Genomic DNA, 136,593 nt, shown 5'->3' with positions numbered 1-136,593 from the left:
GGGCCAAGAAAGGCCACTCCCAGCCCGGCCCCGGTCCGACCGCCGTCATCACCGCTCCCCCCTCGCCCGGGCCTCGGGGTCCAGGACTCACCCTGGGGCGTCAAGGCCGCTGCCCGGGGTGGGGAGAAGGCAGAAGCAGCGCACCGGGACCGGGGCCGGGCCGGGGCCGGGCCGGGGGTCGAGGGCGGGGCCGAGGCTGAGGGCGGGGCCGGTGCCTGAGTTCGTAGGCTCCGAGCCCCGCCCCCCGGCCCCCTGCCTCTCCCTTCTCCAGCCCCGAGGAGAAACTCCAAGGCCGCCTATCCTCGAGCTCCGGAGGCGTGGTTACGCGAATTAAACGTCCTTTCGGCCAATACGATGCCTAGGCTGCTGTCTGTCCCGCCCCGGGACCTGACAGACGCCTGCTGTGGACCAAAGAATCTGCTGGGAACAGAAAAAAACTGGCCTGGGCTCCTCAGTCCGCCGCCTCCCTTCACCTCAGGGCTGCCTGGACCTATTTCGCCCGCCTGGCAGTCTGCACGGCGAGTGGTATCGTGGGCCAATGGGCAGGCCGGGAACACCCGTTCCGTCTTCTTGCCCACTTCGGGTCTTCCTTCCAGAAACCTCGCCGGCCAATGAGAGAGCTCCGAGTGCCAGGAAAGCATCCGTTAGCCCCTCCCTCTCCTGTTCCTAGGAACAGAGGATACGGAGGGCGGGTCCGCTCCCACTTCTGGAGCTGCGGACCCTAGTTGGCCACCGACCTTGGGACGATCTCCGGGCTGTCGGTTCGGGAGGTGCTGCGCTGTCCGTGCGCATGGTTTGGCTAGGTAGAGCCCCCGCGGGCTAGGGACGGGGAGAGAGCTTGGCCACGGCCAGGTGAGGCCGGCGGGGGCCCGCGCGTTCCTGCGAGTCAACACCACGCTAGCTTCCTAGGAATGTCTCGTCTCTCCGATTCACGGTCGCAGACGGCCACTGTACCCCGTTCAAACTCCCTGAACCTTTTACCTTTCTTTGTAACTCCATACTCGACACCTGATAGGCGATCCTAGAAAAAGCAGCATCCAGGTTGCCTGAATGCAAGAGACAGAAGTGGGGAGCTCCAGACCCCAGGGAGTTTCCCAGACACACCTGAGAATGGGGATGGGGTGGGAAGGCGGCCCAGAGGCACATTTCTGGCTGCTACCATTCTTGAAGCCAAAGCAGAAGCGATCCCTACTCCAAGAATTTCCATTCTACTTGGGGGTGGCAAAATGTTCAGTGTCCTTACTAACTTTTGCCAAAATAAGCCAGCACAACATCCAGACGGCCAAGGAAATTCACTCAGGCTGACACACCTTATCAGCTGGTGAGGGACATGTTTATCTTACAATTCCGCAGATGACAACATATTTACAAGTCGAATAATATCAAACAAAATACTATTTGAGAATATCTCGTTTAAGAGTCACAGGGTAGTTGTCAGACTGTTCACACCCTTTGATCCAGCAGGGTCTCTTCTGGATCTCGTATCCCAAAGAGATCATAAAAAAGGGGAAAGGACCCATCTGTGCAAATATGTTTGTGGCATCTCTTTTTGTAGTGGCGAGGAACTATAACTTGGGGAATGGCTGAATACGTGATGGTATATGAATGTGGACTCAGCATTAGGAATGTAATTGATGGGGCACAACCTTGGAGAACGTTTGTGGAAAAAAGGAGTTGGAACTCATATTTTTGTTCCACTAAGCTGCTCTTCAAGGATGTCTGGTTCGTCGTCCAAGAGTCTGGGCTGCTATCTCTCTCTCTCTCTCTCTCTCTCTCTCTCTCTCTCTCTCTCTCTCTCTCTCTCTCTCTCTCTCTCTCTTTTTATTATAGCTTTTTATTGACAAAACATATGCATTTTTTATATGTAATTTTTCAACATTGACCCTTGCAAACACTTCTGTTCCAACTTTTCCCCTCCTTCCCCCCACCCCCTCCCCTAGATGGCAGGCAGTCCCACATATATTAAACATGTGAAAGTATATGTTAAATACAATCTACGTGTACATATTTATACAGTTCTTTTGTTGCACAAGAAAAATGGGATTTAGAAAGAAGGTAAAAATAACCTGGGAAGAAAAACAAAACTGCAAGCAAACATCAACAGAAAGAGTGGAGATGCTATGTTGTGATCCACACTCATTTCCCAGTGTTCTTAAACTGGGTGTAGCTGGTTCTGTTCATCACTGATCAATTGGAAATGATTTGGATCCTTTCATGGCCAAAGATATGGGCTGCTATCTCGAAGCTGGCCTCTAACAATGAGCACTTTTTAGTTTGTTGAGAAAAGAAAGGGGGTTGTTGTTAGCCCCTATTACCAAACTTCCCATTGATCGTGAGAACCCCAATCCCATGCCGTCATTCACCCTGCTCTGTTCTTTGTTCTGTACTCCCCAGTTCCACCTCTAATTGTTTTCCCTGGAAATTTGCCTGCTTGCTCCTTGCTCTTTGTTGTTTATCTTCCTCTCTTGGAATTTAGCCTGCTTTAATTGACCTCATTATCGTTTTTTTAAATTAATAATAATAAATAATAAAATAACAAAACTTTGCTCTTGGAGATGATTTAAGCTTTCAAATTCTTTTGAGACATCTGCCACCCTGGTTCAGAATCCCATATTCTGGGGCTTGAAACCCAATAGGATGTTCAGGAGGACTAGTCTAATTCACCTGCATGTCAAGACAATGTTTGGGACCTCATTTGCCTTTTTTGTTTTGCTTTTAATTTTTTTCTAGTGTTTTTTTAGGAATGGGTATTGTATTTTGTCGGCTGCTTTTTCTATCTCCAGGGAGATAATTATATACTTTTTCTTGGTTTTGTTATTGATGTAGTCAATGATGCTTATAATTTTCATAGTATTGAACCAGACCTGCATCCCCAGTATAATCCCACTTGGTCATAAGGTATGATCTTTGTGATATGTTGCTGCAATCTCCTTGCTAGTATTTTATTTAAAATGATTGCATTGACATTCATAAATGAAATTGATGTTTTTTTTTCCTCTGTTTTTAATCTCCCTTGTTTAAGTAACAAGAACATTTGTGTTATAAAAGGAATTTGGTAGGATTTTTCCTTTAATCCTTTATTTCCAAGTTTTCCTTGACTGGGGATGCTCAGACTGGGAAATTCTTGCAATTTTCAGCAAAGTTCCTAGGGAACCTTTGCCACCTTTTCACCTTCTCTGGGACGCCGGAGGAGGCATTTAGGGTTAGGATGGCTTCTGGCAAAGAAAGTCCATGGCTTTGGGCAAAGCTGGGCCAGTCCTCTTTCACTCATTTTGTCTGTGTCTGTATCTCTGTGCAGCGTCTCGGGCACGTTTGTTCTGTGAGTTGGATTCTGTCACCTGGAAAGATTGAAAACGTGACCAGTGAGAAAAAACCTTCCATGCTGTAGTTAGAATGCTGGGAAGATTTCTTCTTAACATCGTTGGCGCCTACCTTAAACAGGGAAGACAGCCTAACTTTTTCCCGTGGACCCCAGCTCTGGACAATCTGGGGGCTACAGAAATAGGGAGCTAATTAAATGACTCATTAAAATGAAAGTAACATCTTAGCAGATTCTCAGGGTTTTGAGAGCAATGGTTAAGAAGTTGGGCAATTTGTCATTTTAAGATGGTAAGAAAAAATCCTGAAACACAGGGGATGATTCCGGAATTTACCCCCTTCTGAAAGAAAAGAAAAAGGAAAAAAAAAACAAACTAGGCAAATAGCAACTTTTGGCTAAGGCTTCCTTGACTCCCATCTTGTCCAGGGTCCCCTTCTGCCCCTTTGGGAAATGTTAAGGGGCAGGTCAATTCTCCGAGAGCCTCCACAGCTGTGGATCATAGCATCTGAAGGAGTCTCAGGCAGCCTTTTCCGACACAGGTGTTGCAGATTAGGCAGGAGATAAATTGGAGGCAGAGGGAGGAGGAGAGAGGTCAGACCACCAGAGAATAGCAATGGCCTCTCGGTCTCCTTGTATCATCATCTCACACAAGGAGATCCATCGTGGGTTGGATCTCCAGCAGCCACTGTCAGATGACTACCATGTATTCCCACAGCTCTCCGTGTAGTCCAACAGGGAAAGCACCCCAGAAGGTATTAAGGGACCCTGTCCACAGCCCTGGTCACTCAGGATGCTCCACTCCCAGAGTCCCGAGTGGATCTCGGCGGTAGGGATTGCTGACGAGACCGATACAGTCCAGATCTCTCCGTCTGCTAACTCCTCTCGTCTCAGATCAGATTGAGAAGAGAATGCCAAAGTACCGGAGGGAAACTCAAATTCTGCCTGGCCTGTAGAAACAGGGGAAGCCGCAGTAACCGTGGGGACCCCACGCAGCCTTGCCCAGACTCCTCCCCATCCCAGCTGGGGGACGTGGGGATGGAGGGAGGGTCAGGCCCGATGGGCAGCGTTCCCTGAGCCCTGGCCCCTGAAAGTCCCATCAAAGGGAGATCCCGGCACCAGCCCCCCCAGCCTTCCTCAGGTTCTGTCCAGCAACCCCCTGGAAGAATTGGGGCGCCCCCGGCAGCGCCCTGCACGGCAGCGTGAGGTGGGAAAGCCAGTCGGCCTCCGCGTGTTCTGTTTCAGCTGCGAAAATGTATCGGCAGCATCATTTATGGCAAATTATTTTATGTCTGCCTAGTTTTCTGATTTGTAAAGAGCAACAGTATCACATCATCGCAACAGTGCTTAGCATAAAATATGCTACATGAATGTTCACTGCTATATTTTATAAATGGCCTCCCCAGAAGTAGGAGGAGCGTGCACAGAGGAAAGAGAGTTTCTTTCTCTTTCTTCCCTCTTCCCTCTTTCCCTGACTGCAGCAGGGACACATGGATGAAGGGGTGAGGGGGAGAGGAAGAAAATATATTCACTTCAGTGAAATTTGCTATTTGAAAATTGAGAGTTTTTGCAATTTTGGGGGCACTCTAAGCAGAGCCCACTAGAGGGCTATGGAAATTGTGATCTTTGCCCTGACTGTTAACAGAAGAGTTTGGTAACTTGAGGAAAACTGAAAAGCCGTTTGCTGCTACGCTAAAAACGCTGCCTACAACCAGCCTGCTTCTGAGGTATCTAGAGTCACACTTGAGAGGCCCGTCAGGAAAAACTGGCCCCTTAACCTTTTCCGGGCTCACAAAAGAGACTGGTTTGTGTGAATTGGACAATAACCAAATGGCAATTCAGTTGGTCTAGAACATTTCATCAGAATCTAGGCAATCTCATTAACTACGGTCGGGCCAATTTTTAAAAAATTATAGCTTTTTATTGACAAAACATATGCATGGCTAATTTTTCAACATCGATGGGTAAATGTTTACAATCAGTTCTCTCTCAATTTTCAGAATTGTCTTATTTTTTCCCTAAAATAAAAAGGGAAACTTACTTAAGGGAATAGGAATCCTCCCTAAGAACTTTCAAAGCTGCAACAGCTTAGGAACAGAATAAACTGAACAACTAAAAGAAGGTGGAAAGTTTATTTAGTCTCGCCAATCCCGTTTTATAACATTTTGTGAATGTAATTTAGGGAATTAGGTATTTTCACCTTTACTAGAAAACTAAGATGAATTACAGCTAAAATGATTTGGCTGTTACTTAGGAAAATTCTAAAACTGTGAAGTAACTTCTTGAAGTTGCTGCCATCACGTTCAACCTAAAATTGGTAATTACTGGGAGTGGAACAAGAGGGAGGAGGTGAAAGCCTTCTCAGTTCACCTCCGAGTATGAGGTGTGCGATACCTTTTCCCCCTTCACAGAGTGGGGAGAGGTATCAGACAGCACGGCCCACTACTAGTTGGGGTGGGCAACAGCAAGCTCAGCCCCTTCCCCGGGCTCTGTCAACTCCCCTTCGCTTGTCAGCTTGCCAGTTTTCTTGAAACCATCAGGATAAGCCAGGTCATCAGCCCTGAGACCTGAGCCTGTTCAGGATGTGTAGTTTCTAAACAAGGACTGGGTTTACTAAAAATCGATAAGCTTGGTTAATGGCTGATCCTTTGCACAGACAGAAGTTTAAACATATAAAACATGTTCAATAAAATCTGTGTAAGTCCTGGTAAACGTTTAAAACAATGTATGTAGCCCCAAGCTGTGATTAGTAGAATTTTCTATTAGAGATAAAATCTCTTGGGATTGTAAGTGATCCTCTCTTGAGTTCTGAATCCAGTTGCCTGATCCCTGTCAGTAGCCCACCCTTCTAGAGAAATGCGGTGAGCTACTCAGAGGGGTGCCTTCCTGAACTGTCCCAGGTGGGCGTCCCGTCCGGGTAAGAGCAAGACAACCTTTGCTGAAGGTGGGAGTCTTCTGACTCAGTTTCCCAGTTCTGGTTCTTTGTTTCCCACCTGATTATTCCCGAGTCTGGCTATGAGGCGGAATCGTAACTGCATGATCGGCTGTCAGTCCGAGCTGAGGGTGCTTTCTCCTGTCATGTATGTGCTCTCAGGCTGAGGCCTGAAGGTCCTCTTCTGATGCTATTATAATCACGTTCCTGCTTTTTCCTCTTACGGTAAATGTCCCTAATCAGAGCCAATGGTCAGTAGAAGCCCAGTTACGAGTATCTTGATTTGCAGCCCACCCCAAGAGGTTTCTCTGACTACTTCCATAAAAACCCTTAACTTTCTGGCCTCCTGGGGCTATAGTTTCATCTAAAGGCTCAGGTTGCCCACCAGTTGATAAGTATTTGGGCCATGAATTAATTCCCACCTCCTGTTAGCTCACATGGGAGAGGAAGCAGACAATCTTTTCACTCTCTGAGCCTGTCTCTAGGAAACAGCTGTGTATTTTCCTGGGCCTGGAGGGATTTTGTAAGCTTCTCAAAGAGAAGGCATCCCTGGGGCGACCCTCCTGCCTCGGAGCAGTGGCTGCCATGGCCCTTCTCATCGAGGAAGCCTCCGAGCTCCCCCTGGGCCAACCATTGGAGCTTCTGACCCCGCACCGGCATCTACACTGACTCTAAATATGCTTTTCGTGTTTTGTTCGCTCATGGGGCTATAGGGAAAGAAAGGGGCCCCTTGGCAACAAACACAAACAAATAAATAAATCCCCGATTAATTATGCAGGGGAAATTCTACAGTTCTTGCAAGCTGGCCATTAGAGAGGTTCCTATTATGTTTTGTAAAGGACACCAGAAGGGGGATTCACTTCAGGCCAAAGGGAACAACCTTGCAGATTCAGGGGCCACGGCTGCTATCTATTTGCCCCTGACCGTGGCACTTTTAATTCCCCAGATGCCCCACTCTTACACTCCCTCACGTAGCTCCCAGGAACAAGCCCTTGCTAAAGAAAGGGGGTACACATTTTCTCCTGAGTGGTTTCAACTTCTTTTTAAAATTAAGTCATTTGTAATTGAGTCATTTTTCAACATTAACCCTTACAAAACCTTCTGTTCCAACTTTTCCCCTCCTTCCCCTCACCCCCTTCCCCAGATGGCAGGTAGTTCCATACATGTTAAACATGTTAAGATATATGTTAAACCTGATGTATGTAGACATATTTATACAATTCTCTTGCTGCACAAGGAAAAAAAGCTGAGCAAGAAAACAAAAAGCAAGCAAACAACAGAAAGAGTGAGAATGCTGTGTTGTGGTTCCCACTCGGTTCCCACAGTCCTCTCTCCATCACTGAACAATTGGAACTGGCCTGAATCATCTCATTGTTGAAGAGAGCCTCGCCTCAGAGCCACTTCCAATCCCAGAGGCCAGCCGGGGGAAGCTACTCACTTGGGAAACAAGGCTCTCCAATCCTTGTGAAACCCGTTTTCACTGGTCACAAGCTGGGAGAAACAATTAACCGGATCAGTCGAGCCTGCCTAATTTGTGCCCAAGTAAATCTGTATGGCCCCCAAGCCCATCCTAAGGAGGGGCACAAACCCAGGGGAGGACTGGCAGATGGATTCTACACCTCCCCCCCACCCCCCACCCCCAGGGCTTCAAACTGCTTTTGCTTTTTCCTGTCACCTTTACTAATTGGGTAAAAGCCTTCCCTTGTGAGACTGGAAAGGCTCCTTGCTAAAGGAGATCAAACCCATTTAAGAGAATTATGATCTCCACTCTTCATGTCACCTTCTCTACCCAATGCTTAATGCCTTTTAAACATTATGGTGCTTACACCCTAGACCACCCCAGCACTCCTTTCCCTGTGTATATTAGCACTATTCTGTCCATTGCCCCAACTCCTTCGAAGAGACAAAAGTAGGGATTTGGGGAAAATGTCTTTGATATTTACCTTAGGAAAAGCTGTCTGGATGAGAGACATTCATGATAGCCTTGTCTTTCCTCCCCCCCCCCCACCCAAGTTTTCCTCTGGGTGGGGTTCCTGGTTACTGTCCCTAGTAATCCCCATACTAACTCCACTTTTAATAATTTTTTTTTTTTTTTTGCTGATAGTTGGCCCCTGTATTTTTAACCTCCTCCAGACTCCAGGTCATGAACTTCCAACTATTTATTCACCCTGAATGCCGTGGGCTAACTGCTTCTGACACGCGGCACCCTCTGGGTGCTCCTGCCGCCATCTTCAGGGCCCGTGCCTCCCCTCTTCAGTCTGGACTCCCACTAGGCAGGGGGAGCTCTACACCCCTCATGAGCCCGAAGCAGCTCCCGAAGATGAGAGCCTTTTTCTCCGAATATCAAGGATCGTCCCCGGCAAAGAGTACGCTTGCGGATTTGAAGCTAGTTGTTGTGGGGCACATCAGCGGGAGGAAGAAAGTCGTCTAATTCGATCCCGGGTATTGTAAATATCGAAGTTCATCATTCCCAAATTAGCAAACACCGGCAGAGCTTATTGTTGCCAACCCAAGGGATGTTCCGAGATATGTGGTCTGGGAGCTGAGTGGCTTTCCCTAAAACTGGGCTATTAAGGAAGTGATTGCAATCTGCATCTTTCCGGGAGGCACAGTGTCTACTCTTCTAGCTGGTTTTGGGGAACATGGCGACTTTCGTGCTCCTGTGTAGAGCGCTGGGGATTTTGGGGGTCTCTCTCTCTAAAGAACTTCCATCTTGCCTTCAGAACATGGCAAAGATGTTTGTAAACAGGTAGTTAGTTGAAAGTGCTTCTGCTATCAATCAAGCTGAAGGGTTCCACTTGCTGAGCCACCGTGTCTCACAGGTCTTGCGCCAGAATGGCATTTTGGGTGTTGAAAAGGTAAGTCTGACTCCAGAGGATGTGGCCAGTTCAAAGAAGGAGCTGTCCTTCTACTGTTTGCAGCACATGACGACAGTTAAGGAATTGGGGACCGCTAGGTGATGCGGTAGATAGAGCAGCGACCCTGAAGTCGGGAGGACCCGAGTTCAGATTTGACCTCAGACACTCACCACTGCCTAGCTGTGTGACCCTGGGCAAGTCACTTAACCCCAACTGCCTCAGCAAAACAAACAAAATACCAAAATTTAAGGGATCGAATATGGTGGCCTTTTCAAGTCAGGCAGATCCAGTTCAGTAGAAACTATAAAGCTGCAGTTTCCTCCTGAATTGAAAATAGGGTGTCAGGGGAAGTTAGCTCCTTCAGTTTGTTAAACCTATTGTTCCCGTAATGAGGTTGGGTTTGTATAATCTGCAAAGGGTTATGGGAAAGTGGAGCCAGCACCCCACATGTCCCTGGCTGCCTTCAGTGTGCTCTAGAACCTTCTCAAGGGAGCTTGTTTTCTCTGATACAGACGTGCAGACATATATATGCACAGATGTCCACCTACATATCTACACCTGCACCAATGCAAACGGTTCTGGCGTCAAATACGGAATATACATATTCTATATTATTATATATCTATCCCATGAGCAACCGATTTAAAAAACCCCACACCAACCAGAATGGCTGGCTTGATTCATAACTCCACAAAGGAAATCTACTCTACTTGTTTTGCTACAGCCCCTCCCATGATTGCCATTTTCCTTTTTTCTTGTTAGTGCTGTGTGAAATCTCAGAATTGCCTTAATTTTCTTTTTCTTTCTTTTTTGCTGAAGCAATTGGGGTCAAGTGACTTGTCCAGGGTCACAGCCAGGAAGTGTTAAGTGTCTGAGGTCACATTTGAACTCTGGCCCTCCTGACTCCAGGGCTGGCACTCTATCCACTGCGCCACCTAGCTGCCCCAAGCCCCATCATAAATCCCTCTGGCAGTCTGGTAAATCTTATGTCTTTTGGAATCACATTTTCAGACACACCAAATAAAATATATAGTAGTGCCCAAGGAACCACTTTTATTGAAACAGTTGTGCAGCCCTTTCCTGAGAAGCCACTTTGTGGCCCTAGCTTGAGAACCCCTGCTTTAAGGCTTAGCTCGTGTGCCGGTTCCTTCAGGAAGGTTGTGGACATCAAATTGCCTCATGTCTGTCTGGTAACCGTCCGAGCTTCCCGCCACTAAGGCCAGAATTGTACCCACCACCCGCTGTCCCTTATCATGACTCCACAAAATAGAGTAAAACCTGCCCCAAGGAAGAGACCGTGAGCCATGTGAACATTTGTGACGCAGGCCGCTCAGGGCCCCCAAGCCTGGCAGGTGGACTTCATCACTAGTCAGGCTTTAGGCTAGGGGGGAGTCCGGCAAATGGGAACCTAATCTGGGCTCCCAAATCCATGCCTGGGGCCATGGGCGTTATTGGGAGGCTCTGATTGGGTCAGCCCCGTGCCCTGGGTCCCGCCATGGTGGAGGTTGGGAAGGCGTTTGTAGAGGGCAGAGCATAGTGACTGGCACATAGTAGGCCTAGAATAAAGGTTTGCACTCCCCCCCCCCCAAAAAAAAAAAGTCACTGTGGTTCTCGGGCCTCCCCACCTCCTCCTCTGGAACACACTAGTGTTACCCTCCTCAGCCAGGACCCAAGTGAGCAGAGATTTTTCTCCTCCCTGAAGGCTGCTTTTGTCAGCTCCTGGCTTCCTCTCCCCCTGTCCCTGCCACTGCCCCAAATGGAATGCTGCTCCCCAAATTACATCAGCAGAGTCCTGTGCTGAAAGCCCACGGGGGAATCTGCTCGGAGATGGGAGACTCCTCAGCTTTCCGGGCCTTCCTTGGGCCTCTGCCTGCCTCAAACTTGCCTCCTCCCACTTTCAGCACTCCTGCCATCTGCCAACCCGGCAGAGCCAGGAAGGCTCAGAGGCTCGGGCCCAGGGCCTCCTCACAGCGGGACAGCTTCACGTCATCGCCTGGGCTGGGCTTGGCTAGGCCACACTTCCTGAGAGGAAGCTCAGGGGCCCTGGAGCCTCATTCTCCCTCCCAGTCTTCTCTTCCCCCAAAGCTGAGGAGTCCTTCCCTTGAAGCTTCTGTTGGCAGGTACAGCTTCTCTTGCAGGCTCTCCCTTTGGGCCTATTTCAGCCTCTGAGGGGTGGGGCAGCAACAGCTTCTCGGCAGGTTTTGGGGGAACTTGGCAGCTCTTGCCACCCCCCATCCCTGTCCTCCCTACCCCGCGGTGGCACCGGGCACTTTTTCTTTCTTCTGAAGGCTGTTAGATCTGAAGGAGGTCCCCTTTCCTTCAGGGTTTAGCCCTCTCGGCCTGGCTCTGCAGAAACAACCCTTAATGAAAGCCCGCCCCTTGCCCCTATTTCTAGGGTCCCTAGAGGGGGAGGTTGCATCTTCGACCCTGGGGTCCCTGAGCAGGATGGAGGCACGACTTGCCAGCTGCCTGGACTCTTTCCTTTACCCTTGGTTTGAGGCAAGACGGTCCCGTTTCTCCACCCCCCTGCCTGATGCCCGAGACAGTGGGGCAAGGGCAAGGCGGCTAGAAAAGCCTGTGTTCAAGCGTGGCTTTGGCTAGAGAGGCATCTGGGCCAGAGGGTGTGTGTCTGGCAGCCTCTCACTCTCCCCCTCTTGAAGGGGGGCTCAGCTGAGCTTGGAGTTCCAAATGTGTGGCTTGGGATGCTGTAAGTGCTGGCCAGTCTCTCCTAGGGGTCGGGGGTCCATTTCCTGCCTCTGCGCCCAAGTGGCAGAAGGCACATTTAGGGTTAGGGTTAGGCTGCTTTCAGCTCCCTGCTGTTTTTTTTTCAGGGCCTCAGCACCCGGCTGAACCAGTTATGGCTGCGACATACGCCTCAGTGCAGAAACGAGGACACGCTCCGGGGCCGGCCGTGGCCCGCGACCCCGCCGAGGAAGAGCCCGAGGGGGCTGTGTACAGCACCGTCAAGCCCAGGGCCCTGCGTGGGGGACCCGCGACTCCCACAGAATACACTGCTGTGGCCCACCCTGGCTCAGCGGCCCTAGAAAGCCCAGTGTGCTCCTCGCCGGGTTCTGGGAGGCCCTTGCTGTCCTCGGTAAGTGGTAAAGCTGGGAGGCTGGAACATGCTGGGCAGGCCAGTTTCCCAGGCCTCCTTCCAGTCACTGCCTTTCTTCTCTCTAGGTCGTTGACCCCAGCACCACAAGGAAAGGTAAGTAGGGAGGTAGCTGGAGGTAGAGAGTGGTGGAGGCCTGATGCAGTGGCTGGGGAGTAGGCAACTCCCCAGGAGCCTCAGGGTTTTAAACCGGGCTTTTGTGGGATCTTGCCCACAGCCAGCACCCCTTCCAGGAACTGCCCCGGGCCCGAGGCCTACGAAGATGTGACAGACATTGCGGTTCCAGGCCTGGGCCCCAGTGGCCTCCAGCCCAGCAGCAGCCTTGGTGAGTGGCAGCAGAGAGCACCCAGCTTTTCCTCCACCCCCTTTCCTATTCTCCCAAATCTTCCTCAGGTCTCAACCCTTCCCTTTTCCCACAGGCTTCAACATTCGAATCGGGAAACCAAAAGGTCCCCGGGATCCTCCAGCCGAGTGGACTCGAGTGTAGGAAACCTGTGGAGTTTCCTTCCCTGGAGCCCAGGCCCAAGGCGGCTTTGGCTCCGATTCCTTAGGCAAACATTAGGCAGGTGAAATTAGAGATCACTTTTCACAATAAAAATTTCCCCCATCCTGGATGAGGTGTCCTTGTACCTCGCCTCGATGTACCCCAGGGTGTCAGGGTGCTGAATTGGCTCCAGAGGGGGAAGCGCAGAAGGGTTAAATTTGTTCTGCCCTTCAAAGGCCCCGGTCAGCAGCACTGAAGAGCAGAAATTGGCTTTAACGAGAGGGAAGCCTTCTTAAGGGTAAAAGATCTCAAAGTGAAATAGGCCACGCTGGGAAGGAAGAACAATGGCCCTCATTCCTGCAGAGGGGGGATTCCCGGATGGAGATGGATCGTACTAAATGCCTATGCTCAAAGGCTAGCCAGATAATACCTCAGGATCCAGTCCCCAAGGTTGTCTGAGGCCTAATTCGTCGCTGCCCCAGGAAACACGACAAAGCTCAGACCCAGCAGATACTCTTGGTTCACATCCTCAGCAGAGGAAGGCCACACAGCCTGGGTTCAAGTACCTGGCCCAGCTCCCTAATTTCCACCCATCCCTGACTTTGTGATCAACTGTGGTGTAACCACTCGAGGCTCCGGGCCTCAAAGGGCCGATTTCCCCTGGCTCCCGTTGCCTGTACCCAAACCAGCATATGCCAGAGAACGGTTTTCAGTGTGTCCATCACAGGAAACATAGAAACCTTTAGCACTGGCTGGCTGTAATGCTCACCCTCCTGGTACCTTGAGCCCCAGAACACAAAAGCGCCGATGGGGCAACAAGAGTGGCCCCCTTGCAGGCAAAGGCTGGTGGTCTCACCTTTTGCCTTAGTCTGTGGTCCAGCTTATAAACAGAATTTTAATATCTTGGTCTCTAAATGTGAATAGCTAGAGCCACACTGGGCAGCCTAGACCCACATTTTAGAGCTCAAGTCATGGTTTAATTTATCACTTTCAGAGTGAAGAAGAGTCTGTAATCTGGAAGCTCTCCTGGGCAGGGGACCTCCCCCTGCTGCAGCAAAAGGTACAAATCATAAATCGTAAAGTAGATTACAATACAATCAATACCATTATAATATAGGGTGTGGGTGGTTGCCCGTGACAAGCCTGAAGATGCATGATAACAGGGCTGTTTCCAGTCCTGTGGGAACAGTCCTGAATCCCAGAGGGTTGTTATGGAGACCACAGTTCAATGACAGGAACAAGAGTTCTTCAATCTTTGATTCACACACGTACATGAGAAGACGTTGTCGAGAACTGACTATTTCAAGCTGTGTTCTAAGTCCAATTCCCAAGTCAGACTCTGCTGGGAAAATGGTAACACTTAAAAAAAAAAAACCTAGACCAGCAGTATATTTCATTACACGTATCACGTTGACAATTATGAAAACCATAATTGTTTTCCCGAGTGCACAATCTGATGCTAGCTCTGCAGATGCTTTGTCGGGGGCCCACTAGATGCTGAGGAAGGTCCTCTTGCGGGCCGTGTGGGTATACGGGTGCCAGCGCCACTCCACATCTGCGGTGGCTTCTTGTTCTAGTGTGCCCAGGCGGATCATGTACACTGCAAAACCAGAGATGCACGTGTTAGACCTCAGCTCAGGTCCCGGTTAATCTTTCCTAACTTTGGTTATTTCAAATTTGGAACCACGGGCTCAGTTGCATGGCCTGCTTCCCCCAGCCTCTATACTCACATTTCATCTCAAATCTTGGCCCCACCTCTGTCAGCTCCACCGTGTGATGATCTGGCTTCCGATACACATGATGCCTAGGAGGACACAAGGGATGTTGCTAACTTTGGCCCGTAGGGACACACCTACCTTCTGCCCTCTGGGGATGGGCCTGGATTTACCGAAAAGAAATGAAGTCGTCCTGGTTCGCAAAAGTAATGACCCGGCGGCTCTCATCCTTGGGTACGGGGAAGAGGTATCGGAGAATGTCTGAGACCTGGGAAAGAACAACAAACTAGAGTAAGAGTCCTGGGCTGGAGAACGGTGTGTGCGTGTGCATATATGTACATACATATGTAAACACACACATACATATAGATGTACACACACACAAATATATATATATGTTTCCCTTTGAGGTTGCCAAAGAGGTGACCTAGAGATCATCCCCTTGACTAGCAAGTATCCCTCCAGGTAACGGTCCTCCAGCCCCAGGACTTACTCGCTGTCCAAGGCGGGAGGAGAATCCGTGAAAGATAAGGTGGGGAAAGGCCTGTGGGGCAGTGCCAAGGTCAGGGACATCATGTCGCATCACCACATTACACAGTGTGAAATATGCAGTAGGCCCAAAGGGCAGATGGCTCACGATGAGGCCAACTGTTGGGAAAGGGGGGGGGGGGGTAGAATCAAGGAACGACATCGAGAAAAAGGTGTCCAGCCCACCCCACCCCAGTCCCACCCCTTGTGCTTGCCTGGAGTCCCACGATGCTCGTGCACCAGCAACAGGTCGGTCACTCCGTTGGCCTTACAGGCCCGGACCAGGGCCCCCATTTCATGGCGTCCCCGGTTCATCTTCTGAGCCCCAGGAAATATCAGCTTCAGTTCCTGTGTGAGAGGCCCAGAGCTAAGGAATCGGGCTCCCCAGAATCCCATTTCCCTGACGCCAGCCCTGACTCACCCACCTTGGCAAACATCTTGAGCCGAGAGCTGGGGTCCCGAGAAGTGGTGATCATGATCCTCGGGTCTTCCACGCCTGCCCAGCGGTACTCGTCATCTTGGTGGTTCAAGACACCTTTGGGAGGAGAAGGAAACAGCCGCGATGAAGGAGGGCTTCTCGGATGGGGAGAGGGAGGTGGCCAGGGCGCCGGGGACCTCCTCTTACCTTCACTCCCGTCGTCATCAAACTCCAAGGCCTTCTGGAGAGTCAGGGCTTCTCTTCGGAGCTCGGTGGGAAGCGGCTGATTTTCTGCAAGAGCAAAGGGCCAGTGAGAAGAAAGGGGAGGAGGCGGGAGAGGCCAGGAGGGCTCCCGGGTCCGTCCCTACCATCGAGGGCTTGCTTGAGCTTCAGCTTCTTCTCCTCCAGAAGATGCTGCTTCTGCTCCTGGGCCTTGCGGTACAGATACTCCCGGCGCAGGCGGGCCTCACGTCGAAGCTGCCGAGGAACGGGGACAGAGGGGATCGCGGCCTCAGTGTCCCGCCAAGCTCCGGCCAGGCGATCCCCGGGCCCCTCTCTGTACCCCGCTGCCTTCTGCCCCTCCTTCCCGTCCCCACCCCACCTCCCAGCCAGGGGCCCGGGGGCCCGGGGGCCCCCATCCAGCCCAGAGAACCCCAGTTCTGACCATGGCCGCGGCTAGCCAGCCGCCGCTTCCAGCAAAGCAACGCTCCTCGTGGGGCGACGGAGAACCAGTGCGCGTGTGCGACCCCGCCCTTCTCTCGAGGTAGGGAGCGTGGCTACGGGCGCGGACACTCGGCTTCGCCCCACGCTCACAGGCTCATTGGCCCGCGGGCCAATCAATCTTCTCTTGGCCGACATTTGGACAGCAGAAGGCGGGCTCGAAAGATCCGAGAACGAGGAAGTTCCGGCCCCTTTCATCCGGCCGCGGCCCGTCTCCAACGCCAGCTTCCGCTCTGAGCTGCCCGGGCTTCCGGCTTGCTTCTCCTGCCCTCGTTCATAATGGCGCTCTAGGACGTCGCGAGGTGGCTGCCGGGAGCACGCTGAGTACGTTGATTTGCTGACTTCCGGGGAAGGGGTGGGGCAGGCAGAACTCTTGGCGGCGTCTCGCGGCCATGGAGACGACCGCCGGTAGTTCGAGCTGCCGAATTTTTGCGGGCACTGAGCACCGAGCTCGATATGTACATCGTGCAGATACTCCAGGAGCTCGAGCAGCTGGAAGAAAAAAGGGCGACACTGAACGCCCTAGTGGAGGAGGTGTGGGGTCCACCTCGAAGTGGAACCCGAAGCGGGGGTGGGGAGAAAGAGGGAAGGAAAGGGGCAGTCCGCGTCTTCTCCCTCCTCTGCCCCTTGGCCTTAATTCTGTCCCCGGGCCTTGGCCTTAACCCTGCTCCCGGCCCCCTAAAAGGCTGGTTCTCCCTTTCTAAGTCTCGCTACACCATGGTACCAATGCTGTCAGCCCCCTTCAATATGGCTCCTCTATGACTCCCCTCTTCAGTGTCTGCACTAGGTAAGCTGAGAAAGTCTGGGCGCCCTCGGAGGGAAAGGGCACAGGAGGCATCAGTGTGGGTCTTGATCCCACTCTGAACTTCCTTCCTCAGTGAGCCCGAGTCCGGTCAGCCCCAGTTCCAGGTGATTTACACTAAACCCGAGGCCCTGAAGGACTCCAGACCCCAGGAGGCCCATGTCGTGATGGACTGTGAGGAGGCCTTGTTTCCCCCAGTGCCTCACGAGCAGCCGCAGCACGAGGTCTCTCCTCTGCTGCCCAGCCCACCGCCTTACACAGAGCCAACTCCTCAGCAGGATCCCCTGAACTGGTTTGGCATCTTGGTGCTCCGCAGTCTGCGGCAGGCCCAGGGAACCTTCCAGAAAGGTGAGCCACCCTTAGGGTGCTCCCAAACTTAAGGGATTGCCCATTTGTTAGAAACCCAACGGGCCTTTGCCCGGGCCACTTACCTCCCTCCAAGGTAGGGTGAGAGCAAATCATAGAATTTCCCATTTGCTCCCCAAAGATTTCTTTGCTCGGTTTTATTTCCAGGGAGGATGTGTTGGGGGCAGGTATCAGGAAATGCTGCTTGCCTGTAACCCATCTTTCTTTCTTTTTCCCCGCCCCCCTGTTCTGTACTGTCCAACTCTGCTGATGGTTGAGGAGATTACTGAGCTTCAGAACCAAATCAAGTGGAAAAGAGGCCGGATTCAAACCCTACGACAGGAGAAGCAGAAACTCCTCCATCAGTTGAAGATGGCTTGAAGACATCAAAATCTGGGTGCAAATAAATGATCAGTCTCAAGTTTCACGACCACCCGATCGTGTTTCTAACCTTTTGCCTTCAAGTCCTTTCTATACCTTGGCTTTTTAGACCCCTGCAGCTTCAGGGCCCCCCTGCACCCGGATCTGTCTCCCCCTCTGGATTTGATTCTCCTGGCTTCTGGCCCAGACAAATCATTTTCTGCTTCCTCTTTTCCGGAGTTTATCCGATCAGCTGAGATCCTCTAACATTTCACCGTGGGCTGACTGGGAATTGCAGCCTTCCGTGTCTTATTGTAATGCCCTAAGAAACTGAAGCAAGACAGAGATTGGTTTTTAATCTTTTAATGTGGAGAGTCTAATAAACTAGCTGACCGATGGGACTGGGTCCAAATCATTCGGTCTAGAGTGACTGAGGCACAGTGTTTATATAGGATTGTAACTAGGAAAGAAAGCAGGTGATACAGAAGCAAGAAGAATGCAATTAGGTCATCAGGCCCCCATTATACCAAAAATTATATTTCTTACAGCCTAAAGCAATCCTAAAATGATTTCATAAACATAAATTTATATAAATGAAACATAATTTTTATTAAATAAAGCATGTACACAATGATGGGAATGGGCTTAAGGGGACCTTCCAAGTTCGTGATTTTTTGAGAACAATCACTGATCTTGTCTGTAGAAACACCTCACTGATGTGATGCCCAAGTAAGCAGAAGAACAAAAATAGGCAAGGTCCCTCTATGATCATGCTTGTCACTTTGATCTAGTGCAGGACGCTAAGTTCAGGTTCTCATGAGAAACTCATAGGGTCCTTTTTGGTTCCACACTATAGTGACCTTGGGCTGGGGTTCTAGGGTGACATGGAAATGATACTCATTTACTGTCTGAATGAATAAATGTGGGGCAGGACTGGGACTTGAAGGATTTCTCCAGAAGACATCAATGAGTTCTCTAAGCAAATACTAAGCTTGGCTACCGTTAACGTTGGGTCCGAAGACACCAAGATAGTGCAAAGATAACTAGAAAGGGTAGAAAAATCAAAGTATAATCAGACAGAGAGACTTTGGGAGTTGAAGGACAGGGAGGTAGGTGATAGTAAACTATTCGTAGTTGAGGTGGGGCGGAGGGGGAGGTCGTGGGCTAAAGTAGACCGGGGAACTGGTGTACGATGTGATGTGCTCCCAGTATGAAGCTGTAAAATGGGTTTAGCAGCATATTCCTCCCCCCCAACCCCCCACCCCGCTCGGGGTCGTTGTGAGGCTCGAATAACGTCAGATTAGTGAAGCGCTTAGCTTTTCTAGGTGCTTAGAAACACCGGCTTGTTCTCTTCTCAGTCTGGGTCTCATGTTCCTCCCCTTTCTTTCCCAGCTCGGCAGAGCACAGAAAAGGTTTAGGGACGAGAGACTCGAGAGCGAGGCTTGACATATCTGTCACTGGCTGGTTCCCTCCAAATGCCCGCGAGGTTCGGTCGGAGGCCCCCTTAAGGAAGGTTGTGTGGTGGGGATATGTGGTGGGGGAAACAATGGACGAAGTTGGCGCAGGCGCAGAAGTTCCGAAGTAATGGCCAGAGTCCTTTAGGGGGCGTGCTAAGCCAGCGACTTGTAACTATGATGTAGATCACAGAGGACGGCCACGTCCACATTCCCATATGGTCTAGCGGTTAGGATTCCTGGTTTTCACCCAGGCGGCCCGGGTTCGACTCCCGGTATGGGAAAGAATTTTTAAAAAAAAATTTATTTCTTCCCGGGGGATTCTGGGAGCGCCAGATTATTGCGGGAGGTTCGGGAGAGGGAAGATCTGTTTCTGTCTAGGTAAAGTAGGGTTGCGCGGTAGGCTGCGACTCGTGGAGGAAGATGACTTGAGACAGAGCGCGCGGCCCTGGGGAGCCCGAATGTGGGGCTCAGGGTGGGAGGGGCCCCGGGCCGCCTAAGGGGCGACGAAGGCCACGCGATGCTGGACTCGAGAGTCCTCAGCTCAAGCCTTCCTTTGCCAGTCCGGGCAAATTTCCTCATGTGCAAAGTGGGGCATCAGTGGCAGTAGCGACCACTCACGGCTGTAGTGAAAAAGCTTGCCCGGGGCCTCGGCTCAGAGATGTTGGGGGAAGGGAAGGAGGAGAGGCCAGCCCAGCCTAGCCTTCCCCGCCGAAAGTCCCCTGTCTCGGGGTCTTCCCTGCAACCAGCACAAAAGGGAGCACCGCGTCCTTCCCATACCGGGAGTCGAACCCGGGCCGCCTGGGTGAAAACCAGGAATCCTAACCGCTAGACCATATGGGAGGATTGTACGAGTCCCAGCCTCTGTCTCTCTAGAGTATGTAGGCGCTGGTTTCACAACGCCCTCCTCCAATTCCCCCTTCTTCTCCTCTCCCTTCCCCCCCCCCCCTCCCCAGATCACTCCACCGTGACAGTAGGGCCCACTGGAGCGATAGGCCCGGCCTCAGCCGGGATTGCGCGTGAGCCGCCAGGGGCCCCAGCCCGCCTTTATCCGAAGAGCTCCCACCTCAACACCCCCCCCCCCCCCCTCTGCAGCTGGGTTGTTGCAGGGCCCGGCCTCGGGAAACCCCCAACCCCAATGACCTTCGACCCCTGCGAGCTCTGTGCCGTGAGGAAAATCAATCAATCAATCAATCCTCTCTGATGAAGCTCCTAAGTGCCAGGCCGCCTGCAGAGCGCCGGGGACGCAAAGAGAGGTCGAAGGCAGTCCCTGCCCTGGGCGGGAGGGGAGGCCCCAAAGGCCTCCGTGCCCTCCCGAGTATCTGCCCGGGCGCCGGGCTAACCAAAAGAAGTCTTCGCAAAAAGCTCCATGCCCCCTCTCCAAGGCCACGCTTTCTCCCCGCACAGGGAGCCTCCCCCAGCGGGTCAGCCCCTCTGCCGCCTCCCTCCCTCCCTCCCTTTTTATCTCTCCCGTCTACTGGCTCCTTCCCATCCCGAAAAATAGCCCTCACTTGGGCCTGCTTTCCCCAAGTGTAACTCCCGCTCTCTCCTTCCTTTTGTTGCTAAACTCCTTGGCCAGCCCACTGAACCGGGGCCTGCAAGCCTGCCCTCTCGCCTTCTTCTTAACCCGTTGATCCGGTGCACTCTCCTACCCTCTGCCATACCGGCGTGGCTCTACCTCTCCGTCCCCGCGACACTTCTACGTGACTCCTCTGAGCAGTCACCCAACGCCTTGCGGTCCTTCTATGGTCTGCGGGTCCATCTCCTCGCCTCCGGAATCTCCTCCTGCTCCAGTGGCTCAATCCACACTCATTAAGCACCGAGGGTGTCAAGTACCCGGGAAACAAAAGAGGCAAAACACAGCCCCTGCCCTCGAGGCACCGGAACTCTAAGAGAAAGACGGTCCCTAAGAAGAGTAAGTGTTGAGTGGAAATGAACCTTGAAAAGGGAAAAGTGGGAGCATCTCCATGCATAAATGTAGTTTGCCCGGGAGGCTACGAAAAGCAATCAAAAAGACTTTGCTTTTGTATAATTATCATCTGAAAGCAAGTCATGCAAAATGCAGCTATTTCTCAGAACGAATTTCAGTCCTCCTCCCTCCCTCCCATCATTTTTCCTTCAGTAGCTCACCATGACCCTGCTCCACTGGGAACTTGGGCAGAAGAATCCAAGTCGGCTTCAGCGTGCGCAGGAGCTCTCTCCAGGAGCCAAGGGATTCTCTTCCTCGGTTCCTCCCTAAGACTGTGCCCTGTTACAATTTACTTCTGATCCCTCGCAAGGTTCCCTTCTGAATACTATTTAGATACTTGAACTGTGCGGTTCTTTCTAAACTTCAACAAATTCAGAAATATTTAGTGCAGGAGAAAGGAAGGGAATTGATCTTTGGAGGTTTCTGAGGAAGAGAACACTGAATTCTGCCGTTAGGGAAAATGTCTCTCTTTAGGGAAGTGAGCGGAGTTTTGAGTTTTCATTTGTAAAAGCCTCCAAATAGAGTACTTAGAGCAAATGTTAGTTTCCCTGAGCCGTCCTTTGTTTTTGAGAGCAGCAGGTTGATGCTTTCTGTTTTTCAGTGAAACCTTCTATCCATATTCTGTGGTTTACCACGGGGCTCTATCTCTGCCCAACCCGAGGACCCTAGCCCTTCTCTTTTTCCAATGCACGGGCCCCCGGGCACAGCGATTTCAATTGTTTTACGAAGGAGGTGGGTCATTTCCTCCTTATCTTTTCATTCAAAAAAAGCATGCTCCCTATTTTACCATGTTTACCATGTACTCACCATCTAGGGGAGGGGGTGGGGGGAGGAGGGGAAAATTGGGAACACAAGGCTACGCAAGGATCAATGGGGAAAAATTATCCATGCGTAGGTTTTTCTTTTTCTTTTTTTTTTTTACATTTTTTATTGACAAATGGATCATTTTTCAGTATTGACCTTTGCAAAACTTTCTGTTCCAACTTTCCCCCTCCTCCCCACCCCCTCCCTCAGATGGCAGGTAGTCCAATACATGTTAAATATGTTAAAATGTCTGTTCTATTCAATATATGTATACATATTCATACCGTTATCTTGCTGCACAACAAAGATCGGATTTAGAAACAAGATAAAAAATAACCTGTGAAGAAAAAACAAAAATCATGCATATGTTGTGAAAATAAACAACTTTAATTGATATATATATATGGAATAAAAAAATCATGCTCTAAAAAGTTCTTGACAATTAAAACAATTCTATATATGACATCCTCGATCCAACTTGAGACTTTAGAGTCAGTCACTAAAAACTAGGCCCTAAAAGCCATCCAAGGCCCGTGTATTGGGGCGTTCCTATGAATAGACATCCGTGGACATTCAAATGCACCTGAAAGGCATTCACCCCCAAGCAATGGGAAAGATCTCATTTAGGACCTTTATCTTTACTGGCTCTTTTCCCAGGCTTTTTTTTCAATTGCAAAACAACTGAAGTTCTAAGGCTGCAGATACAATTGCAACTCTCACAAATACTTTTAAGTATATCCTTTTATCCAATGGGAAATACTTGAAAACCAATCACATAGATGTTTGCTCCCAGATCTAATCTTGTTGCATTTCCCAAAGTGAAGTTTCCTAATCCATCAGACATTAAAGCCTTAATGTTTTACCCATCCAGCCCTCTTTGTAGTGGCCAGAAACTGGAAACGGAGTGGATGCCCAACAATAGGAGAATGGCTCAATAAATTGTGGTATCTGAATGTTATGGAATATGATTGTTCTGTAAGAAACGACCAGCGGGAGGATTTCAGAAAGGCCTGGGGAGACTCACAGGAACTGATGCTGAGGGAAGTGAGCAGGGCCAGGAGATCACTATATACTTCAACAACCATGCTATAGGATGATCCATTCTGATGGACGGGGCCCTCTTCAACAATGAGATGAACCAAATCACTTCCAATAGAGCAGGAATGAACTGAACCAGCTACGCCCAGCAAAAGAACTCTGGGAGATGACTAAGAACCACTACATAAATTCCCAATCCCTCTCTTTTTGTCCGCCTGCATTTTGGATTTCCTTCACAGGCTAATTGGACACTATTTCAGAGGCCGATTCTTTTTGTGCAGCAAAATAACGGTTTGGACATGTACACATATATTGTATTTAACTTCTACTTCAACATATTTAACATAGATCAGTCATCCTGCCATCTGGGGGAGGGGGTGGGGGGAAGGAGCGGGAAAGTTGGAACAGAAAGTTTTGCAAAGGTCAATACTGAAAAATGACCCATGCATATATCTTGTAAATCAAAAATTTTTTAATGTTTTACTCATCAAGGTGTGAATCTATCTTCTTATCACTGGGTTAAGATGTGATACTACGGGGCCAGCTAAGTGGCCCAGTGGATAGCGCACTGGCCCTGGAGTCAGGAGGATTTGAGTTCAAATGTGATCTCAGACACTTGGCACTAGCTGTGTGAAACTTGACTCTGATTGCCTGACTCCCCCCCTTCCCCCCCAAAAAAGAAATATTCTATGGGAGCAATCTTCTACATGAATATCTAACTTTCAAACCGATGAGCAAGGAGATGGCAAGCCTAAAATTGATTTGTTTTAGTTGTCTGGGCCAGGAAGTTGGAAATAAAGAAAGGTCACAAATTCATAACCGTCAAATTATAGTTTCCGTTTTATTTGCCAGCCATTAAAACAGTCCAGAAATCCTCGATTGTACCAGTAAGATCCGCGATAAAACATTTACAGTTCTCCTGCCAGGGTCAGAGAAATTTGCCAAGGAAAAAGAAAGGACACAGTTGAAACAATTATCAAGCCTGCTCCCTCAAGCTTAAGTGCAGTCACAGACTGACCTTTCATAGACAGACCAGGTCCACAAAATTCCCTTAGTTTTGTTTGACTTTAGCTAGAAGTCATAAAAACCTTTTGGCATAGCCAAACATTATTCAGTCATATTGACCACGTAGCCAATATTCCTGTTGGAAAAGCAAATCGCATCAAGAAGATATTGCCATGATCTTCCTAAGTAAGATAGATCATCTCCTCCTGCTCAGGTACCTACATCTTTCTACTTGTAACATCTTCAGATTGCACTTTCTTTGGGTAACTCATGCCATTTCCCTTAAATAGTAGATGCCAAACAACTGTACTTGAATTTAAAACTCAGAGCAAATCCCAAGAGATTTCATCTCACCCAGCAAGTGAGGAATCCCAGTTTAGGGCAAGGAATAGTTCCTATTTCTTCCAGTTGCAATAACAGTTGGCAATAAATACAAGCATTCATCCTTGGGATAAATACGAGTTCTTTCCAAAAATATTCATTCGAATCCTCTCTTTCCATTTCCAATTTAAACACATCCTGATGTAAAAAGCAGACTTTACACAGGGTTCTCATTAATCCCACATATCCTTTCATGGAACAGGTAAGATTGAACGAGCATGTCGAGAATGATAATCCAGAGAACCTGGCAGTCTTCAAAAAGCTTTACAGGTGATGAGAATCTACAAGGCTTTTTGGGGGGTACTTCCCCCAAACATCAAGCATTTAGCATTATTATTCATTTTAAAGAATAATATACCTAATTAAACACAAGACAATTTCTCAACTATAATAACCAAAGTGTCTAATTAGGTCAGATTTGTCATTTCACAACATTCACAACAAAAGAGGTAGTTTCCTGATAATAAAAAAGCAGCACATTCTAGTTAGCATTTTTTCAAATTGACAGCATTTCTTATATGATAGTTTCCCCAAATCATCCTGCAAAAAGAGCATGGTCGTAACATAAATACGTTTCAGACTTAAAACAGGGAAAAAAATGCCGGTCAAATAATATCCATTCAGCTGAATGCATTTGTAAATAATCTCACATAGAAAATGATTTCATCCAGCTTTCAACTTTGCTGTTCTTTTTTGTTTGTTTGCCTATTTATTTAGTTTTTGCTGTTCTTTACTAGTGAGAGAATTGTGGGAATGGAGTGGACCACGCTGACTCCATCTTATGATTGAATTCCAGATCCTGCTGGGTTCCCTTTGTATTCGTTATGGGGCTAGTTCAACAATCCTGTGAGAAAAGTTTATTCAGTTGTGGGGACTGGGAGAAAACCTTATTGTTGCATGGTTTGAACCTGCCGCCCCCTTCCCCCACCCCCACCCCGCCCCGCGCTGCTCCTTAACCGAGGGGTCCCCTGGTGCTGCCCAGAGACCCGGTCTGAGCGACGCAAGGACTTTCCTCACAATTGTCATCTCAAACGAGCCCTGTGTCTTAGCTGCAAAGTGGCCAAGCAATCTGTTTCTTTGTTCCTTTGCTCGACTGCAGGCACCTGGGCGGAGTAGGACGCCCCTCTTTCCGATGTCAGGGCATCTCACGGGTTAGCTCTCCCCCTCCCAAATCACAAAGCCTCTACTCTTTCCTCCCGTTAGAAATCTTCGTCTTGTATCACGGTTTTGCTGTTCGGATTCTTTGTCACCCCGTTTGGTTTTCTTAGCCCAAATTCGGGAGTGTTTGCTGTGGATGTTAATCGATATGGGTTATGGGACTTGCTCAGAGTCCTCCCTCCCTTAGACGTCTGAGACTGGATTTGAATTCAAACTCCCCTCAGTGTGGCCACCTGGCTGCCCTATTGTGGTTTGTAACCACTTTTAATGCGTAAAAGTCGGTCTCCCGCCGTGCTTGGGGTCCACTGGCGGAGCGGAGGAGCTCTGGTCCTGCTTTGTTGGGCAATCGGCGCGCCTCGTTTAAGAAACCGGCGCTTGGCACCCGGAACCTTTGTCCTCCGCCATTTCATCTTTCAAGCTGCGCTCTGGCTGCATTCGGCGGAATTAAGATCCTGGACTTGGTAAATTCAACCGAGTGATCCTCAGCAAAACAGAGCGATCGTGCTGTGGAAGGGAAATTCTCCTCCTTAATTTAGCAAAGCCCAGGAAAAATCGAAAGGCTAAGTCGCCCGATTTGCACTTTTATTTCGGGACTGCAGTTCATTTTGTACGCAGACAAGAATAGCCCCAAATGCCCCAAAGCTGGCAGATCCAGAGAAATCTCTCATTTTATTTTAATTATCGGAGGCAGAAAGAAACACTTCTCCAAATCGCCGGATTTTTTTTTTTTCTTCGAGCATGGCCATCTTCCCATTCGCTTCTCTCAAGGAGAGAGGTGACTTCATTTAAAGTTTTCCGCCATGCGGACATTTTCTCCTGGTAAAGACTGACCATACATCCCAGCCTAACATTCCCACTCTTCTTGATGTTCTTCGCCTGCGTTTGATTTTCTTACTCATTTTCTTTCTTTCTTTTTGATCTGATTTCTCTTGTGTAGCATGAGAATTGTATAAATATGTTTACACAGATTGCGTGTAACGTATATTTTAATGCGTTTAACACACGTCGGATTGCTCGCCATCTAGGGGAAGGGCAAGGGGAAGGAGGGGAAAATTTGGAACACAGGGTTTTGCAAGGGTCAGTGGTGAAAAAGTATCCGTACATATGTTTTGTAAATAAAAAGCTTAAAACCCCCCCCACAAGATTCATGATACAGTTGCGATCCACTGCAAAACTTAGACTTTCCCCTGGCCAAAAGTGACACCTCGAGGTTTCCGGATGGCTACTATTGTCTGCAGAAATCGTTTTTCAGCTCGTTTTTTCCCAGAGCTTCGGGCGCATTTTCCTGTTTTCCTGGAGGTGCCCGCTTCCGATCGCCTCCGCAATTACATCCCACCGATCCCTCCCAGAACACGGAGGCCTTAAAATGAGTTTTTGCTTATTTTCAAAGCTTTTGCGTCCCGGTTCAAACAAGATGGAGAGGAGAGCCTCGCTCCGCCCCCAGCCTCCTTTCCCCAGTTCTGCTCCCCCCTCCTCCCCTTCCTCCCCAGAGGAAGGGGCTCCGGCTCTGTTCCCTGTCTGTCCGGGCGCCGCCATCGCTTTCTTCCCTGACCCAGAAACGAGAAATCCGACCTTCCCCCGAGGGAGAGAGAAAAGGATGGGGGGGGGGGGCGCGAGACTGGGGGCCAGCGATTCGGCCATTTCCGCAGAGCGCCTCCTCCCCTTTCCCTCTTCCTCCACATCCCCGAGCTGTCTTGGCTCGGACCCTTCAAAAGACAATGGAGCTCCCCTCCCCCTCTTCCTGGCGATAGCTCTGGGGAGTCGGCTGGGGGTGGGGGGAAGAGAGAGAGAGGGGGGGATCAAACACTGCGGGAGGTCTCGCCTAGAGGCCTTAGGGAGCGAGGGGACATTTCTGGAGGGAGCCTCTGCGCCTTGACGGACACACCCTCCTGCCAATGGAGGTTGTCGCAGGAAAGGCGGGGGGGGGGGGGGGGGAGGGGGGAGACTCCAGGGGACTGGCCTGTTGCCTAGGCAGCGGCCCCGGCATCCGGGAGCCGGGTCCCCCCTTCGTGCTCCCCCACAGTCTGGGCTGAGCTCCATCTCTGCCCTGCTGGGGGACGGGGAGTGTGGGGGGAGGAAGGACAAGGGAGAAAAGAAGAGGAGGGGGAGGGGAGGAATATCTCACCCCAGCTGGTAGCCGAGTATATAATTTTGAATGAACGAAGCATTTATTAAGCACCGCCAGTGTGCCAAGCACTGTGCTAAGCCTTGGGAGGCCAACAAGAGTCAGACGGTCCCTGCCTCCGGGAGCTCCCGTAGTAAGGGCCAAGCCGAGGACAGCCTCAAGTTCCTTGGAAGTAAAGCCTCCATGGTCCTTAGAGTGGAAAGCGGGTGCTCAGGCCCCTTTGGGCATTGTTTTAGAACTCCAAGGGAGCTTCGGAGTTTAGACCAACCCTTTCCAGAAAGGTGGATCCAGGAGCAAAGGCTTCCCTGCAGCCAAACAGTGAGCCAGTGATACAACGGGGCCTTGCTCCCAAGTTCCCTGAGGCCATCTCCTGTCCCAGAGGGTTCTAGGCTTCCCCTCTGAGGCTCGATTTGCTTCCTGGCCAAGGCCCCATCACATGCTAAAGTTTTACGTCCCAAGTCCCCGACTAACAGATGGGAAGAGCTTGTCTATCCGTGTCCTTGGGGCTGGGACCTTTTCTGTTCCTGTGATCGAAAGGACCCAGGAGGCCTCAAGCCTGGAATCTTTTGAGCAGCTGGGGAGAAGAGCATGTTGAAAGCTTGGGCTTACACCCTAAGGTTTAGGATGAGTCCTGGAAGCCTCCTTCTCTCTGGGCCTCCAGGGTGGGGAATGGTCCACAATATCCTTCCACCCCAGCTAAAGAGCAGTGATTTCTTGATTGGGGGCATCAGCTGCCCACGCCCCATTCTGGGCCTACTTTCAGGAGCAGATTCCCGCCCCCTGGCAACATCCGTCTCCTTGGTCGGTTCCCCCTGAACAAGATGGGAATCATGTAAGGCCACAGCATCCACTGTATGGCAGTCTCCCCCAGCTTCTTTTTCTCTTTTATTCTCTAAAGAGCTACTATTGTATGACAGACAGGGCCTTGGGAAAAATGAAATTCAAATCGTGTATCAATCAATCCCCAATCTTCGAAAGGAGACAAGATAAATGACCATCCTCTTGGAGGTTTTCGGCCCGACTCTCACCTAGAGGAAGATACCGTCTGCAAGAGCTCCTGGGCCGTGGGGGTGCACGTTCTTCAAGACAAGCTTGACTTTTAGGTAGCTTTTCTCTCTCTGAATCTAAGCAGAATAACATCATCCATGTTCCATGTGACAGATCTTCAAACACTTGAAGGCGTTCTCTCAGTTTTTCTTTTCTGGACTAGCAGGGTCTCCTGTGGCCCTTTACTGTGTGGCTGTTCTTTAGAGCTTAACAGCTTCTCAATTTCTTTCTGAAACTCTGAGACCCAGAACTGAACACCTGCCCAGATGGAGAACGAGGGATGAAAGCAGAGGGTGGGTATTTACCTGCCTCAGCCTGTCCGAAGCTTCACTTAGCGCAGCCCTGAATCAAATGACTTTGGCCACCAGTCACACATCTGAAGCATCTTGAGCTTGGAGCCCACCAAAAGAACTTTTTCATATAAACTGCCCTCCAGCCTTCCATGCCTACACTTTAGAACACTAACATTTCGCACCCAAAGAGTTTTCAGTAATCCCAGATAATCCCTGAGGCAGCTAGGGAGCACCCCAGTGCACAGAGCCCTTGGCCTAGAGTTAAGATCTGAGTTCATATGATCATACAAATGTTGGAGGGGATGTGGGGAAATTAAAACACTGATATACTACTGGTGAAGTTGTATATTGATCCAATCATTCTGGAGAGCAATTTGGTTTTTGGTTTTTGTGTGTGTGTGTGCTGAGGCCATTGGGGTTAGGTGATTCGTGTCTTAGATCTGATTTGAACTCAGGTCCTCCTGACTTCAGGGCTGCTGCTCTACCCCCTGCACCACCTAGCTGCCCCAAGGAGAGCATTTTGGAACTGTGTCCAAAGAGCTCTCCAACGGTGCATACCCTTTCATCCGGCAGTCTCACTATTGGGTCCGTATCCCAAAGAGATCATAAAGGAGGGAAAGGGACCCACACATGCTGAAATGTTTGTGGCAGCCCTTTTTGTAGTGGCGAGGAACTGGAAACTAAGGGGTTGCCCATCAGTTGGAGAATGATTGAATAAATTATGGTATATGAATGTTATGGAATATTATGGAATATTATTGTTCTGTAAGAAACAATCAGCAGGAGGATTTTGGAAAGACCCGGAGGCCATGAACTGATGCCGAGGGAAGTGAGCAGGACCAGAAGAACATCGTTCACAATGACAGCAAGATTCTGTGCTGATCGGCTGTGCTGGCTCTTCTCAGCAATGTGGCAATCCAAGACGATTTGTTATTTAATATTTTATTTTTTCCTAATTACATGGAAAAACAATTTTAACTATTTTGTTTTCAAATTTTGAGTTCAAAATTCTCTCCTCCCATCTTCTCTCTACTCCATTGAGAACACAAGCAATTTGACATAGGTTATACACGTGTGGTCATGTAAATCACTCTGCAAAAGAAAACAGACCAAAAAACCCCTAGAAAATAACCAAACCAAACCAAAAAAACACAACAACCCATCCTTCATCTGTATTCAGGCTCTATCAGTTCTTGCTCTGGAGATGGCCAACGTTTTTCATCAGAAGTCCTAGAAAATTGTACTGCTGAGAATAGCTAAGGTATTCAGAGCAGATCATCACAAAATGGGCTGTCTTTTTGGCCAGAGTTCCAAATTGCTCCCCAGAATGGTTGGATCGGTATACAACTCCACCAACAGTGTATCAGTGTTTTAATTTTCCCACATCCTCTTCGACATTTGTCATTTTCCTTTTCTGTCACATTAGCTAGTTTGACAGGTGTAAGATAGCAGTTCAGTTTAAACTGCATTTGTCATCAATGGTGATTTAGAACATTTTTTTTGTGTGTGACTATAGATAACTTTTAATTACTTTTGACCATTTCTCAGTTGAAAGAAGGCTTTTCTTTCTTTCTTTCTTTTTTATACCTTTTTATTTACAAGTTATATGCATGGGTCATTTTTCAGCATTGACAATTGCCAAACCTTTTGTTCCAATTTTTCCCCTCCTTCCTCCCATCTATCCTCTCCTCCACATGGCAGGTAGACCGATACATATTAAATAGGTTACAGTATAAATTAAATACAATAGAAGTATACATGTCCAAACAGTTATTTTGCTGGACAAAAAAAAATCGGACTTTGAAATAGTGTACAATTAGCCCGTGAAGGAAATCAAAAATGCAGGCGGACAAAAATAGAGGGATTGGGAATCTACAGAATGGTTCGTAGTCATCTCCCAGAGTTCTTTCGCTGGGTGGAGTTGGTTTAGCTCATTACTGCTCTATTGGAACTGATTTGGGTCATCTCATTGTTGAAGAGGGCCACGTCCATCAGAATTGATCATCATCTAGTATTGTTGTTAAAGTATAGAATGATCTCCTGGTCCTGCTCGTTTCACACGGCATCAGTTCGTGTAAGTCTCTCCAAGCCTCTCTGAAATCATCCTGCTGGTCATTTCTTACACAACAATAATAGTCCATCACATTTATATACCACAATTTACCCAGCCATTCTCCAATGGATGGGCATCCATTCAATTTCCAGTTTCTGGCCACTACAAGAAGGGCTGCCACAAACATTTGTGCACATACAGGTCCCTTCCCCTTCTTTAAGATCTCTTTGGGTTAGAAGCCCAGTAGTAGCACTGCTGGATCAAAGGGGATGCACATTTTGATAGCTTTCTGAGAATAGTTCCAAATCATTCTCCAGAATGGCTACCCGTATGGTAGGCAAGCCATTGGGCTTATTGTCTTGGACTGAGTTTCCCACTTCCCCCACAGAGTTCTCCCTAAGCCTTTTACCTTCCCTTTACCACCTGATCTTGCATTGGAGAGCCCATTGAGAGCATCGTGAGCTCTTCTCCACTTCTGAGTCTCTCCATCTCCGTCAGACTTCTCATTCCCGTCAGCCTCAGAGGATAAAATGACTCTCCGATCTGATGTTTCCCTCGTCCCGCCTCTGCCCCATCCTCTGATTTGCAGCGGTTCTTGCCCCGCTGCCAACAAACCCGGCCAGGTGGCCCCGAGTCAGAAAACCCTAATCCTTTGACTTTGAGCCCCTTTCAGACCTCCTCATGGCCAAACTAGCAGAAAGAATAGACTGTCCTCGATCCTTCTGCCTCTAACGCATTTCTCACTCTCCTTTGATTTTGCTTTGGACCTCAAGCCTGTACAAAAATTCAGCTGATGGCTGAGGAAATCCCTGGACTAGAGCACCGTGTCTTTCTGGGTTGCTCCACTCCCTGGCCCTGTTCTACCTGCCCGCTGGACACGTTCTGGAATCAGAGGAGCTAGGATCCCACTGTGCCTTTTACTACCTGGCGAGTTTCCCTGAGAGCCTTTGATGAGCTCAGTGGGGCCACTGCAGTCTGGTTCTGATCTCTGTAGTCAAGATCCCTCAGAACTGGAATCCAACCGGACCGCTGGCTTGGCTCAGAAAGCTAGCCTGCCACATAGGAGCATGACCTCAGCATACCCTCTGCCTTCTCAAATTTCTCTCCATGTGCCTAGAAACAGCTTCCTGTCTAGCTCACCTCTCTGAGAAGAGAATGAGCTCCCCGGCCTCCACTTTTCCCATGCGACCCTGTATTCGGCTTGTTTTCTGTTCTGTATCCATTCAGTAGACTGTAAGCTCTTTGAGGATGGAGCCTGCCCTTTATACCCTTTTAACTCTTAGAGAAGAGGGCCCTGAAGGGGTCCTTGAACACTAGTGAGGGGACAGTGTTTGTGTTCATGAGTCATGTGTTCAAAGTCAAAGGATTAGGGTTTTCTGACTCGGGGCCACCTGGCCGGGTTTGTTGGCAGCGGGGCAAGAACCGCTGCAAATCAGAGGATGGGGCAGAGGCGGGACGAGGGAAACATCAGATCGGAGAGTCATTTTATCCTCTGAGGCTGACGGGAATGAGAAGTCTGACGGAGATGGAGAGACTCAGAAGTGGAGAAGAGCTCACGATGCTCTCAATGGGCTCTCCAATGCAAGATCAGGTGGTAAAGGGAAGGTAAAAGGCTTAGGGAGAACTCTGTGGGGGAAGTGGGAAACTCAGTCCAAGACAATAAGCCCAATGGCTTGCCTACCATACGGGTAGCCATTCTGGAGAATGATTTGGAACTATTCTCAGAAAGCTATCATGAGGTGAGGGCAGGCTCTCAATCCCCCACCTTCCTCAGTCCTCCTTCTATGACAACGGAAATTTTACAAAAGGATAAATTGAAGCAATTATCCAAGCAAGAGACCATTAACAGGTACATGCTGCCTGTCAGTAAAGGGTCAACGGTTTACCTCCACTTAAAAAAATTTTTTTTTATTGACAAAACATATGCATGGGTAATTTTTCCAACATTGATCCTTGCAAAACCTTTTGTTCCAAATTTTTGCCTCCTTCCCCCCACCCCCTCCCCTAGATGGCAGGTAGTCCCATACATGTTAAATATGTTGAAATACATGTTAGATCCAATATATGTATACATATTTATACAGTTCTCTTGCTGTACAAGAAAAATCAGATCAAGAAAGAAGGAAAAAAAAAACCTGAGAAAGAAAATAAAATCCAAGCAAACAACAACGGAGAGAATGAGAATGCTATATTGTGTTCCCCACTCAGTTCCCACAATCCTCTCTCTGGGTGTAGATGGCTCTCCATCACTGAACAAGTGGGACTTTACTTCCATTTCTGTGAAAGAACTCAAGCAGAAGGGACAGTTCCCCTTATATAGGTTCAGAACAAAGAACAAAACAGGGACGCCATGGGATTGAGGGCAACATGACTGGTTACAGAGCACGAGATTGGTTAGAAGTTCAGTAAAATGGGCCAGCAACAAATCCCTCTCTTTTTTTCATAAGACTACCAATGGCTCATTATTCAAGTACAGCTTCCAAGTTTAGAGATAATGGACCGGACCTTTCCAGACAGCAAATCAGATAGCCTTGAAGGATAGTTTGGTAGTATTAAGATACTAGGCCAGCCTCCCTTATGTTCACAGGTCTCCCCCAAGCTCAATTCACTTCTTTGAGGCAAGAATAGGTCAATGATTAGCAGAACTGGATTTTTTTTCTTTAACAATAGCTTTTTATTTTCGAAATACGTGCAGAGATAGTTGTCAACGTTCACCCTGGCAAAACCCTGTGTTCCAAGTTTTTCTCCTTCTCTTTCCACTTTCCCCCTTCCCTAGACAGCAAGTAATCCAATATAGGTTCCACATGTGCAGTTCTTCTATACAGATTTCCACATTTATCATGCTGCACAAGAAAAATCATATCAAAAAGGAAAAAAAAAAGAAACAAAACAAAACAAAAAAGCAAGGAGACAATAACACAAAAAGTGAAAATACTCTGTTGTGATCCATATTCAGTCCTCATAGTCAGCTTTCTGGGTGCAGATGGTTCAGGAGAGCTGGATTTTAACCTATTACATATCCGTTGAATTCTGAACCAAATGCTGAGGCAGAAAAGCATGGCTTAAGCGGTTCTGAGATGGAAGCAATTAACTGCAAATCGAATCAAAAAGAAAATGATCTGGGGGCAATTCACTCCCTCCAGACTAGACTTCTCTGGTTGATGGAAGTTTTGTGCCCTGGCTTTATTAATCCTTCCACCCAGCTCCAGGCTTTCTACCCTGAGATTGAACACATCATGGGCTCAAGGGGCGGGGGGGGGGGGCTATCTTTTCATACTTCTGTACCATAAGGATCTGGCTGGTGAGGAGTCTCCCACCCTTTGTCTTCCCTATACTCCAGATTCCTTCCCTGATTGTCAAAGTTGGAAGGGACCTTCAAGAGTGTTGATTCTGAAAGCCAGAGAGGGGAGGCTCCATGCCCTTCTTCCCTTGCAGCTCTGGGCCTGGGTCCGAGTGGCCGCATGTTCAGGCCAGGCTGTAGCTGTTGGCTAGATTGGCTTTCCCATGGCCTCCCTCTACATCTCTGGTGTTGCCATTTATATTGCCAGCATCCCCAAGAGATTCTTCTCTGAGAGTTTGCTATCTACAAGGGAGGAGAAGGAGCCAGGGAGGTTGGAGAAGGATGAAGAGAAAGGATAAGGGTGCAGGAGGCTGGGGGCTAAGGAGGGTAGACAGAAGTGATGGAAAAGGAAATGTTGGAGCTAGCCAAGCCCTAGGGAAAAGGAGGCATTAGGCAGGAGAGAAAGAAGGAGAGAAGGCCTGTGGTTAGAGCTGGGTCAGGTGTAGAAGAGTCAGTTCTCTTCTCCATGACCTGGGGTCTTGGGGGGCGAGGGTGGGCTAGGGAGCCTGATTCTCTCCTCCTTCACCCCCAGTTTCATTTGTACTAGATCTTCCACATGCTGGCGATTGGCACAGCCAGTGTATGCATGGTCACGGACATGGACATGGACATGAACATGGAAGGTACAGCTCTGTACTTTCTGGTCTTCCCTGGTTGGTGATCCTGTGCTTTACACCTACTCAAGAGTCACAAGGCCCTGCATTCTCCCCAAACCCCTGCCTACTTGGCCTGGGCTCTTCAGTCTTGCTCTTGTCCATTTTTGTCTTGGCCTTTTTGCCCCAAGCACTTGAGTGCTGTCTTCCTCAGCTGTCTGTCTGTTCTACTTGCTCTTTAACCCCTCAGTCTCTCTCTGCCTCCTGATTGGAGTGACGCTTTTCTGTCCCTCAGCAAACCTGACCTCTCACAGACTTACTTTGCTGTGTCTTGAGAGAGGCTGGAGACTCAGGTGTTCCCTCTTGTGCCGTGATCCCACTGGCTTCTTACCGTCCCTCTTTGCTCTAAGTGTCCCCAGGCGGAACGAGGTGCAGCTCCCCCTCTCCGGGCCCTTGCCGCTCTCCTTCCACCTCCATTGCAGCCTTTTTGAGGGCTCCATATTTTGCTTTTTTCTCTTCTGGTATCTTAGATTCGCCCAATTAAAGAAGTTAATTTTCCATCTGGGCTTTGGATGGAGTACAATGATGACTGCAGGACATGTGGATGGATACAATGGAGTACATGCTTAACTCAAGCACGTAAAGCACGTAACATGTGAAAATGTGACCGAGTTAACTTAAGTAAAGCTCTAGCAGTCCCAGTGGTTGTCAATGTTGCTGTTGTTATTTTCCTTCTCAAAGCAACTGTCCTGGTAGAGCTCAGAGAAGGCATCAACAGGATCTTCCTAGATTTCTGGAGAGCCTCAGCTAGACTTTTGTGCTTTCCTTGCGAAAGAGATCTGGGCAACTTGACGGCTTTGCAACAGAATTCTAAGGGCTACGAGCTTTATACCAAAATGGGGGTCATCAGAGTGGAAATCCCCTCGGTTCTGGATCATCAACTTGATCGTTGCTAACAGCAGATCGTATATAAGCACAGATAGCAAGTTTGTTAAATTTGCCAATCATAGGAAACTGGCCAGGAAAGCATGCAGATTGGGTGACAAAGTCAGGATCCCCAAAGATTTTGGCAATGAGCTGAATCTAATATGAAATTGAGAAGGAAAAGGAGGAAGCCTTTCTAGAGGCCCTACTGTGTGCCAGGGACTGTGCTAAGCACTTTTTACAAATAGGATCTCATTTGATCCTCATAATCACAGGAGCCAGCTGATAATGTTCTCATTCCCATTTTACCATCAAGGAAACAGGAAGACTGAGGTTACAAGACTTGTCCCGCTTGAGGCCAAATTTGAACTCGGATCTTCCTGACTTTGGGCTCAGCCCTCTGTGTACTATTATGCCATTTATCTGCCCTAGAGAGGAAATCAGAGTAAAATGTTAGGTCTGGATTAAGAAAAAAATGGATTTTGCCCACTCATCCAAGATGGAAAAGGTGTAGCTGGACAGCAATTTGTTTGACTGACAAAGATCTTGGGCAGTTGAGGGTGGCTATTAAACTGCAAACTCAATGGGAATAGGCAGGAAAGCTAATGGCAGATGGTTGATGTGTTGTGGGTTTCTGGGAAAGAACGGCTGGATGGGAGCAGCCTATTGGAGGTCTAGAAGAGTGGAAGAAGGTTCAGCGACTGGGAAGTCTTCCAGTTTGCCTCAGGGGGCAGCAACAAAGTTGGCGGCTCAGATTTCCCTTTTTGTATAGGATGAGTCCTGGTTGACATCTTCAGGGCTTCCATGGTGGTGACTGAGGATGAAGGGAGGTTTTCTCTCTTTTCCCCTTTGCTTCCACATCTATCTGCACTGGACAACCAGCATTGTCACTGGTTGAGGGGACGAAGAAGGAGGAAGAATTAGGGAGTGAAGTCAGTGAATCGGATCCTGCCATAAAGTTGGAACATGCCCTTCTCAGCCTTGGGTGGTTTGTTCAGTCTGAATTTCAAAGTGTGTGCAATGCGTGGGGTGCTCTCGAGGTATAGCTCTAATGGTCAAAGGGAACAAATATGGCCAGAGGGAAAAGGAAGATCTGAAGGAGACCCTGGAGGGACCAGAGTTCTGGGGGACCTTGAGGTATAAAGGGACAACCTGTGAAGGGTAAGTTTCCTAGGACCAGAGCCTTGAAGGGAGCCCAGGGATGGTCCCCATAATATCAGTGCTCAAGAAGGAAGTGAAATAGGAAGGTGGCAAGTTCCTGCCATTCTGCCCTGGGTCCAGGCTTCTCTAGGCTCTGACTAGAATTTGCACAAGTGAATGGACCATTGATGTCATAAATTCACCCCATATTCAGCTCATATTTGGTTCTCTCCCTGAAGAAATTTCCAACTGGAACTCATCTCTCATGGTAAGCTCCCTATCTCCATTCCAGTTCAGCCCAGGAGGTAAACATGCTCATGGTATCCATTGGGTACACTGCCAGAACTCCAAAGATCATAAATGGAGAAACCATGGACAGCATGGGAGGTAATTCAGGTCAGCAGCAAAGCATCAACCATTTATTTTTCTCAGGGGGCTGCTGGGAAAAGAATTAAGTATTGGGGCAGCTAGATGGTACAGTTCAAATGTGGACTCAGACAGTTAACGCTTATTAGCTATTTGACCCTGGGCAAGTCACTTAACCCCAATTGTTGAGAGACAGAAATAGAGACAGAGAGAGACACACAGAGAGATAGAAAAGACAGATATATATATATATATGTGTATATATATATATATATATATATATATATATAGAGAGAGAGAGAGAGAGAGAGAGAGAGAGAGAGAGAGAGAGAGAGAGAGAGGTATTCAAGTCACAGGAAGATGAAGCAAGTCAACTGCCTTAGTCATGGCATACTAGCTGCAATCAGGCCCAGCTTGTTTTCAGTGGTTCTATCTAGACTTCTCTGGCAGGAGCATCTATAATAGCTAGTGCCCAGCTGGCTTTGGAAGTATCTCTCCACCACCGTACCTCTGGCTCACTTTTCTGCTTTTACCCCAGCAAAAGGAGAGCAGTAATGATAAAGGAATTCAAAATTACAGTGTGCCTTCTTTCACCCCCAGGCCTTCAAAGAGTCCCACAGAAGCTTTCAGGGAGGAGAGCAGAAGGGCAAGGGTCCATCCTCAAAGCTAGTATCAGCTCAGGAAATGGCAGCTTCCTTTAGGGATCAGAGACTTCAGAGCCATGTAGCCTTCTGGGTTCTGGGTCAGGAGGCATCTAGATAGAAAGGATATGCTTAGAAAGTATCAGTGTGGTCAGAAAAAATCACAGTGTTTGGAAATCCACCATGGAGACTTTGGAAGTCACCAGAAGTGGCAGCAATCAATGCGGCACAGCATTGTTCAGATGGAGACAGCCCAGGGCCTTCTGGGACTCTAGCACACTTGATATAGCCCAGATCTGGGATGGAGTGGGAAGCAAAGGGAAGCTAAGACCCAAGGTGAGACTAAAACAAGGCTAAATACCCCACCAAAAAGTAGAGTAAGGGGTAGTAGGTAGCCCTGGTCCAAAGCTCCAAGCAGGAGATAATAAATAAAGAAGACTTTGACCAGCATGAAACGTTACTGTAGATATAAAAAATGAAGGTAAGAGTAACTCCATAATAATTACAAGCAAATGCTCAAAGGGAAAAAAAAATTAGATTTTCCAGAGGGACTACTAAACACCTAGAAGAAATAGAGCAAGACCTAAAAAAAGAAATGAAAGTTCTGAACGAAAGAAATGGAACTAGAATAGGGAGCTTAAAAGAGAAAGTGGCCAAACTCATCCAAACAACAGAATTTTCTGAAAATAAGGCCTGAACAAACAGAAATCGGTGACTCCATGACATAACAAGAAATGTAAAATGTGAGAAAGCTGATGTCAAAAACAACTAACCTGGAAAACAAGGTAAAAAGAGAGAACTTAAGAATCTTTAAAACTGTGATTAAAAAAATAAAAAACCAGTCAGTCTATTTCAAGAAATCATAAACTAGAACTGCCCAGCTCTCTTAGAGTCATAGATCAAGACTATGATGTTAGAAAAGATAGGAAAAAGACACTGATCATCCCCTGAAAGAAGCCTCTAAGGAAAAGGCCCTAGGAGTACCATTGCTAAAACCCAGATTTCTTATGTCAAAGAAAAAAATGTTGTAAGCATCTAAGTGCCAAGGAACCACAGTCACGATCACAAAAGATTTGTGCAAGTGTGGTGGTCCTTACTTTTCAAAGGGAACCAAAATGATGTGCTATATTGGGATCACTATACAGCGTGTTCAACTGTGGCCGATCAGATCAATGTGAACTCCAAAGGCCTTGCCACAAGTAGGGCACAGAGAGTCCACATCAACAGTGGGAGTGGAGATGGCTCAACATTTGCACGTCTCATTTCTTTTGAGCTACTGCAATTCTGCTTTGCTCATAAAATACAAATGCCTTCTTTGATGTAGGCAGGTCACGCTTGGCCGTCCTAGGACAGTATGTCCACGTCTTGGAATCATGGAGCTCACGTTATGATTGGGGAGGCAATATGCAAACAAACTGGGTACTGATGAAATCTATATATGGTAAGTGGGAGGTAATCTTGGAGGGAAAGCATTAAGAGGGGGCCACAGAAGGTTTCTTGCAGGTGGGATCTTAGGTAAGGCTTGAAGGAAGCTAGGAGCGGGAGAGGAGGAGGGAGAACATTTCAGGCATGGGAGACAACCAGGGGAAAGGCAGAGTCGGGAGGTGGAGTGTCCTGTGTGAAACTACTGGTTTACGAAGCATTTACAAAACCAGCCGTAGGGATTTTGTTTGCTCCCGGAGTATAGGGATCCATGATTTTATTGAGTCGGATGACATGATTAGATCTGTTTTAGGAAAATCGCTTTGGTGTCTCACTGAAGGATGGACTGGAGCTGGGGGGAAAAGGGGACTTGGGGTAGGCAGACCTCCCCACCCCCAATCCTCAAAGCTATTGCAATAATCCAGGCCTGAGATAATGAGGGTCTTTATCAGGTGGGGACCATGTCAGAGAAGAGATGCTGCAAGGGTGAGATTGCCAGATCTTGGCACTGTCTTGGATATGGGGGTGAGGGAGAGTAAGGCGTCCAGGATGAATGACCTGAGGGACTGGGAGGGTGATGAGGTCCACTACAGTAATAGAGAAGTCAGGAAGAGAGAGAGTTTGAGAGCAGAAGGATGAGTTCAGTTTCAGACATGTCGAATTGAAAATATCTATGGGGTATCTAGGGTGAGATATCCAATAGGCAGTTGGAAGTCAGTAGAACAGAGAGATTAGTACGTAGGGAGGAACATAGAAACTGATGAGGTCACCAAGTGAAATGGTAGCAAGGAAAAAGGGAAGAGATTTGAATCCCAGAACCTCCAACATCTCTGATGAAAAGAGCAGAGATGAGTAGAAACTTTGATGAATGAACCACACGAGTCTAGAGAAATCTACAAAGGTGAGGTGAGTTTATTTGAGCAACTGGAAAGAGCTGTATGATGTGTGATGGTCAATAAAAGGCAAAAGAAAAGGGTACTACTACCTGTCCCCAAGGACCTTACAGTCTAATGGGGGAGACAATTGCTGTACAAGACAAGTAGGAAATAATCAACAGAAGAAAGATCTTAGAATTAAGAGGTACCGGGAAAGACTTCCTGTAGAACAAGACTTCTTAAACTGTGGCTTGTGAACCCATATGGGGTCTCATAAATGAATGTGAAGGTTTCAGAATTATGATTTATTCGCAATAAATGTTTGGTTTGGATACCGATTTTATATCCCTATATACCTAGGGTCATGTAAAACTTTCTCGGGTGAAAAGGGGGCACAAGTAGACAAAGTTTAAGAAGCTCTGCTATAGAAGATTTTAGTGGGAACTTAATGGAAATCAGGGAAGCAGGAGGTTGAGATGAGGTAGGAAAGAATTCCAGGCATGGGGGGGGGGGGAGGGGTGTGTGTGAAGGGGGAGAATACAGCCAGAGAAAATGCTTGGAATCAAGAGATGGAATGTTTTGTTGGAACAACAACCGAAAGGTCACCCGATGGAAGAGTACACGAGTTTAAGGGTAAGAAGACTACAAAAGTTGGGCTGGGGTGGGTGGTGCCAGGTTAGGAAGGACTTTGAAGGACACGGTATTTTGTGTTTGATCCTGGAGATGACAGGAAGTCTCTGGAGTTTGCTGGCAAGGGGAAGGTGTGTTTATGTGTGACATGGTCGAACTGGAGGTGGAAGAAAATCACTTTGGGTTTTCAACGGAGGATAGATTGGAGTAGGGAGAGATTTGTGGCCAGTTGACTAACCCAGATCATCGCCGTAGTCCAGGTGTGAGGAGATGAGGGCCTGGCCCAGGGCAGGTCAGAGGAGAGAAGGGAGAATTCTAGGGTGTGGCAGAGATGAGATCGACCTGCCCCAGTCCTAGAGCTGGTTGTTGAGAGTAAGGGAAAGAAAGAGAATGTTAAGGGAGGGATGTGAGGAAAAAGAGTCTGGAGCAGATTGTCCAGGAACACCCCCTTTAAGGGTCCGAATCGTGAGGTCTCTGAAAGGAAGATTGTTCAGTGAGGATTGGAGTGACCTTAGAAAGGTCAAGAGAAGGTGGTTAGAGGATCAGAAGACCTGAGTGTGTTTCTAAGCAAAGATGGAGGACTCATGGGCAAGGAAAGACTAAAAATGCAGGAGAAGAAAAAAGGTCTGTTTTAGTTAGTTGGGAAGAGGAGGAGCTGGGGGGAACAGGACTGCGGCTAAGGAGCCCAGCTGAGGCTGTGTGCCAGGAGTCTCAGTGCGTGAAAGCAGCATGCTTTGGTTCACTTCTCCATTGACAGCAGCAGAGAAATTGTGTGCTTAGGGCTTCCAAAATATGAGGAATCAGAGATTGGGAAGAGTTGAGTGGGTTACTGATGATACAGGAAAGTGGTCAACCGAGGGGTTGAGCCTGGACAGAAGGATCACTTGCCAATAGAAAGAGTCCCAAAGACCTGGGTCCCAGCCTCTCTCAGCAGGCTACAGTAGCTGTGAGATTCTGGGCAGGTTGTTTAACCTCGGTTTCTTTCTGTGTAAAATGAAGCTGAAAATGGCTTTACATGAATGCCACTATTTTGGAAAGTTTCAATTTATTTTCAGGTCCTCTCTCTCTCTCTCACTTAGGCTAACTGCCTGAGGACTCATCCCCATTCAGTCATCACCCACGTTTCTTTTGAAGAGGTTTGGGGGTATCTGGATTCTTTGCAAATGTCTCCAGCTCAGTCCCACTGATGTTAGGATGAGCTTTTACAAAGAAATATTTACTTCAAAGGTATAATCACAAACAAGGAAATTTCCTCTCCCTATATGTGGGATTTCATCTTGTTCCACCTTGGTCTTGTCCCACAGGGGAAAAGAATTAGATTTAGGGTTAGCTGGGTTCCTCTGGAGCACAACCCTAAGTTCCAAGGCCCAAACCTGCTTTGCGTCTGGTTTCTATGGGCTTCCTTCTCCGGCTGGCTCGATGCCAAGTCCTGTCTAGAATTCTGCTTGTAAGGTCCCCTGGCTATTACTGGGCTGGTGGAAGCACTATCACTGCTTGCAACTGAGGACACAGAATTGAAGCAAACAGGTGGCCCGGTGGAAAGTATTGGTGATCACCGCCTCCTAGGCACATCAGAAAAGAGAGCCACTGTGTCAAGGTGTAAAGATGTAGGTCGTTCTGGCTACACAGCCTATCAAAGGATGTGACTCCTGCCCACAAGGATGTTTTGTTCTCTTTCTTTTTGAAAAATCAAATTGGGTTTGATGATAGTTTATGTTTTGTTTTGTTTTTAAAAAAACAGATCAGAGTTTTATTTATTCAATGTTTTGAATTTTGTTAATTGCTTTGAATTTCAGGATTTCTGTTTTGATGGGTTTTAAAAATTTCTCTCGGTTTTCTAAGTGGTCTGTTTTTTTAGCTGCATACGTAATTCATTCATTTGTTCTCTCTTTTTCCGATGAAAGTTCTTAGAGCCACAAATTCCCCTCCAAGTATTTCTTTGGGTGTATCTTAACATTTTGGTATTTATTTCATCTCATCATTTTCATCCTCTCTCTCTCTCTTTTTTTTTTTTTTTTGGCTGAGGCAATGGGGGTTAAGTGACTTGCCCAGGGTCACACAGGTAGGAAGGGTTAAGTGTCTTTGACCAGAATTGAACTCAGGTCTTCCTGACTCCAGGGCTGGTGCCCTGTACTGCACCACCTAGCTGCCCCTCATTTACATTTTCTTTAATGAAGCAATTGTTTTTTGACTCAATGTGAGCCATTGTTATTAAAGTGACAAATTGTGTAGTCCAGTTGAAGTTGCTGAGGATGATGGCAGAAGATGGGACAAACACTGGAATCTAGGTTAGAAAGGCACTGACAAGTTGGAGTTGAACCTAAGTGAGAGGTGAACCCACTGCAACAATAACATGCAGAGAGAAAAGGTTCCTCTGGGCTGGTGGAAGAAGACTGTTTAGTAATCTGGGGGTGGGGTGAGAAGGAAGGAATGAACAAGAGAAGGGAGCAACTAGAAAACGAGAATTGTCGGCAGGATCCAAAGAAATCGTGTTTATAAAGTGCTTAGTTCAGTGCCTGGCACACAATCCGGCTTAGATTCATACATACACACGTTGTTGTTTATCGAGACTGTGACATCGGGGAGGTGCCGCCATGACATGCAAGTGAATTGATTTCAGGGAGGCAGGGTTGTATGAAGTCGCCTGCCTCACTTTCCCCTCCAGAGCCATCTGGGTCCAGTGGCCAGAGAGAGATCAGGACAACTGGACAATAGGAGAATTTGGCCTTTTTAAGCTAAGGTCATCAACAGGTTTCAGTGGGACTCAAACTCTGTCTCACTCTCTGTTTCTCTCTCTCTCTCACACACAGACACACACACTTGTCCCTTTCCTTCATCTTCTTCAAGGAGTTTATAGTTTAATGGAGGAGCCAATATGCAAATAATTACTGTATGTACAAACAATATACAGAGAAAGGCAAGAAGCAGCTCCTCTCTCAAGAAGCTTCCAGACTAATGTACAGATATGTCTGGACAAGCTATAATCGAGATAAACTGGGGAGTGTGGGGACAGAAAAGGCTTTCTGTAGAAGGGAGCGGTTTCGCCGGGACTCCAAAGAAAAGCCAGGGAAACCAGAAGGCAGAGTGTGCTCACCCAGCAGCTGCCAATATCACCTTGATGCCCTCTGGGGTTATTCTGTCATGGGTAGCGGGGAGTAGCAAGGCCTACCATACCACACACACACACACACACACACACACACACATACATACACACACACATAACATTTACCACATACACACACAACACTCACCACATAAACACATATAACACTCACCACAAACACACATACACCACTCACCACATAAACACATACAACACTCACCATATACAAACACACAACACTCACCACACACAAAACACTCACCACATACACCACTCACCACATACACACACAACACTCATCACACACACACATAACACTCACTACATAGAAACACAGACACAACACTCACCACACATACCACACCATATAAACACATACACCACCACCACACATACATCACATAAACACACATATCACCACACACACACACACACACACACACACACACACAAAACACTCACCACATTCACCTCATCTTACACACATTACATAAACACACACACATCACACACATAACTCACCACATAAACACACATTACCACACACACGTAACACTCACCACATACAAACACACACAGCTCACATACACATATCAGACACACACATACTCACAGACACACACACATCTCAACAGTCACACTCAAAATGTTCCTGCAGGATCAGTGAGCGCCCACTGGCTGCATGAAGATTTCCCACTGGGTCGGAGTGGTTAAGGCCCACCACGGCCCAGATACTGCACTATTTTGGCATTTGAAAACTGTCAAATGAAAGCAGTCCTTTGATTCCTCAGTGTCTGGGACCTTTCCACATCACACACATACAAAACCAGTTCCCTATGCAGGGCCCTTGCAGACAATAAGCCCTGTTCCCTCGCTGATGGAAGAGTTAAGAAACAGGCAAAGTTCAGGTCTCGGGGGTACCTGAGCTACATTTCCCCCCAGTAATGGCAAGAGTTCATTTTATGAGCAAACTTGCCCTAAGCCCCAACCTCAGTTAGCCTCTTGTGGCTTCCATTGCTCTAGGTGAGGGCCACCTTCAGGCTTTTGACCCATCCTTTACCCTAGCAGGTCAGCAGACAGTAATGGCCAGACATTGATTAATCAGGGACACGAGAGCCCAAGTTCTAGCACAGATTCAGGGCCACTATATCGGGGACCTCTTCTCCAACTCTGCTTTGGTTCTGGCTGCTCAGCTAGTCATAAGCCCACTCAGTCACATTTAGAGTGTCGAATTTTGGCAAACTCTGGCCGCAGCATTCTCTGTGAGGTAGCAACCTAGTGCTAGTCCGGATCACTCCTTCTTACCCAGATCTCCTTTTCTGGTTGTTCATTAGCCCTTTACATTCTGGAATCTTCATGGGGTTAGAGATACTGGTGCTCCCTCCTTGCCCCTCACGTACAGTGTTTCTTGGAACATACATGGTTGTTTACGTCTTAGATTGGAGTGGGGCACCTAGTGTTGAGCACCCTTCCTGGCACAGTGAGCCCTTAAAAATGCTTCTGGACTGACTGGCATGTGAATCTGTCTCCATTCCGTTCCTTATTCTGAAAATCAGGTCAACAAAAAGAGAACTGATAAATGAGCCCCCGCTGTAGTAGCCATAAGCTTGCTTGGGCTCCCTTACTACCATCCCAGGGCAGATTACCTTAGCCCTGTGCCTAGATTTCACACGCATTCCTGGACTATGGGCTGACTTATTTCTTCCATTGAGTTTTCCCTAGCTTGCTTGCTTTCTTTTAAAGCTATAGTTGAGGTGCAAAGCCGGTCCGTTTCTCAGACAGCTGCTCGGCAGCCACTCTGCAGGCATCTCAACAGCTGGACTCCCCCCCCCCCCCATGCCCCACTGCCCCCATTGTATCATAGTTGGGAACGTGACAGAAAAATGCTTTCCATGTGGCCTAAGTGCTTCTCTAGTGTCTGGGTACCTAACAGCTGCAGCAGATGGGAATTCTATTTTTTAAGTCTTGTAGCACATGTCAAGGTGCACATTTGTTCTCTCCAAGGCCTATAGACAAGTAGAAGGGGGACAGAAAAAGACGTTCCTAAGTATGGAGTGGACACTTAATATGAGAGGAATGAGGGCAGCTGTTCCCTTCCCTAATCGGGCACATGCCATGCTGTGAAGCAGCCCATCTTTTTGGCAGTTAATTTGACCTTCCAAGAAGAGAAAGGTCTACTGCTCTTGTGGCTGAGACAAGGAGGGTATTATTTCAACTTCCTGTTCCTCAATAAAAGGCCTCGATTTTGTACAAGTGAACATCAGCAGCATGATGATGTCCTCGACTTGTGGCTCCCCCTATTCTGTTCCCTCGCATCCACGATGGCCCTTGACCCTTGTAAGCCTGCTGTCGCGTGGACAACAGCAGGACGGCCAAACGCTCAGCTACGTGTGGACCAAACAATAACGACTGAAATGTCCCGTTTGGCTCTCGCATCCTCTTCTGCTGTTACTACTGAGCATTCTCAAGGCACGTTCTCGTGCCTATACTCAGTGTCTATCGGGGTTTCATTTCTTCCACCTATATTCTTTTTTACAGCCTGCACACTTCTAAGCGGAGGGGACAAAGTGAGAACATCTGTTTGGAAGCCAGTCCTCTGAGCTATAAGCTCGGAGCTACTGGGAGCATTGTTGTGGAAGCAATCGTGCTTGGGGACAGCACGAACGAGGAGATTGGAGTAAGGTCCCTTCTTGTGAAGTCTCCCGGCTCTTGTGGTTTTGTCCAAGACAATGGCCCCAAGTCACAGCCTTTTGATTGCTCGTAGCTTTGCTACCTTTGGTGATCTCAGGCGTGTAAGGAGGTTTCTCTTCTGAGCATGCAGGGGGTCAGGTGGTTGGCAACCAGTTGCTTTTTTCAGTCAATTTCTTATACCATGAGAATATCATACTTTTTTTTTTCTTTTCACCAAAGATATTTCCCTTTCAATGTGGGATGCACTGATTTTCATTATGCAAAAACTCCTCAGCTTGATAAAAATCCTTCTATTTAGTCTCCTCCCATTATTTTTATTTGTTCAGGGATTAAGAAGTTTTCTTTTTTACAACTGAAATATATATATGTTAGTGCAAAAGGTCCACAAGATTTTGGACTTTTTTTTTCATTTTTTTGTATGTCTACCGCTCTAAATAACGCCGAGCCCCCACAGACACTTAGTAAACTGCTGTTGTACTTGGTCACTAATTCAAAGCTTATCAAATTAATAGACGTCAGGCTGGAAAAGGGAGCTAACGATCTGGACAACAGCTGAGCTCCCCAAAGACCTCGACAGGCTCGATCTAAGAAAATGAAATTTAATAGGGACAAAAAAATGGTACATTTGAGTGTCAAATCTTCATCGAGTACAAGAGGCGGCAGGAGTAGACTCTCAGTGGAATGCGCACTCGAGATCAGTTAACAGCAATAACGGTGGCCAACAAAAAGCTAATGCGTTATAATTTCCAAGTCCCCTTTGAGGCCGACATTTGAGACTGAGATCTCACCACATATGGTCAGAAAAAGGACCGGGAGCAAGGGATGACAGCTGGGCGTCTCAGTCCTACACTGAGACTCGGGCAGTGAATGTGTATAGACTTAGCCTCAAGTGTATCGTGTAGGCCCTCTAGGTGCTTAAGAAAGTCACAAAGTATTTATTAAGTACCTACTCGGTGCCAGGGACTGTCCTAAGGGATGGAGATACAAAGAAAGGCCAAACCAGACCCTGCTTCCAAGGAGCTCGGTCAAATGTGGCTAATGACATGCAAACTCTAGATCCACACAACATCTCTACGTGTTACATTGGAGCTGCTCAGCAGAAGGAAGGCACTGGAATGAAGAGGGATCAGGCAAGGCCTCCTATAGAAGATGGAACTTTGGCTGGGACTTAAGGGAAGCCAGGAAAGCCAGGTGGAGGTGAGGAGGGAGCCAGAAAAACAAAAGCCCGACAACTTCAGACAGAGAATATGTGGTGGGGATGGGGGAGTCAGGTGTGAGGAGACTGGAAAGGGAGGATCCTCTTCTGGTGTTACTACTGGGCATTTTCAAGGGTTATGATGTTCTCATGCCTATAGTCAGTGTCTATCGGGAGTCTGTTGGTTCCACCTAAGTCTACAGAGCAGAAAGGGGCCAGGCTACAGAAGACTTTATAAGTTACACAGAGGAATCGCTAATTGACCCTGGAGGTAAGAAGAGAGTCCTTGGTGGCGACTAATCAGATGAAAAGTTCTGACTTGTACTCTGGGAAGGATTTGACAGATGAGCGGAAGATGGAATGAGTGACAAGTTGAGGCAGGAAGAAGCAAGCTATTCCAACAGTCTATAGCATCAGAGGAGAGAAGGGATGCTGCCAAGAGGGAAACGACAGTACTTTATCACTAATTGGCCATTGGCGGGGAAGAGGGAAGAGCTGCAGGTGACCCGGGTTTTAAGTCTGAGTGATGAGCACGGTGATGATGTTGATGGTGACAGAGAAGTCTGGAAGGGAGGCAAGCGAGTAAGTTCAGTTTTGAACATGCTGAGTTTCAGCTGCCTTCAGCAGCGATAACAAGCTTGGCTCTGTGCCACCAAACTTCCAAGTGCAGCCCAGAGCAGATTAGAATGGAACTGGGAAATGTTTAACAAAATAAATAAAAATATGTTCTGGTATTTTGTGGTTTTCTAAGTCAACGGGTGGCTCGTAGGGATCAGTTTCTATCTGTCTTTGACAATGCTGCTCTACAGGATGTCCAGCTGGAGATGTGAGAGTGGAGGTCAAGAGGGTTAGGACTGGCTCAATCTGGGAATCTTCGGCAGTCAGGGATCAGTCTCAAGGGAAGAGGTGACCTCCCACGTGGGAAGTCATTGAGGCTCAGGGCTAAGATGATCAGCCCCTGGGATAGTAGCAGTAAGGGAGCCCACTCAAGAGGCGGGGCCCAGCCTTTCATTAGCAGTGTCAGCAATTGGACCCGACTTAATCCAATTTGTGACATGCTGGAAATGAGTGGCCATTGACAGGCCTGATGGCCCATCATCAGAAATTATTGAAAAAGTTTAAAACTAAAGAGATCATTCAAGGAAACAGAATAGAAGGAGAAGCGTGCCTAAGACAGAGCCTCAGGAAGATGCAACCTGGATGAAGATCCAGCAGAGGAGGCAGGAGGAAAGCAGCCAGTAGAGTGGCAGACTGCAGATTAGTGAGAGCAGGGATGATGGGGGCGGGGAAATCTGCTGGGAAAGCCAGGAAGAACGGGATCCCTTCTCCATGTTGAGAGCCTGGCCTGGCAGGGTCAGCTCTTCACATGAGTTGGGATTAGTTGGGGAAAGAATGTGAACGACTTGAGATAAGGAAGGGAGAAAAGGGAACTCTCACTGAATGGCCGGACTCTCAGCTGATAGGGAATAAAATGGTTCACAAGTGCTGCTGCGGTGTAGATAGCGAATCGAGATAGAAAAGGACAGCCTTGCCACAGTGGGATCCCGATTGAGATCGACACCATTATAAACTTGTAGTGCAGTATGGTTTGTTTCAATGGTGAGCGTGGACAAAGGCAACACACGAGGGCGATCGTCTAAGGCTGAGGCCTGGCAGGGCAAGCTCAGAGCTAGAATAAGGTGGCAAGGGATTCGAGAGGACAGCGTTGAGTTAAAGCGGCTGACCGAGGGGTCGAGATGAGGAAGGGAATGCAGCCAGGGATGCTGGGATGCGAGGTGATGGCCTGGTTAAATATCGAGGCAGGGAGCAATCGGAGGTCTCGAGGAGAGCCAAGGACAGGGTTTGCCGAACGAGATACCGAGAGGTTCGCCACCGCAGGTCGGCCTAGGTGACAACTGAGATCGGCCATTTTGAAACATCACAATGGAGGACCTCAATGCGGCCCTCCTGGGGCTGCTGCTAGAACTCAGTGAGACAATCTCTCTTCAGTGCTCTGGAACCCTCAAAAGTGCTAGAGAAAGCAGCTCGTCCCGTGCCTTGGAGGTTCCAGAGGACGGTCTGGGTTTAATGCTCCCAAAAGGCCTTTTCTACAATTTGGGAACAGGTGCTTGAGATCAAGCTGACGTCAATCGTGGCGTGACTGCGCCATCAGTGGATGGGCTTTAGCCATTGAGGAGTGCCTCTGGCCCTGTGGGCTTCTCGTCAGTTCTAGCAGAACCAGGTCCCCAATGAATTTCTGTCGGATTTTTCTTTGCGTTTTCAGTGCTTTGGCAAACACGGTACCTCGCGCACAGTAACTGCTTAATAAATGCTCGTGGACTGATCGGACCTGCCCCCAGTTCGTTCAGGCCTTTTCGGCCTTGGCTCTTCCCTCTCGTCTTACCCTGTCCCCTCCTCCCAGCCACGGGGTGCAGAATCCTTGTCGGGTCAGTGGGGGCGATCGGTGCGTCCGGTGCCGGAAGGGATGACGACATTCTACACAGGAGGAAACCGAGGCCCAGGTTAGGGGACTTGTCCAGTCACACACTAAGCATCTGAGGCTGCTGGCAACGTTTTGGTCCTGTCCTTAAAGGGACCCCAGGGGCTTCCTTCCATTTGCTTGTGGGGCACCTGTCCCACAGGACATAGGGCAGGAGTGGCTGTTCTTCAGAGCAGAACCAGGGTGAAGTGAGAGAGCTAAGGCACGGCAGTGCAAGGCCTAAGGACCGCAGAGCAGTACCTCCTCCCCCCGCACCAGCCCCCTCCTTTGGAGGACCTAAGTCTGTCGGCCGGCCGGCCTTAAGCGAGTCGCTTCCCCGCAGCGGGAGGGTGTGGGACTAACTGATCCCTAACATTCCTTCTGCCTAAAGCCAAGTCTGCTTCTGAAAGCCCAACCTTTCCATAGGCATCATGGGATTTGCACTTGCCAGCAGATCCCCCAGCTGGGGCAAGGCCATCGGAAAGCCATGGCCCCCGCTCTCAGGCTGGCCATTTCCTGAGCCCTGGTGCCCGGGATCCCAGTGTGAGTGGCACCCGGGGCAAAGGCCCGACCCCACCAACCTCACAGGCTCAAAGTCTGGGGCTTTTCTGGTTTTATTAGAAAAAGAAGAGGAGAGTCGGCCAGAGGACAGGTGAGTGGGCAGGAGCCATGGCTTCCCAAGAAAAGAGACAGGCTGGAGGGAAGGAGAGCCAGCCAACAGGCCGGGCAGGGCTGCCCTCTTCCCTCTCTTGGAGCCTTAAGGTCAAGGCCATCCCAGATGGGGGCTGAGGCAAGGGGGTGGGGAGGCCTGGACCAGGGTCTACTCTGCCTCGTTGAAGCGAGTCAGCATGGTCTTGTGCAGGCTCTCCTTGTAGGACTCGGTTGCGGTGATGCCATAGGAGCTGCCCCGAGCCCCCAGTCCTGAGCCTCGGACACGGGTCTGGGCCTAAGAAGACAGAGGGCCAGTGGTGAGGGGGGGGGGGATGGCCAGCTGCTCTGGGGACCCAGCCAGTGGAGAGGAAACGGGGTGGGGCAGGCGCACCTCGATGGGAGTGATGATGCCTTGCTTCTTGCGGCCCAGCCCGCTGCCCTCCTTCCAGCCCATGGCCTGCAGCATGCGGCTGCCGATGTTGTCGCTGCCCAGCCCATCTCGGGTGGGCTGTTCGAAGTCCCTGCAAGAAAGAGCGGAGGAGGGGGGAGGGTGAGGATGGGTGGCTCAAATGGGCCAGGGCTTCCCTCGTCCTGCTCCTTCCCCGGGCCGCGGGAGCCCTACGCGGGCCACTTACACGGTGGCGGCTGTCACGGCCCCAGATTTCCTCTTTTTGGGCTCCGGGGGCTCCGGGATGCCGTACTTCTCCCGACGCTCTGCTGCCCGGTCCCTGTACTTCATCTGAGGCAGAGAGAAAGGGCCCCGGTCAGGGCAGGGGGAGGAGCGAGGGTGGGGTCGGGGAGTGGAAGATGTGCTGGGAGCGGGAGGGGGGCTGATGGAGGGGAAAGATGCATGGGGAGCCAGGGGCTGGGCCTCACCTCCATGTCGCTCTTCTCCAGGGCTTCCAGCTCATTCTCAGACAAGTGAGCCCGCCGGTGGATCTCTAGGTTTTGCTGGGGAAGGGGGAACGCAATGAGCCTGGCATGCCGCTCCCCGCCCGTGCCGCTCTGACTTCCACCCGGGCCACCCCCCTCCCCGACACACATACTTTGTGCAACCCAGAAAGCTGCTGGTGGCGAATCAGGGCCTCCTTGCTAGGGAACTGGCGTCGGCAGAGAAGGCAAGCCAGCTTCTGCCAGTCGGTCAGCCTCTCCTCCCTCTCCGCGCTCCGCTCAGGCTCCTCCTCACTGTCACTCTCACCGCTGTAGGCAGCCACCAGTCCCCGGGGTGGACTCTACGAGAGCGGAGGGGGCAGCTTAGTGCCACCGAGGGCGCCCAGATGGGGAAAATGCCCACCACCAAGGCCGTCCCGATCAGGGGGCTCCTCACCAGGCGCTCGTCACTCGTCAGCTTCGGCAGGTCCATGGTGGTGTGCTGTCTCTCAGCCAGCGTCCCCTGTAAGAGGGGACGGCACGGACTGGGGTCATTGCTAGCCCGGGAACTGGAGGACACCAGGCAAAGAGGACTGGGAAAGGCTGGGGGCAGGGGGAGGGGGGGAAAGAGCACCTTCTTTTCCAGAATGGCATAGCCAGCGTCAGCTGTGGCCGACTCCCGGCGCTCGTCCTCCCGCAGGGAGCTGATTGGTTGGAAGCTGTTTTTGAAGTTCTCCTTCTGTTTGTTGAGGCTCCGGGCCCAGCGCTCCATGTCCTTGGCTATCTGCAGGGGGTATGGGCAGAGAGAAAACTCTGGCTCCAGCCTGCTTTGGGGGCCGCCGACTGCCGGGGCCCCCCTCCCCCACGTCTTGCTCTCTCCCTATCTCTCCCCACCCAGCGGTGGCCGCCCGCTCGTACCTGCTGGGCCGTCTTGGTCTTGTGCTTTTCCTTCTTCTCTTTGCCTTCCTTCAGGCTCGGCCCCGTCTCCTTGTGCCCATCAGTCACCTGCTCCAGGGCGGGGACGTAGGTGCGCCGCTCTCCATCCCAGTAAAGGTACTGCTGGCTCTGGGAGTTGTAGTAATACTGCCAAGGAAGAAGAGAAGCCAGGCTGATGTGGCTCCCCGGGCCCCAGGCAAGCCCTTTGTCCCTTGGCGCCCTTTCCCATCACTCACCTGAGAGTTGGGATCGTAGTAGAGTCCCGTCTGAGGGTCGTAGTAGTAGCCCGATGTCTCGTCGTATTGGTAGGTGGAGACGTCGGGGATGGCTGTGGGATAGGGGAGAGAGGGACGTGCCAGGCTGCTTTCCCTGGAGATCCAGGACCGCGGCGCAGCCTGGGGGCAGTCCGACGGGAACCCCAACCCAGCCCCCACAAGTACTCACGGTACTGGCCGTAGGAGTCCTGGGCGGCCGGACTGGTAGTGGGTGGTGGGGCTGAACTGGGCTGGGCTGGGCTGAGCAGCTCAGCTTTCAAAACAGCAGGGGACACGATGGTATAGGGCTGGGCCTGGGGGGACATGGCAAGACAGGAAAGGACAGTTCCACCTCTGCCGGTGTGGGACGTGTCTCCCCCCACCCCCCTCCCCCTGACGATGGCGTACCTGGGCGTTGGGCACCATTCCTGGGGCACTGGGCCCCTCGGCCCCCGGCTGCTGATACATGCCAGGCATGGCATTGGTTTGGGCCCGGGGAAAGGCCTGGATCAGAGGCACGGCATCAACACCAGGTACGCAGGGGTCCAGGGTAGGCTCGGTGCCTGACGAGGAGGAGTGACACGGCATTGAGGCTGGGTCTCATTCCCTGCTCCCCCAACTCTGACGATACCCGTGCTGGGCCCTCACCTGCTGCGGCGGGGTCTCCCTTGGTGTTCGGCACACCCAAGGCCTTGGGGGCACCCTTCAGGTAGCCACCGTGGCCATAGAGCGCGGCCTCATTGCTTGGGCCGCAGTAGGCCTCGTCTTGCTGGTAGTAGTTGTAGTCTGGTGCTGGCTCCTCAGGTGCCGCCCAGCTCCCCTCCCCAGGCTGGGATGCCTGTGGGATGGGGTAAGGGATGCTCAGGGGAGGATGGGCACCGGGCAGGGCCCCCCAGAATCCAGGACACTGCTGCTGCCTCCCATAGCTCCTCGATCTCTTCCCAAGGTCACACAAGATAGCGAATGGCAGGGCTACGATTTGAAGCCAGGTGGAGAAAAGTACCAACCTCATACCTCCCCTTGACAACTAAGTCTGGGCCCAGCAGCCAACCTCTGGAGTTTCCAGAGAAGCAAGACAAGGGGGCGTGAGGCCCCCCAAACTCCCAAGCCCTCAGTATGAGGCACTGGGAGGAGCCCCAAGTACCTGTGAGATGGCCCACTGGGCGGCGGCGATTGCCGTACTGGCCACAGAAGCAGCATTGATGCGGTTGCCATCATTAGAGGCCATGTCCCTATGGGAGAGATGGCACACAGGGGTCAGGGAGGCCCAGGGAACTGAGGGGAGACAGAGGAGGAGCAGGTGCTTGGGGGGGGGGGGTTGGAGTGGCATGACCCACCTCTTGGAACCCTTGGCAAACTCCACATTAATGGTCTTGCCATCGATGGTGAGGGGAGGGTGGAGAGCCTGAAGGATCTGCAGCAACTGAGCGGCCTCCTGCAGGCAAAAGACAGGGTCAGGCTCCAGACCGGGGTCAGGCCCTGCAGCCCCGCTCCCCCCAGCCCCGGGGGCCCCCTGGGCCCCCCTCTGCCGCCCTCACCACGATGGTGGAGAGCTGAATGAAGGCAAAGCCTCGGTTTAGCTGGGTCTGTTTGTCCTTGATGACGCGGACGTTGGATGAAGACAAGACGGCATAGGGAGCCAGGGCTCCCAGGATGGAGTCCATGGTGCTGTGGGGGTTCAGGTTGCGCAGGATGATGGCTTGGAGACGACAAAGAAAGGTATCATGGGGGAGGTCGGCCATGGCCCGCCCATTGCCAATCATGCCTCGGGGTCCCAGGCAGCACTCACTGTCATTGGCGTTCTCTGAAGTGGGCTCAGAGCCTTGGGATAGGGCCTGGGGGGGCAGGAGCCCCTGAGCTGGGTAAGGCTGAGGGAGGGGAAGCAGGCCCTGGCTCAGCTCCCGGCCACCCAGAGGCATCAGCTGCTGGTCCAGCCGTGAGCCCAGTGGCATCTTCTGCTCTGCTTCTAGAAGGAAAAAAAGAGATGAGACTACTGGCCTCTGGAGCTACTGCGAGAGGCCCAGTGTTTACCCCCCCCCCTCCCCCCCCCACTCCGCAGGCTGGCTTTCCGGAGCCCAGCACAACACCCCTCTCCTCAAGGCCAGCTTTCCTGGGCCCAGTGAACTACCCCCAGCCCGCCTAGGCTGGCTTTCCTGCCCCCCCGGCCAGCTTTCCTGGACCCAGCTCACCTGACTTGGGCACACCACACTTGAAGCATTTCTCTCGCCGTTTGAAGTTCTGGACTCCACACTGTAAGGGAAGCAGAGGCCAGGTCCGGCATGAGGGGCAGATGGGTGCACAACGGCTCCCCGAGAAGTCCCATCTGCCCCCACCCGCCTTGCTCCTATCTCTATGCATGCCGGCACTCTGGTTCCCTCCCTCTCCTCCTAGAAGCTCAGCCCCAGCGTCTTTCCCTAGCCTTTCAAAAGCTCCTGACTGAGCCAGGCCAGGCTGGACTCAAGGCCCTCCCCCCCTCAGTCTCTCCCACGGCCCAAGCTCCAGCCGGGCCCTCGTGTCATGGGGCCTTGATGGCTCCTCAGGCCAAGTGTGCGAGCAGCCCTCCCCCAACTCCCTCCCCCAGAGGGCAGCCTCGGGTTCACCAAGAGAACCACTTCTGCGTTTCCGCCCCCGCAGCGGGCCAGACAGTCCAGAGGAGGATGGCACATGCCCGGGATCAAAGAGCTAGAAACCCTCCTTGGCCCTGACCCTGGACTGCCCCTTCCCCTCCCCCTCCTTGGGATTAACAGAGCTTCTGAATGCATGAACGGCACTCCCCACGGAACCTTCTTGGGGATGGGGGGGCCCAATAGCTAAGTGAGTGTGAAGGAAGAAGGCTTCACTTCATTCCACTCGGCTACAGAGGCCCAAACTGGGAGCCACGGGGGAATTTGGGAGGAGGACACCGAGTCATTGTAAAGTCCCACTTTCCCACAGCGTGAGACGTTCCGGCATGGGCCCGGAGCGGCAGGCCTCTCGAGGAGACCAAATGAAGGTCTGGGACTTGTGGGGCAGCAGGGAGGGGGGTGGGGGGGGGACGGGAAGGGAGACCCGCTTAGCACTGGTTCCAGCTCTAAGAAGTCTGGGGATGAGGGCATGATTTTCCGGCGGCCCCAGCCCTCCTTTGTCTCTCACCTTATTGCAAAGCCAATCCTCATTAATTTTGGGTTTGGGGTCGCTGTAGTGCATGGAGACCTTCTGGCCCAGGATGCTGAGGGAGTGCTGTAGGGAAAAGCAGAAGGCCGTGAGGTCCAAGCCCAGGGGGGCAGCGCCTGGCACACACCTCAGCACAGGAGGAGAGAGAGTGAGCCAGCCCTTCAGCTGAGTGGATGAAGGACAACAGGGAGTGGAGGGAGGGAGGGAGGGAGGGACGGAGGGAGGGAGGCCATGGCCGCAGGGGGTGGCCCCCGGGCATTGCCGCTGCTTCTCCGGACACAAGCACGCGCACGCACACGCGTGGACACACACCAGCAGGCACGCACTGTCTAACCAACAGCAATGGACCGCTGAGGGGGCCACACTGGGGGCCCTGGGCTACCCAGGCTATGCTCGGGGACATGAAAGAGAGAGGGATGTAGGGAGAAACAGAAATGTGGAGAGGAAGAGAGAGAGATAGAGAGGGGGAGAGAGAGAGGGGGAGAGAGAGAGAGAGAGAGAGAGAGAGAGAGAAAGAGAGAGAGAGAAAGAGAGAGAGAGAGAGAGAGGAGAAAGAAAGAGAGAGGAGAGGGGGAGAGAGAGAGAACAGCCACAATCAAAGATTGCACCTCCTGCCGGGGGGGCCTTCTCCCCCGCGGCCCATCAACCACACTAGCCTTGGCGTCCACAGCTACCTGCTGCCAACCGAGGCCCAGACCAGGACGCCACACCTGCCCTACCCTGCAATATACAAATGGCTGCCAGCTACTGAGCTACGAGGAGACTCTGGGCCCCTCACACTTTCCTGAGGTTGTACCTTGGCCTTGAGGTGGAAAAAAATGGGAGGGGAGGGAGAAGGGGGAAGAGAGACACGTATCAGCCTGGCCCTGCCTAACCTGGTTCCCTTTGACAGCAACCCGCCACGCGAGGAACCTGTGCCCGGCCCTGAACCGATCACTCTGGCCACGGTAATGGCTCCTGGGGCCCCAACCTCGGGGCCCCTCCTCATTTGCCTGCGTTGGGGGCATTCACACATGGATGTGTGCTTGTGTACCAGCGGGGAGGGGGTGGGCAGGAAAGACCAACAGCCAATCCAAACACACAGAAAGAAAGGAGACCGAGCTCTTGCCAACAAAAGCCTCCGGAACACCCCCAAGGCCACTGCGGGAAGAGGGGGACGGGACGGCTCAGGCCGGTGGCTTAAGCAGAAAGGAGGCGGTCACCTGGGGCCGCCTCCCAGTACCGGCACAGCTACGCCTTGGCCGGGCCAGAGGGGGCCGAGGGGAGAAGGGGTTCCCCCTGCTCCGGTAAGGTAAGCCCAGCTCCTGCTCCAAGGAGGGGGGCAGAGATCCGTATGACAAAGGAGAGGGCGCTCCAGGACGTCCCTGGCCACACCTTCCTCTCGGCAAGCGAGGGGAAGGAGGGGGCAGCGAGGTGGGAGACGACTCCTCAGGAGGAAAGGGGAAGCCAGGACTGAGGAGGGCAGGAAGACAGGGGGGGCAGGCAGGGGGCCAACCCCGGGTGGGCGGCTGGCGCCCGCGGGCGTGCGCCAGACAGTGCCGGTGTGTGCGTGGGGGGGGGGCAGGGTTCCAAGTGCAGCAAAGCAACCTGATTGGCTTCCATCCATCGTGCAGCGTCCTGCAAGTGACTAAACTCGACGAAGGCGAAGCCCCGGCTCTGACCTGGAGACAGCATTCAGATACAGACGCAGTGGGTTAGTCAACAGCTGGAGACAATGGGCGGGCGTTCCTAGGGGGGGCTGGCAGGGTAGGGAGAAGGGTGGGGGGGGCGAGAGAAGGAGGGTGAGAAGGGCCAGGGGTGGCATCGAGGGGACAGCATAGGCCGGAACTGCCCACAGGGGCTCAGGGGGCACTGACAGCTTGGGCTGTAGGGAAAGGTAGGGGCCAAAGCAAACCCGATCCTCCTCGTGGGGGCAGTGGCTGGCCCCCCACTTCCAGGTAGCCTAGGCCTGGATGCCCCGTAAGTGTGGCCGGGCTGGGAAAAAGCCCTCCCAGGGCCGTTCCAGGGGGAGGGGGGCTCGGAACAGAGGCCGGAGAACAAGTGAAGGCGAGTACCCCACCTCAAAGGCCCCATTAGATGCTGCCAGGAAAGCTACGGTTCAAGGTTTTGGGGGCGAGGGGGTGGAGAATTGGGAATGGAAATAACCCAGTTGGCTCTAGTCGAGGAGGGGCAATGGGTGGCAGATGAAGCCCCAGTACCCAAGTCCACGTAGGCTGAGAGCCTGGGGTGCAACTGAAGGCGAAAGGGTCAGCTACAGACTTAGCTTTCCCATGTCCCAATGTGTCCGGGCTAAGGCGTGAACTGACCGACAATGGCTCCGTGCCTTGAAGGAGGGGATACGGGAAGAGAGGCCCGGATAAGGCTCCCCGGCCTTCAAAAAAAGGTCAATGGGCAGAGCTGTGTCTCAGGAAGGACTAGAACCAGCGGGTGAGAAGGAAAGGGGGACGGTGGCAGAGAGAAAGAGAGGAAAAGCCAAGAAAGGAAAAAGGCAGCACCGGGCTGAGTGATCCCCACTGGGCCTCAGGGCCTCAGCCGCCGGTCCTGACAGCCTTCGGCCGGAATTGGCTGCCAACCTCCAGCCTGCGGTGACGGGCTGGGGCCAGCGAGCCACAGCCCCCTGCTCCCCTTCCCCCACGCCTTCCCCAGCACGGGCAAGTGGCGCCATCCCATCTGGACTTCAACACAGGCTCTCAGTGGAGGAAGGGGACGGTGGGCACGGGAGAAAACCACCATCTCAGATGCTCAGGGTCGGCTCCCCAGGCTAAGGAGGGAATCGGTCCCGGGCTGAGCTCGGCACCGAGCCTCCACTCGCCCCGTCAGTCGGCCCCTCCCCAGACCAGCACCAACTTCCGGGACGCCCCAGTGGAGGAGCTTCGGGGAAGGAGGGAAGGAAAGAAGAAAAGCAGCCGCTGATCTCAGCTTCAATGGGGAAGTGGGGGGGGGGGGGAAGAGGAATGGCAGGAAGGAAGAGATGCATTGGCCAAGAGCAGCAAGAAGAGGGGCCACCAGGAACAAAAGCTCACCTGATGACTTGTTCCGCATTAGACGCACCTCCCGAGCCTGGATCCCGTGGGACTGCAGTTGTGCTCGGATCTGTTGGGGGGGGGGGGACACACACAGAACAGAGAAGTCATTAGGAGTGTGGGGGGGGGCACAGGGCAGAGACAAGCTGGGAGAGAGACCCCTGGGTGACCCCGGTGGAGAGAGAAAAGGAAAGAGGCCCAATGAGCCAAAGCCAACTGGTCCTTAACACTGAGCCAAGAGATAAGGGAGGGACTGGCACCCAGCTAGAGAAAAACACTCTCCTCGTATCCTCTTCAGGGCTACGGAGACCCACCAGGGCCACAACCCAAGCAACAGCCAACAAGAGCTTAAGCTGACCTCCTGCTGCAAAAGGTCAGAAGCCAGGGGTCATCTCTAGGACACTACCCAGCTTTGGTAGGAAAAGGGGGAGCAAAGAACAGTTCACATATTGCCCTGGGAACCATACACTTTGTTCTTATAATATTTTGGTGGCCCTATTATAACACGATTGCTTTTCTTGGCCACCTTACGCATCGAAAAACCCAATTTGTTCAAATTGGCCCCAGGGTGCCAAGAAGGAGAAAGAGTAAAAAAAAAATCTCATACGAGATGCTCTCTGGTTCCCCAAATCATCAGTCCCAGCCCCAGAGAACTCCCCACAACCCTCGTTCTGGGAGTACCGGAGAGAGCAGACAAAGGCATCGTTGGCCAAGAAGCGCCATCCTCTCAACTCCTCCTCCCCGCCCTGTGGCCCAGAAAACCTTACAGCAACAGATGGTGATGGCACCCAGAAAGGGTCTCATAAGAACACACCAAGGGGGCTCAGGAACCATGGAGCCACCAGTCCCCATTCATAATCTCATCCATTCTGAAGGCCTTATTCAGAAAACTCCCAGAGCCAAGTTGTCCTCTCCTCCCCCAGGATCTGTCCATGTTCTTACTGCGCCCTCACCACAGATGCCCCACCAACCCCGGAAACTCTTGTCGGCCTTCTCATGAGATCTGCCCCCTTTCCTGTTCCTGTTGCTGAGGATCCTTCCAGCACCTTCCTCTCTCAGCTCCAAAGTGTGCAGTCACTCGGGACTCTTAGGTGAGCAGCACACGTAGGAGGCAGAAAGAGGCCTGGTTTGAGAAGTCAGGCGGATTCTCCCTCTGCCACTTCTGGCCCTGACTGGGCCTGACCTCGCTCAGCTAGAGAACGAGGGATATCCCAGAGGCCATCGCCATGGTCCTCGTCATGCCCTCCATGCTCAGACTCTGGTCTGAGCATCTCGCCCTTTCCCAAACTCCTCCCCTTCGACCTGCTGGCTGAGGATCACCCCTGCTTTGGTCTCCATCTCTGTTCACACCGTTCTGTCACCTTCTTCCCTGCCCCATTTTAGTCTCAAGTTCTTTTGAGCCCACCTCTTCCACGAAGGCCCCCTGTTGCCCAAAGCACCAGGGCTTGGCCTTGGAACTGCTCCACCCTCCCCTGTGCATGCTGGAGGACCTCCCCCTCAATAGAAAGTAAGCTCACAGGGGGATCCTTGTGGGCTTTCTCTTCCCAGGGCCTTGCCCAGAGCACACACTAAATAGTTTGAGAATCACAGTGGATGATGGGGCAGTGAAGTAAAGGTCATGTTCCAGGCTCTGAAGGAGGATCTCAGGAGGGGAAGTCATGCCCTAGGAGCTGAGAGGGACGGAAGACAGTAGGTGGCTCAGAGGAGGAAGGGGTGCATGGGGCTGGCACATGGGGATGTGAGCAGGGGGCCGGCCCACCCCCCACTTCAGCTCCTGCTCTAACAGGCCAACAAGAAGCAACTGCATGAGACAGAGGGCCCCTGAAGACGGTGAACTGGGAAAGAAGCCAGGGCAGGGCCTGGAGGGGAGGGGGTGGGAAAGAGTGGAAGATGAGAAGAAGGAAATGAGTCTGATGGCTTAAAAACTCCATTCTGAGGAACTGTGGGAGACAAGGTAAAAGCACTCTGTTAGGGAGCAAGGGAGGCTGGACCAAGCCCCCGAGGGAGCCCGGTACAAGGACATGATGCTTTGGCCTGGGCTCCAGGGCCCCTTGTAGGCTGTGGGGCCAGCTCTCAGGGGGCCCAAGCACGTGAATGGAAAACACTTGCACCTGTCTTTGGACTAACCTCTGGCTTCCTTCACAATTCTGTTTTTTATTTTATGTGTTTTAAAACCCGCTTCTCAGAAGGTCCACGGGCTTCACCAGACATGCCCAAGGGGCTGCACCATGTAAAAGGTGAAGAACCCTGGCTCTGGGGAAGAGGCAGGACTTCCGGAAAGCCACGCAGCACCAAGATGCCCCACAGGCCAAAGATGCCCCAAGCAGGCCACGCTGAAGGGCCACAAGAGTCATCAGGGGGAGGGGAGGAGCTGAACCTCAGCTAAGTGGCAGGAATTGGGGGAGGCGGACAAATACAAGTCAGCCACGATGAGGCAACAGGGTGATGGCTGACCGGGCTTTGGGGAGGCTTCGAGCCCGGGGAGGCTGCCTGGGGGAAGGGACAGGAGACACACACACGTACACGTGGGAGATGGGCCAGCCACTGTTGACACACGGGCCCTCCCCAGCTCTCTGTAGGTCGGGCTGAGGGAATATTTGCTCCCTGGGAGGATGCAAGGATCCCTGAGCCCTGGCACTGGGTGGATGGAGGCACCAGGGACGGGACTGACTCCCCGTTTCCCAGGAGCCTAGTGTGCTAGGCTTGTGGCAGCTGCCTACCGTAAACCCCACTCCCCTACAACTTCCCTTTTAATTTAGGAGGGGTCCCCTAACCCGGACCTGGGGGAAGCGGGGATCAGGGTGGCAAGAAGGGGCACAGCACGGCCCCAAAGGCACGTACGTCGTTTTCTGCAGCTGCCTGGGGCAGCATCCTCAGCATGATGATGTGACTGGCCTTCTCCTCCTCCTCTTCCTCCCCTTGCTCGGTCCGATAGTCCTGGTCTCGGTAGTCCCCATCTCCAGGGAAGCCCAGGGGCTCAGTAGGACTGTCCCGCTTACGCTGCTGAGTCTCAGAACCCGAGGAAGCCTCGTAGGAATCCTGAGCGACAGAAGGGGACGAGAGAAACCAGGCAGTCAGCCCCCTGTGGGTCTGCAGTACAGCCACGCTATTCTCCACAGCTTTGAAGCCCAGAAAACTCAGGGAAGCCAGGGCCACGGGCATGCGGGGCCCTCCTTGGGTCCACAGGGATGCCCGCTGCCCATGGCCTCCCACTCACTTCTCATGGCAAGGCTGGCCCTTCCTCTCCTCAAGGGAGGAGAGGGGGGCAGGGGAAGCAGAGGCTCCACCAGTTAGGAGACTGACAGCGGTGATGCAGCTCAAGGGGTGGAGGACAGCCGCCCACTTCCCTAATACAGGCACTGCCACGGCTCAGCTCATTTCCAGAGCACTAAGGCCTGAGCTTGAAACTACCCAGTCACCAACGCTAGCTTCATCCTTGACCCCCAGCACAGAAAGGGGGGAGAGGGCTTGCGGACCCAGCAGCACAGGCTCAGCAAATGAGGCCCCGCCCCTGCCCTCGATGGCTGGCATTGATTTATCAAGACCCAAGAGGCTGTCTGGTCTACTGCCCTCCAAAACCAGGCTTACACTCCAAGCAGGAGGGAGAAAGGTCCAGTAATGGCAGGAAGGAGCAGGAAGGAAAGCAGGCTCACCTTGGGGGGAGGGGAGGGGAGAGTTTGCAGCAAGAGTAGCTCACCTGCCATCTCTGCCCAGGCAGTCCCAATCTTAAACACCAAGGACTTTGTCACAGCCTTTCCCGAGGCCAGGCTGTCTCTTTGCCATCAGCCGGACCTATGTCCCGTGCCTCCCTCCTCTCCCTAACATCCTAGCCTGGCCCAAACAAGTAAGCCAGAAGCCAAGACACCCTTCCCTGGGGTGAGGGCAAGAAGAGAAGATTCCTACTCCTAAAGGACATTTGGGCCCGATTTTTCCTCTCCCTGGTAAATGTTTCTGGTAATGCTACAGAAAGCCACCATAAGGGCCTTGGCTCTGGTCTTGAGAACCAGCACTTGGCCCCAGGCAGATGCCTTGGCAACCCACTGGGGGAAGGAGAGACCGGGCCTTTTTCTGCTTCTCTCCTCTGGCTGAAAGCTTGTTCTAAAGCAGGGGCTGGTTCCCCACCGAAAGCTAAGGGATGTTGAGGTTCTCTGAAGTTCTCCTCCCAAACTTCCACAGGTTCCCTAAATGCCAGACCAGGGGGTCTGCACACAGCACTTTAGGACAACAGGACCCAGCTCAAGGGCAGGGCCTGAGGCCGGTGACTCAAGATTGTTCTGTGAGTGGCGTGAGGGGCAGAGCCTCCTACGGTGGGCAACCCCCCTCGTCCCGGCTGACACTCTGATTACACAAACGTGGGGCTCCTCGTCACGCTAATGTGGCTTTCTCTGGGTGTTCTTCAAGAATCAAAACTAGTTGGGGGGGTGGTGAGCGAGTGAGTAGGTGAGAAAGAATAGATTTTGTGTGCTCTGGAGGCAGAGACAGAGAAGAATTAGAGATGAAGTGAGTATCTGTCCCCAGAGGCTAAGACCTCGACTACTACCTCTTCCTCCTCCTCCCAGGAGTCCTCCAGAGATAGGCCAGGATTATGACATTCTCAGAGGGAGAGCTGGGTGAGAAAGGAAAGGCACAGTCCAAAAGGCCTGAAGGGCACGGGGTGGGGCAGGCAAGGTCAGGCCGGTCATTCTCTGGGAAGAGCCTGAGGCCAGGGCAGCACAGACGGGACCAGGCCAGAAAAGAGGCCATCCGTCTCAAGGGGGTCTCGGCACTCACCTCTGCGCTCTGCTCTTCAGATGAGTCATCATAATCATGGCGGGGCTCCTGGCTGCCAAAGTCCCGGGGATAGGACCGGTAATCCATGTCCCGGTAATCATGGTCTCTTTGACTCCGGCTGTCCAGCCCATCGTCCTGGAGACCGCGGTCAGTGGCGCCATAGCGGCCAGTCCTGTCTCCACGGCCACCTCTGGAGAGGGGAGACAGCGCCGGGTCAGTAGAAGCCTTTGGGCTCCCATCTCTAAAAAGAGTGGGCAGGGAAGACCAAGGGGGATGTAGAACCCTAGGTCTAAATCCAGCTTGAGCACAGAAGTTGCCACTCGTGAAAGGGCTCAGTGGACCCACCTGCAGCGGCCCACGCCCCATCCCTACACAAGGCTCAGGGGAGGGACGGGGAGCACATTTCCTCCGAGAGGCAGCCATCGAGCTGGCCGCTGCTGCATGCTTGCTGGGAAAAGGACAGAGAAATGAGGGGGAGCCTTTAGCCTGGAAATCAATCCCCGAGTGCGACTCAGAACAGCCCCTGGAGTAGCCAGGGAAGAACCACAAGCCAGCCTGGGCCCAGGCCCGGGGCGCTCTACAAGCGAAGCTAGAGATACTCAGTCTTGCTGGAAAGCCTGGCCGGGGCTGAAATGACCAGAGAGGCATTTTGGGTGCTGGAGGACCTACTTTCTTTACAATAGTCCCTTGAGAATGAGAGGTAGTGCCAAGGATTAACGATCCCAAACTTAGAGATGAGAAAATCAAGGCTTAAGAGAATATTGGTGGTCTGCCCAGTCCTGATCTTGGCCCAAAGCACTGGAGAGGGAGGAAGACCCCCAGGGCTGGGCAGAGTAAGGCAAGGTAAGCCCTGCCTACGAAATGGAGACGATGATCCTGGCATCTTTTTGTGTGCTGCTCGATGGCACCATCTGTGCAGAGGTCAGAGGCCATGGGGCCTCAGGAGCTCCTGCACAAACTGCCCACACAAGAACAGCCTCAGTACCACCAGCCACAGTAAAGACCTTATCGAACCTAAATGGGCAGAGCTATCAGAATGTCTAGACCCTGACCCGTGATCTCTGGGAGGGATCTATCCCCAACTTGGCGCCTCTCTCAATTACTGAGCACGAGAGGGAGCGCTGAATGGAGAGCCCATTGACCTCCAGAGCAAAGCATCAAGATTTTCTGCCCGTGGGGGGGGGGGGGGAAGGGGAGGGGGAAACGTAGCACGGTCTAACCCCTCTCCCCCACCCTCCCAGCTCAGCATCATCTCAGGTCCCAGGGCAGGCCGGGAGTCCTCTGCTATCTGGCATTCCCCACCACAAAAGCCATCACACGCTCATGTGGCCACATCTCGGCCTGGGCTGTGGGGGGAGGCCCTTTGGCTGGGCACGGCTGGGGAGGGGGACACAGGGCCAGCCCCACCACACGGCAACACCGCTTCCCTCTCTGCTGTCTCTCTCCCGAGTCCTGGCTAGGTTCCTCAGAATCAAAGGGAGACCGATGGAGCCATCCCGTCTGCGGCCCAGCATCCCAGAAGAACGCTAGCGTGAGGCTGTCAGGGACTGGCCTTTCTGCTGCTGCTGGCAAGGCAGACGACGGGGCCACCAAAGCAGAGGAGGACTGTACCCAGTCAGCTTTCTACAAAGGATGGCCCCAAGAAGTCTGGGGGGGAGGGGCAGCAGGAATCAGAGACCTCACTTCTCACCATGGTCCTTGAATCTTTCTTGAAGGAAAACATTAGAATCCCAGATCATTCAGTTTGAGCCCCCTTTTCACCCCCTCCAAACAAACCAAAGTAGACCTTAGAGAAAATCAGAGAGTGCCCCTCGTTTCTGCCACATATGCTGGGCTCCACTACAACAACTTCTCTGTTCCTTGCGTTGTATGTGCAGTGGACATGGGAGCTACCTGGCATTCACCAATACCGTGTGGGAGCTCAATAGAGACCCAGGGCCCAAAGAATCCTCACTTCTGGATGGCCCCCTCCCCACAGTCTCACCGTCTTTCATACTCCATGTCCGGGGGGGGCCTGCTCCTGGGCCGATGGCTCCGCCTCACTTCCCAGCTGCCACCAGCCCTGCTATTGCCACCATGCTCCGCCAGCCTGTACAAGAACTCCCGTGAGGGATCTGAGAAGACAAAAAGAGGGGATCAGGAGCAGCCCAAGCCCATCCAGGCAGGGCTGACCACCCAACTCTTGGTATGGAGGAAGAAAAAGAAAAATAGCAGCAGCCAATCTGAATCGTCTCCAGCATGAGAAAGCTGGGGTGAGGGAGAGAGGAAGAGGGAGGGAGAGAGAAAGAAGGGGGGGAGGCAGGAAAGAGAAAGAAAGGGGGGCAAAGAGGGAGAATGAGCCCGGGTTGCCACTCTGTTCTGACGGAGAATTTCCAAGTATCTTTGTATTTTGGTTTGCTCTTATGTAAACAAATAAGAATTATTAACAGTAAACACCCCAGAGGCCTGCTGGGAGAAAGCACGGATACGTGCATCTCTTAGATTGGCTAGGATGAAAGGAAAATGAATGTCAGAGGGGAGGTGGGAAAACTGGGACACCAATATATTGTTGGTGGAGTTGTGAAATGATCCAACCATTCTGGAAAGCGATCTGGAACTAGGCCCAAAGGGCCATCAAATTGTGATCCCTTTGATCCAGCAGTATCTCTACTGGGTCTGGATCCCAAAGAGATCCCAAAAGAGAAAAAGGGTCCCACATGTGCCAAAATGTTTGTGGCAGCCCTTTATGTAGTGGCAAGGAATTGGAAACCGAGGGGCCGCCCGTCAGTTGGAGAATGGCTGAATAAGCAATGGGATATGAATGTTTTGGAATATTATTCTGTAAGGAACAATCAACAGGGTGGTTTCCGAGGGGTCTGGAGAGAGATACATGAATTGATATTAAGTGATGTGAGCAGAACCAGATCAGCGTAACAGTAACTCGATTATGTAATGATCTGCTGTGATGAGCCCGATCCTTCTCAGCAATGAGGTGATTCGAGGCCATTTCAATACATTTGGGAGGGGAAATGCCAATCACACTTAGGGTCTCTCCCTCTCTAGCCTGAAGATCAATTGGAGATTGAAACATAGTATTTAAACCTTTTTTGTTTGTTTGCTTTTTTCTTTCTTGTGGCTTTTCCCCCCCTCCTTTTGGTCTGATTTTTTCTGCCCAACATAACAAATATGAAACACGTTGGCACATATTTATCTTCTATCAGATCTCTTGCTGTCTTGGGGATGGGGCAGGTAAGGGAAGGAGCAAAATCCAAGACACAAAGTTTAACAAAAACTAATGTTGGAAACTATCTTTACGCTTGGGGAAAAAATACTATGAACTCTTAAAGGGCCAGAGAAATGGTAGGTATCATTTTCAGTCACACGCCCAGAGAAGTGAACGAGGAGGGACTGGCTCCCAATCTGTGCCAGAGCCCAAGGTCAAGGCCAGGGCCTGAAGCATTGTGAGCCGCCCAGTTCTAACTTCCAGGCAGTCTTCCTTGGCCACTGCAGGGGCTCAGCTGCCTTCCTCTATGGCTAGAGCCCCGCTCCCCAAATGTCCTGGGAATGACTCAGGATTGAGTTCAAGCTCCTCATCTCCCAGAATCTGCCCCAAACTCTCTTTTGCACCTTTTCTTCTTCCCTAGGTTTCTTCCCTTTTGTATTCTGGAGTGAATACCGGGCTCCCAGCTATCTAGGGTTAGGGAGGGAAACCCTGGAAGCCCCTTGGAGAACAGGGGGCTTCAGCACCTGTCCCCTCTGGAGCCCTGGTTTTTAACCTGGAATCCATGGGCAGATGGGGGGAAGGCGCTCAGATCGTTACTGCCACTAACTGAAAGCGAGCATCTCCAATTACATAAAGACACGGATTCCGAGAAGGCCATGGGTTTCATCAGGCGGCACTAGAGCCTGGGCCCAACTGGCTAGAGGAGCTCCAGCAGGGCGCCAGGTGTGGCTCAAAAGGGTGAGCCCAGGCCAAGACCTTCTCAGTGGAGAAGGGAAATCCCTTCCCCCCCTTCAGGCGGGTCCCCGAATCTCCCTCACACATCAAGTTTCCACAGCACTGCTGGCGAGTTTACAGAGTTCTTTCCTTACAGTCCAATAGCCTCAGCCCCATTTTTCTGAAAACGGTGAGACTCAGCCTGCCCGGGAGAAGGGCTGGGCTGCACTTTGGGGTCAGGCCTCCTGATAGCAAGGGCTGGAGAAGCCTGCCGATCTGGGTAGGCCAGCAGAAGCCGCCAGCGTGCACCCTTACTGAGTTAAGACGTTGTTGCTGCTGCCAGGACCCCACAGGTGAAACCAATAGAGGGTCTTCTCAAAAGGAGGGCAGATAGCAGCCCGGCAGACAAGAGAGGGCAAGTCGGGATCCTCGCTGGTCAGCACAGATGGGATCCCACCCCTCAGACGGCAGGCAGAAGGAAAGAGCGAGTGGGCCTATGAGTGGCCTCTAGACCCAATCGGGAGCCTCAGCCCACTCAGCCTGGCCTCTGCCGGGGCAAGACTGCCAAGGTACAGAGCTGCCCCTGCGAGGGTTCGGGGAGAGGGCCGCGCAGGAGGAGGTGATGGGTGCCCTAGCAGTTGCCAAGCACATGGCAGAACTTGGGGATGCCCCGGTTAGGGCCTGGCACTCGGGGGGCCAGGAGGCCAAAGGAGCGGCCATGCCAGCTGCCCCGCCCGATCTGGGCCCCGTCCAGCCGCCTGCTCCCGTCATTCATCCATCTGATCCTCCCCAGGCCTACCGCAGCCTCTGGGGAGGGAGGAGGGGGCTGGAGAAGAGGGGAGGGAGGAGGAGGGAAGAGGGAGGGAGAGAAGGCGGCAGGGAGGGGGGAGGGGGGAGGGGGGAAGAAGAGAGGAAGAGAGAAGAGGAGGGTAGGAGGAGCGCGCCGCCGCCGAGAGCGCGCACGCCCGCTCGGACTCGCGCCCGCTCGGCGCCTGGGCCTCTATTCCGCACCCCCACCCCCGGGGGCCGCCTGCGCCGCCGCCGCGGGTCGGTGCCTCCGGGCCAGGTCAGCCCCAGCCCCGTCGGGCTGCCCGCCTGCCCTCCCCTGGGCCCAGCCGCTCACCTGCCGGGTCCGGACCGTGAGGCGAGGGCTCGGGCACATCACCCGGCCTCCGCCGCCGCTGCTACCACCTCCCTCGCGGGCACGCGCGCGCGCGCCCGCAGAGTGCTCAAGCGCGCCGGCTGTCACCGGGGCCGGCCCGGGCCCGCGGGAAAGCACGGCTCGGACCACGGCGAAGCTGGCGAAGCTGCCGCTGCTACCGCCGCCGCCCCCGCCGCCGCCTTCCTTCTCCTTCTCCCCTTTCTCCGCCCCGGGGCAACCCACTGCTGCCTCCCCCTGGCTGGCCCCAAACTACCAAGTGAAGATGGCGGCGGCGGCGGCGGCGGCGGCAGCTCCGCCCACCCCTCGCCCCGCCCCTCATTTTCCCGGCCCCAGCAGCCCAGGCGCGAGCCCGACCCGTCCCGACGTGCTCGGTCGGGCTGGTGCGCCCTCTCCCGAGCGTTTTTTCTGGTGAACTGCCAAGTCCCCTCAGCGCCTCTCCGCCCCTAGCTCCTCAGAAGGCGTGGCGATTGGCCAAATGGGCGACACGTCCGTCTAGAGAGGAGGCGGAGTTCCGCCTCACGTGATTCCAGCTTGGAGGGGAGCGGACGAGCCCGACAGATGGGCTCCGCCCCTTGGTCCTTTAGAGCGCGGAAGGATCTTTCCTCGAGCTAGACTCTTTTGGCGCCACCGGACGGAGTGGAAATGGTCGCCGTTCTTCTCTTTAAACTCCCTAACTTGGCGTGACCTACTACGTTCTCTGTGCCTTGCTGACCTTTGCGAGCCATATCTTTCTCTATCGTTGCGTGTTTCGGTAGAGTTAAGATTGACTGGCTCCCCAGCGCTTTCACAGGTAGATTGCTTTTGCAAGTCAACAACTAAAGTGCATGAGGATCGTGTGCCTGGCACTGGGTTCTGGGCCCGAGAAGAGGCCGTAGTCTAATAGTCCATCTACTGGAGATGAGCACTCTACGGATTGTAAAACGTTATTGCTCCTCAGAGGGCCGGCTCAAACTTTTCGGAGCACCTTGCTGAAAGCAAGGATTCAGGCAGTGAAAAATCACTACTCTTAAAAATAATTAAGCAAAACCCTACAGTAACAATCACTGGAGAGATTCTTTTATGGGGGGCGTTCGAGGAATAGAGTTGGACCAGGAATGGGTCAGTCAGGTAACCATGGTTTCAGATCATGGCTTTGACTCGGCTGGTATGATCTTGGACAAGACCCATACTGTTTTTTTTTTTTTTTTTTGATCTCAGCCTTTCCTCAACTATTAAAATGGAATTGGATTTGACTTCCAACTTCCCTTCAATGGATAAAGTGCAGGAGTTGGAATCAGTAAGATCTGGGTTCAAATCCTACCCCCGGATAACACCGTGGGACCCCAGACCTCTTAAGCTTCCATCTATAAAACGAGAGGATTGCATTAGATCTCTCCCTGCTCTCTGTCTACGAGCCTATCTTTGCCATCTGTACCGAGTACAGATCCACGGAAAGCTCTCCGATGCTTAGCTCAGATGCACACCGCAGAGAAGTTAAAATGAATTCTCAAGCTTCCTTTCGGGTTTTGGATCTGCCTCCTCTTCTTCTTCCTCCTCCTCCTTCCACATTCCCTTCAGGTTTTTGGTCTCGGGTTCTGGCTCACTGCTTCCCCGTCCCCTGGATCTTTGCTCTCAGTTCAGTCTCTGTATTAGAATGTCTTGATCCGTTTCTGCTTCAGACACTAAGTCTAGAGTAGACGCGTCTGGCCTCACTTTGGCTTTAACTCTAGGTGTCTTCCGTTCTCCTCACCCTCATCCCACCCCATCCCATCCCCCCTTACTCCTAGGTCAATCTCTCCAGAACCTGTACTTTAACTTAGAGTCGTCTCCGCGAATGATTTTCAAAATCGGTCCCGCCCTATTTCCCAGCTTTCCCTAATGCCCGCGCCCTACTAGGAAGTTGTTTCCGCTACAGATCCCTAAGCCTCCTCTTCCCCACCCTGGTCCAGTTTAGGGTAGTGTTCACCACGTGCTCCGGTCTAGTGCCAGCGTAGGCTGAACTACAATTCCCAGCAGGCTCTGCTACGGCTACCAGCCTGGAGCGTACCACGTGCGCTCAACCAGGGGATTCCCTCGGCACCTCTGGAGTCAGCTTCTTTCTGGCACGGGCCCAAAACAGCCAGGATCTAGTATGAATTAGGGCACTGATCAGGCTTGAGGTGAAAAAGGGGCGCATTCGGATGTGAGAGCAGAGGTTAGGCTGCGAGAGTCGCGTTTAGAGGAACACTTCCCCCTTGTCACAAATAGTACCTCCCCCTTCAGGCCCGGGGACCCCAAGTTCCGCGCTCAGCCCATCGCTACGCAAGCCGGGGCTCCTCGGCGGCAGTCAGCTCTGGCTCCCGCTCCATCACCGGCTCCAACTCTAGGGGAAGGCTAGGCCTCGGCGGCTTCGAGCCGGAGGAGGGGGTGAGTTGAGAGACGTAGTGTTGGGGGAGGGGGATCCCGGGGAGAGCTTTTACGGGAGACCGAGAGTGGGGGGGGTTGCGGTGAGGGTTTAGTCCTTGTGTAGCTGGCCGGGCGCAAGAGGCGGGGTCGTCTTTAGCTATTATTCATTAGGGGCGGGGCGCCTACCCCCGCTCGACTTTATTGCTCCTCGCAGGGGGCGGGACAATCCATGCTGGGCCTTTATGTAGGAGGTGCGGTTCTACCCCTCCCGCCCCTCCCCCGCCCCCGCCCCGGGATTGCGTGCATTATTAGCTGGCGGGGTGGAGGGATGCGGTTTCTGGCCTGCGCTGGGCGAGGCGGATGGGCCGCGGGCAGGCGCGTGCGCGAACTTATGCCTTCTCCGCGTGGGGAGGGGTAGGCTTTGGCCCATCTCGGGGCGCGCAGGCGCGAGGCGTAGACACCGGAGAATTTCGGCGAGGCTGGGCCTGGTAGCTGGCAGTGCTCCTTGTCATTCAAGAGACGGGAGGGCGGGAGCATTTCGGGGGTGAGGATGGGGACACCTATTTGATTGGCTTGAGCGCTGGGGCCGAGAGATCGGGGAAAGGCCGCTTGGAGGTTTGCTTGTACCCGCCCGAGCCGCTGGCATCCCGCTTTCGGGGCACGTATCGGCTTTGCTGCCTGCGATCCGGGGCGAGGGACTCGTGAGGGTGGGGTGTGGGACTCGGGGCTCGGGGGGGAGTGGCTCGCCAGCCGGCTTAGGGGAGGGCCTGGGCTTGGGCGGTGCCTGCGGCAGGAGGCGGAGCCACCCGCGGGTTTTGTTCCGGCTCTGCGGCGGCGGCCGCCATCTTGTGTCTGGGACCGAAGCAGCCCGTAGAGAGGCTGAGACTCCAGGCACCGGGGCTGGCCTTGGGCGGCGGCGGGGGCTATTCCCTCAGCACCAGACGGCGACGGCGACTGCAGCGACTGCGGTGATCGGGCCCCGGGGAACAGGCCTTGGTAACAGGCCTGCCTCCAGGCCTGCCGGCCGCCCCTCTCCCTCCAGAGATCTCCTGTCCTTCTTCCCTTCTTCTCCCTCCCTCGCTGTCTGCCGCGATCTGTCCCCCCCACCACCACCCCTGCCTCGCCTCCCTTCCCCCCTTTGACTGCCGGGATCTCCTCCCCCCCTTCCGAGCTGAGATCTCCCCCCCTTCCACCTCCTGCTGCGATTTCTCCACCCCCCAGGGGGCGGGGCCGCTGTACTGCCGGGCCCCACCCGGGATTCTGCCGAAGGGGTGGGGCAGGGCCCGCCCGAGGTGGGGGGGGGGGCATCAGTCCTGCCTCCCTCACCCTTTTCACCCCGGGACCTTGAGTGGGTGGGTGGGAAGGTGGGTGGCTGGCTGATCTGCATCCACTGGAGATAAGACCAAGGAGCACCCTGGACAGCGCCTTCCTTTCATCCCCTTCCCCTCCCCCCCTCTCTTTTGGCCTTCTGTTGGTTTGGAAGCGTCTTTGACACTCTTCCCCACTCCTACCCCGTTACCTGAGGCTGTAGGAAGGACGACAGATTTGGCCAGTCAGGACAATGGTGCTTCTTTCTTCTTGTACCCTGTGTCATCCCTCGCTTGGCAGATAGCTGACCCACTGCTGTTCCCCTTTCTTCACAAACTGTCATGTGCCTCCTGGACTTGATCAGATCTTCTCTTTCCCACTGACCCCATCCATTCCTGGGCCTGCTTTGCTATTCCTCTCTAACGACACCCTGTCCTGTTGTCGGTCTCTCTGTCTACCTGTCCAGGAGGCTCCTCTGCTCTCATACTCCTCTCTACCTCCGCTGTATCCCAACCCCCCAGTATGATCAGTTCATTCCCTTCCCTGACCTTCTGGGCCATCTGGGCACAGTTTCTTTTCCTCAGATTTCCTGCTGCACCCATTTCGGGGCGAACTTCTCCCACGTGTTCTAATTACTAATAACCTGTTCTCAGTGGGACTGTCCCAACATTTTTCACCACATCACCCCCATGTGTGGTTCATTGTTGTGCTTCTTCCCCTTTGAGTTCTCCTCCCTCTCTTTGGGCTTGCCCTGACGACCCTCCTCTCTGTCTCTTAGATGTCCAGCTCGCCGCTGTCCAAGAAGCGTCGCGTGTCCGGGCCTGAGCCAAAACCAGGTTCTAACTGTTCTCCTACCCATCCTGTTCCCTCTGAAGTGCCCACTACACCTGCCAACGTGAGTGCTCAGCCCCGAGTCCCAATGGCCAGGTGAATCCTGGGGCTCGGGTCAGGCTCACCTCACCCTGTGCGTCTCTTTGTCACTTTCTACGTCTACAGGGAATGGCCAAGAACGGGAATGAGGCTGACATCGATGAGGGCCTATACTCCAGGCAGCTGTAAGGCTGGAGCTGTTGGCTCCAGGGAAGGGAAGGGAAGAAGCTGTCAAACTGGGGTTGGGTTCTAGAGCTACCCAGCTGAGATCTTGCTCTCATCTCCTCAGTTATGTGCTAGGCCACGATGCCATGAAGCGACTTCAGACTTCCAGCGTCCTAGTGTCTGGCCTCCGGGGCCTAGGAGTTGAGATCGCCAAGAACATTATCCTTGGTGGAGTCAAAGCTGTTACCCTCCACGATCAGGGGGCTGCCCAGTGGGCTGATCTTTCTTCTCAGGTAACCTCGACCCATCTCTATGGCTCATTTCCTCCAATCCCTAACTCCCCCCCTCCCACATCCCCATTGAAGTTTTTCATCCTTTCCCTTCTTCCAAACCTTAGTTCTACCTTCGAGAAGAAGACGTGGGCAAGAACCGGGCAGAGGTTTCCCAACCCCGTCTGGCTGAGCTCAACGCCTATGTTCCAGTCTGTTCCTACACAGGGCCTCTCACCGAGGACTTCCTTAGCAACTTCCAGGTACCCTGAGATCTTCACCAGCTCTGTCCCAGTTTTGTTTCTCAGATATTTCCACCCGTCTTTCTTTTGGATTGTCTTCTGGGGCATCCGAGAAGGTCTGTGCCCTAGACGCACGGACTCCAGTTCCACCTCTGCCACTTCTGGCTGACCTTGGCCAAGTAGCTGAATCTCCCTCATCCATCTTTGCTGGGGGGTGGGGTGGGGATCGTAGATATCGTGTGTCTCCCTAATTTTGTTGCCCAGAATTGAAAGGGTCACCCGGGTAGCAAGCGACAGGTCTGGATTTAGAATTCAGGACCTCTTGGCTCCAGATCAGCTTTTCCCTGCTTCGTTTTGCTTCCAACGCTAGCTCACCGAATCTCTTGGATTTCCTTGTAAGTTCCCATTTTGTAGCTCCCAGCAGCCTCTGGGTTTGCCTCCCCTTAAGTCGGTTCCTTCCACTCAGGTGGTCGTCCTCACCAACTCTCCTCTGGAGGAACAGCTGCGTGTAGGCGAGTTCTGCCACGGTCATGGTATCAAGCTGGTGGTGGCCGACACGCGGGGCCTCTTTGGGTGAGTCTGTCCTCTGGCCTTCCCAGTCTGCCTCCCTTGGGCTTCTCGGTTGCCGCTACAGAAGGTAAGGAATGGATTCTGCCGCTTCACCTACAGGCAGCTGTTCTGTGACTTTGGTGAAGAAATGATCCTGACGGACGCAAATGGGGAGCAGCCACTTAGCGCCATGGTTTCTATGGTCACTAAGGTAAGACACTGGCTTTGGGCATCCCTGTCTGGGCTGGGTGTGCTCCAGACCCCGGTAGCCCTCCCCGTCACCATCTGGCCTTTTCTCCGGCTCCCTCAGGACAGCCCGGGTGTGGTGACCTGCCTGGACGAGGCCCGGCATGGCTTTGAGACTGGCGACTTTGTCACCTTCACCGAGGTGCAAGGCATGAGTGAGCTTAATGGCATATCACCTGTGGAGATCAAAGTCCTAGGTGAGCGGGCAGAGGATGTGGCTGGGAACAGAGGGGTGGCTGTGCTGCTTTCTTTTGGGTGACCAGTCCGACCCCACAGGCCCGTACACCTTCAGCATTTGTGACACAGCCAGATTCTCCGACTATGTCCGAGGTGGGATCGTCACCCAGGTCAAAGTGCCCAAGAAGATCAGTTTTGTGAGTCTCTGTGGGGTGGGTGGTGGGCTGGGGACTGGCGCTATTGCAGGAAGTCTGTGGTCACATCTCATATCAGACACGACCAGCCACGAGACTCTTGGCAAGTCACTGAACAGAGGCCTGCCTCAGTTTCCTCCTTTGGGGATTGTAATTGATACCCTCTGGGATCATCATCGGGATTTTAACGAGCTCCTGCAGCGCCTGGCACCCAGCAGACTCATATATGAGTTCTCGTTTTTTTTTCTCCCCCTCTCTCTATCCTCCTCGTCCTCCCTCTAGAAATCACTTTCTCTGTCCCTGGCTGAGCCCGAATTTGTGATGACCGATTTTGCCAAGTTTTCTCGCCCCGCCCATCTCCACCTGGCCTTTCGGGCACTCCACCAGTTCTACAGCCAGCGAGGGCGGCTGCCTCATCCTCAAAATCAGGTGCCTAGCCCTCACGGGGGAGAGCAACCGTGAGCGCCCACATCACTCTTCCTCTGTCCCGTCCTGGGTGTGGGCCACAGGACTAGCTACTTATTGCTCATCGTCCCCCTCGGCAGGCGGATGCAGCGGAGATGGTGAGCCTGGCGCAGGCGATTAAAGAGTCTGCCTCGCCCCGGCTGCTGCAGGAGGATTTGAATGAGGAACTGGTGCGGCAGTTGGCCTACATGGCAGCTGGAGACTTGGCTCCCATAAACGCTTTCATCGGGGGCCTGGCCGCCCAGGAAGTTATGAAGGTGAGCTTGGCCGTGAGGGTGGGTTCTGGTTCGTGTGCCAGGTTCTCTGGGGATCTGGCCTAACCGGACTGATTCTGCACCCTCCCCTCCCCATAGGCCTGCTCGGGAAAGTTTATGCCCATCATGCAATGGCTGTACTTCGATGCTCTGGAGTGTCTGCCTGAAGACAGACAGGTCTTGACGGAAGACAATTGCCGCCCGGTAAGTTCTCCCAGATGTTGCACGTGAGCCGGGCTCGATCCCGGGGCCGACCCTCACGTCTGACCTGATTTTTCCTTGCAGCGCCAGACCCGCTATGATGGCCAAGTGGCCGTGTTTGGCTCTCATCTGCAGGAGAAGCTTGGCAAGCAGAAGTATTTCCTGGTGAGTGACTCCACCCTTTGCCCTGAGAGTTGCCTATCCAAGGCTGCTCCTCTGTGTTGTTTGTGAGTTCATTCGTGTCATATGCTAGTCTGTAGCAGAGCCCATCCCCGAGAGGCCTTCCTAAGCAACCAGGCCTCACCTCTTGCCTAGTTCTGGTCCTCTTTGGCCCTCTGTTCACAGGTCGGGGCAGGGGCCATCGGCTGTGAGCTGCTCAAGAACTTTGCCATGATTGGCCTGGGCTGTGGGGATGGCGGAGAGGTCATCGTCACAGATATGGACACCATCGAGAAGTCCAACCTCAACCGGCAGTTCCTCTTCCGGCCCTGGGATGTCACGGTGAAGATCTTGGGAGCCCAGGGGTGGCGGGTGGCCGCGGGCTGACCGCTCAGTGCTTTAAACCGTGGCTCTCTTTCTTCACGTGTCCATAGAAACTGAAGTCCGACACGGCCGCCGCCGCTGTCCGTCAGATGAACCCGCAGATGCACGTGACCAGTCACCAGAACCGCGTGGGGCCCGACACCGAGCGCATTTACGACGACGACTTCTTCCAGGCCCTGGATGGTGTGACCAACGCCTTGGACAATGTTGACGCACGTGCGGAGAGGGCTGGGGGCTACTGGGGGAGGGAAGGGCTCCTGCTGTGACTAATCTCCTGGTGGGTGTTACCCCATCTGCCTCTTTTAAACACTCTCTCCCCCCTCGCCTAGGTATGTACATGGACCGTCGCTGTGTGTACTATCGGAAGCCCCTGCTGGAGTCGGGCACCCTGGGCACCAAGGGCAATGTCCAGGTGGTGATCCCTTTCCTCACCGAGTCCTACAGCTCCAGCCAAGACCCCCCAGAAAAATCCATCCCCATCTGCACTCTCAAGAACTTCCCCAATGCCATTGAACACACACTGCAGGTTTGAAGCTTGGGGTCACTCTGGTGGGGGTGAGGGGGCCCAGGCAGGGAGGTGCCAACATGGGGGGGGGGCAGTGGAACCAAGCCAGGCCAGGAAGGTTCCATTGTGTATGGGGGAAGCAGTGGAACCAGGCTAGGTAGGTGCCAATGGGGGATGAGATGGAGGCCCAGGGTCCCAAGCCTTCCCAGAATAACCCAATTGTACCTTCGCCTGCAGTGGGCCCGAGATGAGTTTGAAGGTCTCTTCAAGCAGCCAGCGGAGAGCGTCAATCAGTACCTCACGTGAGTGGCAGCAACCCCTTTTTTTCAAATCCTCGATCCTTTTGCTCTCCCACACCCCATGTCTTGACCCCTATCCTAAGCCGCTGGTCTCTTCTCCCACACCCACAGAGATCCAAAGTTTGTGGAGCGAACACTGCGACTGGCAGGGACACAGCCCCTGGAGGTACTGGAGGCCGTCCAGCGGAGCTTGGTGCTACAGCGCCCGCGTACGTGGGCTGACTGTGTAGCATGGGCCTGCCTTCACTGGCACGCCCAGTATGCTAACAACATCCGTCAGCTGTTGCACAATTTCCCTCCTGAGCAGGTAACCACGAGACCTTTGTGCCTCCCCCAATCTGAGCAGGGATCCCGGGAGGCTGTGGGATCTCCCAAGACCTCTGGTAACACCTCGCCCACTTAAATTTCTCTGTTAGTTGACCAGCTCTGGTGCCCCCTTTTGGTCCGGACCCAAGCGATGTCCTCATCCTCTCACTTTTGATGTCCAAAATGTGAGTAGCTTCTTACATCCTGGGCCTTGGGGAAGGAGACTCTGAGGGAGGAGGTCCAGATGGAGGCATGGAATCTCATTTCAGACCTTGGTAATACTTTGCTTTGTGATCTCCCCCAAATCTGCCTTTTCACTGTTACAGCCTTTGCATCTGGATTACATCATGGCGGCTGCTAACCTGTTTGCGCAAAGCTACGGCCTGGTAGGCTCTCGGGACCGGACAGCCGTGGCCACGCTCATCCAGACCGTGCATGTCCCCGAATTTACTCCCAAGTCTGGCGTTAAGATCCATGTCTCTGACCAGGAGCTCCAGAGCGCCAACACTTCTGTCGGTAAGCAGCAGCTCCCTTTGGCCTCCCAGTTTCCCCTTTCCCTTGAGGTTTCAGGCTGGTTCTTGGGATTCTCCGCCTTTTGCCCACTCTGCCCCCATCTCCTCCTGGGGACCCCCCCTCCCCCACCGGGTCTTATCGGACGCTTTCTGCTTCTGGCGGCTCCACAGATGACAGTCGGCTAGAGGAACTGAAGGCAACGCTCCCCAGCCCAGAGAAGCTGGCTGGGTTCAAGATGTACCCCATCGATTTTGAGAAGGTACCAGGGGATTGTGGGAGAAGTCTACCTCTCGGGGAGGTGGACATACTTGGGGGGCTCCCCGAGGACTCAAGCTTCTCCTGCTGCTCCTGCTAGGATGACGACAATAACTTCCACATGGATTTCATCGTGGCCGCCTCCAACCTTCGTGCCGAGAACTACGACATTCCTCCCGCTGACCGACACAAGGTGAGAGCCTTTGTCCCTCCCTCAGAACTTTTCCCCTCTTTGGCGTCCTAGAGTGCGGCCTAGAGACGTGGAGGTCGGGGTTCTGTCTGTTCACAGAGCAAGCTGATCGCGGGAAAGATCATCCCGGCCATCGCCACGACCACCGCGGCTGTGGTGGGTCTGGTGTGCCTGGAGCTCTACAAGGTGGTGCAGGGCCACCAGCGACTCGAGGCCTACAAGAACGGCTTTCTCAACCTCGCCCTGCCTTTCTTTGGCTTCTCGGAGCCCATCGCGGCACCCCGTCACAAGGTGAATCACTGGGCACCCACGTGGGGAGGGGAGCTGGGCGGGTGGGGGGCCGCAGGGGACGGACGTGCTGACGACGCGCCTCGGCCTGTCACACGCAGTACTATGACCACGAATGGACACTCTGGGATCGCTTTGAGGTCAAGGGACTCCAACCTGGAGGCGAGGAGATGACACTCAAGCAATTTCTGGACTACTTCAAGGTGCCTGAGGGCTAGGGAGAGGGGAGGGGGAGCGGCCCAGGCCTGGGGAGTTGGGCTTGCTGACCCCTGGGTGGTTCCTCCACAGACAGAGCACAAGCTGGAGATCACAATGCTGTCCCAGGGTGTGTCCATGCTGTATTCCTTCTTCATGCCGGCTGCTAAGCTCAAGGAGCGGCTGGACCAACCGTGAGTGTCCCTGTGCCAAGTTGGGTGGAAGGGGCAGGGAGGATCGGGTCCTTGTGGCGGGACCCATCCCTTATTCTCCGCTTCTGGCCCCTAGTCACTTCTCAGCCTGCTTTCGGGCACCAACTCCGTCCGGGCCTTTGGTCTGACCCTGCAGGGAAGGGAAAGACTCAGCGAGTTGAGGTGGGGGTAGGCTGTGGTTTTCATGTTCTTTCTTGGAATATCCTTAGTATGACGGAGATCGTGAGCCGGGTGTCAAAGCGGAAGCTGGGCCGCCACGTGCAAGCGCTGGTACTAGAGCTCTGCTGCAACGACGACAGTGGTGAGGATGTGGAGGTGCCCTACGTGCGCTATACCATCCGCTGAGCAGGCGGCAGGCCGGTGCCTTCGCCTCCCCTTCCCCATCCTGCCTTCTCCCAGGCCCGCTCCCCTCGGGGGGCTGGGTGTCCCTGTCTCCCCCCACCTCTGCCCAGGGCACTGGAGGGCACGACTTTGTACTGGACCCGTAATAAAGTTATTGATGGAAACCAAAGCCCTGGGCTGTCGTGTGTGTCTCTTTGGGGTGGGGCACAACTGGCAGAATCTGAGCGGAGCCCCAGTCAGCTGGTGGGGTGTGTCTACAAGTGCCATCCATCGCCTTGGCTTTGCTCTGAGATGACGGGCTCAGACCGAGTGACTGAGGGCCCGGGCCCGAGTCCCCTTGCGTTAGGGTGGAGTCCCTGTGTGCTAATGGGCATCTTCCCCGGGGATTCCTGCCGGGATCATCAAGTCACTAAAAAGCTCCCGGGTCGCCCGGGAGGGGAGCGCTTGCTCGGTGCTTACAAAATCCTTCTTCCCGCACTTGACCTGTCCCTGTACTAGGAGATGAGCCGCTTCCTCTTAACTGGACGCCTGTAGGGACGGAGCTGTCCAGGTCCTCCCTCGGCTACCCTCAACGTTCGTGCCTTATGTAACAGCTGATTGACAGCTGGGACAGCCTGTGTGGAACCCCCCCTCCCCTGGCCGTGAGCCCTGGACCTCCCAGAGCTTCCAGTCAGGCGGCAGGCAGGCCAAGAAGGCGGCCCGCTGGCGGATGAGCCCGCCATGGGAATTGGTTCTCCTTGGCTCCGTGCTCGTTTAGAAAAGTTTGGGTTTTCGATGGCAGCTGGAGAAGGGGGAGGGAGATGAGGGGGTCTTATGAGTGAAAAGAGATTCTGCTCCAATGTTCCCAGTGCTGGGATCTCCAGGACAGCCCAGCATCCCCCCTGCCCGTCTGCCCACACCTACGGTATAGGGCAGCCAGGCCAGACCATACCTGGTGGTGGGGGGTGATGAGGTTCCCGTCACCGAAGCCGTGTCGGAACTCCGCTTGAGAAGGCGTGGGTGAATCCAAGAATGGCACCCATGACGGTAAGAAGTTAAGGAATCGACGGCCTGGGTTCAAAAGTCAGAGGGGACTAAGGGGCAGGGAGTTGCCGGGGGGCTGGTGACAGTGGAGCAGCTTGAAATGAAAGGGAAGGCGGGGAACCAAGCAGCAGGAACCTGCGGCCTCCACCAGACTGCGGCTGAGGGCTGAGCCTCAGCGAGAGTGGCTCGTCCCCAGGCAGCGGAAGCCGCCTCTGCCAGTTGGTGGAGACTTGCTGGGCTACCCTGGTTTCCCACGACCTCAACCCACTGGCTGCCCCAGCGCCTAGGGAAAGGCTCAGCTGGGGAAAGGCGGCGCGAGCCCGGGCCTCGGACAGGCAACTGGACAAGGGCACGGGTATCATTTCAGAAGCCAAACCCAGCCCGGGGCCCAGTCATAGGACTACACACGGAAGACGGCAATGTTTTGATGGCTGGGTTCTGCCCCCTGCCCAGGAGCCCTCACTTTGTGTACTGAGTTCCCATCAGTAAAGGTCTTAAAAGCTAAGGAACAAGTATTGAGTGCCTACTGTGTGCTAAGTGCTTTTTGAACACAAGAAACACGGGAGACAGGCGCCATTATGGTCCTTGGCCAACTAATCGGGAAACTTACCCAAGATCACCCCAGCAGACAAGTGGGGTCCTAGCTGGAGGAACCGAGGCCTGGAATGACCTCGGCACCCCTTGTCCACAGGCTCGCCGGGCCCGCCTCGCTCATCAGGGCTGCGCCCGGAGGGGCCGGCTACTTTGAGCGCCGTCCCCCCAAAGTCCATTCAAGGCCTCGATTTCCAGATTCTTGTGGTGTCTTATCTGAGGAGGGGGATGGGAGGCCCATGCTTATGTGGCAAACTGTCACTCTGGCAAGGTCATGAGTAAAAGGGGCCACAGAAGCCATCTCTTCAGTCCTGACTGCCAGGAAGGGCAGGGGTGGAGTCAGAGGGCAGAGCTGTCTCTCCCTGGCAGTGCCCGTAGGCTTCCCCCCTATGCCCCCAGAATCAGAAATCAAGGGGACGGTCAGGCTAGTGGCTGGGACTTCACAAAATGGGTGGGGCTTGGGGTCAGAGCAGACAGGATGATGATAAACAAAAGCAATGAAAAAATCAGCCAACTTCCCTTCCTGGAGAAAGCCCCCCTCCCCCCCCACCCCCGTCCCTCCCTTCCCCGAACACCAGTAACTACGAGACTGTAGGCCACCTTGCCCACTCAATAAAGATTTTATTAGCACAATTTACAGGCAGCAGGCCAGCAACAAGTATAGTGCTCCAGAGTTCTGAGTTCAAATCCAGCCTCAGCCACTAGCTGGCCGAGTGACCCTAGACAAGTTGAGTTCCTCTTTTGGGACAAGGTGGGCTGCAGGGGCTTGGGGGAGGATGAGCTGGGGAGGGCTTGGGGACCTAAGGTGGGTGGGCTAAGCATGGAGAACTGAAGTATGCTGCTTTGAGGAAGGTCCCAGCGAGCTGAAGGGAGAGGAAAGGAGAGTCCACCCTTTACTGGACGGGCTGAAGCAGCGCGGCAGCTTCAAGTGGGAAGGGCGGCTCAGAGACTACGGGCCTGGGAGGGGCCGAGAACCTCTCGCTGGCACAGCGTGGGGGGGGCCTCCCTAAGTCTCCTCCAGCTTCTGCCCTCCCTTCCAAGATCAGTGCTCCTCCCTGCCCCCTATCCCTCCACGTAAGATCCAGTGGCTCTCCAGGCTCCCCAGCAGTGCTGCTCCCCCCGAGCCCTGGCAGCCGTGCCTAATACTGGAGAGCTTTTCTCCACATGGAGTACAGCCCATGCCCGCAGGCTCCCCCCCCCCCCCAGCCAGGCCCTAACGCCAACTGTCCAACCCGGTGGAGGCTCCCAAGGCTCGGCTCAACGGGCTTCGGCTTCTCTGTCCCGCCAGAGCATCCGGGGCCCGCGAGGGCCCTGAGGAGGGCTGCCGAGGGGGCTGGTCCCCCCTCCCGCCCCCGTACCTTCCTTCCCACTGCCAGCTGTGCCCTCCGACATGACTGTGGCGGCCTCTGGCCCACGCCCCATGTAAATATGCCGCAAGAACGAGCTGCTCCAGGTGAAACACGGGCTTTTATGTACAATGGGGACCAGATTGGGGGGGGCATCAGTAATAAAATACATTCTGTATTCATCGTGACAGCCTTCTCCCCCACCCCAAAGGCCTCGCCCTGGCTGCCCCCAGTGGGCAGCGGACCATAAATTACAAAATAATGAGAAACACATTGAGGGGGGGGGGGGGGGGCGGGAGGGGATGGAGGCCAGGACTTATTGCTCTGACTGGGAGCAGGGCAGGCACTTGAGCGGCTGCCCGTGGAGGATGAGCCCAGGGACGGGAGGGGGCAGCGGCCATGGCTGGGGGTCCCCGGGGCCAGGGAGAGAGGGCTAGAGGGAAGCCCTGGGGAGCAGTACCTGAGATGGTCCAGGGCAGTGGGTGCTGGTGATCTGTGGGGATAAGGAAGGGGATAGGGTGTGGCCCCCCTCTCCCCCCCAGCCCCCCCTTCAGTCCATGTCCATGGGCTCGGCCCGGGGACAGGGGCCTGGGCCATCACCAGGGGGTGTGGAGACCGTGCTGGCCGCACCAGGTCGGGTTGGGGACCGCCGCACCTTGTCCTGCCGCTGATAGAATAGAACATAGGCCGCCTTGGACTGTGAGGGTGAACGAGAAAAGGGAGGGTCGCGGGGGTTGGAGGCGGGGCCACCTGCGCCTGGGGACTGAACCGCACCCACGGGCGCTGGCGCACACACTCACACACATATATATACATACATACACATACACACACACACACACGCACACACCGCCCCCCTTCCCCTCAGCTGCCCACCTCAATCTGACTCTCGGACACGGGCGAGACGCTGCTGTCATCGAAGTAGTGCCACTGGCCGCTGTCCTTGTTCCGGGCGAATGTGGTGTCTGCAGGGAGCCAGTTGCTTCCGTGAGCCCTGGGGAACAGCCCCCCACCGGGCCAGTCCCTCCGCCCCACCCCCCCGAGGCCCTCCCATACAGTGCCCATCTCGCAGGCCCCCGTAGTGGTTCGAGACAGCGATGAGGTCATATTTGCAGGGTGTCGGGTCAGCCTCAGTCCTCGGTTTGATGATAAACTCAGAGAAATCGAGGTCCCTGGAGAGAAAAAGGGGGGAGGGGCAGGAAGGAAGATCGATGAGATCCCCCGCCCCCAGGCACCTCAACCTCCCCAGGCTGGCCTGGGCACTGACCGGATGGGAAACTCCACCAGTGTGTCCAGCTTCTCACGGGAAAACTTGGTGTAGGAGAAACGCTTCAGGTGGATGATGAGGGCCTCAGGGAGGGCCCACAAATCCAGCTTCTTGGTGGCCAGCTGATGGCGCTTACAGGTCGGGCAGTACCTGGACAGTGGAACCCAGAAGGGACCCGATGCACATTATCTCTATCCCTGACCTTCATCCCCGGGTCCCGGAACGCTGCCCGATCCTGCTGGGCCTCTTCCCCACCCCCACTAAGAGAAGGGTGGCCCCAGGGGCCCCCTCACCAGGGATTTTCTTCTTCCAAAGTCTCCACAGTAGTGAACAGCTCGATGCACTCCTGAAGGCGCACAGGGGCCTTCCTCAGCACGTAGCCCATGCAGTCGTGTTTCACGTAGCCCTGTACAAGGGGTGGCAAAGGGGTGAGGTCTGGAGCAGAAGGATGGAGGGAGGAAGAGGATGGAGCACCTCGGGGGCAGGAGCACCAACCTCGGCTTCCACCTCATTGTAGTAGCGCTTCTTCATGTCGGGCTCCCAGTCGATGGCGATGTATGGCTGGGCTGCACATGAAGAACGAAGATCAGTCGGCGTGGGCTTCCCGAGAGGCCCTCCCAGCCGTCCCTCCCTCCCCCCACTTTCTCTCTCTCACAGTTAAAGGAGACTCCGTTGGCATCTTCGGCAAAGCCTCTGCGGTCACTGGTTCCGTTGGAATTCACGGTGTGGAGGCTGAAGAGGACCTTCCGCCGGGGCCTCCTCCGCCGCCGTCGGCGCCTCCTTCTTCTTGGCCTCTTCGCGGGGCCGGGAGGGGGACTGGGAGGGGGACTGGGAGGAGGGCCCTCCCCCTCTACCTCCCCTACCTGAACCCCGCTGGTTGCCCCTGAGCCCTCTGTAGAGGGCCGGACATCCAAGGTACTCCCCCCCCTTTCCTCTTCCTCATCTTCCTCGCCTGGCCGGGAGCGAGCATGGGCAGGGAGGAGAGGGAGAGTGTTAGAGGAGGCGGACTCCAGAAAGAAGGGCCCACTGACCCCAGCCCTTCCCCAGACCCTCCCAGGTGACCCGCCTTCCACCTCCTTTAAAGAACCTCACCCTCACTCAGCCTGCTGGGACGCTTATACAGATCTTCTTCGTCGTCCTCCTCTTCCTCCTCCTCATCATCTTCACTGTTGTCTTCCTCCTCCTCTTCGTCGTCTTCGTCCTCGTCGTCCTCCTCTTCCTCGTCGTCATCGTCGTCGTCGTCGTCGTCCTCCTCCTCCTCGTCGTCTGATTCGGGTCGGGTGACATAGCGCCTGGGATCGGGAGAGGGTGTGAGCTAGGGGCCCGTGGGGGATGGGGCAGATCTTTTGGAAAGATCCTAAGGTATGTCTGGGACTCTGCCGTGTCTCCACCTTCTCCCTCTATACTCCCCAAAGTCAGTGTTTCTAGAATGGGGCCTCAGGCTGTGGGTGGAAATGCAGCTGGTTCCATTTCTTTTGACTGGTTCTGTGCAGCCTAGCAAACCCGGGGTCTTGGAGTTGGGGGATGGGTGGCTTACGAAAGGCGGTGTAGCAGAATATGGTAGAGGGCATCCCAGGAGAGCCGGTCGCGTGGCACAGATACCAGTAGAGGGTGTCCGAAAAGCATGAGGCCGTAATAGGAGTCACTGTAGTCCCGGGCTGGGGTCCGCTCCCGAAGGTAGACGGGCAGCACCACGTCCTCTCCCGTGCCCTCTCCGCCACCAGCCCCGCCAGACACCTCGTACCTGGATCATGAGGAGGGACGCCAGGTGTTGGGAAGATGGGGGACCAGGCCCATCATCCCATCCCAACCCGCGGCCCTGGCCTCCCTCGCCCTGACTCACACAAAGATGTCATCGCGATCTAGGATACAGCTCAGAGACTCCTCCAGCTGGTAGATCTTGTAGAAGCGATGGCTGAACACGTCAGCCACCATCATCTGTGGAGGGCGGGAGACGATGCAGCCGGGAGCCCGAGAGGGCCGGTTTCCCCAGTTCCCCTCGGGGTTGCAAGCACTTACCCGGTCTGGAGAGACGCCCGTGTGCTTGGCCAGGGCCACACAGAGATCCAACACTTTCCCTGCCTTGGGCACAACCAGACGATGCTGCGGGGAACAAGATGGCCCGGCTCACATACAGCATGGGCTTCCAGGGACAACCGGGAGCCACGCTCCCACTGCAGTGTTCTTTGCCAGCTCTCTCTCTGGGCCACACATTCTACCTCCTAGCTGCCTCTGTGCCACGTGTCTGTCCCTGCGCCCAATGCTGCGATTCCACATTTCTGGCCCACGCCTGTCCCTCTGTGTGTCTGCAAGGCCTCTCTGGGCCTGGTGCTTTCCTGTGCTGTTTGTTGCAGTGTATGGCCCTGGCCTCCATTCTGCTCCTGTTGCCATCACTCCCTAGCTGCAATGTCTCCTCTGCGTGTGACTAAGTGTCTCCTGAGTTCTGGCATCACGTGCTGGGCCTTCGAGAGCAGCGGCATCAAGCGGGCCGCGGGGTGATTTTGAACACCACACGTTCCCGTTCGCTCTGCTGTATCGTGGCTTTTATTATTTGGGGAGACTTTTCTGGGTGACCTTGGGACATGGTTCTTTTGGAGGGAGGGGTTGGAGACCTGTGCTACCTCTCGCTCTGCCCTTGGGCACCAGAGGCCCGGCTGTCTGGGGAGTACCCTTCGGTCTGTCTCTGCCGCTCTGGCATCTGGCTAAAGAGGCTCCATCCACCTGTCCATCTAGCTCCTCACGCCAGGGTCACGGCTCTGGCCCATTCTTCAGCTCCCTGGCGCCTGGCCTTCCACGCTGCGCCCACCTCTCCCCACAGCTTCGTTCCTTTCCATGCCTCTGTCATGCAGCAGACCTGAGGCCCACCCCCCAGCTTCTCAATGACTAGCGCTACCTGTCTCTCCCCCCTCCCCCACATTCTCCTGGGGTTCTGCGCCCTACTCTTCAACATCTTAGGGTCACCTGCTCGGGTTTTCGGCGTGGGTCCATAGAAACGAAGAAGACCTCCATGCCACGTTCTTTGCTCACAGGCAGAGGAACACTCAGGTAGCAGAAGGGGTCAAAGGTTACAGACACCTTTCCACACTCAGGGCAGACCAATGTTGACTTGAAGAGCCCATGGAACGTGTCCACAATTACAGAATCATTCCGACGCTTATGATTTCGCCAGGCTTCATCTGCCACCTCCTGCCAGGGAACCCCCGGCAGTCAGAGAATGATTAGTCGGGGGGAAGAGCACGATAGGGGGTGGTGTCATTGCAAGCTCCCCAGAGAGTACCCTGGGCCTGAGCCCTACCTGGTCAGGCCGTCCAGCAGCATCCCGAAGCTCCACGTACTCCTTCTTCTTGACCCGGTTCAGGTCCTCATGCAGCCCATCGAGCAGGAAGGAGAGCAACTCCTGGGAGTCGTGCTGCTGGTAGCCAAGGAATTGGGATGCAAAGTGGCCGACCTTCGTCTGAGGGCACAAGGAGCAGAGATTCAGGGCGGCCTCAAGAGGGTTGAGAATCAAAAGCAGCAGCAGAACCAAGCAGGGGTTCGGGCGTGTTGGAGGACACCTGAAGGGCGTCTATGACCCCAATGGGGACTGCGAGGAAGCGATGCAGGGGACCTCCTGCAGGAGTGCATCAACAACTGGCAGGTCGCATAGAGGTTCGGGGTTAACAGGAAAGGGCGGGCCCAGGAGAGCCAAGAATAAGAAAGGCAGCAGGGCCAGGGAGGGGCTCCAGAGTGTTGGAGGACACCCAGAGGGTCACCAGGGAGCTTAATGACCCTTCCAAGAGAGGGCTCTGGCTCGACAGCTGGGGGATCACATGAGCGACCAGTGAGTCAGAGAGAGGCTCTGGGTCACAGCTGAGGAATCAGGGTCGCATCCAACTCACTGAGCTCCAAAGAGAGAATCGGAGAGGACTAGATTCGATTACAGCTAGTTCTCGCTTGACACAAACTTACGTTACCCAAGTTAGACTTGGGGAAAAAATTCGGAAAGATGTGGGAAGAGAAACACACACGAGAGAAAAGCTTGGGGAAAAGCGTGCCTGGAGCTTGCTCCCCATCTTCATGGATCTGGCAAAGCCGAAACATTTTTGAACAAGACTGGGAAATCAGCACAAGAATTAGACAGAAACGGCCGAGAACGATGTGGAGTTCTGGAGAACTGGGGAACGAGCACCTGCTTGAGGGAAGCCCCGGAACCCAAGTCGAGCTAAAAAGGCTTAGGCAAAAACCCATCATAGAGCCACGGTTTTTCCCTGGTTTCGAAAAGACAGATCCAAACACCTCTAAGATTTTAAAAGCTCAAAGGCAAGTTAAGGATAACGTGGCTTGATATCCTAAGAGAGCCCCGTGCAAACAAAACGGGCCTGTCGCCAGACTCCAGTGAAAAGGGCTGGGCACAATGGTGCAGGGGGAGGGGCAGCAGACACCTGGACTACTCTTAAGCAGACCTTTGGTCTCCTAATTCTCTCCATTATCCCGGGGCAGTGATTAATAAAGCAGGTGGGCAGGGACTAAGTTGCATTAGCTAACTAGGTCTACAGGGCAGTCTGCTTCAAATAGGCAAGTCAGTGGAAGCTTATGGGATCACAGAGGCATGGAAGGAGCAAAGCAAACGATCAAGTGAGGTGCTAGGACTGGGGGAGGGAGGAAAACTACTGCAAAACTCAGAGCGACCTTGAACATCCGGGGGACTACAGAGCGGTGGTGGCCAGACCAGGCCTGTTTGACCAGGTCAGCGTAGGCCTCAGCGATCTCGCCCTTCATGCCAAGGGGATTGCAGAAATTCAGCTCCTTTAAGTAGTGGTTGTGGAGGAAGTATTCCGTCAGCGGGGGGACATTGCTCAAGCACTGAAGAAATGGAGCCAAGTTTAGACCTCTTGGAGAGCTCCCCTCCATCCCCACCCTAGTCTTCTCTCCCCCCAACTTCAAGACCAAACCTGCAGGGCTGAGTTCATGAAGCACGTGTTGCCCAGGTTGGTGAGACCACAGACACCTGGCTGGCCCCGGAAGCCGTCATCCTCATCTGACACGCTCTTCCTAGGGGCCCCAAGAAGTCAACGTTTGCCTCAATGAATTCCCAGACAACTCCAAGGCTCCTCTGGAGTATTCCCACTTCTTCAAGTATTCCTACTCCTAAGATCCCTATTCTCGACCTTCTAAAAGGCCTCAGTTCACCCCAGGATTCCCATGCTCTCTCCTGTGATCTCTTTAGTTTTATAGAGCAAACAAAGGATACGTTTCTTACAGCTCTCAGGTCTCCCTGAGTATCACCAGCGCTCTTTCCCTCACCCTCAGGTCCCTTCCAACACCCCTGGGATTCTTTTTTTCATAGGACCTTAAAGATACCATTTGGGTCCCCAAACCACCCTGAGCTCGCCCCCGAGCCCTCTTGGGCCTCGTCTCCACTCACATGATGTGAGGCCGGGAGCTAGGCCATGTGCCATCTTTGTTCCGAGTCTCCATGATGACAACCTATGGGTAGTGACAGGGCCCGAGTGAGGGGCAAGTTATGTCTTCAGAATCTCTCTTAATTCTTTTGCCCCTCTCACCCTTTAGTGGGCAGCATGGAATTCTGGGGAGTGAGGGGTCCTGAGGCCTTACCTGACCAGGCCCAAGGCAGGCATCTAACACAGACATATGTATATTCCTCAGTCTCTCGCAGGATCCATCTGCATTCTTCACCCACAGACGTGTCTCCTCGTCTGGCCCCACTAAGAATTGCTCCCTGGCTGTATGAAGGACCAATTCTGGAAGAGTTGCCAAGAGAACGAGTAAGGAAGGCCCACTGCCTTGGCATGGGTCAATCCCCATACAGGACACTAGACTTCAGCGGAGACAAAAATGCTACCTTAGACTAGCAAACTCTTGCTCATGGAAAGAAGAGTGGAGGGCCAGTTCTATTGATCAGTCCCTTCCCTAGGGTACCCAAGCTACAAACAAAGCCCATCGAAGAACAATGGCTCAAAAACGATCCCTAGCACATCCAGAACGCAGCCACACTTCTACTTGGGGCAACAGTCCTCACCAACAGGGTCTGCACGGCTGAACTGGGCAGGCCGGGATATTTCCATGTCATTGTGCTGACACAGGAGCAGCTCCACCAGATAGACTTCTACCTTGTGGGTGCTGGGCAGTTCTACCACCTGAAAGGAAGGAAAAGGGACCACCTCCTCAGGGATTGCAAATCTTCAAAATAACAGGCAACTTCCTTGGGTTCCTCAAAAAGCAAGGTCGTTCTCGCCCCCTGGTGTACCTCTAATTTGTCTGCATTTAACAGTGCATCGCATCATAAATTGCCGTAGTCTTCTGCAAGATTTTGCCAAGAATTTTGGGGTCTGCGTTTGCTAATGACATCATTCTACGATTTTTTTCTCTTCCTTCACTTTCTGTTTCCTTGTAAATACAAGGTTGTTATCTGCCTCTTAAAGGACTCCAATGGTTTGCAGAGCTAGCCAGTTTTCTGTTTTTAAAGATATGGACAAATTTGCCTACTGGATTCACTTGGACTAAAGTATTTTCCCTAAGGGAATTCAAACTTTTTCCATTTGCCGGGGAAGGAGAGGGATACAGTGGGCCCTCACCTTCCGCTCGATGGGTGGCTGCCCGGGCTCCAGCCCATACCAGTTAACCAGAAGATGCCAGGCCATGGCTGGCAGCAGCACATAGTCCTCGCCTTCCACCAGCCGTTCCTTCAGACGCCAGGTTTCTTGGTCTGTGTGTGGGAAGGGGGTCAGGGACAAAGACATACAGATCTCAGAAACTGAAGGGGTAGGGGGGTGTGTGTGTGTGTGTGTGTGTGTGTGTGTGTGTGTGTGTGGATTATAGAGGAGATTGACTTGGAGGAAAAAAAAACAAACAGATGGGACTGAAGGGTAACAAGAAGACTCAAACCAGAAGAAAAAATGAAGGGTCTGAAAAGATGGCTGGACCATAAAGCAAGATCAGGAGGGCACCAGAATCAGGCCCAAGGAAGGCAAAAGGACCAGGGAGAAAAAGGACTATTGAATAGAAAGCTCTCTTTTCTAGGGTCAGCTTGCTGTTCTTCTACTCCTCTGCAGAGGCCCCTTTCTCTCCTCAAGATCCTTCTCATTGCTTGAAGTGTCTCCATTCTTCCAGTGGCCCTCTTCCCATCATGCACTTGGCTAGCCATCTCACTCTTATACCTAGCTTCCACTCACCCTGACTGAGGTTCCTTCTGCCCTTGGGACCCAGAGTAGGGTTCCTGGCTTTGTACCTGCTTCTCCTCTCTTCTGGCCTACATGCCCTCTCCCAAGTCTTCCTTGTTCAACTGAGTAATGTTCAACTCTAGAATCTCCAAAGGAAGAGAGGCAGGGAAGTATCGGGCCAGAACGCTGTGGTGAGCTGTACCGTTAAGGTGCCCTTCGCTGTGTCTGCTGTTTTGGTTTGGAATCAAGGGATACACGTGAACTAACGAAGATGGAAGGCAAAACGTACCAAATAAAATTGACTTTCCAAACAGATCAGCGGCTGTGGATGTAAGTGCTTTAGGGGTGGGTCCCTCTTATGTTCGCAACCATGTTGTAAAGGGCTCTCTCCATTTTACAGATGGGGGACTGAGTCTGACTCTTGCCCACAAAGTTACCAAATGGCTCCTAAGGAACCCGAAAACTCCCTTCTGCCTCCCAGAGTCTTCGTAAAGCATATGTCTGCCCCTGTCACTCTAGTGTTAGAAAATGTTTCCTGTGGTTTTGAGGAGAAACCCAGAACTCTTCAGCCTGGGATGGAAAGCCCCCTGCTTAAACTTTTCAATTTACCTTTTAAAAATTATTTTGTATCTCAGTCTTCTCAGGATCAGCTACTCCAAGCATTCTGGCCCCTCCTGTGTACCCCCCTCCCAATCCCCCCCTCCCATGCCTTCAATGTGTTTTCTTGGGTCTCAACTTATCTTTAACTTCCTTCCTACAAAGAGGTTGAAGCGAGGGGCCTGTCATGACAGCTAACGCATGCGGCATTTACTGCGTGTCCAGTACTCTGCTAAGTGCTTTTTAGACCTTTACGACAATCCTGAGAGGAAGATACTGTTATCATCCCCATCTTACAAATAAGGAAACTGAGACAGAGATGAAATGACGTGCCTGGAATCAAGTTTTTCTGACTCCAGACTGGGCCCAACCGACTTTACCACCTAGTGGACACTGGCCCCACTGATATCCCAGAGTGGGAAGGGACATGCGTGTCCTTTAGCAATTAAAACCTCTCGGAAAATACCCCAGGCACTCCCCTCTACGGCCCACTGCCAACTTTAGACGGCAGGGCAGGTCTCTGTAATGGTCCTGGGCCCGGCTAGCCCCTATACGGGAGGCAGGAGAAAGTCAGCCTGAAGGGAGAGGGAGCCGGTGAGGGATGGGGCACTGCCGCTACGTTTGAGTCTGGGCGGACCTCTGTCTGCTCCCAAGATATTGACAGCCGCTATGTGCTAGGGGACTCGAAGGGAACGTAAACGTGCTTCTAAAATGCCTGGCCTGCCCCCTCCCCCCAGGGACACACAGAGAGAAAGTAAGGGAGGATTGGGTGCGGGAGTGCGCCTCTGATGACCCTGGCAGGCCTCAGTACCTTCGAAGAGCTCCGCATTGTTGACAGGCCCAGGGAAGGCGCTAGAGTCCTGGTCTCCAGCTCGGACATAAGCCTCCCACTGCTGGTACCAGTGTTGTTCCACCAAGAACCTGGGGGAGGGGCGGGAGGCGAGCAGAGCAGGAGGGGGAGGGGTCAGAGCTTGACGTGCTGCGCCCAACCCCAGTTCGCCGTGCTCCTCTTTCTGTCAGCCAGGCGCCAGGCCCCAGCCCACCCCCTCTTCCCCTCCCCCCTCCTTCCCAAGCCCTTTATCCTCGTTCCTCTCCACTCCGCCGCCACCACCCCGCCTCGGCCCCTCCCCTTTCCCCCAAGGCCTCGGCCCCTCCCCTCGCCTCCCCCCCCCACCTCCTCCTTCCTCGACCGTGGCCGCGACTTCGGCCTCGGCCGCCGCGGGCCGCTCGCTCACCAGCTCTCCCCCGGTCGCAGGGGCCGCTCCCGGCCGCTCTCCCCGTCCTCCACCAGCCGCCGCTGGCTCTCCAAACTCGGCACCGACCCCGCCCCCGGGCCCGACTCCGCCCCCGGCGCCGCCGCGGCCGCCATCGCAGCCCGAGCACCCTCAGCCTCGGCCTCAGCGGCGGGAGACCGGAAGCGGCCTCGGCGCCGCTTCCGGCTTCCGGCCACCGCGTGCCCGCCCCGGCGGCCGGAAGCGGCGCGGCCTCGGCCCGCCCTCCGCGGGGCGGGCGCCCTGGCGGGGCGGGCGCGAGGGCGGCGCGCGCGCGACGCCGAGGCCGGGCCCGGGGCCGCGCCGGGCCCGCAGTAACGGTTGCCGGCGGGAGCGGCGGAAGCCGCGCGCTCTCGGGGGCCGGGGCTTAGCGGGGCCGAGCGGGGCGCGGCGGCGGTGGCGGCGGCGGCGGGCGCGGCCGGGCCCGGGGCCCGCTTGGGGGCGGGGCCCGGAGGGGGCCGGGCCGGCGGCCTCTTGGCTCCGGGGCGCTCCGCGGGGGGCTTCCCCATGCACTGCGGGGCGTGCGGGCCCGAGTGGGGGCCGGACGGCTGAGGCTCGCTTGTTCGCTCCTTCGGTGCTGCTGCTGCTGTTGCTGTCGCTGCCACCGCCGCCCCCGCCGCCGGTGCAGCCGCGCCGCGCTCCACCCCGCTCCGCAGTCCGCAGCAACCCGGGCCACACGAGGCTACGCGCCGCGCCGCAGCCCGCCAGGCGCCCAGCTGCCTGGCGAGTGCCCGCCCGCCCGCCAGGCGCCCCACCCCCGACGTCAGAATCCCGCCGAGGGACGGCCGGCCGGCGCCGCTCCGCGTTGGTCGTCGCTGCGCCCCGAGGGCTCGAGCTGCTGCGTCCGCGCGGTCGCGGCTGCAGCCTTGGCCGTGGCGGCTGCAGCCTCCGCCTCCGCCTCCGCCCGCGCTCGGACCCTCTCTCCGGTCCCCTCCCCCCCGCGCGCACGCAGCTGGCGCCTAATCTATGCTGCCCGAACAGCCCTCGATGCGCCCGCCTCGTGGTGTGCGGAAAGGGGGCCGCGTCGGCTGGCCCTGAGATAGGCGGTACGAGCGCAAGTCGTCGCCGTGCGGGCGGACAGACAAACAGACGGAGGCAGGCACGCACGCACGCACGCTCGCTCGCTTGCCTTCACTTGAGCCTTTAATAGTTCATACAGCGACCAGGGTGTACAGGGGAGCCGAGCCCCCCTCCTCCCGCCCCCCGCGCGGGAGCCAACGCCCCGCCCCGCACGGGCCGGGGCGGCGCGGGCCGAGGCGACGGAGAAGGAACCGTCCAGGGTCCTCGGGCCCCAGCTCCCGGTGGTGGGAGCAACTCCCTCCCTCCCCTGCCCTGCCTTCCACTCCCCCACTCTCCCGAAGCCCCGTCTCTGCCCGTCAGCACCGAGGGAGCGGGGGTGGGGTGGGGAGGAGGTGAGCAGGGGCGGAGCGTCGATTCGGGACACCGAGAAGGGGGCCACGGGGAAAGGGCGGAGCCAGCCCGGCGGGATCCCAGACCTGGCCCTCTGGCACCTCCCGAGCCCCTAGCGGAGAGCTTCGGGAAAGAACCTCACCCCTCCCCTCGGCCCCCAGGTTCTCAGCCGAGCCCCCGGGCTGCAGGGAAGGGGCGGGGAGGAGAGGAGGGGCTGGAGCCGGGCCAAGGTCCCAGTCTTCTGATTGGCCAGCAGCTGGGGAAGTGGGGGGGACACTCGATGCACATAATACTGGGGGCCTACGCAGGGGGCGGGGCAGGCCCAGTCATCTTGCATGTTACGGATATCATTACGTTTAAAAAATAAAATCCTCATTCAAAATAATAATATTTTTTTTTTAAAAAGGACAAATGGATGGAGGGGACGCAGGAGGAGGCTGGGGCCGCGGCAGCCCGTCTTGGAGCGCAGGATCACCTCCGCTCGGGAGGTGCCCGAGACCTTGGCCCGCCTCCTTCCCTCCCAGGCTCCCTCCCACTCCTCGGGGGCTGCAGGGGAGAGATGAGCACAGAAGGGAGGGTGTCAGTGGGGGGGGAGGGGGGCTGCCGCCCCGGAGCCGGAGGCCGCCCCGGCCATGCTGTCCGATGACTGGAGGGAAACAAACAGACAGCAGACAGCGGAGGGAGGGAAGAGCTTTGTTAGCACCCTTCCACAAGTCGGGTGGAGGAGAGTGGGGGGCGGGGGAGGCAGCTGAGCCAGGAGCAGGCAGGTTAGTGGAGGGTCTTTGCGGCGGCGAGGTGCGAGCTGTGCAGGGGGTGGGGGGGAAGGGGGGAAGAAGAGAAAAGGCGGGGAGAGACATAGGTAGAGAGCAGGACTGGCTCCACTGCAGCCCTTCTCCCAGCGGCCTCCATGGGCCTCCGGAGGCTTCAGCCTCCAGCCAGTCACCAGCACCTTCTCAAAGCCAGCTGCCCCGAGGGCTTAGAACTCGGTATCCACCACCCGGAAGGCTGGCCTGCCTGTGGGGGGAAGCAGAGAGCTATTGGGAAGAGCCAGCCGGCCCACAGCTGGAGGAGCCTAGGGGGTGGGAGCCACACCCACCCGAGTCTGTGAGGGAGGCTGCGCGAAGGCCGGTCTCCTTCTGTAACTGGATCTCCTTTAGTGCAAATATGGAAGTAGCTGCAGAAAGAGCAGAGGCCAAGAGGAATCATTGGAGTTTCCCCGCAGACCGAGCCGGCCCTAGATGCGTCCCCTCCCAACCAGCCCCAGCCCACTCACTGTCAGGGAGTTTATGAATTCTGGACCCCAAACTCTGGAAGAAGGGGTGTCTCATGGCGTCATCCGCAGAGATCCGATTCCGTCCTTCAAACTGACAATGAAGAGGCTTCGTGAACTGGCGCGCCGGCCACTGCCCTGCTTCCCATCCCCCTCTCCCATCCCCAAGCTGCTGGGGTTCCTTTCCTCTTGGGCTCCCCTTGGGACCCCAGTTGCAGGCAGCCCTCACCTGCAGGAGTCTGCCCAAGAGGTCCGCCCCATCGGTGTCCAGCCTGCAGCAGGAACAAAGAGAATCCTTGGTCCCGGGTCTCCCTCCTTTTCTCCTCGGGTCGCCCCCCCATCATCCCCACACCCCCCCCCTGTTCTTACCGGGGTGCGTGGCTCAGTAGTGCCTCCGCTCGATATTTGGGGTAATCATAGTTTTTGAACTCTTCGTTGGAGGAGATGCCGGGCCAAGTCTCTTCAGTGGGGGTCCCTGGAGGGAGGAGCCAAGGAAAGAAGAACCAGTCAGTGGAGGAGTCTGCCGAGTGTTGGGGGTGGGGGGTGGCCACCCCACCCAGGCCGCCGCAGCCCTCACCCAGAATGCGAAAGATGAAATGCAACTGCTCCTCCACCGTCGAGCCGGGGAAGAGGGGCCTGCCTGTGGCCATCTCGTAGAAAATGCAGCCCACGCCCCTACAGAGGGGGGGAGAAAAGGGGGGGCCTGAGGGGGGCCCGGGCGGCAAGGTGCCCAGCCAGCAAGGTGCCCAGCCCTCCTCTGCCCTTCCTCACCCATGGCCTCACCACATGTCTATCTGGGTGGAGTAGTCCGTGGAGCCCAGCAGGATGTCGGGAGGCCGGTACCACAGCGTCACCACCTCGTTGGAGTATGTTTTGGTTGGGATGGACTTGGCCCTGGCCAGGCCTGTGAGACATTAGAGTCTGGGTCAGTCGGGCACCGTGGGGTGAGATCTGGAGGGGCCGGGACAGGTCGGGAAAGGGAGGGAGGTGAGAGGGGTAAGATCGAGGGCGCTGGGGACAAGAGGCCAAGGTCAGAGCCAGCCATACCAAAGTCCGCTAGCTTGAGTTCCCCTCGCTCGTTGATCAGCAGGTTCTGGGGTTTGAGGTCACGGTGTAGCACCTTCTGTCGGTGACAGTAGGCCAGGCCCCGGAGCAGCTGAAACAAGAAGAGCTGGGGAACAACAAGAAGAGGCCATGAAGGCTGAGCCCTGAATGGCAAGGACAAGGGGGGCAAGCCTCTCCCTCCCGCAGACCTTGACGTTGTGCACGTTAATGACGTTGCCACAGTCCTCCAGGTACTGCTTCAGGTCCTTGTCCTGATGGGGAGAGAGGAGACAACACCCTGTGTTTTCCCGAACCCCGGGCCGTGCTTCTCCCGAGCCCTGGGCCCCTGCCGTCTTACCAGGTACTCAAAGACCAAGGTCAGGGACTTATCAGTATGAATGATGTCATGCAGGGTGACAATGTTGGCGTGTTTCAGGTCCTTCAGCAGAGATACTGCGAGGGAGACACGAGGGGAAGGCGACATGAGTGTGGGTATCAGCCCGGAGTTCAAGGGCCTTGGGACTGCAATGACGTGTTCCCTCCCGTCCTCCTCGTCCCTCCCCAGCACCTTCTCGAATGGCGGTGCAGGGGGCACCCTCCTCATGCTCCAGTCGGATCTCCTTCAGGGCAACCAGGTTGTCTGTCAACTTGCTCTTCCCCTTATATACAGTGGCATAGGTACCCTGGGGACCGGGGGAGGGGGGGCAGTCAGGCCTGGGACCCGGATTCACCAAGATTCTACCTGCCCCTCCCACCCCCCACCCTGCCCCATCTGCTCACCTCTCCCAGTTTGTCCAGCTTCACGTATGTCTCCAGCTTGCCAAAGCCAATTTCAGACTATAGAGAAAAGGCAAGAGGTCAGTGGCAGCAAACGCAAAGGGGCCCAGGGACCGAGGGAAGGGACGGTGGCAATGGGGAACGAGACCGAGACGGGACCAGCACCCACAGAGGCCAAGGATTCCTGGCGAGCGGCTCCTCACCAGGGAGACCCGGCGGAGGCGCCGGCTCAGGGGCTTGTCAAAGAGCGGGCTATTGAGGGTCAGCTTCTCCAGATAGCCCTCAGGCAGCCGGATGTCGGCAGGTAGGGAGAGGCGCTTGTTGATGTCCTGAGATTCAAGAGGCAGAAAAGGGGGTCAGTCTCTGCTAGGGACAGGAAGGGGGCAAACAAAACAGACGGAGCTGAGAGGACAGTTCGGGCATCTAGCAATCGGAGAAGCAGGCAGGTCGGCGGGTGGCCGGCGGGAGAATGCCCCACGCGCAGTCAGGCCGGAGAACGGCCAGACTCTGGAAACCTCCGGGACGGAACAAAGGACACAACTAAGAGCTTTGGAAAAGGCGGAGGATCTGATCCGGTCCTATTCTTGCTCCCCATCTCCCACTGCCACTAGAGGTCTTCCAGTGACGGTGTCAAAAGACCCTTGTCGCTCGAATCCGAGGCGACCCAGCCAGCCTCCAGAGGCCCTCCCGGAACAGAGCCTGGGGGCACAAGACGCCTTCAAACCAGAGGAAGACAACTCGATGCTTTAAGAGTGGGGGAAAGTGAAGGGGCTTCAGAAGAGCTGCAAGTCAGGAAGGCTCAGAGAAAGCCCGAAGGTCCCTATCTGAGGTGCTTCTCTCCAAAGAGATGCCAAGAATACGGAGGATCTGACAAATCGTGTGCTAGATCGTGAACGCGAAGCTCTGGCACAGGGGGATGACCCTTCGGAGCCCCACGGGGCCAAAGGCTTCGGCCTAGACTCCCCCTCCAGTTTAGATATGGCCAGTGAGAGCTCCCCAAGGTAATCAATGAACTCGTCCCAGAGTAAGGAGAGGGGAGAACAAAGAGGTCACGGCAGACCCAGGATCCAGGAGGGCCCGGCTGCCCTGCGCTCTGCTTAGGCGTGGACAGGGGGATGAGATCTCGGCCGAATAGAAGTGGCCGGCAAGATGGGAAGATCGAACTAATTGGATGGAGCTGCCCCTGCCCCCCAGCTCGCCATCTCTGGCCAAGCCTACCTCAGTAGAGATCTTGCGGGCCGGATGGTTTCGCATTCGGACCCTCACGGGTGACTGCACCTCATCAGAGGACGTGGCTGACGCCTGGTCGCTCTCCCCATCTGAACCAATCTTCAAATCTTCGTGCACAATCTCTGGGGTGGAGTAGGGGTTGGCTCAGGAGCCACAGACATGCCTCCTTTCCCTTCAGCTTGCCCTTTTCCTCCTCCCCCCACCCTCCCTCACCCTCTATCACATGACGGCCTCAGAGGCCCTCAGATACTCGGTGCCCCAGAACCACTCTGGAGAGCCGGACCTCTGCATAAAGCACAGGCCTAGAACCGGGCTGGAAGTCAGAGGCCGCAGACACGGCGGGCCAGGCCTCGGCCAGCCGAGCCGGGGGGGCGTATAGTCACCTAGTCTGGTGCCATGATCCAGTGGGGAGCTGAGGCTGCGACTGGCCCGGGGCCGGCGGGCCGGCGGTGGTGGAGGCTGCCGGGGTGCCCGGGGGGTGGGGCCAAGGGCGGGCAAGCTCCTGGATGCTCGGGGGGGCAGGCGAACCGTGGGTAGCAGGCTGTGGGACGAGGGCAAGATGCCCTTCCTCCCACCAGGGCTAGGGCCTGGGCCATGGAGCAAAGCCAAAGGGAGGGTAGGTAATGGACAGGGGAGGACACGTGGGAATAGCAGGAAGCACACAAGAAAGGAAGAAAAGGGAGAAAACAAATCACCCAAATCCGAAGGGAGCCGCCCAGCGACAGGGAGACCCCAGTGGGCTCCCAGAAGCCCCTCGGGCCTGCCCTCACCGTTGTCACTGCAGTTACTGTCTTCGATGTTGATCTGCTCAGAGCCGCCGCTCTTCTCCGAGGGTCGGCTTCCCCGGAGCGTCATGGAGAGCTGCCGTTTGATCTTCTTCATTCGGTCCATGGTGACCTGGGGGAGGGGGCAGACTAAGTCCCTGCTCCCCAGGGCTTCCCTGGGGCAGGGTCTCTGAGGGCAGCAAGCCCACCTGGCTGGTGAGAGTCGGGTGGCTGGCCAAGGGCATGGGGCCTCCTCCCTGTGTGCCGCCCTGCCCCATAGGCTGGCTGGGGGAGGAGCCCAGGGCCCCCCGACAGAGCTCATTGGGGGGAAGGGCAGGTTGGGCAGGGGGTTCTGCTTCTCCCGCATGCCCCGCAAGTCGGCCCCGGATGCGGCCATAGAATGGTATGTTCCGTTGGCACCAGCCCCACATCCCCCCCAACTGCCAGGGGACGGAATGTTCCCACTGCCCCAGGGAATCACATGACCCTGGCAACGGGTTGCCACGGGGACTAAATTGGACAGTCCCATAGGCCAGCTAAGGGCGGGGGGGGGTAGGGGGGGTAGGAAGGGGGAACTAGCTAAAGACCTAACTCCTGGGCCCAAGGGCTTTGGGGGCTCAGTTCCCCCCGCTTCTTACTTGAATAGGGCAGCTCGTAAAATGACCTGTCTGTCCTCCCAGCTGCTAGGTAAGGAGATTCAATAATGAGCACATAAGGGGTCCCCCACCCATCCCCAGAAAAGCCAGGTGGGACAGGAGCTGGAGTTCCCTTCACTTTCTTCCCCAGGGTCTCCCTAGTCCAGTTCTAGGGTTCCTCCTTCCTGCCTGTGACTCCCCACGGAACAGCAGAGTGGCCCGGGGATGCAAGCTTTAAGGCCGAGCCTCGGCCTCACCGCCCGCCCCCCCCCCCATCCCAGGCAAGAAAGAGGGGTGTTCCTCTATCTCGGGCCTAGCCCTGGTTGCAGGGAGAGGCCCTGGCTGACTCAGCAGCTATAAATATCTCGGCAAAGGCTGGCAGGGGGGCCTAGGCCTGGGCCTTGGCAGGGAAGGGAGAGAATCTGCAGAGCCGAGACCATTGAGAGGCTTCAGGACTAGGGCCCGAGTACTGGCAGGGAAGGGAGGGAGGAGATCTTGGGAAAGGGAAGGGAAGGACGTTCGGGAAGACCTCAGGATTCTCTGTGTGCCCAATGTATTAGCTGCCCGGTCTCGGCCCCAGATGGTCCGAGGCCTCAGAGGAGAAATGCAGCCAAGCGGGATGTCTGAGGTACCAGCTGCTTGGGGAAATGTAAGGAAAGGGAGGGCAGGAGGCCAAGCCAGAGAGCTGTCCTATTCCTGGGAAAGCTGGGCCAGCTAAGGCCTTGGGGCAAAGGGGCAGCCATTCCCAGCAGAGAGCCACTGATTATTCAGTGTCCCCTCTTCCTAATGGAGCTTTTACAGGTTCAAGTTCACTTGAGCCTCATGTTACAGATTAGGGATCAGGGAGTCAGAGGTTCTGATTTCACGGTTACGTGGCAAATGTCACGAGTGGGACTCCAAAGCAGGGCTTCCTGCGGCACTTAGGTTTCAGAGTTAGCCCCCACTGTCTCTTCTATCGCCCCGATTACTTTGCAAAGTGGAGGTTGCAACCTCGTCCCTTGACCCGGGAGTCGGGTTCTCACAGGGTCCAAGCAATCACCATCCTCTGCTTTCCCTCTCAGCCAGCCAAGAACCCTGAGAAATGGGGGGGCTCTGGCCTAGGAATGACAGGAGCTAAGGAAACAGTCGATGGCCTGCCCAGAGGAAGGCTGGGAGGGAGGGACTTTTGTGTCTAAGATGCAGAAGAATTTCTGGAGCTTGCTGGAAAGGTCCTGACTACCCAAAATATCTAAGAATGGAACCAAGGTCATACGGTGGGCTAGCAGCTGGGACTTCTGATGTCCACCTGACCGCCTGCTTCTCAGGAGGGAGAGAAGCTCCTTGAATTTCCAGAAGCTGCTGGAAGAACCTCTTCTTATGTAGAAGGGAGCTCCTGGGACCTGGGGGATGGCCAGGGAGCTTCTCTAGGCAGTCAAGTGCTGTACCCTGTGCAAGCTGCAACTTCCATTTGCCTCAGTTTCCTCCACCAAAAAATGGGAATGACAGCATCTATTTCCCATGATGGTTGTGGGGATCAAAGGACAATCCACATAAAAGCTTTTTACTAAATTGTAGAAATGCGTGTTATGATGACGATGATTTCGGTGGGAGAACACTTTTAAAGGAACTGGGGGGGATGGTTTTATAGGGAAGCACTTCAGAATTACTTAAGAATCTCATTCCAGGGGAGGGGAGGAGCCTCCTATTCCCGTTAGGGGCCATATTACTGAGGATGGGCTTTTTTCCCCCTGAGAAGGTGGGGAAAGAAGAAGCAGAGAATCCTGGCGAGTCTTGGGGGAGGAGAAAGGAAGGAGTCCTTGAAGAATTGGGGATCACGGAATTAGGGTTGGAAAGGCTCTTCAGCATCACTTAGCTCAATCTCACTTCACAGAGGAGGCAAGGGAAGCTCCAATTGACTTGCCCAAGGTCACACAGGTAGGAAACTGCAGAGCCAGCATTTAAGGCAAAGTCATCGCACTGGAACAAGCCCTGCATGCACCACACTGCCTCTTGTTCTTGGGGAGCCTGGGGAACCCCAAGGAACCGACTGCTGAGGACTGGAGGGCTAGAGATCACTCATTCCCTCCCCCCCATTCCCACAGGATCTTGGGGTGCTAGGTAGACAGCAGACCAGGGTAGGGGGCTGGGGGTGGCTCTAGAAGGCAGGGCTTGGGTGGGATGAGTGGAGGGCAGTTCCAAGGTGGCCACACCCCCCCTTTTTCCCCAGGCCCCAGTGCATTGTAGGAAACTCCCAAGCTCGCATCCTCCGGCCTGGGCTCCCTCCCTTCGGGGGAAAAAAGGAGGGGGGTGGTGGCGGGGGAGGGGTAGGCGCTTACCGGAGGCAGCGGGGGTGGGGACGCGCGCTGGGGCGCGGGGGCACGGGGGGCCTCAGTGCTGCGGGCCCGGCGCGGTGGCGGCTGCGGCGGCGACGGCCCTCTGGGCTCCGTGGGCGGCGGCTCCGGACAGGCCCCGGAGGCGGCGGCGGCGGCCCCGGCGGCGGCGGCGGCGGCGGCGCGGGAGGTCCCAGTAGTCGTCGGCCATGGCGGCTGGGCTCGACCCGCCCGCGTCGTCCCGCTCAGCCGCCCATGGGCCTGGCCGCCGCCGCGGAGCCCCAGGAGCGAGATCCCGATCGCGCCGCGCTGCGCCCTGCGCCCTCGCCTGGGCTGGTCGCTATCCCTGGCGCGGTCCCTGTCCCGGCTCCGAGCCCGGGTCCCCGCAGCCGCCCAAGCAGCGGCGGCTCAGGCACCTGCGCACAAGGCCCCGCCTCGGGGCCAGGAGGAGGAGGAGGAGCCCGGAACGTCCCACAGGCTCGACCTCCGGGAGGGGGGAAAGCGGGGAAGGGAAGAGCTCGGCTTCGAGCCGAGGCCCTGCCGCGCGGAGCTGAGGGCCCCCGGGAGTAAAAGGGAAAGCCCTCTGAGCAGACTTGGTACAGTCCCAGGTGTCGGCGGGGGCGGCTCGGGCCGGGCCACGGACGGCGGCGGATGGGGAGGAAGGTTGAAAGAGGAGAAGACGGGATTTATTCGGGGGCGGTGTCAGTCGACCAGCAAACTCTCAGGCCGTCCAGGAGAGGTTAAGAAAGTCAGGCGACAGCAACGATCGGTTCCCAGGCGTTCCCCTGGCCCGAACCAGAGACACAGGACTTGAGCTGACAGCTCCTCCCCGCTGCCCCAGATTGGTACGTCCTTCCTCCGGGCTCTCTTCACCCTGACTCCTCCCCGAGGGAGGGGCCCGTCCCCTCCCAGAAGCTGATTGGCCAGAGACTCCTTTTCCCACCTCCTGCGATCTCGCCCCCTAGGTGCGTAGTTCCCGGTTTAGCCCTGCCCTCCTTTCTACCCCGCCCCTTTCAGTCCCGGGCCAGGTTCCATCTGCCGACCCCGCCCCCGAATCCCGCTTGGGCCCTCGGGGACAATCGCACCGGGATCTCCGAAGCTTGCCCTCTCTCCCATCACTTCTAAGGCGTTGCTGCCGCAGGGCTACCTGGAGCTTCGGCTCGCCAGCGATCGCCGCCTCTTACCGGCGGTGGGCAGGGGTGGGAAGGGTATATATGCAAGTTTCACTTTCGTTCTTTAGGATTCTGCCTCTCTCACGTGCTGACTGACATCCTAAAGGCCTTCAGAGTTGCTTTTCTCCCTGCTCTGCGGCCGCTCCTGAAGGGCTTCCCAGTTTGCCAGCAAACTTGCCTTTCCAGAATTTCTCAGGGCTCGACGATGTTGCATTCCATACCATATTTAGCCATTCTCCAAGAGTTTCCAGATTTGAGCGATCACCAGGAAAAGATGCTCAAGTAGCTTTGGACATATGGGTTCTTTTCCTCTTTTGCGGGCTTAAGCCCGACAGTGGCCTGACTGTGTCAGAGGCCTTGCACAAATAGAAAACCCCTAAAGTACTCTGCAATATGACATTGAGTCTGCCAGAAACAATGTGGTGGAGTATAGAGCCAATGCTTTTCCGCCTTGGAGAGAGACATGTCCCAAATGACATAGTTTTCCATGCCCTCTGACATGACTGCCCCTGCCCCGAGATTCATGGGAATCTTGAACAAAGAAAAGCTACTCAAATACAGTTCGGGGCTTAACATTCCAGTTTCTTCCTATGATCAATACCTTTTTTTAAAATAAAGGTTTATATTTTCGAAACACACAATTTTCAGCACTCACTCCTGCAAAACCTTGTGTTCCAGATTTTTTTCTTCCGCCCTCCTTTCTCCCCCTTCCCTAGACGGTAAGTAATCTAATACATGTTAAACACGGGCAGTTCTTCTATACCTATTATTCATAATTATATGATCAAGAACTTAAGCTTGACTTTCCTTTTTTTTTTTTAATTTATTTATTTTATTTTTTTAATAACTTTTTATTGACAGAACCCATGCCAGGGTAATTTTTTACAGCATTATCCCTTGCATTCACTTCTGTTCCGATCCCCCCCCCCTCCACTCCTTCCCCCAGATGGCAAGCAGTCTTTTACATGTTGAATTGTAAGCTTGACTTTCCAAAGAAAAGACTGTCCTTAAGAAGGCTCTGGCACTAATCAGTGTACTTGGAGGAAGACAGTGAATGATTCCATCTAAACAAGAGTTCATTTTGGTTGTCCCTCTTCCTCCATTTCAAAGGAAGACTTTGTTACCATTTTCCCAAAGGAAAAAAGTGGGAAAGGGTTGGGACTAGAGAAATATATATATATATAGATAGATAGATAGATAGATAGATATTTATAGAGAAATGAAAAAAAGGGAGATTTAAAAATATTTTATTTTATTATAGCTTTTTATTTGCAAAACATATGCATGGGTAATTTGTCAATATTGACCCTTGCAAAACCTGTTCCAAATTTTCCCCACTTTCCCCTCCCCGCCTCCCCTAGATGGCAGGTAGAGTCCAATACATGTTAAATATGTTAAAATATATGTTAAATCCAATATACGTATACATATTTATACATATATCATTTACTTGCTGCACAAGAAAAATTGGATCTAGAAAAATAAAACCGGAGAAGGAAAACAAAAATGCAAGCAAACAATAATAGAAAGAGTGAGAATGCTATATTGTGGTCCACACTCAGTTCCCACGGTCTTCTCTCTGGGGGTAGATGGCTCTCTTCATCACTGAACAATTGGAACTAGTTTAAAACATTCTCATTGTTGAAGAGAGTCACGTCCATCAGAATTGATTATCGTATGGTCTTGTTGTTGCCGTGTACAATGATCTCCTGGTTCTGCTCATTTCACTCAGCATCAATTCCTGTAAGTCTTTCTAGGCCTCCCTAAACTCATCCTCCTGATAATTTGTTATAGAACAATAAAATTCCATAACATTCATATACCATCACTTAGTCAGCCGTTCTCCAACGGATGGGCATCCACTCAGTTTCCAGTTTCTTGCCACTATAAAAATGGCTGCCACATTTTTGCACATGTGGGTCCCTTTCTCTCAAAAAAAAAAAGATTTTAAAATATATTTCCACAACAGTGACTTTTGGGGCATAGTTCCAAATTGCTTTCCAGAATTGCTAGACCAATTCCCAATCATACCAACAGTTCATTAGTCTACCTGTTTTCCCACAGCTCCTCCATTGTTTATCCTTTTCCTCATTTGTGACCTTTATCAGTCAGACATGTGAAGAAATTCAATATTTTTTTTCCAAACAAAAAATGATTTCAATGATTAAATTGCAGAGGGCTGAAACTCTGAATCAGTGGCTCTATTAGCATATATTTGGATGATGGCTCTCCTCACAATTGGTGCTTGATGAATGTTTGGTAGTAAGATAATGGTAGGCAAGGATTGGAGGGCATGAGGAGAGAGGCCAGAGGCACTTGCAGGCAAGAGGAGGAGAAGGAAAGAGGCTGGAGACTCTGGACTCCAGAATCCAGGATATATCTTTGGCAAGCCATGTGGCAGCTTGCCTGCCTCCTTCACTTCTCCCCCTAAAGACCAAGGACTTTGATTTATCCTGACTCTGGCTGACCCTGAGGCCCTCCAGGGAGCTAGTCCAGACTCTACATTAAACAATATGATTTCATCTTTGCATCATTTACAATACTAGCCAAGTCAGTATCTTACCCAGTTTAGTACTTTTAAAAAGAAAAAAAAAACACCTCAATTTTGATTAAGAAAAGCAACATCAGTGACCTATGTTAAAGATGCAGCCACATGGAAAATAATTTCTGCTACTTTGTTATTACACAGGTAGTGGATTCTACCAGCTAAAGCTTACTAATACACTATTTTATGCATATTGGGTTAGTTCTATTATTTCACAAGATATTAATACTTTCTTGAGTCATCTGTGTTCACTGATCAAAATAAATTACAGCATCTGACATGATTTCCATTAATCACAGACAAGCCAGGATGTGCGAGTAAGGTAATACAAAGATACAAACAGTATCCGGTCTCATTTAAGTAAGCTTAACAGTAATCCAGCAGGAGGTTTGAGGATTTCTTTTTGAGTTTAAAAAAACACCAAAATGTGTAATACTGAAAAGAAAAAAAAAGACATTCCACATGAAATACTCAAGATCTCAGGACAAAAAAGGGCCTACCCCAGAAAACGTCAGCATGACATCAGTTACACAATCTTTCCCATAAAGCTCCCAGGAAGGCTGGCTATTTCTTCAATTCTTGTAAACAATTCAGTTTGCACTTACCCCAAAACTCTAGCAACTCCACAAAAATTACTGTAGTAACTAATGATTCTTCACTAAATTTCAAATTTTCTCCATGAAGTTCATATATTACCATTTAAAAAGTAAACTGCTTGTTCCTACTAGGCCTGTATTTCAAAGAGATCATAAAAAAAAAAGGAAAAGGGCCCACATATGCAAAAATGTTTGTGGCAGCCCTTTCTGTAATGGCGAGGAACTGAAAACTGATGGATGCCCATCAGTTGGGGAATGGCTGTATAAATTATGGTATATGAATACTATGGAATACTATTGTTCTGTAAGATGACTGGCAGAATGATTTCACAGAGGCTTGGAGAGACTGACAGGAACTAATGCTAAGTGAAATGAGCAGAACCAGGAGATCACTGTACATGGCAACAAGATTATAGCATGATCAATTCTGATGGATGTGGCTCTCTTCAACAATGAGATGGTTCAAACCAGTTCCAATTGTTCAGTGATGAAGAGAACCATCTGCACCAGAGAGAAGACCATGGGAACTGAGTGTGGACCACAGGAACTGAGTGAGGACCACAACATAGCATTTTTACTCTTTTTGTTGTTATTTGCTTGCATTTTGTTTTCTTTCTCATTTTTTCCCTTTTTGATCTGATTTTTCTTGTACAGAAAGATAATTCTGGAAATATGTATGGAAGAATTGCACATGTTTAACATATATTGGCTCACTTGCCATCTAGGGAAAGGGGTGAGAAAAAGGGAGGGAGGGAAATTGGAACACGGGGTCTTGTAGGGGTGAATGTTGGAAGTTATCCATGTATATATATTGAAAATAAAAAGCTTTAATTAAAAAAAGAAATTCATTATAATCACAATATATATGTACTCCAAAAAAATAGTCCTCTGCTTTTCTAATGTAGAGAATTTCCTCCTTTAAAGCTAGCAATAAAAATTGGACTATAAAAATAAAAGTCCTATATTAATTTAAAAAACAAAAATTAAACTGCTTTGCTAAAGAAAAGCCAGCTAATGTGGTTATTGGGGACAATTATTGGGGGCCAGTTACATTTGAATACTCATATGTACCTATTAACCTACCAATATGTCTGAAATTGTAAAATTGTAAAACATTTCTGTCTAACTCTACCTATCACCCAATTCGTGTGAGGTCATTTTGCCACAAAAATGTTTTTCAGTTTTGTCATCTTTTTTTTTTAACTTGGAAATAAATCTTATTTTTTAAATCGAATGTTCCGGGCAGCTATTGAATTTGGGTTCCAATAAATTGATTGAATGGTCTGGGATATAAACAGAATTAAAATTACACAGAAGGAATGGTGACTGTTGCAGCACTTCAATAACAAGCTTAGAAAGCAATTTTAAGTCTGAAAACTTGAACTAAAATGGTATGCAGAAATGGACTATCCATAGAACTTTTGTTCCATACTGCTATTTTTATAATCTATATGTGTTAATAAAAAAGACCAATGGGAATCAAAATACATTTTACAGCTTCTTGCTCCCCAGGCAGGATTTTTTAAAAAAATTTACACAATTTACACCCAAAATACCATTTACCTTCCTGTTATTCTTTTTTTAAATATAGCTTTTTATTTACAAGTTATATGCATGGGTAATTTTACAGCATTGACAATTGCCAAACCTTTTGTTCCAATTTTTCCCCTCCTTCCCCCCACCCCGTCCCCTGGATGGCAGGATGACCAATACATGTTAAGTATGTTAAAGTATGAGTTAAATACAATATAAACATACATGTCCTAACAGTTATTTTGCTGCACAAATAGAATCAGACTTTGAAAGAGTGTACAATTAGCCTGTGAAGGAAATCAAAAATGCAGGTGGACAAAAATAGAGGGATTGGGAATTCTATGTAATGGTTCATAGCCATCTCCCAGAGTTCTTTCACTGGGTGTAGCTGGTTCAGTTCATTACTGCTCTGTTGGAGCTGATTTGGTTCATCTCATTGTTGAAGAGGGCCCGGTCCATCAGAATTGGTCATCATATAGTATTGTTGTTGAAGTATATAATGATCTCCTGGTTCTGCTCATTTCACTCAGCCTCAGTTCCTGTCAGTCTCTCCAGGTCTTTCTGAAATCATCCTGCTGGTCATTTCTTACAGAACAATAATATTCTATGACATCCATATACCACAATTTATTCAGCCATTCTCTAACTGATAGGCATCCACTCAGTTTCCAGTTTCTGGCCACTACAAAGAGGGCTGCCACAAACATTCTTGTACATACAAGTCCCTTTCCCTTCTTTAAGATCTCTGTGGGATATAGGCCCAGTAGTAGCACTGCTGGATCAAAGGGTATGCACAGTTTGATAACTTTTTGAGCCTAGTTCCAAATCGCTCTCCAGAATGTTTGGATGTATTCACAATTCCACCAACAATGTATCAGTATCCCAGTTTTCCCACATCCCCTCCAACATTCTGCATTATCTTTCCCTGTCGTTCTAGCCAATCTGACAGGTGTGTCAGAGTTGTCTTAATTTGCATTTCTCTGATTAATCATGACTTGGAGCATCTTTTCATATGGCTAGAAATAGTTTCAATTTCTTCATCTGAGAATTGTCTGTTCATATCCTTTGACCATTTATCAATTCCTTCCTATTATTCTTGCGAGGGAATAGATTTATGATTTTGTTGTTGATGATATTCACTCATGTCTGACTCTCTATGATCCCATTTGGTATTTTCTGGGCAAAGCTAGTGGAGTGATTTGCTATTTCCTTCTCCAGCTCATTTTACAGATGAGGAAATTGAGGCAAACAGGGGTAAATGACTTGCCCAGCGTCACAAAACTAGGAAATGTCTGAGGTCAGATTTAAACTCAGAAAGATGAGGCCAGGGCACTTTATCTACTGCAGCACCACCTAAGTGCCCTGTTTATGATTTAGATACTTCATAAAACTTGTGTCTATATTTCTGAACTCAAGTTCAAAAAGTAATTCCTATCATTTTTCTTAAGCCGAGATGCCAAAATACTTAGGAATTGTTAACAAGGGTACTGTTGCCTTTTAGAAATAATAAGAGGGCAACTAGGTGGTGCAGTGGATAGAGCCCCAGTACCAAATCTGGTCTCAGACACTTCACACTTCCTAGCTGTGTGACTCTGGGCAAGTCATTTAACCCTGATTGCCTCAGGGAAAAAAATACTAAGGAAATTTCTGTAATTTATTAAGTAGTGCTTATGCCTATACTTACCTAAAATAGAGAGGGTTAGCACAATTGTTTTAGTCTATAGTAAAAGAAAGAAACTTAACTATAAGACAATATATACCAATCAAAGTGTAGTTGAAATAGTGGATGGTCATGGAATACTATGCCACAATGGAATCCAAATCGACTTTTAGTTCCTCACCTTGTTATCTGAACTTGACTGGAGACTTGCTCTTTCCGAGAAAAGCTTTGTATTTCTGGCCAAAGGAATTGAACCCGTGGTAATACAGAGGGCTTTTCCATTTGGTGAAAGAGGAACGGGTCTTTTGGAGGTTGCAGTTAAAGATGTCCAATTTAATTTTGTACAGTCTTTCACTAGCTTTTCTGGGGACTGGTGCACAGGCTTTCTGGACTGGAGATGGAGTTTGGAAATGTTGTTGCACTTGAGTCACAAGAAGTCAACTAGATATTTGTCTCTAGCTCTCAGGAGGCATGTTGTACATTACCGCTTGGGATGCGTGGCCTTTGATAGCCTGTGTTCTTGGGATTTTCTTCCTTGGGCTGATCTTTGGGTTTAGAGCTTTGCCCTGTTCTGTTATTACACTACTGTATTCCTCAGTTCCAGCTCTTGTTCCAAACCATGGATTTTCAGGTCACTGTTTGGCCACCTCCCAGTTAGACGAAGGTCACCTGAGATTCCTCTTTATATGTTGAGACTCAGCACATCCTCCCAGGACTGGAGGAATTGTACTCCTACGTCTTGAGCTGTTCATCGAAAATCTTCAAAGAGTCAGAATTGAGCAAAGATTCCCGTTATCCCATTTGCCTTTTTTTTTTAAATAACTTTTTATTGATAGAACTCATGCCAGGGTAATTTTTTACAACATTATCCCTTGCATTCACTTCTGTTCCGATTTTCCCCCTCCCTCCCTCCACCCCCTCCCCCAGATGGCAAGCAGGCCTTTACATGTTAAATAGGTTACAATATATCCTAGATTATCCCATTTGCTTTTGTAAATGCTTTCTGCCCATGCAGACCTCTGTAGAAGCACTCTAGGCCTTATTTACTAACAAGGAAACTTGTAATGTGCTGAAGCTGAGCAGATGCACTGAGGTCTGAGCACTTGAGGCTAATTACCAATTGGACAATACTCTATTAGTATATGCTTGGAGCAAGAATGGCCCCGCCCATTCTCTGTGCAAGTTTGATCTGTTGTATAGGAGATTGGGTAGAGGATTTAGGGGGTGGAGTTTGAGAGCCAGACGCACTGCAGGCCAGATTTGTGTGGTGATTGCTCTCACTTCGTATAGCCATTCCCTTTCACCTCCACAAAGAATAAAGATCGAGGACTTTTGCTTATCCTGACTCTGGCTGATTTTAAAATACCCTGGGTACCTAAACGCCTCCTCTGAATCCTTAAGTCTCTTTTGGATGTGCAGTGACAAAGGCAAACTCTGAAGCTGTAGAGAGTGATAGAGAGTGATGCTGTTTTCCCTCGAGTTCAGAACACAGATGTCATCTATTAGTAAGTTCATGATGGGGCCCCATTGGCACTTTTGCTGAACAGAGAACATCCTGGGTCAGTGGGTCACATCGGGATTCTGGCTTTCTTAGGAAAGCTCCAGTGGTTGTAGTGCTGTCTTGAGCCAGACATTTGCATTTTTCTATTAGTGATTTGAGGAGCAAAGTTATAAAAGGTTTTTTTTTTTTAAAAATTATAGCTTTTTATTGACAAAGCATATGCATGGGTAATTTTTCAACACTGACCCTTGTTAAAAAAAAAAACAAACAACTTCCGTTCCAACTTTTCCCCTCCTTCCCCCTACCCCCTACCCTAGATGGCAGGCAGTCCCATACATGTTAAATATGTTAAATATATGCTAAATACAACATATGTATATATATATATATATAAATATATATATATATATATATATATATATATATATATATATATATTATATATATATATATATATTTATACAGTTATCTTGCTGGACAAGAAAGATCGGCTTTAGAAAGAAGGTAAAAATAACCTGGGAAGAAAAATAAAAATGCAAGCGGACAATAACAGAAGGAGTAGAAATGCTATGTTGTGGTCCACACAAAGAGTTTGTTTTTGATGATCATACTTCTTTCCATTCCAAAATGGAGACCTACTTGGGCATTTGCTTAGGCCAGTGGTTCCCATGTAATGGTTTCTGATGCCGAGCTAAGGTGTTCACGCTAAACAATTCATTAGTGGCCCCGTAAGCAGCAAATAATTGCCCAAGTTATGTTACAAATATAGGTCAAAGAGTATGGGTAGTTTTACAGCCCTTTGGGCATAGTTCCAAATTATTCTCCAGAATGATTGGATCAGTTCACAGCCCCATCGATAGTGCATTAATGTCTCATTTCCCATCATCTCCACCCTTTGTCATTTTCCTTTTTTGTCCTATTAGCCAATCCGATAGGTAGGAGTAATACTTCAGAACTGTTTTAATTTGCATTTCTCCAATCAATAGCGAGCCAGAACATTCTTTTCATACAGCTGTAGACAGTTTTGAATACTTAAAAAAATAAGAGCTTTTTATTTTCAAAATATACGCAAAGAAGTTTTCAACATTTACCCTTGCAAAACCTTGTATTTCCAATTTTTCTCCCTTCCTTCCCCCACCCCCATCCTCTTTTATGTATAATATTTACCTCATACTACCTCTCCCTTTTCCTTTCACCCAATACATTCCTCTTTCATGCCTTAATTTTATTTTTTTCAGATGTCATGCTTTCACATTCAAATCACACCTGTGTCCTCTGTCTAAATATACTCCTTCTAACTGCCCTAATAATGAGAAAGTTCTTATGAGTTACAAGTATCATCTTCCCATGTAGGAATGTAAACAGTTTAACCTTATTAAGTTCTGTATGATTTCCTTTTCCTGTTTCTCTTATTTTGCTTTTCTAGAGTCTTGTATTTGAAAGTCAAATTTTCTATTCAGCTCTGGTCTTTTCATCAATAATCCTTAAAAAAAGGACTCGAGTCATTTATTTCATTGCATGTCCATCTCCACTGCCCCCCCAAAAAAGGATTCTGTTCAGGTTTTCTGGGTAGGTGATTCTTGGTTGAAATCCTAGCTTTTTTGCCTTCTGGAATATCATATTCAAAGTACCCTGATCCTTTACTATAAAAACTGCTAAGTCTTGTGTTATCCTGATTGTGGTTCTTACTATGCTTAATTTTTTTTTTCCTTTCTGGCTATTTGCAGTATTTTCTTCTTCATTTGAGAGTTCTGGAATTTGGCTATAATATTCTTGGAAGTTTCCATTTTGGAATTTTTTTCAAGAGATGATCAATGGATTCTTTCAGTGACCTGGCTCAGCCTGCCCTAAATTGTGCTCCTCTCCTTCCTTGATGCAACAGATCTTTAATGACTGGTTTTCCTTGACTGGAAAATTCTTCTGCTCCATCTTTTTGTGGGTTTGCTGATCCAGAATTTATTTAGTGTCAGTAAAGACATTTTGAAGGGTTTTAGGAGAGAGCTTGGACAAGTCTCTGCCATCACTCCATCATCTTGGCTCTGTCATCACATTTATCACTTAACACAGTGCTCATCAGTAGTAAGTAGAAAAGTAAATATTTGTATTGTAACTATTTTTAAATTTAAATGTTTTATATTTTATTTTTTCTAATTACATGTAAAATTTTTTTAACATTCTTTTTAAAAAATTTTGACTTCCTGAAAGGGACCCACATGTGGAAAAAATGTTTGTGGCAGCCCTTTTTGTAGTAACTAGAAACTGGAAAATGAATGGATGCCCATCAATTGGAGAATGGCTGAATAAATTATGGTATATGAATGTTATGGAATATTATTGTTCTGTAAGAAACGATCAGGAGGATGATTTTAGAAAGGTCCGCAGAGACTTACATGAACTGATGCTGAGTGAAATGAGCAAGACCAGGAGATCATTGTACACAACAGCATCAATTTTATACAATGATCGATTCTGATGAACATAACTCTTTCCAACAATGAGATGATTGATGGCAGTTCCAATGATCTTGTGCTGAAGAGAGCCATCTACATCCAGAGAGAGGACTGTGGAGACTGAGTGTGGCTCACCACATAACATTCTTACTCTTTTTGTTGTTGTTCACTTGCATTTTGTTTTCTTACTCATTTTCTTTCTCTTTTTTATCTGATTTCTCTTGTGCAGCAAGAGAAATTGTATAAATATGGATTTAACATATATTTTAACATACTCAACATATATTGAATTGCTTGCCATCTAGGGGAGGGGGTGGGGAGAATGAGGAGAAAATCTGAAACAGAAGGCTATGCAAGGGTTGATGTTGTTAAATTATCCTGAATATGTTTTGAAAATAAAAGGCTTTATTAAAAAATAATAAATAAATAAATTTCTTAACTCTCCCCAAATAAGAATATGCCTTCCAAATTCTCTCCCTCCTACCCCCTCCTTGAGAAGGCACACAGTTTGATATAGATTCTACATGTGCAGTCACACAAAATATATTTCCAAGTTAGTCATGTTATAAAAGAAAACACAAACAAGCAAAAACCAACCCAAGAAAAATAAAGACAATTTTAAAAAGTATTCTTTGATCTGTATGCAGATGCCATTAGTTCTTTCTGTAGAAGAGGAGAGCATTTTCCCTCATAAATCCCTCAAAATATGTCATCATATTGCTGAGAATAACAAAATCATTCACAGTTGATCATCAAATAATATTGCTTTTACTGTGTGCAATGTTCTCCTGGTTCTGCTCACTTCACTATACATCAGTTCATGTAAGTCCAGTTTTTTTTTTTGGAAAGAATTCTATTTGTCATTTTTATAGTATTACATCACAATCATATCTTTTAACTTTTTCAGCTATTCCACAATTGATGGACATCCCCTCAAAAAGAGCTGCTATGCAGGGTTTACTTGGTCTGTGTCCCAAAGAGATCATAAAAAGAGATCTCACATATGCAAAAATATTTGTGGTAGCCATTTTTGTAATGGCAAGGGCTTGGTAACCGAGTGGATGCCCATCAGTGGGAGAATGGTTGAATAAGTGATGGTATATGAATGTATGGAATATTATTGTTCTGTAAGAAATGATTGGCAGGATGGTTTCAGAAAGGCCCGGAGAGTCTGACATGAACTGATGCTGAGGGAAGTGGGTAGAACCAAGAAAACATTGAGCACTGCAACAGCAAGATAATACAATGATCAATTCTAATGGATGTTGTTTTTTTCAACAATGTATTAATTCAGGCTAGTTCCAATAGACTCATGTTGGAGAGAACCATCTGCATCTAAAGAGAGTTCTGTGGGGACTGTGTGGATCGCAAAATAGTATTTTCACTTTTTTTGTTGTTGTTTGCTTGCATTTCATTTTCTTTGTCATTTTTTTCTTTTTGTTCTGATTTTTTTTGTGCAGCATGATAATTGTGGAAATATGTATAGAAGAATGGCACATGTTTAGCCTATATTGGATTACTTGCCATCTAAGGGAGGAAAAAAAGATTTAGAACAGGTTTTTCAAGGGTGAGTGTTGAAAACTATGCACATGTTTTGAAAATAAAAAGCTTTAAAATAAAAAAATAACTCTTAAAAAAAGAACTGCTATAAATATCTTTCCACTTGATAGCATTTTTTTCTAATTACAAGTAAAGATAATTTTCAACATTGGTTTTTATAATTTGTCGAGCTCCAAATTTTTCTTCTTCTCTCACTTCCCTCCTCCCCAAGACAGCAAGCAATCCAAAATAGGCTACATATGTACAGTTATGCTAAACACATTTCCATATTAGTCATGTTGTGAAAGAAGAATCAGAACAATCTCTATGGATATGGATGGCATTTTTCATAACAAGTCTTTTGAAACTGTCTTGGATCACTGTATTGCTGAGGAAAACTAAATCTATCATAGTTGACCATTACAAAATGTTGCTGTCACTGTGTACAATGTTCTCCTGAGTCTGCTCACTTCATTCAGCTTCAGTTCATAAGTCTTTCCAAGTATTTTTGAAACCATCCCACTCATCATTTCTTATAGCATGATAGTATTCCATCATAATCATATACCACAATGTATCCAACCATTCCTTCAATTGATGGGCATCCCCTCAATTTCCAATTCTTTGCCACCACAAAAAATCTTCTATAAATATTTTTGCACATGTGGATCCTTTTCCCTTTTCTTATGATCTTTTGAGATACAAACCTAATAGTATTGGTGTTGCTGGTTCAAAGGGCATGTCAATTTTGACTGCCCTTCGGGCATAGTTCCAAATTGCTTTCCAGAATGGTTGGGTTAGTTCACAATTGCACCAACAATGAATTAGTGCCCCATTTCCCCACCTTCCACTACTTATTCATATCCTTTGACCATTTATCAATTAGGGAATGACTTGTATTTTTTTTTTTTTGCTAGAGTGTTATGTTTATTCTTTTGAAGTTTGTGATTGTTTCTTTGATTAATATTTTTTTTTGCTTTCGTGTCATTTATTTTTTATGTTAAACATGGTAGAAATATATGTTAAATCCACTTTATGCATTCATTTCTACAATTTCTTGCTGCCCAAGAAAAATCAAATCAAACCAGAAAAAATGATAAAGAAAATAAAATGCAAACAAACAAAAACAAAAAAAGTGAAAATGCTGTGTTGTGAACCATACTCAGTTCCCACAGGCCTCTCTCTGGGTATGAATGGCTCTCTTCATCACAAGACCATTGGAACTGGCCTGAATCGTCTCATTGTTGAAGAGAGCCATGTCCATCAGAATTGATCGTCGTATAATCTTGTTATTGTTGTGAACAATGATCTCTTGGTTCTGTTCATTTCACTTAGCATCAGTTCATATAGGTCTCTCCAGGCCTCTCTGAAATAATCCTGTTGATTGTTTCTTATAGAACAGTAATATTCCATAACATTCATGTACCATAACTTATTCAATCATTCTCCAACTGAGGGGCAGCCACTCAATTTCCAGTTTCTTGCCACTACAAAAAGGGCTGCCACAAACATTTTTGCACATGTGGGTCCCTTTCCCTCCTTTACGATCTCTTTGGCATATAAGCCCAGTAGAAACACTATAGGATCAAAGGGTTTGCACTGTTTGATAGCCCTTTGGCATAGCTCTACATTGCCCTCCAGAATGGCTGGATCCATTCACAACTCCACCAACAATGTATTAGTGTCCGGGTTTTCCCACATCCCCTCCAGCATTTATCATTATCTTTTCCTGTCATCTTAGCCTATCTGAGGGGTGTATAGCAGTACTTTAGAATTGTCTTAATTTGCATTTTTCTGATCAATAGTGAGTTAGAGCACCTTTTCAAATGACTAGAAATGATTTCAATATCTTCATCTAAAAATTGTCTGTTCGTATCCTTTGACCATTTATTAGTTGGGGAATGGCTTGAATTCTTATAAATGTGGGTCAATTCTCTATATATTTTAGAAAGGATGCCTTGATCAGAACCCCTGAATATAAAAAATGTTTTCCTGGTTTATTGTTTCCCTTCTAAATGACTTGTATTCTTATAAGTTTGACTCAATATTCTATACATTGGAGAAAGGAGGCTTTAAACAGAGAAACTTGTAAAAAAAAATTTCTGCATTCTGTTTTCCTTCTAATCTTAGTTGGATTTGTTTGTGGAAAACCTTTTAAATTTGATATTATCAAAAATTATCCATTTTACATTCTGTAATATTTTCTATCTTTTGTTTGGTCATAAATTCTTCCCTTATCCGTAGATCTGACAGGTTAGAAATCCTGGGCTCCCCTAATATGCCTATGGTAATGCCCTTTATATCTAAATCATGTACTCATTTTGATCATGGTAAATGTGGGTCTATACCTTATTTCTGGAATGCTATTTTCCATTTTTTTTCAGCAAAAACACCATTTTGGTCAAATAGTAAGTTCTCATCCACAGTCTGCTCTGGGCTCCTGGTCCAGCCACCACCCCGCTGAGACAGCCCTTTCCTGTCAATATCCTAAATTATCTTGGATTGCAAAATTGTTCCACCTTGAGCTTTTGTTGGGTCTGTTGCTCCAGAATTCAATTTGAGGCACTGTTTTGAAATTGTTTGGATTAAAATTTGAGAGAGTTCATGAATCCCTGCCTTTATTCTCCCATCTTGGCCTCTGGCCCTTAGTTATTTATTTTTGTTGATTGGTTAGATGGCCACACATTTTAAAAATGAATTTAATCTCTCACAAAAAGAGCTTTTAAAATTCTCCCATCATTTTCCACCACATTTTTGTGTGTGAATCTTTTCATTTTATTCTGGTGTTAAATCAAAATACAGAAATAAACTAGATTTAAATAAATAATAAAGAAATAAAATAGAACCAGATTTAAGACAGGGTTTGTCTAGTGCTGAGCCGAATGTCGCCAACATTTGTTCAAATTTTTAAAATCTAACATAAAAATTAAGTTCATCTATGATTATTTTATCACCTTAAAATCTTCTGAATTATATTATTTCATTAAAATGTTATTTATATTCAACAAAATTTGTAAAATAATGAAATCTAATGTGAAGCCTTGCAGATAATCATAAACATAGGAGATCTTGTTGGATCATTTATCTACATTCTTACAGAATGTCCCATACAAAATATTCATGATCATTTTACAACCGATTTTATAATTTTATATTTAGGATTCTCATAATTATAGGTAGAAACATCATATTTTGTAATTATAGTTATATGCCTTTTAATTTGTATCTTTTCAGGGGAGAAATTATTGTTTAAAATTAGTGAGTAAATCTAAGAGAATATTATGAGCAATATATAACTTACTCTACAAGTTCAAACACATTTTTTGGTTGTTGTTGAAGGGCATTCAGGGAACAAAAAAAAGGTTGAGAACCACTTCCTTAGGTTATAGTGTTTTCCAAATGGGAGTTTAGAATATGGCTCCAAAGATCCTTTCTGTATCTCCTTAGGAAGTTCTGTCCATTTAAAGTACCCTCCATCTCCACACACCTCCCCTTCCCTCCCCCCGCCCCCCCCACTCCTCACCAAAAAGTATATAGGCCAGGGATATACTTCTTCTATAAACATTAGTTTAAAATCCCTGGATACAATTTTTTTTGTTTTCTCTTTTACTCAAATTCAGCAGCAAGTGTCAATGGGTATGAATTCCTTAAAATGGCATTTGCAAACTTCCTGGTTAGAATTATCATGGTGTTGTGTCTTTCTCTAGAGTTTCTCATGATGAGTTAAGAGGATCCTTGAACTTGTTCTGTGGCAGAGGTTTAGGCAGGAGCATGAAAACAGAAAGGAGTACACTTTCTTTTCAGCAGTTCATAGAACCTATATAAAAATTGACCATATATTAGGACATAAAGACCTCAAATTCAAATGCAGAAAGAGTTTTATGTTGCAGAGTTCCTCGTATTTCCAAAGGCTATATATTGAATTGCACAAGGCTGCTAATATCTAATCTTCATAGAAACTCTCACCAAATTGGCCACATATTTTTGCATAGACATTGGAGACCATCATTGGGAGACCAACTCTTTGAAAGACTCATCTCACACCTTCCCAGGAACCCAGCTACTTTCCCTTCCAATTCTCCAAAGTGTCTCTCTAAATCATCCTGTCGCCATCTCCCCTTAGTGAGTTCAGATCTGAGCTCTTCTTCTGTCTCTATCAGGTCTTCAGGAATGAAGATCCTAGCAGTCCTTGTATCCATTGAGACATCTGTCATGGTATCTGATAGCAGAATGTTGTTAAGAGAACTCAACTCTTATTTTTTGTTGAGGTGGGAGGTCCTACTAAGGAGTAAAGGTGGAGGTCTAGCCTGAGGTCTGTAGTTCCCACTCTGGAGTGCCTGAAAACTAGAAACTTTGCAGCTGCCACTGCTGGATCTTTTCAAACAGCCTTTCCATGTTTTCTCAAAAGTTACCATGAACCCCAAGCATCAGGTCAATTGAGTGAATTCAATCCAAAGCATATTCAGATTGGGTGATTGATATCATGTTGACAAGACACAGGACAAATGACAATATCTTCCATTTTCCACTGGGATGATGGGGGTATTTTGTGGATGTGGCCCAGAATGGTGTAGTGGCAAGAACACTAGGTTTGAAGGCACAGGACTTGCCTGAGTTCAAATCCTTATTCTCCCATTTGTCACTTGGGGTGACACACTTCTCTTTGTTTTTGTTACAAGAGATTAGGCTCAAACACCTAACTTTGACATCAGTCCCATGGAGAAGTTAGTCAAATAATGCAATTGTGGAGTTTCATGGTGAGGATATTTCCCCATTATCTCCTCTGGCCCTGGATTGACAGAGAAGTGGGGAACAAGACAGCATCTTCTGGCAGGAGCTGGCAGGCTTGCCCCAAGAGTAAGAACACTCAGCAGGGCATCTGTTGGATTCCAGGTCTTTGGGCTCACAACTTCTTGTGGAGTCGCTCCTCCTGAGAGGGTTCTCAGGCCTTAGTACTTACCTGCCAGGTCTTTGGGATCCTTCCTCTCTTACCATCCCTCAGTTCCACTTGCTGAGCAAGGATTTCAAAAAGTTCACTTTGGTCCCAAGTTCCCTAAGTGTCCACGTTTAGACGATTCTGTCTTTTTCCTCCTTATTTGAAACATTTCTCTTTACACAGTCTCACTCCCCCGAGTTAACTTCTAGAGGATTTTCTGGAACTTTTGAAATCTTCCCTCCCCAGATCTTGGATGCATGTTGCATGCTGCCTGCATCTCTTCTCCTTTCCTACCAACTCAAAGGTCTGGGTGTGGGAGCAATTCTTGCTACGGAGTAAATGTCTGAACTAAGTATGGCAACAACATAGTCTGCAGGGGTGGGAGGAATAAAGAACCTGAAAACTCCTTTTTTTTTTTTAAATGTTAGTATCTAAATAAATTTAATTTTTTAAAATAACTTTTTATTGACAGAACCCATGCCAGGGTAATTTTTTTTACAGCATTATCCCTTGCATTCACTTCTATTCCAATTTTTCCCCTCCCCCAGATGGCAAGCAGTCCTTTACATGTTGAATAGGTTACAGTATATCCTAGGTACAATATATGTGTGCAGAACCAAACAGTTCTCTTGTGGCACAGGGAGAATTGGATTCAGAAGATATAAATAACCCGGGAAGAAAAACAAAAATGCAAACAATTTATATTCATTTCCCAGTGTTCTTTCTCTGGGTGTAGCTGCTTCTGTCCATCTTTGATCAATTAAAGCTCTCTTTATCGAAGAGATCCACTTCCATCAGAATACATCCTCAAACAGTATCGTTGTTGAGGTATATAATGATCTCCTTGTTCTGCTCGTTTCACTTAGCATCAGTTCCTGTAAGTCTCGCCAGTCCTCTCTGTATTCATCCCGCTGGTCATTCCTTACAGAACAATAATATTCCATAACGTTCATATGCCACAATTTACTCAACCATTCTCCAATTGATGGGTATCCATTCATTTTCCAGCTTCTAGCCACTACAAAGAGGGCTGCCACAAACATTTTGGCACATACAGGTCCCTTTCCTTTCTTTAATATCTCTTTGAGGTATGAGCCAAGAACCTGAAAACTCCTGAGCAAATGCTGCCCCTTTCGGCCCCTACTTCCCACCATTTCCACCTCAGTAACTCCTTTTGCCTTCTGGGTAAGAACCAAGTCCAGGAGAGAACTGCTCTGGCTGTTGAGGTTCAGGTTGGATGGATGCCCTTTGGTTTCCACACCAGGATGACTTGAAGATAAGGTTGCCCTCTTCCTCCAGAGTAGGATGTCGGGTGATGAAGGGGAAAAGTAAAGCAAACCCAGCCCAAGCACCACGGACAGCAACTCTGATGCTCTCCTCGCGCCCAGCGCCTCTTTCCTCTCCCCTGGCGGGTCGGGCAGTGACACGCAGGCACACATGCACAACCACGAGTGCGCACATGGGCCAGTACATTTGTTCCTGAAGGATGGAAATGAGTTCTTAGCTCTGTATTCAAGACTGATCATTTCAGTGAAATGGAGTTCAGGTGCGCTCCATGTCGCCTTCATTTTCATTATTTTAGACATCGTGTGCAATAATCTCTAGCTTCGTCTGTGGAATAATTTCCAGCTTCGGCTGTGCAATAATCTCCAGCTTCGGCTGTGCAATAATCTCCAGCCTTGACTGTACAATAATCTCCAGTTTGGTCTTTCTCCGTCTCCCTGCTTTCTCTAACGATCCAGGTTCCTTCATCCTTATGGTACAATAACAGTGGTACATACGTAGACCACAATTTCTTTAGCCTTCCCCTAATCAGTGGGTGGGCAGTCAGATGGTACCGGGCCGGGAGGCAGAAAACTCGTATTCCAGAGTTCAAATCTGGCCTCGGATGTTTACCAGTTGTGTGACCCTGGGCAAGTCACTTAACCCCATTAACCTTAGTCTTCTCAACTGGAAAATGAGTGGGAGAAGGAAATTGCATTGTTGGAATTCGGAAAATTAAGTAACTAAAAGCCTTAAACCTTTTGACCCAAAGATTTTACTCCAGCCTTACACCCCAAGAAGGTCTTTGAATAATGATGATGAAGGTGGTAATAAGATAATAACATTTAGTCACCTTTACTTAAGATATCTCATTTAACCCTTACTACAATATTGGGAGGTGAATGCTATTATCATTCTCATTTAATAAATAAGGAAAGTGAGATAGGTAAGGGTTAAATGACTTTTCCTGGGCTATGCAACTGAAAAGTGCCCGGGGCAGGATTTAAACTTTTTAATCTCATTATGCATTTTGTACATATATCCCAAAAGAAAAGTCACTAAATATTTATTGCAGGGCTTTTTGTGGAAACTGCCATAAGCTTTTAAAATTCCTTTTTCTCCATTGTTATTTTGGGCTCGGTATAACTACTTTAATCTTTAAAAAAATTTTTTTTAATAGATCTTTTTATTTACAAAACATATGCATGGGTAACTTTTCAACATTGACCCTTACAAACCTTCTGTTCCAAATTTTCCCTTCTTTCCCCCACCCCTTCCCCTAGATGGCAGGTATTCCAATACATGTTAAAGAAGTTAAATCCAATATGGGTATACATATTTATAGTTATCTTGCTGCACAAGGAAAATCGGATCTAGAAAGAAAAAAAAAAACCCAAGAAGGAAAACAAAAATGCAAGCAAACAACAACAGAAAGAGTGAGAATGCTCTGTTGTGGTTCACACGCAGTTCCCATAGTCCTCTCTCTGGGTATAGATGGCTCTCTTTGTTACTGGATAATTGGAACATAGCCACTTTAATCTTGAGGAAAGTCACAAAGCAGGCTGATATTTTCACAAGACTCCCTATTATTTTGATCTCGATTAAAAAACACCAGATACATGTTTTGTATCTGTTGTTGTTGTAAATGGTTGTAAATCCTAGAATCCTCCCTTATGGTGATTTTTAATAAATTAGATCTGGTGCAATTGTCTTCTTCAGTTATCTTTGAAATACAAAAAAAAAAAAAAAAACAATAGCATAATCTTTGTAATGTAAATCTTTACTTTCTCCTGTCAGCGGTTATAAATTCCCTTTTCCTTGTGGCAACTATAATCTAAAAATTATATTCTTTTCTTTGTCTCTCTGATGTCTTTAGAAACTTTATAAACTTGAGGAAATCTTTGTCTTTGATAAGATTTTTTTTTTTGAGTTCTAGACCTATGCTGAAGCAAATATAATAACATTGGTTTTGCTTCCCAGATTTCTGCTTGTTAAAAAGCATGACTGGTGGCAGTACCTGTCAAGGTACGGTGGGATTATAGTTCAACAATAATATGGCAGTGATGAATAGAACTGGAAAGGTGATCCTTTACCTCCAAAGCCCTCTAGTTCACAGCAGGTAAAATTGACATAGGGAATCTTCTAGAGGTGGGGGCAAAATCTGACTAACCATAAGGGTGCTGTTGCTTCTAGAAAACTACAGAGAAAATCTGGGGCTGTACATTCTATGTATTTCTGTGCACTGTTCTGTATTTCCTGTATATGCTGTTCCTAAAATATTCTGGAGCACTCAGTCTGGCAGCCACCCAGATGTCCACTGTGATTCAAGAGTCTAAATCGGGGTTGGACTGAGAAAATCTGGATTCTTAACAGGAAGGAATTAAAATTTTTCCTTTTATGTCACTTTCCTACTTTTTTTTTTTTTGGACATTTATGGTCCCTATATTGTCTGGCCTCTGTCTTTGTGACCTTGCTATGGTTCTGGTTACTGTGACAAAGAAACAAATTGCCATTGTGGATTTCAAAAAAGCCTGGAAAGACTTAAATAAACTGATGCTGAGTACAGTGAGAAGAACCAGGGGAACACTGTCCACAGAAACAGTGACATTGTGATGATTGACTGTGCTAAATTTAGCTTTTTTCAGCAGGACAGTGCCCCAAGACAATTCCAATAGACTTGGGATAGAAAATATCATCTGCATCCAGAGAGAGAACCATGGAGAATGAATGTAAAGCCAAGCATAGTATTTTCATTTTCTTTGTTTTTTTCTTTCTTGTGGTTTTCCCCTTTTGTTCTGATTTTTCTTTCACAGTGTGACTAATATGAAAATTTGTTTAAAATGATTGTACATGTGCAACCTATCTCAGATTACTTGCTGTCTTGTAGAGAGGGGAGATATGAGAGGGAGGGAGAAAAAATTTCTAACTAAAAATCTTATAAAAATGAACGTGGAAAAACTGTCTTCACATGTGATTGGAAAAAAATAAAATGCTATTGAAAATTTCAAAATACAATTAAGTAGAAAAATTTTATAAAGGAAACAAACCTGGAAAAAAAAACCTAATTCATCAGCACAAAATATTTGCTTAGAGTGGTTTAGCACAAAAAAAATAAACAAAATATTTGTTTAGAGTTAAACGTGTAACAGACTATGTAGAAAACTATGACTCTCATAAAGCCAAAAGCTTAACAGCATTATAAATCATTAGCAAACAAAGATTAGACAAAAGTAAAAGTAAAAAAGATCATTAAAATCATATGCTGCAAAAAACCTGCCACAAAACTCTGATTATAGTGGTCACTGGCTAGTTATAGGATACCCTTTGTTGCTGTGCTCTGGTTTGTTTCCAAGAATACGAATCTGGCACAAGCCTCCATTTTGTAGTAGAGGGAAGTCAGACATCATTTAAAAAATGTTTTTATTATTATTTTTTATTATAGCTTTTTAGATATAAAACATATGCATGGGTAATTTTTCAACATTGACCCTTGCAAAAACTTCTGTTTCAACTTTTCCCCTCCTTCCCTCTACCTCCCCCCCAGATGGCAGGCAGTCTCATACATGTTAAATATGTTAAAGTATATGTTAAATACAATCTATGTGTACATATTTATACAGTTATCTTGTTGCACAAGAAGGAGCAGGTTTAGAAAGAAGGTAAAAATAACCTGAGAAGAAAAAATAAAAATGCAAGCAAACAATAACAGAAAGAGTGGAAATGCCATGTAGTGGTCCACACTCATTTCCCAGTGTTCTTTCTCTGGGTGTAGCTGGTTCTGTTCATTACAGATAAATTGGAACTGATTTGGATCCTCTCATTGTTGAAGAGGGCCACATCTATCAGAATTGATCATCATGTAGTATTGTTGTTGAGGTGTATAATCTCCTGGTTCTGCTCATTTCACTCAGCATCAGTTCATGTAAGTCTTTCCAAGCCTCTCTGTATTCATCCTGCTGGTCATTTCTTATAGAACAATAATATTCTATAACATTCATATACCACAATTTACCCAACCATTCTCCAATTTGATGGGCATCCATTCATTTTCCAATTTCTAGCCACTACAAAAAGGGCTGCCACAAACATTTTGGCACATACAGGTCCCTTTCCCTTCTTTAGTATCTCTTTGGAATATAATCCCAGTAGTAACACTGCTGGATCAAAGGGTATGCACAGTTTGATAACTTTTTGGGCATAATTCCAGATTGCTCTCCAGAATGGCTGGATTCATTCACAACTCCACCAACAATGCATCAGTGTCCCAGTTTTCCCTCATCCCCTCCAACATTCATCACTATTTTTTCCTGTCGTCTTAGCCAATCTGACAGGTGTGTAGTGGTATCTCAGAGTTGTCTTCATTTGCATTTCTCTGATCAATAGTGATTTGGAACACTCTTTCATATGAGTGGAAATAGTTTCAATTTCATCCTCTGAAAATTGTCTGTTCATATCCTTTGACCATTTATCAATTGGAGAATGGCTTGATTTCTTATAAATTAAAGTCAACTCTCTATATATTTTGGAGAAGAGACCTTTATCAGAACCTTTAACTGTAAAAATGTTTTCCCAGTTTGTTGCTTTCCTTCTAATCTTGTCTGCATTAGTTTTGTTTGTACAAAGGCTTTTTGATTTGATATAATCAAAATTTTCTATTTTGTGATCAATAATGATCTCTAGTTCTTCTTTGGTCACAAATTCCTTCTTCCTTCACAAGTCTGAGAGGTAAACTATCCTATGTTCCTCTAATGTATTTATAATCTCATTCTTTATGCCTAGATCATGAACTCATTTTGATCTTATCTTGGTGTATGGTGTTAAGTGTGGGTCCAGCTTAATTTCTGCCATACTAATTTCCAGTTTTCCCAGCAGTTTTTGTCAAATAATGAATTCTTATCCCAAAAGTTGGGATCTTTGGGTTTGTCAAACACTAGATTGCTATAGTTATTGGCTATTTTGTCCTGTGAACCTAACCTATTCCACTGATCAACTAATCTATTTCTTAGCCAATACCAAATGGTTTTGGTGACTGCTGCTTTATAATATAGTTTTAGATCAGGTACAGCTAGGCCACCTTCATTTGATTTTTTTTCCCCATTGATTCTCTTGAAATTCTTGACCTTTTGTTCTTCCATATGAATTTTGTTATTTTTTTCTAGGTCATCAAAATAGTTTCTTGGGAGTCTGATTGGTATAGTATATAGATTAGTTTAGGGAATGTTGTCATCTTTATTATATTCTCTCGGCCTATCCAAGAGCACTTAATATTTTTCCAATTATTTAAACCTGACTTTATTTGTGTGGAAAATGTTTTGTAATTTTGCTCATATAATTCCTGACTTTCCTTTGGTAGATAGATTTCCAAATATTTTATGCTATCGACAGTTATTTTGAATGGAATTTCTCTTTGGATCTCTTGCTATTGGATTTTGTTGGTGATATATAAAAATGCTGAGGATTTATGGGGATTTATTTTGTATCCTGCAACTCTGCTAAAGTTGTGAATTATTTCTAATAGCTTTTTAGTAGAATCTCTGGGGTTCTCTAAGTATACCATCATATCATCTGCAAAGAGTGATAATTTGGTTTCTTCATTACCTACTCTAATTCCTTTAATCTCTTTCTCAACTCTTATTGCCGAGGCTAGCATTTCTAATACAATATGAATAATAATGGTGATAGTGTGCAACCTTGTTTCACTCCTGATCTTACTGGGAAAGGTTCCAGTCTATCTCCATTATATATGATGCTTACTGACAGTTTTAAATATATGCTTCTGACTATTTTAAGGAAAAGTCCATTTATTCCTATGTTCTCAAGTGTCTTATTAGGAATGGATGTTGGATTTTATCAAATGCTTTTTCTGCATCTATTGAGATGATCCTAGTTTTTGTTAATTTGGATATTGACATAGTCAATTATGCTAATAGTTTTCCTAATGTTGAACCAGCCCGGCATTCCTGGTATAAATCCTACTTGGTCATAGTGTATTATCCTGGGGATGATTTTCTGTAATCTTTTTGCTAATGTTTTATTTAAGATTTTAGCATCAATATTCATTAGGGAGATTGGTCTATAATTTTCTTTCTCTGTTCAACCTACCTGGTTTAGGTATCAATACCATGTCTGTGTCATAAAAGGAACTTGGTAGTACTCCTTCAATCCCTATTTTTTCAAATAGTTTATATAACATTGGAGTTAATTGTTCTTTAAATGTTTAGTAGAATTCGCATGTAAATCCATCTGGTGCTGGGGATTTTTTTTTAGGGAGTTAATTAATAGCTTGTTCTATTTCTTTTTCTAAAATGGGCCTCTTTAACCAATTTGCTTCCTCCTCTGTTAATCTGGGCAACCTATATTTTGAAGGCATTCATCCATTTCTTAAATTTATTGGCATAAAGTTGGGCAAAGTAACTCCTACTTATTGCTCTAATTTCCTCTTCATTAGTAGAAATTTTTCCCTTTTCATTCTTAAGACTAACAGTTTGATTTTCTTCTTTCCTTTCTCTCATCAAATTTACCAAGGGTTTATTTATTTTGTTGGTTTTTTCATAAAACCAACTCTTAGTTTTATTTATTAATTCAATAGTTTTTTTTTTTTTTTTACTTTTAACTTTATTGGTCTCTCCTTTTATTTTTAGAATTTCAAGTTTAGTATTTGGGGGGTTTTAATTTGCTCTTTTTCTAGCTTTTTTAGTTGTAAGCCTAATTCATTGATTTTCTTTTTATTTTATGCAAGTAAGCCTCTAGAGATATAAAATTTCCCCTTATTACAGCTTTGGCTGCATGTCACCCATTATTGTCATTCTCTTGGGTAAAATTATTAATTGTGTCTATAATTTGCTGTTTCACCCGATCATTCTTTAGGATGAGATTATTTAGTTTCCAATCACTTTTTGGTCTATTTATCCCTAGCTTTTTGTTGAATGTAGTTTTTATTGTATCGTGATCTGAAAAGAATACATTTACTATTTCTGCCTTTCTGCATTTGAATTTGAGGTCTTTATATTCTAATATATGGTCAATTTTTGCATAGGTTCCATGAATTGCCAAGAAGAAAGTTTACTTCTTTAACTTCTTTGTTATTTATTTTGTGGTTTGATTTATCTAGTTCTGACAGAGCAAGGTTGAGATCTCCCACTATTATTGTTTTGCTGTCTATTTCTTCTTGCAACTCTCTTAACTTCTCCTTTAGGAATTTAGATGCTATACCATTTGGTGCATATATATTTAGTATTGATATTGCTTCATTGTCTATGCTACTCTTTAGCAAGATATAGTTTTCTTCTTTATCTCTTGTAATTAGATCAATTTTTGCTTTTGCTTGATCTGAGATAAGGATGGCTACCCCTGCTTTTTTGGCTTCACCTGAAGCATAGTAGATTCTGTTCTAGCCTTTTACCTTTATTCTGATTGTATCAACTGCTTCAAATGTGTTTTCTGTAAACAACATATACATCATTTTTTTTTAAGTTGAGGTCTCTCAAGTCACTGTGTGATTGTTCAGATGGTGTGATTGTTCAGACAGTGTCATTGTGCCCACCAATGTCTGGTTTAGAGACTGACTAACATTTTCTGGTCAATGATAATTTCTTGGCTGGGGGTGGGGAGGGGGGAAGGAGAGATGGATGGGAGGGCTTTCTTAGACTCTAGTTATTCCAATCTGGTAAATTTGGTTCAGAAATCATTTATTTTTTGGATCCCTCAGTTTTTGGCCTGATGAGTCCTAGTTAAGTTGACTCAGAGGTGTAGAATCTGGTCAGTTCACTCCTGCTAAAGAAGTCCTTTTGGATTGTCTCCTTGCTGGTTGTTAATCCACTGTGTGGTAATTGTCGATTCAGAAGTTAAAACTCTTTCTGGTCAAAACCACTGCTAGTATTGGAGTTCCTGTTTGGTTACATGAAGAGAAATATGTAGCTTTCTTGAGCTGTGAAGATGGCTGAAATAGAATTTCCTTGACTTTGGGAAGGAGCTCTTCAAATTGAAATCTTATATATGCTTATGTTAATTGACAAAGTTCTCCGTTGAAATTAGCTGGAATTGTAATGCCAACCTCACTGTCACCTTAGTTCATTTTTTTTTTAAACTGGTGGGAAAGCCTGAATATTTTTGGAGAAGGTGGAAGGGATGAGATAGGATGAGTTTCCTCTTACCAGAAAGTGTTTTAATACCTTGATTTTTTTTTTTTTTGTTTTTGCTGAGGCAATTGGGCTTAAGTGACTTGCCTGGGGTCACACAGCAAGGAAGTATTGAGTGTCTGAAGTCAAATTTGAACTCAGGTGCTTCTGACTTCAGGGCTGGTACTCTATCTACTGCACCAACTAGCTGCCTCTATACCTTGATTATTTATGAAAATGTGATCTGCAATTCTAATGGAAGTGGTTCTCTTCAGCAATGAGAAGATCCAAATCAGTTCCAGTTGATCAGTAATGAACAGAACCAGTTACCCCCAGTGAAAGAACACTGGGAAATGAGTGTGGACCACAACATAGCATTTTCACTCTTTATTGTTGTTTGCTTGCATTTCCTTTTATTTATTTTTTTTCCTTCTTGATCTAATTTTTCTTGTGCAGCAAGATAATTGCATATCTCTATATGTCTACATATATTGGATTTAACATATATTTTAACATATTTAACATGTATTGGACTACCTGCCATCTAGGATAGGGGGTGGGGGAAGGAGGGGAGAAATTGGAACAGAAGTTTTTGCAAGAGTCAATGTTGAAAAATTACCCATGCATTTGTTTTGTCAATAAAAAGTTATAATAATAATAATAATAAAGAAAATGTGATCTGAAAGTCCTGAATTATCCCAAAGGATTTGGGGATAAAACTCCCTCTGTCACACTCTTTATTCCCTGGAATATTCTCTTTTTTCCCTCAAATTTATGCATTCCTTTTAGTCTTGATTTTATTTTATATATACAAAAAAATCAAATTTGAAAGATTCAAAATTATCCTTTTTCCATGGAATCATAGATTTAAATCTAGAAGACATCTTAGAGGCCATCTAGTCTAGCTTTCCAAAAAATACATATCTATATATAGAGAACTATAATAAGTTCTAATTTTCTTTTTTTTTTTAGTTTAAATATGTTGAAATACATGTTAGATCCAATATGTGTATACATATTTATACAGTTATCTTGTTGGGCAAGAAAAATCATATCACGAAGGAAGAAAAAGAAAAACTGAGAAAAACCCCCAACAAAATTCAAGCAAACAACAACGGAAAGAGTGAGAATGCTATGTTGTTGTCCACACTCAGATCCCACAATCCTCTCCCTAGATGTAGATGGTTCTCTTCTTCACTGAACTAGTGGAACTGGTTTCAATCAATGTCAAAGAGAGCCACATCCATCAGAATTGATCATCGTATAGTCTTGTTGCCATGTATAATGATCTCCTGGTTCTACTCATTTAACTCAGCCTCAGTTCTTATAAGTCTCTTCAGCCTCTCTGAAATATCCTGCTGATTATTTCTGACAGAACAATAATATTCCATAAAATTCATATACCACAATTTATTCAGTCATTCTCCAACTGATGGGTGCCCACTCAGTTTCCAGTTTCTCGCCACTATAGAGAGGGCTGCCACAAACATTTTTGCACATACAGGTCCCTTTCCCTTCTTTAAGATCTCTTTGGGATATAATCCTAGTAGTAACACTGCTGGATCAAAGAGTGTGAACAGTTTGATAAGTTTTTGAGCATAGTTCCAAATTGCTCTCCAGAATGGTTGGATCCATCCTGGAATATTCTCTAGAGAAGAGAAGAAAAAAAATGTACACACACACACACACACACACACACACACACACACACACACACACACAGAATTCCTCCCACCCCTTAATTTGGTGAATGTTGAATTTGATTTTCAGAGGCAAATTTTTTTTCTTTATTTTAATAGAAAGTGATTTCACCAATTGGAGAATGTGCAGTCCCAAACTGAAGTGAAACCAGTCTGAAAATCTTGTATTTAGTAATTCCAAAAGCCTAGGGGAAAAGCTGCTTTGCAATTTCCTTTCAAAATCTTACCTCAAATTTGAGAATGACCTAACAATGGGTATTAACCATTCTTGAGTTTAATTGTTTGTTTTAGGACAAAGATAAATTTAGAAAAATGAAAAATGTTTCAAAGTGGGCAGATGTAGTCTTATGTGAATAATTTGGTAGAATTTAATTGCCTAGGTAAATTACAAGCAAAGTCACCTGGAAATTAAGATAAAATGAAAGAAATTAAAATAGAGCATTCATTTGCAAGCTCTTTAGAAACTACATTTGAAACATTTTCCTTGGGGAAAATGAGCAATTGTCCCTAAATCCTGAAGTTCAATTTTGATCAGGGAAAGAGTAAAAAGTTTTTGCAATAAACTTCATGTATTTATTATTAAAGCTTTTTATTTACAAGACATATGCATGGGTAATTTTTCAACACTGACCCTTGCAAAAACTTCTGTTCCAACTTTTCCCTTCCTTCCCCCCACCCCCTTCCCTAGCTGGCAGGTAGACCAATATATATGTTCAAATATATGTTAAATCCAATCTATGTATACATATTTATACAGTTATCTCGCTGCACAAGAAAAATCAGATCAAGAAGGAAACAAAACTGAGAATGACCCCTCTTATTTCTAGTGCCTCCCCTCTGTTAACATTTGTTTTTTATCTTGTCAGCAGCTTGTTTGTACCTATTTCTTTGCATTTTGTCTACCCCATTGGACTGTACGCTCCTTGAGGTCAGGCTCTATTTTATGTCTCTTTTTGTATTCCCAGAGTATAGCACAGTGCTTGATACTTATTAGGTGTTCAATAAATGTTTACCAATGATTGATTGTATCATAGTATCTTTATGTTGAATAGTGGGATGATTTATATATTTGTAATGGGATTTATTTACAAATGTGTCTTTAAGAGGTTAGATCCTGTTTTATTTCAGTGCTGTGGTTTTTGTCAGGTAACATATAGTATCATTCCGGTTAAAGATTACATTATGTATTCAAAATGGCTATTCTCTGGGTTATCAAAATTAACTTTGTATCTTGGAAAGTCTTTGAGCAGCTTTGGGAGACTTTGCCAAGCTCTCAATTTTTGCACTTAAGGAGGGAGTTTTAAAAATTCATTTATTATTTATGTTTTATGTAATAGTTATTATTTGAGGCAATAATAAATAAATAATATTTATTATTTTGAGACAATCAGGATTTAAGTGACTTGCTCAGGGTCGAACGGCTAGTAAGTGTCAAATGTCACAGGCCAAATTTAAAGTAAGGTCCTTCTAACCCAGGACCAGTGCTCTATTCAGTGTACAGCCTAGCTATACCCCCAATTTATTTGTTCCCCAAATTTATTTTAGCCCAGATGAATGGAGTGGGAAGGAAGATCAGAGACAGACAGAAGGACAGAGACCTGTTCAGAACAGCCAACAGGCCTCCTTTCAGGATGTATTTGCCCCAAGGAAAGCAGTGAAGATGGAAAGCTCTCAGGGACTCAGAAGACTGAGGAACTGGACTGAAAAATAGGCATTTTGAAAGGATTTGGCAAATAAAGAATTCTTCCCATTCTGATTGCAGTCAGTGAAGTAGATAAAGGGCAGGGCTGAGGAACACAGCAAGGGCCTAGCGGGAAGCCCGGGGAAGCAAGCAGGCCTAACAGAGGCAGCCATCTGCTACCTGATGCAGGTCACGCCAAGCCCTATCCGAAAACCAATCAAGTTGTGGGGCAAGGGGAGGTGGCCAAAAGTCAGTGCTGAATGGATTGTCCCAAGCTGAGCAATCCACTTTGAGGGCTTCCTTCCTCTTCCCCCATTTGCTCAGGAAGACCCCCCAGCAGAACAGAGGGGAGGTTTTGCCAGGTGGCTGCTTTAACCAGGACAAATGATCACAGGGGGTTTTCGGGAATCCTGTGTGACCACAAGTCTGCAGCATTTTGGACTAGCTCCTAAACATAATGTTTTTAATAATGACATGATTCACCTGTTCAAAGGAGTAGCCGCTGTGGAGGGGAACTGGGAAGTTTGAGATTTCATGGAAGTTCAGGAAGCTTCAGGATTGGGATAGAAAGGCTTTTATCAGAGAACTCGAGGGCTAATCATACAGAGAAGAGAAGTGAATCCGCTGAGCCACTCTCTAGGCTAGTGCTAGGGTAGGAATACACGTAGCTATCCTCCCATTCTACTGAAGGAGGAGCATGATGCTTAAACACTAAATGAACACAAGTCACAGGAGTTATCACACACAGACGGACGGATGGAAGGATGGATGGACTTCCTCTGGTAACAACCATTTTGTACACACAGAGACAGTGGCCTGTTGCTTGCTGATGCTCCCTAACCCGATGCCCTAGAAGGTGCTGAGTTACCTTCCAGTGTAGATTACCAACCCAGCGTGAGGAAGGGAGAGAACTGCAGGGAAAGAAGGAAAAACTTCTGAAACTCTGCCAAGAAGATGCCCCCTTTTCATGACCCTCGTGGCTGCTTAAAAAGAAATTTCTCTGGAGGGATGTTTTCTGGCCTGCTGGTCCTATCCCAGATCTAGTCTGAGTTCTGCTTCTTTCCTTCTTTCCTCGTAATCTTCTTCAGACTGAGAGCTGTTCTTTTCTCCAATTCTGTGAGTATCCTTTTCAGAAGTTCTGTTAATATCTTGGGGCAGGCTGCAGCAGTGAGAACTCTTGGAATTGCTCCATCCAGAAGAATCTTATAAATCTTATAAAATCTTATAAGTCTTATAAATTCTCTTGCAAGACTAGAGATACTTTTAAGACTTTAAAATTGGCCATACCAAGGGAACCAAAATTCCTCTAACAAATGCTCAGGCTAAAGAAGACTAGCTTAAAGATTGCTTGAATTACATGGTAAATCATATGATTATTGATTATTATGATAGCTATGAAAAATCATTGGATAAACTCTAAGTCAAATGATATATCTGCATTATGTCTTAGTTAACTTTAAATCACTGGATCAAAGTTTTGAAGATTTCCCTTTCATTTTTGGAGGTCCTTGAAGTCGATTAAGATAACCAAGCCAAATGCAAACAGTTTCTTTGGATTTTGAATGAATTCACAAATTTATTTCCTCTGTAAAACCTCAGAATGTTTTCTCAACTTCTATTGCATGGTTTTGCTTAAGGATGTCTTAAACTGGAAAATTAAAAGCATTTGGAAAGATATTATATACTCTGAAGAGCTAAGGATGAAAAAAATTTTTACTCATTGTTATTTATTATGACTGTACCAAAATTGCTATTAACTTGGGAAATAATCATACCCTGCTTGAAAGTTGTGAGCTGTGAAACTTGCTATGTGAGATGGAACATTTTGGGATTTGTGAGTTAATTTGCTCTTATTTTGAATCCAGGTATAACTAAATTATTAACCTGTTTAAAGTTGTCTCTATTCAAGGGAAAATGCGAACGACTGCTCAGAGGGTATGATATTTTAGGTAAATGTCAGTACCTGGAGAAGTGAAGAAGATAACTTATATAAGTACACCTCTGGACTCCATTTCCCCATTGAGTTATTTCCTTTCTGAACAGGAAAGATTGTGTTTTATAAGTTCCTGGGAATGATGTACAAGTGCTGTATTAAATAGAGCTAAGGAAGTTTCCTTCTGGTTTACCTACAAGAAGTCAGTCTGTGATTTTGGACTTAGGCTTGAGAAAAGACTCTTAACTTGATATTTTTATAATCCTGTCCCTCCTTTCATAGCAACTTTCTTTGACAGTGGCAGAGGAACTCCAGATGTTTTTTATAATGGATCTTCATCTCAATCAGCAAGTATTTCTGAATTGTTAAGTATAAATAACCCTAGTGCTTTGTTGTCTTTTTTCCCTGTTCTTGCTCGTGACCATTACTTACTTGACTCCCTATGTAAAATTAGGTCTATACTATCATCTTTTTAAGATAATTTAATGATTAGTGTGTGTGTGTGTGTGTGTGTGTGTCCTGGGGGGGAGGGCAGGAATGAGATAAAGATGAGATATCAAATAAAGATGTGATATGAGAAAGATGCAGATTGTTATGATTTTTTACTTTTCACAGAGTAGTAAACTTCATTTAACCGATTATATTGTTTCCATTTGAGAACTAGGGAATAGGTGATTGGCTTTCACATGCTTCATTGGATAAAAGAATATACTTGAAACTTCTGGTGTTAGCGGTGATGGTATTAGGAACCTTGAAATTTCTGCTGAATGATGAAAAATGATGAAAAAAGCCAAGTATTAATGATGATGGCACTAAATGATAAATTTAAAACTTTCATCTTAGAGATAACTTCTTTCAGGTTCCTAATATTCACAGATACCTAAATATATAAGCTTTGGATATATTTTTAGTCACTATATCTGGATATAGCTACTGATGATTGAGAAAATCTTAATTTGGATTTCAGTTCTTCTAAATAGAATTGATTGGAGTTGTCATATATATATATATTTTATTTCAGGCATTCAATCTTAAAGCACTTAGCTTTATGAAAAAAGTTTGTCTCCATTTGTTGAAATTTATAAATTAAATGGACTGGCTGTTCATAGCATTTCAGCAACAGAGAAAACAGGAGTCTGTAGTCTCATCTAATTGATTGCTTAAAAGACCAGTTTTCAAATTAGGACAAATACTAGAGAGTTATAATTTTTAAAATTGGTTTTAATATGGTAGTTAATTTTTTTTTTTACTAAAGCTTCGATATATATTTTTTCAGTTTGAAGCTTCT

The 136,593-nt window shown here is 49.9% G+C and overlaps 8 protein-coding genes and 2 non-coding genes across 22 annotated transcripts in view; 4 read left to right on the top strand and 6 right to left on the bottom strand.

Moving 5' to 3' along the window:
* Positions 1 to 311, bottom strand: part of MON1B (MON1 homolog B, secretory trafficking associated) — a 4,873-nt gene extending 4,562 nt beyond the window's left edge. The window contains exon 1 of one of the 2 annotated variants that reach the window (XM_051968106.1): positions 92 to 311. The gene's annotated coding sequence lies outside the window, so the exon portion shown is untranslated. The other variant, XM_051968105.1, reaches the window with a different exon arrangement.
* A 10,743-nt stretch (positions 312 to 11,054) lies between these two features.
* On the top strand, positions 11,055 to 12,830 carry LOC127542443 (tyrosine-protein phosphatase non-receptor type 18-like). The gene is made up of 5 exons (XM_051968029.1): positions 11,055 to 11,226; positions 11,938 to 12,200; positions 12,287 to 12,314; positions 12,436 to 12,543; positions 12,638 to 12,830. The coding sequence occupies exons 2-5, from the start codon at positions 11,964 to 11,966 to the stop codon at positions 12,703 to 12,705; spliced, it is 441 nt and encodes a 146-aa protein (XP_051823989.1). The 5' UTR covers positions 11,055 to 11,226; positions 11,938 to 11,963; the 3' UTR covers positions 12,706 to 12,830.
* A 747-nt stretch (positions 12,831 to 13,577) lies between these two features.
* Positions 13,578 to 16,159, bottom strand: IMP4 (IMP U3 small nucleolar ribonucleoprotein 4). The gene is made up of 9 exons (XM_051968030.1): positions 16,028 to 16,159; positions 15,732 to 15,840; positions 15,571 to 15,654; positions 15,371 to 15,480; positions 15,161 to 15,293; positions 14,911 to 15,065; positions 14,591 to 14,685; positions 14,433 to 14,506; positions 13,578 to 14,302 (listed from the first exon to the last, which is right to left on the bottom strand). Exons 1-9 carry the CDS (start codon positions 16,028 to 16,030, stop codon positions 14,193 to 14,195), a joined length of 873 nt encoding a protein of 290 aa, XP_051823990.1. The 5' UTR covers positions 16,031 to 16,159; the 3' UTR covers positions 13,578 to 14,192.
* Positions 16,160 to 16,705: 546 nt separating this feature from the next.
* LOC127542446 (coiled-coil domain-containing protein 115-like) lies at positions 16,706 to 18,224 on the top strand. 2 transcript variants are annotated; one of them, XM_051968032.1, is made up of 3 exons: positions 16,706 to 16,870; positions 16,962 to 17,233; positions 17,513 to 18,224. In XM_051968032.1, the coding sequence occupies exons 1-3, from the start codon at positions 16,842 to 16,844 to the stop codon at positions 17,518 to 17,520; spliced, it is 309 nt and encodes a 102-aa protein (XP_051823992.1). In that variant the 5' UTR covers positions 16,706 to 16,841; the 3' UTR covers positions 17,521 to 18,224. The 2 variants fall into 2 exon arrangements, with proteins under 2 accessions (XP_051823992.1, XP_051823991.1); XM_051968031.1 differs by having other exon boundaries at positions 16,962 to 18,224.
* A 1,032-nt stretch (positions 18,225 to 19,256) lies between these two features.
* TRNAE-UUC (transfer RNA glutamic acid (anticodon UUC)) lies at positions 19,257 to 19,328 on the top strand. The gene has a single exon. It is a non-coding gene; the product is annotated as a tRNA-Glu (tRNA).
* Positions 19,329 to 19,815: 487 nt separating this feature from the next.
* TRNAE-UUC (transfer RNA glutamic acid (anticodon UUC)) lies at positions 19,816 to 19,887 on the bottom strand. The gene has a single exon. It is a non-coding gene; the product is annotated as a tRNA-Glu (tRNA).
* An 18,001-nt stretch (positions 19,888 to 37,888) lies between these two features.
* RBM10 (RNA binding motif protein 10) lies at positions 37,889 to 69,122 on the bottom strand. Of its 4 annotated transcripts, XM_051968770.1 has the most exons (25): positions 68,995 to 69,122; positions 65,940 to 66,069; positions 63,956 to 64,145; positions 62,027 to 62,224; positions 59,186 to 59,255; positions 57,750 to 57,823; positions 56,142 to 56,228; positions 55,199 to 55,259; positions 54,799 to 54,975; positions 54,548 to 54,708; positions 54,347 to 54,444; positions 54,154 to 54,241; positions 53,658 to 53,847; positions 53,418 to 53,572; positions 53,200 to 53,323; positions 52,992 to 53,083; positions 52,738 to 52,902; positions 52,454 to 52,603; positions 52,277 to 52,342; positions 51,996 to 52,181; positions 51,826 to 51,900; positions 51,585 to 51,688; positions 51,341 to 51,470; positions 50,224 to 50,315; positions 37,889 to 38,034 (listed from the first exon to the last, which is right to left on the bottom strand). In XM_051968770.1, exons 2-24 carry the CDS (start codon positions 65,954 to 65,956, stop codon positions 50,268 to 50,270), a joined length of 2,706 nt encoding a protein of 901 aa, XP_051824730.1. In that variant the 5' UTR covers positions 65,957 to 66,069; positions 68,995 to 69,122; the 3' UTR covers positions 37,889 to 38,034; positions 50,224 to 50,267. The 4 variants fall into 4 exon arrangements, with proteins under 4 accessions (XP_051824730.1, XP_051824729.1, XP_051824728.1 ...); XM_051968769.1 differs by lacking the exon at positions 37,889 to 38,034 and having other exon boundaries at positions 47,231 to 50,315; XM_051968768.1 differs by lacking the exons at positions 37,889 to 38,034; positions 50,224 to 50,315 and adding an exon at positions 50,895 to 51,244 and having other exon boundaries at positions 54,551 to 54,708; positions 68,995 to 69,118.
* Positions 69,123 to 71,304: 2,182 nt separating this feature from the next.
* On the top strand, positions 71,305 to 80,154 carry UBA1 (ubiquitin like modifier activating enzyme 1). 4 transcript variants are annotated; one of them, XM_051968765.1, is made up of 26 exons: positions 71,305 to 71,418; positions 73,484 to 73,600; positions 73,702 to 73,760; positions 73,865 to 74,033; positions 74,138 to 74,272; positions 74,718 to 74,824; positions 74,921 to 75,011; positions 75,111 to 75,243; positions 75,323 to 75,420; positions 75,700 to 75,846; positions 75,963 to 76,139; positions 76,236 to 76,340; positions 76,422 to 76,502; positions 76,683 to 76,838; positions 76,931 to 77,096; positions 77,210 to 77,406; positions 77,623 to 77,687; positions 77,796 to 77,991; positions 78,101 to 78,175; positions 78,317 to 78,506; positions 78,674 to 78,762; positions 78,859 to 78,951; positions 79,048 to 79,239; positions 79,338 to 79,439; positions 79,525 to 79,625; positions 79,853 to 80,154. In XM_051968765.1, exons 2-26 carry the CDS (start codon positions 73,484 to 73,486, stop codon positions 79,986 to 79,988), a joined length of 3,177 nt encoding a protein of 1,058 aa, XP_051824725.1. In that variant the 5' UTR covers positions 71,305 to 71,418; the 3' UTR covers positions 79,989 to 80,154. The 4 variants fall into 4 exon arrangements, with proteins under 4 accessions (XP_051824725.1, XP_051824726.1, XP_051824724.1 ...); XM_051968766.1 differs by lacking the exon at positions 71,305 to 71,418 and adding an exon at positions 71,842 to 71,941; XM_051968764.1 differs by lacking the exon at positions 71,305 to 71,418 and adding an exon at positions 72,294 to 72,393.
* Positions 80,155 to 82,200: 2,046 nt separating this feature from the next.
* USP11 (ubiquitin specific peptidase 11) lies at positions 82,201 to 93,408 on the bottom strand. Of its 2 annotated transcripts, XM_051969358.1 has the most exons (23): positions 93,205 to 93,408; positions 92,781 to 92,890; positions 90,788 to 90,918; positions 90,232 to 90,349; positions 89,808 to 89,953; positions 89,617 to 89,678; positions 89,144 to 89,243; positions 88,881 to 89,054; positions 87,508 to 87,666; positions 87,174 to 87,398; positions 86,232 to 86,315; positions 86,056 to 86,150; positions 85,750 to 85,956; positions 85,305 to 85,504; positions 84,868 to 85,164; positions 84,708 to 84,778; positions 84,506 to 84,618; positions 84,213 to 84,362; positions 84,002 to 84,117; positions 83,822 to 83,910; positions 83,406 to 83,438; positions 82,958 to 83,064; positions 82,201 to 82,462 (listed from the first exon to the last, which is right to left on the bottom strand). In XM_051969358.1, the coding sequence occupies exons 1-23, from the start codon at positions 93,336 to 93,338 to the stop codon at positions 82,414 to 82,416; spliced, it is 2,970 nt and encodes a 989-aa protein (XP_051825318.1). In that variant the 5' UTR covers positions 93,339 to 93,408; the 3' UTR covers positions 82,201 to 82,413. The 2 variants fall into 2 exon arrangements, 1 of the variants encoding a protein (XP_051825318.1); XR_007949184.1 differs by lacking the exon at positions 82,201 to 82,462 and having other exon boundaries at positions 82,999 to 83,064; positions 83,406 to 83,642.
* A 1,617-nt stretch (positions 93,409 to 95,025) lies between these two features.
* On the bottom strand, positions 95,026 to 102,773 carry CDK16 (cyclin dependent kinase 16). 4 transcript variants are annotated; one of them, XM_051968841.1, is made up of 16 exons: positions 102,686 to 102,773; positions 99,742 to 99,868; positions 99,355 to 99,558; positions 98,960 to 99,093; positions 97,945 to 98,070; positions 97,745 to 97,801; positions 97,533 to 97,647; positions 97,323 to 97,417; positions 97,174 to 97,236; positions 96,968 to 97,091; positions 96,704 to 96,824; positions 96,498 to 96,595; positions 96,290 to 96,395; positions 96,150 to 96,192; positions 95,924 to 96,014; positions 95,026 to 95,824 (listed from the first exon to the last, which is right to left on the bottom strand). In XM_051968841.1, exons 2-16 carry the CDS (start codon positions 99,860 to 99,862, stop codon positions 95,685 to 95,687), a joined length of 1,638 nt encoding a protein of 545 aa, XP_051824801.1. In that variant the 5' UTR covers positions 99,863 to 99,868; positions 102,686 to 102,773; the 3' UTR covers positions 95,026 to 95,684. The 4 variants fall into 4 exon arrangements, with proteins under 4 accessions (XP_051824801.1, XP_051824798.1, XP_051824799.1 ...); XM_051968838.1 differs by lacking the exon at positions 102,686 to 102,773 and having other exon boundaries at positions 95,026 to 95,664; positions 95,747 to 95,824; XM_051968839.1 differs by lacking the exons at positions 99,355 to 99,558; positions 102,686 to 102,773 and having other exon boundaries at positions 99,667 to 99,868.
* Positions 102,774 to 136,593: the final 33,820 nt, after the last annotated feature.

Source organism: Antechinus flavipes, chromosome X (genome assembly GCF_016432865.1).
Source record: "Antechinus flavipes isolate AdamAnt ecotype Samford, QLD, Australia chromosome X, AdamAnt_v2, whole genome shotgun sequence".
NCBI lineage: Eukaryota > Metazoa > Chordata > Mammalia > Dasyuromorphia > Dasyuridae > Antechinus > Antechinus flavipes.
The sequence above is the reverse complement of the archived record's forward strand: the minus strand, read 5'-3'. Positions and strand labels throughout refer to the sequence as shown.

Bases quoted from the DNA above. Each gene is read 5' to 3' on its own strand.
- LOC127542443 (XM_051968029.1), top strand. From the start codon at position 11,964: ATGGCTGCGACATACGCCTCAGTGCAGAAACGAGGACACGCTCCGGGG. The intron at 12,201-12,286 runs GTAAGTGGTAAA...TCTTCTCTCTAG, and splicing joins GGAGGCCCTTGCTGTCCTCG to GTCGTTGACCCCAGCACCAC. The intron at 12,544-12,637 runs GTGAGTGGCAGC...CTTTTCCCACAG, and splicing joins CCAGCCCAGCAGCAGCCTTG to GCTTCAACATTCGAATCGGG.
- IMP4 (XM_051968030.1), bottom strand. The intron at 15,294-15,370 runs GTGGGTGAGTCA...CCTCTCACACAG, and splicing joins GGCTCAAGATGTTTGCCAAG to GAACTGAAGCTGATATTTCC. The intron at 14,686-14,910 runs GTAAGTCCTGGG...GTTCTTTCCCAG, and splicing joins CCTCCCGCCTTGGACAGCGA to GTCTCAGACATTCTCCGATA.
- LOC127542446 (XM_051968031.1), top strand. From the start codon at position 16,842: ATGACTCCCCTCTTCAGTGTCTGCACTAG. The intron at 16,871-16,961 runs GTAAGCTGAGAA...TTCCTTCCTCAG, and splicing joins CTCTTCAGTGTCTGCACTAG to TGAGCCCGAGTCCGGTCAGC.
- RBM10 (XM_051968767.1), bottom strand. The intron at 54,709-54,798 runs GTGAGTGCTGCC...GTCGTCTCCAAG, and splicing joins TTCAGAGAACGCCAATGACA to CCATCATCCTGCGCAACCTG. The intron at 52,604-52,737 runs GTACGAGCGGGC...TACCCCCTGCAG, and splicing joins AGACCAAGACGGCCCAGCAG to ATAGCCAAGGACATGGAGCG.
- UBA1 (XM_051968763.1), top strand. The intron at 78,952-79,047 runs GTGAGAGCCTTT...GTCTGTTCACAG, and splicing joins CTCCCGCTGACCGACACAAG to AGCAAGCTGATCGCGGGAAA. The intron at 79,440-79,524 runs GTGCCTGAGGGC...GTTCCTCCACAG, and splicing joins AATTTCTGGACTACTTCAAG to ACAGAGCACAAGCTGGAGAT.
- USP11 (XM_051969358.1), bottom strand. From the start codon at position 93,338: ATGGCGGCCGCGGCGGCGCCGGGGGCGGAGTCGGGCCCGGGGGCGGGG. The intron at 87,399-87,507 runs GTAGGGCTCAGG...GTTCCCTGGCAG, and splicing joins CTGCTGGACGGCCTGACCAG to GAGGTGGCAGATGAAGCCTG. The intron at 84,118-84,212 runs GTCAGTGCCCAG...TTTTCTCTCCAG, and splicing joins CTGGTGGAGTTTCCCATCCG to GGACCTCGATTTCTCTGAGT.
- CDK16 (XM_051968841.1), bottom strand. From the start codon at position 99,862: ATGGACCGAATGAAGAAGATCAAACGGCAGCTCTCCATGACGCTCCGG. The intron at 99,094-99,354 runs GTGACTATACGC...ACTCCACCCCAG, and splicing joins GGATCATGGCACCAGACTAG to AGATTGTGCACGAAGATTTG. The intron at 96,825-96,967 runs GTATGGCTGGCT...AATGTCTCACAG, and splicing joins ACTCAAGCTAGCGGACTTTG to GCCTGGCCAGGGCCAAGTCC.